Genomic DNA, 138,865 nt, shown 5'->3' on the forward strand with positions numbered 1-138,865 from the left:
GACTCTGTGCCCAGCCTGTGTGGTCCACAGGGACTCAGCAGTGAATGACCCTGCAGGAGAGGATGACACAAGCAATAACAGCCCCACAGAATGGACCCAGCCACACTTTCCTCCCCAGCCAGTGCCATTCCCAAGTCCTCGGCTCATCCTGTGAGGTCAATCAAGATTCAGCATCACTTTGCAGATGGATAAACCAAGGCTTAGGGAGCATCTGTGCCCCATCGGTCACAAAGGAAGTTCAATGCATCCTTACACAAGATCTGATGCTCTGGGCTTCCAAGTGGATTTTTTCTTCCCATACCCGCTTCCTGCTCCCTCTACTCAATGGAGCCGAGTTTGTGCCAGGGCGAGGCCCCAGGAAGAACTGCCACCCACCCCTGCCTTACCGGCAACCCCAGCCCTCCATGCACGTGTCTGCATACTGCCACAGCGCAACTGTCTTCTGCTCCTTGACGTAGAGGAAGCTGACAGCATTGAACTTGCTGGAGACACAGGAGGGGCTGGAGATGTAGGGGTTCCCCTTATAGTGGGAGGGGAAGGACATGAAGGAGGTGTGATGAGAATCATTGATCCTGTGGCCCAGTGGACAGACACTTGGAGTCTTGTAGGGTTGGCCTGGTAGCTGGGGGCAGGAGGACCCAGCCCCTACTCGCTGATATCCTGGAAGTCCACAGGGAGGAGGTGCTTCTGGCAGGCCACAGGCCCCTTTGAGCTGCCTCTCACAGTCCACAGCCACCGGGGCAGCCGCTGGTGACACGAGGAGGTGGCTCCCGCTGGGCAGCTGCAGAGCAGTGGAGGCGTGCGCACCCAGCGGTGGCCAGAGCCTCACCTCCCTGCGCCCGCCCCTCAGCCTCCCCCTCTGTTCTCCAGGGCATGGTACATACAGGTAAGGCTTTACCTGTGACCAAGCACTCTTACTGCCTCCCAGGTGCTGGCCCACGTCTTGCCTGCTGGGCAGTTGTGAGCAACGGTCAAGTGTCAAACGTGATCCCTGGGTTTTACCCACATGCTGGGGTCCAGATGGGTAGGAGTTAAATAGGATCTTCCTACAGCCACACCTCCTGGGTTCAAACTCTGGCTCTGGCTCTTGCTAGCTGAGTGGTGTTTTGTGCCTCAGTTTCCCCCACTATACAATCGCAATAATAATAGCATAGACCTCATAGTCCTGCTGGGAACATTAAACTCATTTGACTTGGTATGGGTGGGCTTAATTAAATAACTCATTCAACCCTACAAGACTCCAACCTGACCCCAGTTTATGCAAAAGGAAATGAAGTTTAGAGCGGGTGAGTGGATGAACCACGTCATCAGGAGGTAAATGGCAGAGTTAGAATCTGAACCCAGGGGGTGAAACTTCAGAGCCCACGTTCTTAACTGCTGCATCCTACAAATGGCTGCCTGGTGCCTCTGTTTCAGAGTGTAGAATGCACACAGCACCACCTCTTGGCAGAGTTTTCATGCCAGCGTGACCCAAGAGGGGATCTTGAAGGGCCTTGTTAATGCACGGTGCCGTCCACAGAGTGCGGCCGGACAGCATGGCGGGGCCCCCTGCCGCTGATGCCAGGCCTCCTTCCTGGCCCCCCAAGGCCCCTTCCTGTCTGATGCCCCGCTGCCTGTCAGAGGGGCCCCGGGACGCCCAGGATACTGACAACAGAGCTCTCGCTTACCCAGGCTGAGCGTGGGTCGTCCTCCCCAGCTGGCAGGGGCAGGGGCAGGCAGTCTCCCCCAAGGAGCTTCTTGCTTCTCCTGTTGGTGTAGACAACCTGCAGAAAGTCCCCATTCCCTTTCCTGTCCCTCCTGGTCAATCTTGCCGTTGTTGCCCCCACGACTCGCCCACATTCTTTGTGGCCGGGACCAGAGAGCTCCTGGCCTAGGCTTTCCTCTGGATCCGGCCGGTCACCAGGGGACAACGTCCAGGCGCCAGGGGCCAAACAGGTAGGGAGAGGTTAAACAGGCTGGTCCTTCCGCCACACCGCCGGGGTCCAAACTCTGACTCTGGCCCTTATTAGCAGAATGATTTTTTTTTTTTTAATGATTAACATTTACTGGGAACTTACTACGTGCCAGACACTTGATATTTTATGTGCATTATCTGAAACCAATCTTCCCAATAGCCTCAGAAGTAAGAACTATATTTATCCCCATTTTATATATAAAGAATCTGAGACTTACAAGGTATGTAGAGACAAGTAAAAAGTCCATAATATGTACCAATTCCCCTTAAGGCAAACCGAGAGGGCAAGTCATGGTTTTCTGCTTAAACAGACCCAAGCGAGGGTGTGTTTTTAATGGAAAGACAACCCCAATAAACATTTTATCTTTGAATATGAGCAATGGAAGAGACCTTAAATTTCATGCAGTGCCACATCCAACATCCCAAATTAGGAAAGCAGAGATCAGCATCCCTGGTCACCATTATAGACTTGAATTACTACAGCACCAAGGAGACCTGCCTCACTCAGTAGCCTTTTGTGCCTCAGTTTCTCCCTCTGTACAATAGTAAGCGTTAAAGCTCATGAGATACTGAGAGCATTAACTCATATGACTTGGTATAAATGAGCTGCTTTTCTTAGCCTAACCCAACTTTCCCACGAGCAGGGCATTCTCAATATTCAGTGTTTTGGGGGTTATACTTTAAAGTGCCCCTTGGTGTTCAAAACCAAGTCCATGACTATATGGTCTGGGGCTTTCCTAACTTCACTGACTCATATCCCACCTGTACAAGGTGGTACAACAAATCCAGGGCTTACTATCAACTTCTTTTTTTTTTTTTTGTCTATAAATTGCTTTATATTGGTAACCCCAAATTTATTTTAAATGAACAATTTAAAACACTGTCGTAAACCCATTATCTTTCTGTTCATGAGGACAGAATAAAAACAATACTCCAATAGCAATGAGCACAGATAGTACTTGGTTTCTAAATAACATTCCCAACTAAAACAGGAGCCAGATTGCAAACGCCTATGTAAGTTTGAAGTTATTTCGGAATAAAAAGTAAAAAATAAAAGAGAGAAAGAGAGAAAGAGAGGGGCACCTGAGTGGTTCAGTCAATTAAGCATCTGACTCTTGATTTCAGCTCAGGTCATGATCTCAGTGTCATGAGATCGAACCTCGCATCAGCCCTGCTCATGCTCATGCGCGCGCGAGAGAGAGAGAGAGAGAAAGAGAGAGAGAGAGAGGAGCAGAACTCCTCAGAGAAATGGTTGATTCCAGCTCAGGCAGGGAAAGTACACTATGAGCCTGAACCATCTCACTATGGCAGGAGGTAAGGAATTGACCAAAAATGATGGGAACATGTCAAAAGGCCACAGGAGCTCACTTAAAGGAGATCCTGGCCAAGACTGGGAATATCTGAGCATCAAACTAAATGAGGATACTAATGGATTACAATCTACTGAACAAAATAAAATTCTAGGAGTCCGTTCTGCTGAAAATAAATACCTAAGCAGTGACAGCTCTTCGTTCCAGTAAATGCCAATAATAAATGTAGAGGGAAGGGCAGAGTTAGAACATCTTCTGGCAAGCATCAGAGTAATCACAGACTCAAGCAAACACATCAATGAAGGTTAAAAATATGGGGCAAAAGTTTGATGACAAACAGCTGCATAATATCAAAGAATTTCCTCACAAATTACTTAGCCTAAAGGGGGAAAGAAAGAGTAATGCAGAGTGGAGGAGCCCACCATCCCACGGCAGTCAAGGTCAGCACAACCACACGGGGCCAGAGGCTCCTTGTGCCCCTAACCGTGAGCAAACACCCCACAGGCTCCAACGGAGAGAAGCCCTCCAGAGTTTGGGCTGGGGAGATCATGACGGCAGAGGGAAAACGGGACTTCCCAGTTGAAGGGAATTAAAAGGCCGGTGGACCCAAGGCAGTGCGGGGTCCTGAACAGGTGGGCAGGGGGAGCTGCAGGGGACAGTGTGGGGCAGCTGATGAGATTTGAAGATGGACTTTCTATCAGGTGACAGTAGTATATCAATGGGAAATTTCTTGACCTTGACAAGTATACTTCAGATAACTGAGAGATTTTCCTTTTTCTTGGGAAGAACACACGGACATATTTAGGGGCAAAGTGGCATGAGTCTGCAACTTACTCTCAAATGTTCAGGAGCAAAAGTGTGTGTGTGTGTGTGTGTGTGTGTGTGTGTGTGTGTGCATGCGCGCGCACACGCATAAGCAAATGGGACAAAAATATAAACAGTTGGTGAATCTGGGTCAAAGGCACATGGGAGTTTTCTGCCATTCTCATAACTTTTCAGTTAGTTGGAAATCATTTCAAAATAGAAGTATTTTTAAATTAAGGGTATTTGTGTACTGACCCAGATTCTCTGCTTTGGGCATCCTTGAAAGAGTGAAAAGAGGCTGCACATCACGAGGTCCCCGGTTCAGATCCAGGTCCCCCCTCCAAAAAAAAAAAAAGTGAAGGAGGGAGTGGCCGACAGGCACCCTGTGGCCCAGCACCCGCATTCGGCGTCCAGGGACCCCCAAGCCTGACCGCACCACCTGGGCGCTGGAGCCAGAGAAGCTGGGCTTCAGGGTGGAGAGGGCTGGGGGAGGCGCATCTGAGATGATGCGTACAGAAGAGTGGGAGTGTAGCGCTCAACAGTGCTGCCTCCTTTGCCCCCAAACCCCTCCAGCCCAGAGAGTGGAGGCCCTGTCCCCTTCCTGTCCAGGGGACATCAAGCACCAGTCGAGGTCAGAGGCAAGTCCCAGGCTGAAAGGAGGCTCCCTCGCTCCCACTCTGGGATGGATCTCAGGCCCTCGTGGTCTTACACGTGAGAACATGACATCCCGCTGTGAGCAGTGCTCACATTCCTAAAAGAGAAGGAGGAAAGCTGCCCTGGGCACCATTAAGAAATAAGACCCAGATGCCAAGAAACGCCACAGCACTGACCACCAGGAAACTGGCTGCCTCCTTTCTGGGGAAGTTGAAGGGCCACTGACCTGGGAATCCTTCCAAGAAACTAATCCAGAACGAGAGGGGAGAAAAAAACCTTTGTGCCTGGAAATGTCCATCAGTATTATTTGTAACAGGAGAAAATGGGGAAGTAATGTTAATTATGACTCATCTGCATGATACAACATTATGTGACCAAGAGAATTCTTAACATGGGAAAATAATTTAGTGAAGACATCAAATGAAAAATATATTTATAACATAACAATAAAAAAATTAAAAATATATATATATTTATAAAATATAATCTATCATCAAAGAAAAGTCACGAGAGAAAAAGACTGGATGTGAATACATCTAGAAATTAGTGATAGCTGCCCATGAGAAGTATGATTATGGATACTGTTACTAGTTCTTCTTTACACATCACATAACTTCCAAAGTTCTTCCAGGGAGCAAATGTCTTCTTGTTACCTATGGAATAAAGTCCAGTCCGTTCTTCTCATTCCAGGCCTTCTACGATTACTCACGTTTCCACAAACTCAAGTTTCCTTCCCTGCCCCCCTTCTATAATACCTTCCCTTTTCTGGCTAGCAGCACCTATGCATTTCTCAGAGCCCAGACAGCAGGAACCTCCGCAGGGACGCTGTCTGAGAGAAGGCTGGAGACTGCATGAGTACAGCGCCAGCTTCGACACCAGCTCCCTTGGCATCCCTGCTGCAATCCATCCACCTGTTGCTTGAGACTCTTACCAGGGCGTTGCTTTGTCCAGCCTCTTGATAGTTCACCGAGAGCCCGTCTCCCCTAGGAGTAGGGTCTCTGAGAACGGTCTTTACCCTTAGAGAATGGATTAATGGTACATACGGTTGACACCCAATAAACATGACCAAATGAGAGGAAGGAAGAGAGAGGGGGGTATAAGGAAGGAAATGAAAGGTGCATTTAGGGGTTTGCTAAATTCACATTAGAAACACAGAGTGTCCACCCTGTGCCACCTCGATTCCTGCTGCTGAGGATGTCCACCCTGTCTCCTTCAGGAGACCCTCCATGGCTTCTTTCACTCCAAAATCTCCCCAGAGGCCTCCCAGTCAACCTGAGAGTGAAGGCATTCCCTAAGATGGGCTTGGGACCAGAAACCTCAGTCCCAACCTGCCTCTGGGCCCACCGGCTGTGGGCAATCTGAGAGCTCGGGGAAATGTATTCGGACAGGCCAAGGCTGGTCATCCCCTTCCCAGGCATGCTCTCTCAGGCTCAACTGGGACCAGTGCAGAGAAGGAAGCAGTCTCCCAGCCTTTCACTGGTAGGTATCTCCCCCAAAGACCCTGCTCACCCTGTGATAATTGCTCTACTCAGCTTGCTCCTCTCATGGCTGTTCCCAGAGCACACTCTTTTATAAGGAAACCCTCACAGATCCCCTCACCCAGCCTTAATGTGCCACACAAGGGGGACCCTTGAAGTCAGCCTGGGCCCCTTCCTCTCCATCCTATCCCTCACCCAACTATCTCACCACAAGCTCCAGAGGAAGGGAAACACACTCAGCCTCTCAGCTCTTCCCAAGAGCCCAGCGCAGGCCCTACTCACTGCAGGTGGAAAGGGCCTATTGATGAGAAAACCAAGCAACCATTGGAGTACCTTAAATTCTGTCTTCTGGGGCTTCCCTTGGCTTCTCCATGCACCGTCAGCCCTCATTTGGGAATATAACCAAACCCGCAAGGCCTGGGCCCTGGGTTTCCCTTACAACCCTCACCACTAGCCCAGCCAAAGTCATGAGACCCAGCCCGGGTGCCACAGGAAGTGGGACTGCAGACACCCCATCCTTTCTCCATCCTCCTAGCATACTCAGCTCACTTTGAGCTCACATCCGAGGACATGTGACTTGGATCTGAAGCTGTGTTGGGGCCACTCACTCGAGGGAGTCCATGTGTATATTGGAGGAGATGAAAGCTCCTCAGAGCAATGGGGCTCTTTTGTCTTCCTTTTATTTTTTTAACAAAGCAATATATGCATATGTTTTAAAAGTCGAATGCTATTCTAAAGCTGGTCATTAACCAAATGTACCTTATGCCTTGATTGGGGTGGAACTACACAAGTATACACATTGTCCTCAAATGTTGGCTCCCTCCCTGCTGTTCTTATTGCATGAAGAGGCATCAAAAGTGAAAGCTCCATGTGCAAGAACAGAGCTGGCTGCTTGATGACCTTCCTGGGGGGCCCCCACTGTTTGGAGTCCCCTCCATCCTGAAGGACCTGAAGAGTGAAGCCTTTTCTCTTGGTCATTCAGTTTTTCCAGAAGAATCTGCAAATTTCTTACCTAGGGGATGAAGTCTGGGCACTAGGATTCAAGGCCCAGGATGGAGAGAGTGGCTTGGCTCTCACCATCTCTGCAGACGTCCACTTGATTTCTACCTTGCTGACATCTCTGTACCCCTACTCTCTGCTGTGCCTGGTGCCCAAAGCCCACAGCTCCCCTAATTCATTTCTGCAGAGGGTCCACATTCCTGCACTGTCTGGGTAGCAGAAGGGATCTGGCATTTCCAGACTTGGAGGAGATTCTGCTGCATTCAGCCTCCAGCGGGCCCTTGGGCTTCTAATTCTGAGGCTTTCTGGCCTTCCTCAGCATATTGTCTTCCTCCCCCTTCAGCTTTATTCTGCTAGATTACTTACCCTCCTTCATCTGCACTGTCTTTTGAAAATATTTTTGGTATTCTCATCCACTCTTTCCTCTTCTGTTCTCATGCCCTTGTGGGTCTACACCATGGTTCAGGAAGGAAGGGAGGGAGATTAGCTGTGATCTCAGCCACACTTTTTAACTAGAGGTCTCTGGTCCATTTTCTAAGTTGTTATATTGCTTTGAAGAATGTTTCTTAACTTCTCTGGACATGAGAAGTGGGCATAACCACCTTTGAAAGCCAAGAATGACGACTTTCAAGCATCTTTAAGATCTCAAATTGCTTGATGACCCAAGTTCCTGGGTGTGTGGTATAGGCAGGATTCAGCTCTGTCTTTGGAACAGCAACTGCTTACTCGTCGTAGAAGAAGGTACAGGAAATGACAGCATGGTGTGAAGTTGCTGCACTAATGTTTGATGCTGCTGCTGAAAGGAGGCTCTAAAAAGAGGGAAAGAAAGCCTGCCCACTCTGCCCCAACACCAGGCGAGTCGCTTACCTCCTGTAGCCTCAGCTGCTTCATCCTTCTGTTAAGAAGTAAACCTACATGCAGGCCGTAAAGACCAAGAGAGTGAAGGGACATCAGTGATGAATGGAGAATGGTGAGTGGAGGTGGATGACAGATGGTGAATGGAAGGGAATGAAGGTAAATGGAGGTAGATGGTGTGGATGGGAAATTGAGGTAAGTAAAAGTGAGTGGAGGTGGATGGTGGTGGATGGTAAGTGGAGGTGAATGGTGGATGGTGAATGGAAGTGGATTGTGGATGCTGAATGGAGGTAAATGGTGGGTGGTGAATGGAGGTGGGTGGTGGTAGATGGCGAATGGAGGTGAATAAAAGTGAGTGGAGGTGGATGATGAATGGAGAAGAGAGGTGAGTGGTAGATGATGAATGGAGTCTGGGAAGTTCTTTCCCATCTCTGAGCAAAGGAAAGACTTTTCACATTCTTGTAATTTTCATATCCACCTTTGAAGGATTTTTGCTCCAATCCATTTGAAAGAGTAGGGATTTGGGAATGGTTCTCAGAGGGCCTGGTATGAAGGAGCAGAAAGAAGACAATATCCCACTCCTGGAAGATAAGTTCCAAAATAACAAATCCCCAGAACTTTGCTCTGACTCCTAATTTAGGTCCTAAGGACATATCTGGTTGTTATCCTACAGAATATATAGAGAGTAGGTGGCTCCCAAAGTGAGGTCCTCAGAAGCCTCAGCATCACCCACAATTTTGTTAGAGAAGCTATTCTAGACCCCACCCTAAATCTACTGACTCTGGAACTCTGGGGGTAGGGCCCAGCACTCTTGATTTAAGGAACCCTCCAGGACACAGTGATGCCCACCCAAGGTTCAGAACCACTGATCTCAAACATGCACATGAATCATAGAGATCTTGTCAAAATGCATGTTCTGAGGCCTGAGGTCCTACACTTTTCACACTCTCGCAGGTGATGCCCATGCTGCTGGCCTAAGGACTTCATTCTGACTGAGTGTACATTTCACATCACCATTGATTTAATATTTAAAACGATTCATACCTGTATTTGGAATATTTCTATTGCTGGCTAGAGACAATTACCCCTATGCTTTAACCTCCCAAAAAGAGACAGGAGAAAACTCATTGTGCCCACTCAAGCCCAAGCGCCGGAACTGAGACCATGGCACAGAGCTAGGATTTGCAGCAGTGTGGGGGCTACCATGAAAGGGGAACAAGGAAAATTCTGCCCAGCAGCGAAAATGAGGTCAGAGTAGCTGGTATGTGCACAGGGCTCTGAAGGGCGGAGCAGGCCGGGGAAGAGGGAGGATTGTCCCAAGGGAAAGTGAAAACCTAAGCTTACATCACACATAGGCTTGCAGTCCCCATGTACACAATCAGGGAAACATGGAAATCCCTAAACTGCAAAAAATAATATGAGAATTGGTTATGATTGGGTGAGACCTCAGGCATCCTAGAGGAAACAAAAGCAAAACCAATCCTTAGGAATAATTTCCTAGCCCAAAGATTCCCACATTCAAAACAAACAAATGAAACCCCTGCTATGCAGAAGGTCCCAATTTAAAAATTCCAAACTATACAGGAAATAAGACAAGATGAGTAAAAATTAGCAGGAATGTGAAACAAGAGGATTGGCTTCTCCTACCCCCACCAAACTTGAGTGAGCAAAACATGAAAAAGTTTATAAGGAAAAAAAAGTTTATAAGGTAAGACTATTTTAAATAATTAAAGAGATTAGAAATCCTGTAAAAGGGGCGCCTGGGTGGCTCAGTCAGTTAAGCGTCTGCCTTCAGCTCAGGTCATGGGTCCTGGGAACAAGCCCCACAGGGGGAGCCTGCTTCTCTCTCCTCCCTTCTTGTGCTCTCTGTCTCTCTCTGTCTCTCTCTCTCTCTCTCTCAAATAAATAAATAAAAACCCTTAAAAAGGAAATCCTGTAAGAACAAGGAACTGTGAAAAGATTAGCTAAGAAAAACAAAACAAAACATTTAAAGATGTAAGTCACTGAAATTAAAAACCCAATAGGTTAAAGAGTAAGTTAAATGCCTCTGAGGGGAGAATGAGTGAGGGGGTGGGGGAGGGTCTGAGGAAATCACCCAGCATGCATCACAGTGAAAGAAACAGAAGGAACTCTCTGAGGAGTTCAAGAACTACAGACTAGGATGGGATGCGCCGACACACCCGGTAGGCATTCTGGAAGAAAGAGGGAGGGGAGGCCATTTTTGAGAGGTTCATCATTTTTAAGAAATTATAAAAAATATGAATCCTCAGATTGAGGAAGAAGTAGTCCCGAGCAGGAAAAATAAAAAATGAACCCATGGCTATACCTCACTAAAAATCATTAGAAAAGCAAAGACAAAAAGCAAATCTAGAGAGCAACAAGAGAGAAGAGATCAATAACCTTATAAGGCAATGACCATCTGACTGATGGCAGGTGTCTAAAGAGCAATAGAAGAAGCCAAAAGACAAGAGAAGGACATCTTCAATACATTGAAAACGCATACCTGATAAACGAGCATTCCATACCCTCCTGAAGAATCATCCCAGAGGTGAGATGGAGTAATGTTCATTCAAGTAGAGGGTGCCATTTACACTCATTCGCTCGCTCACCCACTGAGAGGACTATTTAGGAATGTACTTCCAAAGCAAAGAAACTGCACCTAGAAGTAAGGAGAGAGATGTTCCCAGCAATAACGAACAAAGAAATGAGGGAACTCTAGGCACATCTAAGGGAGCACAAACTGTACAGAACAACACTATATCAATAGATATCACTGGAAGCAAGACAGACCTAAAAGCAAGACAACATGCATGCAGGTTGGTGGAAACAATACAATAACAGTGCAAGGGTCCTGGGGTGCCTGGGTGGCTCAGTCGTTAAGCATCTGCCTTTGACTCAGGTCATGATCCCAGGGTCCTGGGATCGAGCCCCGCATTGGGCTCCCTGCTCAGCGGGAAGCCTGCTTCTCCCTCTCCCGCTCCCCCGGCTTGTGTTCCCTCTCTTGCTGTGTCTCTCTTTGTCAAATAAATAAAAATAAAAACTTTAAAAAAAAACAGTGCAAGGGTCCTGTGGTTCTTTCATTTTTCAGAAAAAGGATAAAAATGTTGATTTTTAAAAATGCATATTCAACTTTTTAACAACAACAAAAAAAAGTTAAAGGGAAAAAAACAATTCACAGAAGATGGGACAAAAATGAAGTTGAGGATTGAAATTAAGCATGATAAAAAATACCCAAAAAAGATAGAAGTAAATACAGATTTATTAGTAATCTCATTTATAAACTGACTATATTTTCCCATTGAAATACAACAATCTCAGATGGGATTTTTTTAATCCAGCCATATGCTATTTTATGAGATGCAGTAAACACTATGACAGACACAAAAACAGATGAATGTAAAAAGATGAGAAGGCAAATATTAATCAAAAGAGCAATTGAAGCTCTACTTACATTGGACAAAATAGACATTATGACAAAAAGCATTATTAGAGTCAATAAGATCATACATGAAAGATAATGGAAACAATTCACCATAAAGATATAAAAAATCCAAATTTGTATGTTTTAACAACACAGTCAGAAAACAGATAAAGCAAAAATCAATAGACATAAAAAGAAAATTTAAAAATCCACATCATAATAGAAAATTTTATAAAACCTTACAAAGTAATTGATAAAGTAGAGAAAGAATAGGTTAGTAAGGACACAGAACATTTAAACAACACAGTTTACAGGTTTGGCCCAACAAACATTTACAGTACACCTAATAATCAGCATCATCTGGCCAGTTTCTGGACAACAAAACTGGCTTCAACAAATATAAAAAAACAATACCCCATGGACCATTTTCTCCGACCATAGTAAAATAACATTAGAAATCAATAAAAGAAAGAGAGTCAACCTTGCAAATGTATTTGAAAATTCAACACTTGATTGGGGCGCCTGGGTGGCTCAGTCGGTTAAGCATCTGCCTTCAGCTCAGGTCGTGCTCCCGGGGTCCTGGGATCGAGTCCCGCATCGGGCTCTCTGCTCAGCGGGGAGCCTGCTTCTCCCTCTCCCTCTGCTCCTCCCCCTCCCTCTCCTGCTCATGTTCTGTCTCTCTCTCAAATAAATAAATGAAATCTTAAAAAGAAAGAAAGAAAGTTCAACACTAGAAACCGTTTATGAGGTGAAGAAGAAATCGTATTGGAAATTAGAAATTATAACCAAATAATGATGACTACATAAGCTTAGAAACTATAGGATGCACCGAAGAAGCATTTAAAGGGAAATTTATAGCTTTAAATGCCTGTATTAAAATACAAGGAAGAGGGACACCTCGGTGGCTCAGTCGTTAAGTATCTGCCTTCTGCTCAGGTCATGGTCTCAGGATCCTGGGATCGAGCCCCACGTCGGGCTCCTTGCTTGGCGGGGAAGCTACTTCTCCCTCTCCCTGTGCCTGCCACTCCTCCCTGCTTGTGATCTCTCTCTCTCTCTCTCATTCTCTGACAAATAAATAAAATCTTTAAAAAAATAAAATAAAATAAAATAAAATATAAGGAAGATGGAAGAATCATGAAACAAGAGCCCAGTTCAAGACATTATTAAAAGTATAATAGGCTACAACTCCAATACCATAGAGGGAAAAAAATGATTTTTAAAAAAAATGTTCATTTGGGGAAATAAATGAAATTGAACCTCTACCTCACACTGTGCATAAAAATGAATTCCAGGTGGATTAAGGTCTTAAATGGTGAAGTGAAATTTTTAGTAGAAAATAGAAGTAAACATCTTTCTGAATTTCTGAAAAGATTTTTTAAACAGGAGACAGCAAACACTGGCATTAAAATTTTGATAAATTTGACTGTATCAAACTAAGAATTTGTGTTTAATAAACACCTTAAAGAAAGAGCGAAGACAAGTTATAGACTGGGACAGCATATTTGCAACATGTATAACCTACACCAGGTGAGAATCACGGATATGAAGAACCCCTACAAATCAATGATAAGGACAAACAACCCAACAAAAATGAACAGGAGAAAGAAATGAAGAAGAAAACACATATTAGGAAATGTTCAATATCATTTGTGAATCAATGAGCAAGGGAAAATCAAATTAAGATTAGGAGGAGAATGGTGCCTGGCTGGCTCAGTCCGAAGAGCATATGACTCTTGATCTCAGGGTTGTGAGTTGGAGCCCCACATGGGGTGTTGAGATTATTTAATAAAACTTAAACAAAAAGGTTAGGGGGAGATTTTATATTCATTTGATCCACAAAAGCTATAGGTCAATAGCATCAGCTGTTGAAAAGGATATGAATCAACAGGATTTCTTATACTTGGCTTGAAAGGGTGATTTTTGGAACAACTGGTATAATTGCATTCCTGGTTATGTGCAGTAAAATATGTCCCAGAGATGGTCTTACTCATGGAATACCAGGGACCATGTATCAGAATGTTGACAGCCACTGTATTTATAATACAAAAACATGGAAATAACCAAATGCCTTTCAATAAGTGAATAGATAACTTACAGAATCTTCACCAAATGGCATACCACACAATGGTGAAAACTGAAGTACAGCTTACATGCACCAACGTGGATGAGACACAGCAGCACAATAGTGACTTTAAAAAACAAGTCCCAGGGATGTCTGGGTGGCTCAGTCAGTCAGGCATCCGACTCTTGATTTTGGATCAGGTCATGATCTCAGGGTCATGAGATTGAGCCCTGTGTTGGACTCCGCGCTGAGCATGCAACCTACTCAAGATTCTCTCTCTCTTCCTCTCCCTCTCCCCCTTCCCCTGACCCCCACCACTTGCCCACATACTCTCTCAAAAAAAAATAAAATTCCCGAATATCATGTACTACAAAATGCCCTTTTTATTACATTAAGAGTACCTAAAATTAAACAATTACTTTCGGAAATACACACAAATACACAAAGCAAGAAAATGAAAAGCACAAGATCGAGAATCATGATAGTCAGTTGGAGGAGAAAGCTGAGGGAGGGGGAGGAATAAATGGTAAGTGTGAACTGTTGGAGTTGTCCTTTCGCTCATAGTGAGCAGTGGGCTCCCACACGCTTATTATTACATACATAAACCAATGAAACAGACCATGACAGCATAATGATGAGCATCCTGAGCCAAGAATTCTCACTTATCCAATTCTGAGCACCTGAGGTCCATTAGAAAGTTAATAACATAGTAATCAAAGAAATAATAGAATGACAAAACCTAAAAGCTGGTTCTTGGAAGAGATTCATAAAAGAGACAAACCTCGGGGCGCCTGAGTGGCTCAGTCGTTAAAGCGTCTGCCTTTGGCTCAGGTCATGATCCCAGGGTCCTGGGATCGAGCCCCACATTGGGCTCCCTGCTCAGCGGGAGGCCTGCTTCTCCCTCTCCCACTCCCCCTGCTTGTGTTCCCTCTCTCGCTGTGTCCTCTCTGTCAAGTAAATAAATAAAATCTTTAAAAAAAGAGAGAGAGAGACAAACCTCCAGCATGATAGTGAGATAAAAGGAAAAAACACAAAAACAATCTTAAAAATATAAAGGAACAAAATTATACAATCAAAATTGAAAACCATTTGAAAATAAGATGAGTAAGTTTATGCCAATAAATTAGAAAACCTGGGGTGCCTGGGTGGCTCAGTTGGTTAAGCAACTGCCTTCAGCTCAGGTCATGATCCTGAAGTCCTGGGATCGAGTCCCACATCAGGCTCCCTGCTCAGCGGGGAGTCTGCTTCTCCCTCTGACCCTCCGCCATCTCATGCCCTCTTTCTCTCTCTCTCTCTCGTTCTCTCTCTCAAATAAATAAAGTCTTTAAAAAAAAACCTGGATAAAATGAAACATTTTCTACAGAAATATAACAACAAAAGTAACACAAAAGGAATGAAAATGCAGAATAGACTCATATCTTTTTTTTTTTAAAGATTTTATTTATTCATTTGAGACACAGAGATACAGAGAGAGAAAGCATGAGCAGGGAGAGAGGCAGAGGGAGAAGCAGGCTCCTCACTAAGCCAGGAGCCCAATGTAGGGCTCGATCCCATGACCCTGGGATCATGACCCGAGCCGAAGGCAGACGCTTAACCATCTGAGCCACCCAGGTGCCCCTCATATCTATTTCTTTAAGAAGAATCAATCGTTAAAACTCCTCCACAAATACAGACATACACAGGAAAACAGGTGGGTTCTTTCAAAATTTCTAGGAAGAGACAACCTTATGCAAATTTCTCCAAAGACTTGGAAGAGCAGGAAAACTCTCCTAATTCAACATATGTTCTAAACAAGAATAATACACCAAAGGGGCGCCTGGGTGGCTCAGTCAGTTAAGTGTCTGCCTTCGGCTCAGGTCATGATCCCGGGGTCCTGGGATCCAGCCCCGCATTAGGCTCCCTGCTTAGCGGGGAGCCTGCTTCTCCCTCTCCCTCTGCCTGCCGCTCCCCCTGCTTGTGCTCGCTCTGTCAAATAAATAAGTAAAATCTTAAAAAAAAAAAAAGAGGAGTACACAAAAAGAAAGTCATACTCCAGATTCATTTATGAACACAGATGCAACTACCTTTCATAAAACAGTGGCAAATGGAATCTAACAGTATATTCAAAAATAGTAGCAAAGTATGGGGCGCCTGGGTGGCTCAGTCATTAAGTGTCTACCTTCGGCTCGGGTCATGATCCCAGGGTCCTGGAATCGAGCCCCGCATCAGGCTCCCTGCTCCGTGGGAAGCCTACTTCTCCCTCTCCCACTCCCCCTCCTTGTGTTCCCTCTCTCGCTGTCTCTCTGTCAAACAAATAAATAAAATCTTTTAAAAAAATAAAAATAAAAAAGATAGCAATGTAGGATTTATCACAGGAACACAATGACAATAGAGCAGTGGGCCTCATCACATGAAAAGATCAAAGGAAGAAATAAAATCATAATCACCTCAACAGATGTAGAAAGAGCATTTGATAACATTTAACACCCATTTGTGATTATGATTATTAGTAAAATCAGCGAGGGAAATTTCCTTACTCTGATAATGGCCAGCTATCAGAACCTAATGCATATACCATACATAATAGTGAAACTTTTAAATTATTACCTTTCAAACAAGGAATAAGAATTTTCTGCTAAGGAAAAAGCAAGAGAACTTGCAGATAAAACTAAAAGATCTAATCAGAGGATCCAATCACTTGATAATGAGAAAATGTAAATTTTTAAAAGGTATTAATTCCAATAGCAACAGAATCTATAGGTATCTTTGACTAAATCTAACAAAAGATATATATGAACTTTTATTGTAAAAGTATAAAACTTCAGGGATGGTGGGGTGGCTCAGTCAGTTAAACTTCTGCCTTTAGCTCAGGTCATGATCCCAGCGTCCTGGGATCAAGTCCTGCATTGGGCTCCCCGCTCTGTGGGGAGTCTGCTCCTCCCTCTGCCTCTGCCTCTCTTTCATGAATAAATAATAAAATCTTAAGAAAAAAGTATAAAACTTCATGTAGGATATAAAAGACCAACAGAAATGGAGAGTATAGGGGACGGAGCAAGATGGTGGAGGAGTAGGAGACCTGGATTTCGTCTGGTCTCAGGGATTCAGCTGAATAGGGATCAAACCATTCTGAACACCTACAAACTCAACAGGAGACCGAAGAAGAGAGTAGCAACAACTCTCTGAACAGAGAAGCGACCACTTACTGGAAGGTAGGACGTGCGGAGAAGTGAATCCGAGGCGATATTCGGGAGGATAGACGGCGGGGGAGGGGGCCTCCGTCGGCCGCTTCTGGCAAGTGAAAGAGCCGCGGAGCACAAAATTGGAACTTTTAGAAGTCGGCTCCGCTGAGGGACGTCGCTGCAGTGGCTAAGCGGGGGGTGGAACCCTCACGGGACAGTGGGGTCTCAGGACCCTTGGGGTCACAGAAAGACCAGGGGTGCCTGCGTGTGGCAGAGCTCCCAGGTATCAGAGCGGGGAAGCCGACTGCAGAGACGGAGCCGAGGCGCGGGCTCTCAGCTCGGGGTTGCCATAAACTGTGATCCGCGGCCCAGTCGGGCCACTGCTCCTCCAGCAGGGACCCAACAAGCGGCAGAGCCGGGGAGACTCCCCTCCCTCCCCGGGGAGGAGCAGCGCGGGAGCACACCGCAGGGATCTGCTGGGTTTGGAGACTCCACACCGAGTTGGGCGCCAGAGATAGAAACGCTCAGTCACAGGCTGGGTGATCACGGAGTGCGGCCGGAGACCGGGGAGACGGGAGTGACTGCTTTTCTCTGGGGGTGCACTGAGGAGAGGGGCCCCGAGTTCTTGCCTCCTCTGGGGCGGAGATTGGGAGGTCGCCATTTTCACTCTCGTCCTCCAAAGTTGTACCGAGAGCTTGCAGGGAGCAAAAGCTCCTGAGAGCAAACCCGAGCAGCTTGCTCAGCCCGAACCGACAAGGGCGGGGCAATTCCGCCTCCGGCAAAGATATCTGGGGACCACGGCAACAGGCCCCTCCCCCAGAAGATCAGCACAAACAGCCAGCAAGCCAAGACCAACTTTACCGATCAAGGAGAACAGGAGAACTCCAGCGCTACGGGAATACTGCACATAGAATTCATGGCTTTTTTTTACCATGATTCATTAGTTTTTCAAAGTTAATTTTTTTAACTGTTTTTTTAATTTCTCTTTTTCCCTTTTTCAACCAACATCTTATCAATCCCTTTTTTTAAAAAAACATTTTTTATTTTTCATTTTTAGAGTCATATTTTCTCCCTTCATAGTAGTTACCCTTATTTTTGACATATATATATATAAGTTGTTCTCTCTTTAAGATTTTGAGATACGGTTTCTTCTAACAGATCAAAATATACCCTAAATCACTAGTGTATGGCTTTGTTCTAGTCTCCTGCCTGATCACATTCTCTCCATTTTTTTTTTAAATCTTCTTTCTTTTTTCACACAACTTCTTATCATATCAATTCCTTTTACAAAATCTTTTATACTTTTCATCTTTACAGTCATCTTCCAACCCTTCATTGTATCAACCCTTATTTTGTACATATATAAGTCTTTCTTCCTTTAAAATTTTAGGAGGCACTTTTATCGAACAGACCAAAATACGACCAAAATCTAGTGTGTGGCACTGATCTATGCACTAGCCTGATCATATTAGATCATATTAGGTTTTTTTTTCTATTGTTCTGTTTTTGTTTTTAATCTTTTTCTTTTTTCTTTTTTCTTTCTTTCTTTTCTCTTTCTTTTTTCTTTCTTTCCCTTTCTTTTCCCCTGGTTTCAGGTCTTTTCTGATTTGTATAGAGTATATTTGCTGGGGACGTTGTTAACCTGTTAGCATTTTGTTCTCTCATTCATCTATTCTCCTCTGGACAAAATGACAAGACGAAAAAAATCACCTCAGCAAAAAGAACAAGGGGTAGTACCGTCAGCCAGGGACCTACTCAATATGGACATTAGTACGATGTCGGACCTAGAGTTCAGAATCATGACTTTAAAGATACTAGCTGGGCTTGAAAAAAGCGTGGAAGTTATTAGAGAAACGCTTTCTGGAGAAATAAAAGAACTAAAATCTAACCAAGTCGAAATCAAAAAGGCTATTGATGAGGTGCAATCAAAAATGGGGGCACTAACTGCTAGGATAAATGAGGCAGAAGACAGAATCAGTGATATAGAAGACCAAATGATGGAAAATAAAGAGGCTGAGAAAAAGAGAGAAACAACTACAGGATCACGAGGGCAGAATTCGAGAGATAAGTGATACGATAAGATGAAACAACATTAGAATAATTGGGATCCCAGAAGAAGAAGAAAGAGAGAGAGGGGCAGAAGGTATATTGGAGCAAATAATAGCAGAGAACTTCCCTAATGTGAGGAAGGAAACAGGCATCAAAATCCAGGAGGTACAGAGAACCCCTCTCAAAATCAATAAAAATAGGTCAACAACCCGACATCTAATAGTAAAACTTACGAGTCTCAGAGACAAAGAGAAAATCCTGAAAGCAGCTCAAGAGAAGAGATATGTAACCTACAATGGTAGAAATATTAGATTGGCAACAGACCTATCCACAGAGACATGGCAGGCCAGAAAGGACGGGCATGAGATCTTCAGAGCACTAAACGAGAAAAATATGCAGCCAAGAATACTATATCCAGCTAGGCTGTCATTGAAAATAGAAGGAGAGATAAAAAGCTTCCAGGACAAACAAAAACTAAAGGAATTTGCAAACACGAAACCAGCCCTCCAAGAAATATTGAAAGGGGTCCTCTAAGCAAAGAGAGAGACAAAAAGCAGCACAGATCAGAAAGGAACAGAGACAATATACAGTAACAGTCACCTTACAGGCAATACAATGGCACTAAATTCCTACCTTTCAATAGTTAGTTACCCTGATGTAAATGGGCTAAATGCCCCAGTCAAAAGACACAGGCTATCAGATTGGATTAAAAAACAAGACCCATCAATATGCTGTCTGCAAGAGACTCATTTTAGACCCAAAGACACCCCCAGATTGAAAGTGAGGGGGTGGAAAACCATTTACCATGCTCATGGACACCAAAAGAAAGCTGGGGTGGCAATCCTTCTATTAGACAAATTAGATTTTAAAACAAAGACTGTAATAAGAGATGAGGAAGGACACTATACCCTACCTAAAGGGTCTATCCAACAAGAAGATCTAACAATTGTAAATATCTATGCCCCGAACATGGGAGCAGCCAATTATATAAGGCAATTAATAACAAAAGCGAAGAAACACATTGACAAAAATACAATAATAGTGGGGGACTTTAACATCCCCCTGACTGAAATGGACAGATCATCTAAGCAAAAGATCAACAAGGAAATAAAGACTTTAAATGACACACTGGACCAAATGGACTTCACAGACATATTCAAAACATTCCATCCCAAAGCAATGGAATACACATCCTTCTCTTGTGCCCATGGAACATTCTCCAGAATTGATCACATCCTAGGTCACAAATCAGGTCTCAACCAGTTGCAAAAGATTGGGATCATTCCCTGCATATTTTCAGACCACAATGCTTTGAAACTAGAACTCAATCGCAAGAGGAAAGTTGGAAAGAACTCAAATACATGGAGGCTAAAGAGCATCCTACTAAGGAATGAATGGGTCAACCAGGAAATTAAAGAAGAATTCAAAAATTCATGGAAACCAATGAAAATGAAAACACAACTGTTCAAAATCTTTCGGATACAGCAAAGGCAGTCCTGAGAGGAAAGTATATAGCAATACAAGCCTTTCTCAAGAAACAAGAAAGGTCTCAAATACACAACCTAACCCTACACCTAAAGGAGCTAGAGAAAGAACAGCAAATAAAGCCTAAACCCAGCAGAAGAAGAGAAATAATAAACATCAGAACAGAAATCAATGAACTAGAAACCAAAAGAACAGTGGAACAGATCAACAAAACTAGGAGATGGTTCTTTGAAAGAATTAACAAGATTGATAAAACCCTGGCCAGACTTATCCAAAAGAAAAGAGAAATGACCCAAATCAACAAAATCACGAATGAAAGAGGAGAGATCACCACGAACACCAAAGAAATACAAACAATTATAAGAACATATTATGAGCAACTCTATGCCAGCAAATTAGATAACCTGGAAGAAATGGGTGCATGCCTAGAGATGTATCAACTACCAAAATTGAACCAGGAAGAAATAGAAAACCTGAACAGACCTATAACCAATAAGGAAATTGAAGCAGTCATCAAAAATCTCCCAACAAACAAAAGCCCAGGGCCAGATGGCTTCCCAGGGGAATTCTATCAGACATTTAAAGAAGAACTAATACCTATTCTCCTGAAACTGTTCCAAAAAATAGAAATGGAAGGAAAACTTCCAAACTCGTTTTATGAGGCCAGCATTACCTTGATCCCAAAACCAGACAAAGATCCCATCAAAAAGGAGAATTACAGACCAATATTCTTGATGAACATGGATGCAAAAATTCTCACCAAAATACTAGCCAATAGGATCCAACAGTACATTAAAAGGATTATTCACCACGACCAAGTGGGATTTATCCCTGGGCTGCAAGGCTGGTTCAACATCCGCAAATCAATCAACGTGATACAATACATTAACAAAAGAAAGAACAAGAATCCTATGATCCTCTCGATAGATGCAGAAAAAGCATTTGACAAAGTACAGCATCCTTTCTTGATCAAAACTCTTCAGAGTATAGGGATAGAGGGTACATACCTCAATATCATAAAAGCCATCTATGCAAAAACCTACAGCGAATATCATTCTCAATGGGGAAAAGCTGAGAGCTTTTCCCCTAAGGTCAGGAACACGGCACGGATGTCCACTCTCACCACTGCTATTCAACATAGTATTAGAAGTCCTAGCCACAGCAATCAGACAACAAAAAGAAATCAAAGGCATCCAAATCGGCAAAGAGGAAGTCAAACTCTCACTCTTTGCAGATGATATGATACTGTAAGTGGAAAACCCAAAAGACTCCACCCCAAAACTGCCAGAACTCATACGGGAATTCAGTCAAGTAGCAGGCTATAAAATCAATGCACAGAAATCAGTGGCATTCCTATACACCAACAACAAGACAGAAGAGAAATCAAGGAGTCGATCCCATTTACAATTGCACCCAAAACTATAAGATACCTAGGAATAAATTTAACCAAAGAGGCAAAGGATCCGTACTCAGAAAACTATAAAATACTCATGAAAGAAATTGAAGAAAACACAAAGAAATGGAAAAACATTCCATGCTCATGGATTGGAAGAACAAACATTGTGAAGATGTCAATGCTACCTAGAGCAGTCTACACATTCAATGCAATCCCCATCTAAATACCATCCACTTTTTTCAAAGAAATGGAACAAATAATCCTAAAATTTGTATGGAACCAGAAGAGACCTCGAATAGCCAGAGGAATCTTGGAAAAGAAAAGCAAAGCTGGCGGCATCACAATTCCAGACTTCCAGCTCTATTACAAAGCTGTCATCATCAAGACAGTATGGTACTGGCACAAAAACAGACCCATAGATCAATGGAACAGAATCGAGAGCCCAGAAATGGACCCTCAACTCTATGGTCAACTCATCTTTGACAAAGCAGGAAAGAATGTCCAATGGCAAAAAGACAGTCTCTTCAACAAATGGTGTTGGGAAAATTGGACAGCCACATGCAGAAGAATGAAACTGGACCATTTCCTTACACCACACACAAAAATAGACTCCAAATGGTTGAAAGACCTAAACGTGTGACAGGAGTCCATCAAAATCCTAAAGGAGAACACAGGTAGCAACCTCTTCGACCTCAGCCGCAGCAACTTCTTCCTAGAAACATCGCCAAAGGCACGGGAAGCCAGGGCAAAAATGAACTATTGGGATTTCATCAAGATAAAAAGCTTTTGCACAGCAAAAGAAACAGTCCACAAAACCAAAAGACAACCGACAGAATGGGAGAAAATATTTGCAAATGACATAGCAGATAAAGGGCTAGTATCCAAAATCTATAAAGAACTTATCAAACTCAACACCCAAAGAACAAATAATCCAATCAAGAAATGGGCAGAAGACATGAACAGACATTTTTCCAGAGAAGACATCCAAATGGCCAACAGGCACATGAAAAAGTGCTCAACATCACTCGGCATCAGGGAAATCCAAATCAAAACCTCAATGAGATACCACCTCACACCCGTCAGAATGGCTAAAATTAACAAGTCAGGGAACGACAGATGTTGGCGGGGATGTGGAGAAAGGGGAACCCTCCTACACTGTTGGTGGGAAGGCAAGCTGGTGCAACCCCTCTGGAAAACAGTATGGAGGTTCCTCAAACAGTTGAAAATAGAGCTACCATACGATCCCGCAATTGGACTACTGGGTATTTACCACAAAGATACAAATGTAGGGATCCGAAGGGGTACGTGCACCCCAATGTTTATAGCAGCAATGTCCACAATAGCCAAACTGTGGAAAGAGCCAAGATGTCCACTGACAGATGAATGGATAAAGAAGAAGTGGTATATATACACAATGGAATATTATGCAGCCATCAAAAGGAATGAGATCTTGCCATTTGCAACGACATGGATGGAACTGGAGGGTGTTATGCTGAGTGAAATAAGTCAATCAGAGAAAGACATGTATCATATGACCTCACTGATATGAGGAATTCTTAATCTCAGGAAACAAACTGAGTGTTGCTGAGTGGTGGGGGGTGGGAGGGATGGGGTGGCTGGGTGATAGACATTGGGTAGGGTATGTGCTATGGTGAGCGCTGTGAATTGTGCAAGACTGTTGAACCACAGATCTGTACTTCTGAAACAAATAATGCAACATATGTTAAGAAAAAAGAATAAGAGGAAGATAGCAGGAGGGGAAGAATGAAGGGGAGTAAGTTGGAGGGGAGAGGAACCATGAGAGACGATGGACGCTGAAAAACAAACTGAGGGTTCTAGAGGGGAGGGGGGTGGGGGGATGGGTTAGCCTGGTGATGGGTATTAAGGAGGGCACATTCTGCATGGAGCACTGGGTGTTATGCACAAACAATGAATCATGGAACACTACATCAAAAACTAATGATGTAATGTATGGTGATTAACATAACAAAAAAAATATAAAAAAAAAATAAATGGAGAGTATACCATGTTTGAATAGTCTATTCAAACCATAAATAGAGTAGTTCTCACTAAAATAATCTATAACTTCCATGCAATTCTAATTTAAACCTAAACAAGATTTTTCATAGAACCTGAAGAGTTGATCTTAAAATTCCAATGGAAAAGATAAAAGCTAAGCCTTTTCTAAAGACTGAGATGATAGACTTTCTACTTCACATATCAAATATTACCATAATGTTACAGAAATTGGAACAATATGATAAATATATATGTCATATATATATAAAATCATATACACATACATTGTGTGTGTGTGTATGTATGTATATGTACAAAACCTGTCTTCTGACAGAGGTAAAATTATAAGTCAGAGGCGAAATAAATAAATAGTGCTGGGTCAATCAGCTATCTATATGGAAAAGATAAAATTAGATATCTAACTCACATCATCCACAAAAACAAATTACACACAGATTGAAGACATGAATATGAAAAATAAAACTTTAAAATACAGATGATCTTTATGACATTGGGGAGAGGGAATGATTTCATGAACGTAGCACAGTATGTTCAAATCATAAATAAAGAGACTGACGGCTGAAAACTTCTCTGATAAGAGACAGGTTAATACAAAGTAAAAACACAAGCCACTCAGAGGCAACTTTTGCAACGTACAGATAAAAGATTGGTATCTAGACTACGTAAGTCCTAAAATCAGTGAAAAAAAAAGGGGGGGAGGGTAATGGATATAAGTAAATGATATAAACAGTCAATTCACAGAAAAGGAACATGATGAACAGTCTCTTTTTATTTTATTTTTTATTGTTATGTTAATCACCATACATTACATCATTAGTTTTTGATGTAGTGTACCATGATTCATTGTTTGCGTATAACACCCAGTGCTCCACGCAGAACGTGCCCTCTTTAATACCCATCACCAGGCTAACCCATCCCCCCACCCCCCTCCCCTCTAGAACCCTCAGTTTGTTTTTCAGAGTCCATCATCTCTCATGGTTCGTCTCCCCCTCTGACTTACTCCCCTTCATTCTTCCCCTCCTGCTATCTTCCTCTTATTCTTTTTTCTTAACATATGTTGCATTATTTGTTTCAGAAGTACAGATCTGTGGTTCAACAGTCTTGCACAATGCACAGCGCTCACCATAGCACATACCCTCCCCAATGTCTATCACCCAGCCGCCCCATCCCTCCCACCCCCACCACTCCAGCAACCCTCAGTTTGTTTCCTGAGATTAAGAATTCCTCATATGGGTGAGGTCATATGATACATGTCTTTCTCTGATTGACTTATTTCACTCAGCGTAACACCCGCCAGTTCCATCCACGTCGTTGCAAATGGCAAGATCTCATTCCTTTTGATGGCTGCATAATATTCCATTGTGTATATATACCACATCTTCTTTATTCATTATGATGAACAGTCTCGAGCAAATAAAAAGATGTTCAACTTTTCTAGTAATTGGAGAAATGAAAATAAAACAATGAGATACAATTTCACTCTCTATCCACTTAAAATACACTTAAATATGTACTGCCACTTAACAAGATGAAGTCAATGAACATGGTAAACGTCCACAAACATAAGGCACAACCCTCCAACAAAATGACTCACAGTAATTCAACTGTCTTTGCATTTGGCAGTAATGTCATACAAGTGAATTTGCTGATGACTAGCAAAAATGACCTCAAGACCACGTAATCAAGAGTCTCACAACGACGAAGAAACCCTGAGTATACAGGTCAAGGCCAGAGGTTGCAGCTGGCCAGATATGATATTACTTGCCTAATTTTCATTTAGGCATTTGCTATAACAAATAAAATAGTATCTCCTTTGAGTGAGAAGAGAAGAGAGAGGACAGATATTACTTAGCACCATTCTGTAACCATGAAATGAAGATATTTCCTGACTGTATTATTTAAAGAAAAAATGTCTTTAAAAAGAATATTCATCATTTCTATGTGTTCATCATAAAGCTCTATTTCCGAATTTAAAACATTATTTGGGGGCTGCCTGGGTGGTTCACTTGCTTAAGTGTCTGCCTTCAGCTCAGGTCATGATCCCAAGGTCCCAGAATCCAGCCCCACAACAATCTCCCTGCTTAGTGGGGAGCCTGCTTCTCCCTTTCCCTCTGCTCCTCTTCACCCCCCACTTATGCTCTATCTCTCTCAAATAAATAAATAAATGAAATCTTTGAAAAAAAAACCACTACTTGGTATTTGCTTAAGAATCACATTGAGACAATATGGCTTTTGACATATTGAAGTTCTAAGGGAAAAACTAAGACATATTTTAATGTTTTAATATCAAAGTAAAAACAAATAAAAGAAATACTTTAAAAAAAAGAAATATTTTTTTTTGAATGTAGAAAGGTTCTCAAAATCTAATATTGGCAAGGGTGTAGCTCTCATAACTGTTGGCAGGAAAGTAAATCAGTATGATTGTAGAGAGCAATTTGTTAGTTCCTAAGAAGCTGAAAATGCAACTCCACAACTAGACGTCTGTCATAGAGAAGCCCTTGCACTTGTGCACAAAGAATGTGGAACGGAGCTGTTCATACCATTATTCCTAATGATAGCAAAAATGTCTATCAGTAAGGAATTAGATCCCAATGGAATATTATACAGCAGTTAAAATGAACAACCAAGAGTAATGCATTACCAACACAGAACTAATCTCAAAATCATATGGTATGTGAAAAAGTGACTTGCACAGAATGACACTATCCTGTTTAATTTTTTTTTTCTAAAAAATACTCTATTTAGTGTATGACTAGGTATATAGTCAATGAATAAAAATATGCCTAGAATAACATATGTCAACTTTAAAAGATTAACGTATGTCAACATTAGGTATCTGGTTACTTCAGGGAGGGGAAGTGAAAAGGAATTGAGACGGTTGGTTCATTTTGTCACATTTATTTCTTTAAGAAAAAAGAATCTAAAACAAATTTTGCATAATCTTCATATTTGCAAAAGCTGGGCAAAATATTTAATTCTGCCTTCATGAAAGAGCATAACTTAAAAGGTACTTCATTGAAAACTAGTAACTTAGAAATAGGGGAAATGCAGCAGAGAAAAGCACCATACAAATGAAGATTTATCCTCAGGAATGAGAAGCTTGAGGGTCAGGGGCTGTCATATCTGAAGAAACAGGTGAGCAGGGAGGGGGGAGCAGCAGAAAACCTATTAAAATATTACTTTCCCACCTTGACATCTCTGAGTGTTCGAGGTTCCAAACTATGGTTATTAAATGGAGGAGGGCACCTCTTTTTTTTTTTAATTTTTATTGTTATGTTAATCACCATATATTACATTATTTGTTTTGGTGTACTGTTCCATGATTCATTGTTTGTTCATAACACCCAGTGCTCCACGCAGAATGTGCCCTCTTTAATACCCATCACCAGGCTAACCCATCCCCCTACCCTCCTCCCCTCTAGAACCCTCAGTTTGTTTTTCAGAGTCCATCATCTCTCATGGTTCGTCTCCCCCTCTGACTTACTCCCCTTCATTCTTCCTCTCCTGCTATCTTCTTCTTTTTCTTTTTTCTTAAAATATGTTGCGTTATTTGTTTCAGAAGTACAGAACTGTGATTCAACAGTCTTGCACAATTCACAGCGTTCACCGTAGCACATACCCTCCCCAATGTCTATCACCCAGCCACCCCATCCCTCCCACCCCAACCACTCCAGTAACACTCAGTTTCTTTCCTGAGATTAAGAATTCCTCATATCAGTGAGGTCATGTGATACATGTCTTTCTCTGATTGACTTATTTCACTCAGCATAACACCCTCCAGTTCCATCCACGTTGTTGCAAATGGCAAGATCTCATTCCTTTTGATGGCTGCATAATATTCCATTGTGTATATATACCACTTCTTCTTTATCCATTCATCTGTCGATGGACATCTTGGCTCTTTCCACAGTTTGGCTATTGTGGACATTGCTGCTATAAACATTGGGGTGCACGTACCCCTTCGGGTCCCTACATTTGTATCTTTGGGGTAAATACCCAGTAGTGCAATTGCTGGATCGAATGGTAACTCTAATTTCAACTGTTTGAGGAAACTCCATACTCTTTGCCAGAGTTGCTGCACCAGCTTGCATTCCCACCAACAGTGTAGGAGGGTTCCCCTTTCTCCACATCCCCGCCAACATCTGTCGTTCCCTGACTTGTTAATTTTAGCCATTCTGACGGGTGTGAGGTGGTATCTCATTGAGGTTTTGATTTGGATTTCCCTGATGCCGAGCGATGTTGAGCACTTTTTCAGGTGCCTGTTGGCCATTTGGATGTCTTCTCTGGAAAAATGTCTGTTCATGTCTTCTGCCCATTTCTTGATTGGATTATTTGTTCTTTGGGTGTTGAGTTTGATAAGTTCTTTATAGATTTTGGATACTAGCCCTTTATCTGCTATGTCATTTGCAAATATTTTCTCCCATTCTGTCGGTTGTCTTTTGGTTTTGTGGACTGTTTCTTTTGCTTTGCAAAAGCTTTTTGTCTTGATGAAATCCCAATAGTTCATTTTTGCCCTGGCTTCCCGTGCCTTTGGCGATGTTTCTAGGAAGAAGTTGCTGCGGCTGAGGTCGAAGAGGTTGCTACCTGTGTTCTCCTTTAGGATTTTGATGGACTCCTGTCACACGTTTAGGTCTTTCAACCATTTGGAGTCTATTTTTGTGTGTGGTGTAAGGAAATGGTCCAGTTTCATTCTTCTGCATGTGGCTGTCCAATTTTCCCAACACCATTTGTTGAAGAGACTGTCTTTTTGCCATTGGACATTCTTTCCTGCTTTGTCAAAGATGAGTTGACCATAGAGTTGAGGGTCCATTTCTGGGCTCTCGATTCTGTTCCATTGATCTATGGGTCTGTTTTTGTGCCAGTACCATACTGTCTTGATGATGACAGCTTTGTAATAGAGCTGGAAGTCTGGAATTGTGATGCCGCCAGCTTTGCTTTTCTTTTCCAAGATTCCTCTGGCTATTCGAGGTCTCTTCTGGTTCCATACAAATTTTAGGATTATTTGTTCCATTTCTTTGAAAAAAGTGGATGGTATTTAGATGGGGATTGCATTGAATGTGTAGACTGCTCTAGGTAGCATTGACATCTTCACAATGTTTGTTCTTCCAATCCATGAGCATAGAATGTTTTTCCATTTCTTTGTGTTTTCTTCAATTTCTTTCATGAGTATTTTATAGTTTTCTGAGTACGGATCCTTTGCCTCTTTGGTTAAATTTATTCCTAGGTATCTTATAGTTTTGGGTGCAATTGTAAATGGGATCGACTCCTTGATTTCTCTTCTGTCTTGTTGTTGGTGTATAGGAATGCCACTGATTTCTGTGCATTGATTTTATAGCCTGCTACTTGACTGAATTCCCGTATGAGTTCTAGCAGTTTTGGGGTGGAGTCTTTTGGGTTTTCCACATACAGTATCATATCATCTGCAAAAGGTGAGAGTTTGACTTCCTCTTTGCCGATTTGGATGCCTTTGATTTCTTTTTGTTGTCTGATTCCTGTGGCTAGGACTTCTAATACTACTTTGAATAGCAGTGGTGAGAGTGGACATCCGTGCCGTGTTCCTGACCTTAGGGGAAAAGCTCTCAGCTTTTCCCCATTGAGAATGATATTCGCTGTAGGTTTTTGCATAGATGGCTTTTATGATATTGAGGTATGTACCCTCTATCCCTATACTCTGAAGAGTTTTGATCAAGAAAGGATGCTGTACTTTGTCAAATGCTTTTTCTGCATCTATCGAGAGGATCATAGGATTCTTGTTCTTTCTTTTGTTAATGTATTGTATCACGTTGATTGATTTGCGGATGTTGAACCAGCCTTGCAGCCCAGGGATAAATCCCACTTGGTCGTGGTGAATAATCCTTTTAATGTACTGTTGGATCCTATTGGCTAGTATTTTGGTGAGAATTTTTGCATCCATGTTCATCAAGGATATTGGTCTGTAGTTCTCCTTTTTGATGGGGTCTTTGTCTGGTTTTGGGATCAAGGTAATGGTGGCCTCATAAAATGAATTTGGAAGTTTTCCTTCCATTTCTATTTTTTGGAACAGTTTCAGGAGAATAGGTATTAGTTCTTCTTTAAATGTCTGATAGAATTCCCCTGGGAAGCCATCTGGCCCTGGGCTTTTGTTTGTTGGGAGATTTTTGATGACTGCTTCAATTTCCTTAGTGGTTATAGGTCTGTTCAGGTTTTCTATTTCTTCCTGGTTCAGTTTTGGTAGTTGATACATCTCTAGGCATGCACCCATTTCTTCCAGGTTATCTAATTTGCTGGCATAGAGTTGCTCATAATATGTTCTTATAATTGTTTGTATTTCTTTGGTGTTGGTTGTGATCTCTCCTCTTTCATTCATGATTTTGTTGATTTGGGTCATTTCTCTTTTCTTTTTGATCAGTCTGGCCAGGGGTTTATCAATCTTGTTAATTCTTTCAAAGAACCAGCTCCTAGTTTCGTTGATCTGTTCTGCTGTTCTTTTGGTTTCTAGTTCATTGATTTCTGCTCTGATGTTTATTATTTCTCTTCTCCTGCTGGGTTTAGGCTTTGTTTGCTGTTCTTTCTCTAGCTCCTTTAGGTGTAGGGTTAGGTTGTGTATTTGAGACCTTTCTTGTTTCTTGAGAAAGGCTTGTATTGCTATATACGTTCCTCTCAGGACTGCCTTTGCTGTATCCCAAAGATTTTGAACAGTTGTGTTTTCATTTTCATTGGTTTACATGAATTTTTTTTAATTCTTCTTTAATTTCCTGGTTGACCCATTCATTCTTTAGTAGGATGCTCTTTAGCCTCCATGTATTTGAGTTCTTTCCGACTTTCCTCTTGTGATTGAGTTCTAGTTTCAAAGCATTGTGGTCTGAAAATATGCAGGGAATGATCCCAATCTTTTGGTACCGGTTGAGACCAGATTTGTGACCTAGGATGTGATCAATTCTGGAGAATGTTCCATGGGCACTAGAGAAGAATGTGTATTCCGTTGCTTTGGGATGGAATGTTTTGAATATGTCTGTGAAGTCCATTTGGTCCAGTGTGTCATTTAAAGTCTTTATTTCCTTGTTGATCTTTTGCTTAGATGATCTGTCCATTTCAGTCAGGGGGGTGTTAAAGTCCCCCACTATTATTGTATTGTTGTCAATGTGTTTCTTTGCTTTTGTTATTAATTGCCTTATATAATTGGCTGCTCCCATGTTCGGGGCATAGATATTTACAATTGTTAGATCTTCTTGTTGGATAGACCCTTGAAGTAGTATATAGTGTCCTTCCTCATCTTTTATTACAGTCTTTGTTTTAAAATCTAGTTTGTCTGATATAAGGATTGCCACCCCAGCTTTCTTTGGTGTCCATTAGCATGGTAAATGGTTTTCCACCCCCTCACTTTCAATCTGGGCATGTCTTTGGGTCTAAAATGAGTCTCTTGCAGACAGCATATTGATGGGTCTTGTTTTTTAATCCAATCTGATAGCCTGTGTCTTTTGATTGGGGCATTTAGCCCATTTACATTCAGGGTAACTAACTATTGAAAGGTAGGAATTTAGTGCCATTGTATTGCCTGTAAGGTGACTGTTACTGTACGTTGTCTGTGTTCCTTTCTGATCTATGCTGCTTTTAGGCTCTCTCTTTGCTTAGAGGACCCGTTTCAATATTTCTTGGAGGGCTGGTTTCGTGTTTGCAAATTCCTTTAGTTTTTGTTTGTTCTGGAAGCTTTTTATCTCTCCTTCTATTTTCAATGACAGCCTAGCTGGATATAGTATTCTTGGCTGCATATTTTTCTCGTTTAGTGCTCTGAAGATATCTTGCCAGTCCTTTCTGGCCTGCCAGGTCTCTGTGGATAGGTCTCTTGCCAATCTAATATTTTTACCATTGTAGGTTACATATCTCTTCTCCCGAGCTGCTTTCAGGATTTTCTCTTTGTCCCTGAGACTCGTAAGTTTTACTATTAGATGTCGGGTTGTTGACCTATTATTGATTTTGAGAGGGATTCTCTGTGCCTCCTGGATTTTGATGCCTGTTTCCTTCCTCACATTAGGGAAGTTCTCTGCTATTATTTGCTCCAATATACCTTCTGCCCCCCTCTCTCTTTCTTCTTCTTCTGGGATCCCAATTATTCTAATGTTGTTTCGTCTTATTGTATCGCTTATCTCTCGAATTCTGCCCTTGTGATCCTGTAGTTGTTTATCTCTCTTTTTCTCAGCCTCTTTATTTTCCATCATTTGGTCTTCTATATCACTGAGTCTGTCTTCTGCCTCATTTATCCTAGCAGTTAGTGCCCCCATTTTTGATTGCACCTCATCAATAGCCTTTTTGATTTCGACTTGGTTAGATTTTAGTTCTTTTATTTCTCCAGAAAGCGTTTCTCTAATAACTTCCACGCTTTTTTCAAGCCCAGCTAGTATCTTTAAAGTCATGATTCTGAACTCTAGGTCCGACATCATACTAATGTCCGTATTGAGTAGGTCCCTGGCTGATGGTACTACCCCTTGTTCTTTTTGCTGAGGTGATTTTTTTCGTCTTGTCATTTTGTCCAGAGGAGAATAGATGAATGAGAGAACAAAATGCTAACAGGTTAACAACGTCCCCAGCAAATATACTGTATACAAATCAGAAAAGACCTGAAACCAGGGGAAAAGAAAGGGAAAGAAAGAAAAAAGAAAGAGGAAAAAAAAAAGAATAAAAGATAAAAAGAAAAACAGAACAATACAAAAAAAGCAGAATGTGATCAAATATGATCAGGCTAGTGCATAGATCAGTGCCACACACTAGATTTTGGGTGTATTTTGGTCTGTTAGAAAAAAGTGCCTCCTAAAATTTTAAAGGAAGAAAGACATATATGTACAAAATAAGGGTTGATACAATGAAGGGATGGAAGATGACTGTAAAGATGAAAATTATAAAAGATTTTATAAAAGGACTTGATAAGATAAGAAATTGTTTGAAAAAAGAAAGAAGATTTAAAAAAAAAAGAAAAAAGGGAGAGAATGTGATCAGGCAGGAGACTAGAACAGAGCCATACACTAGTGATTTAGGGTATATTTTGATCTGTTAGAAGAAATTGTATCTCAAAATTTTAAAGAGAGAACAACTTATATATATATGCCAAAATAAGCATAACTACTATGAAGGGATAAAATATGACTCTAAAAATGAAAAATAAAAAAAATTTTTTTTTTAAAAAGAGATTGAAAGATGTTGGTTGAAAAAGGGAAAAAGAGAAATTAAAAAAACAGTTAACAAAAATTAACTTTGATGAACTAATGAATCATGGTAAAAAAAAAAAGGCCATTAATTCTATGTGCAGTATTCCCCTAGCGCTGGAGTTCTCCCATTCTCCTTGATCGGTAAACTTGGTCTTGGCTTGCTGGCTGTTCGGGCTGATCTTCTGGGGGAGGGGCCTGTTGCTGTCGTTTCCAAAAGTCTTTGCCGGAGGCTGAATTGCCCTGCCCTTGTCGGTCCGGGCTAAGCAAGCTGCTCGGGTTTGATCTCAGAAGTTGTTCCCTGCAATCTCTCGGTACAGCTTTGGAGGACCAGGGCAAAAATGGTGGCCTCCCAATCTCCACCCGGAGGAGCTGAGAACTCGGGGCCCCGCTCCTCAGTGCGCCCCCAGAGAAAAGCAGTCACTCCCTTGTCCCGGTGTCCGGCCGCACTCTGTGCTCACCCGGCCTGTGACTGAGCGTTTCTATCTCTGGCTCCCGACCCCGTGTGGAGTCACCAAACCCAGCAGATCTCTGCGGTGCGCTCCTGCGCCACTCCTCCCCGGGAAGGAAGGGGAGTCTCCCCGGCTCTGCCGCCTTTTGGGTCCCTGCTGGAGGAGCAGTGGCCCGACTGGGCCGCGGATCACAGTTTATGGCCACCCCGAGCTGAGAGCCCGCGCCTCGGCCACGTCTCTGCAGCCGGCTTTCCCGCTCCGATACCTGGGAGCTCTGGCGCACTCAGGCTCCCCCCGGTCTTTCTGTGACCCCAAGGGTCCTGAGACCACACTGTCCCGGGAGGATTCCACCCCCTGCTTAGCCACTGCAGCGACGTCCCTCAGTGGAGCCGACTTCTAACAGTCCCGGTTTTGTGCTCCGCGGCTCTAGCACTTGCCAGAAGCGGCCGGCGGAGGCCCCTCCCCCGCTGTCTATCCTCCCGAATATCGCCTCGGATTCACTTCTCCGCACGTCCTACCTTCTAGTAAGTGGTCGCTTCTCTGTTCAGAGAGTTGTTGCTACTCTCCTCTTTGATCTCCTGTTGAGTTCGTAGGTGTTCAGAATGGTTTGATCCCTATTCAGCTGAATTCCTGAGACCAGACGAAATCTAGGTCTCCTACTCCGCCATCTTGCTCCGCCCCCGAGGGCACCTCTTTTTTAATGCAAATTAAAATTATTCTAAAATGTGACTATTATAAAAGTACTACTAATGAAAAAGAATTTTAAACCCATTTTGTCCTCTTAAAGTCAGAACAGCTATTTACATCTTTCCCTGTTCCTTTGCCTCTTTACCATGATACAAACTCATTATACACAGTGTACAATTTTCCATCCTGATTTCTTAACAGTAAAATATGTTGTCCCACATGGTGGGGGGGAGGGATGTTCTGTGCACTGCCAGTGTCACCTGGGCATGGATTTTCCACCCCTGGGTGCCCCAGGGCTAAGTTCCGCCCACAGCACCAGCTGCCTGTCCAACTCTGGCTCACCTTTACAAAGCTGTTTTCCCGATTTTGTGTGTTTAAAAACGGAGCTTTGGTTACTTTGATTACTGGTTATGAGCTGCTAAAAACCAAAAGGGGTTGAGGTGGGAATGTGAGAGAATGAGGAAAGAACAGGTGAAGAGAGGGAGAGCTGGTGCTCCAAATTTAAAGTAAAACTTCATCTTGTGAGATAAGTCCAGAAAGTCTCCTGGGAGCAAGGAGACTGAACCGTAGTACTGGAAAGTAGAATAGCATGAAAAACTTAATTTTGTGGACATTACCTTTTTTTGTAATCAGCTACTGTATGTTTTATTTGAAATCTTTTGTTTTGGGTGGGTTTTCTGCTCTGGAGGTATATGCACTAACAAAACATTTTCCTCCTTTCATATACGCATGTTAATTAGCAATGTGAGCAATATTCCCTACCATACTTCACTCCCAATATTTTTTGAGATGCTTGTATAAAATGGAATTTAAAGTTCACTTATGATTGTATATGAACCACAGAGGAGCACATTTATTAATAAAAAACTTTTTTAATAGTTAAATGTAGAGGGGAAAAAATAAAAAAAAATTGGGAAACATTGTGAAAAAAAAAAAAAGGCACCTCAGTCCCCTTCAGGAAGATCTTCTCCCACTCCAGGGTGTTTGTATCCAAACAGGACCCCTGCCCTGGAGGTATCCACCTCTGAGGGAAAACTAAAGTGAATAGCCACAGTTGCTAATGTCCAACTTTCTCCTGCCAATCCCCCAGGCAGAAGAGTTAAACGCCTAGTTTTCCTAGTTTGCAACTCTGTGGTCAAGGGTACCAGATGTGGACCACGCCCCTCTCCAGGCCTCCTTCCTCCGCCTGCCCAGTGGGAGTCCTCCTGGTCTACCCTGATTGCTGTGAAAAAACAAAAAGCAAGCATGTCTGTAGACTTCCATGTGTAATGCTTACAAAGTTGAGGGCACCAAATTCACTGTGCAAAAGAAAACGATAAATGGTGGTGGCCAATATTCAAATACAGTTTCTCAAACCAACGTACAAGGGTTATCCAAAGCAATAATCTAAATTGAAGCTGGGTTCCAGCCTTTTTTTCAAATCTGAAATCCACAATATAGGTAAAGGAAATAGGCGGGAACAAAGGTTTTCAAATCTGAAATCTACAATACACAAAAGAGGAAATGTGCAAACCATAAGGTTTGGGGCAGAGGGTTTCCAGCACTCTTGCTGGGTTGGTCTTGCTAGGGGACAGGTGGTCATAGAACTATGAAGAGCTTCTTCTGTTAAGATGGACTGAGATTACAGTCCTGTTAGATTCTTCACCTCCAAAATTTCATTTCTATATTTAGTGAAAAATATTTTCCATTTACTCTCAGGCTACTTGCTCAGCAAAATGAAATTTTTACTCTCCAGAAAAAAAAGTTTCAAAATTATACTCCAACCATGAATTTGAGGATGAAAACATATTCAATAGACTAAAAATGTTAGTGACATTCTTTGCCTGTGCATAGTTACTTCGTTTGCATTCACTTCAGACACTTGTGCCAGTGGAGGTATAAAATGTCCCCTTGGTGTGACTCGATCATCAGGAGGTTACCTTCCCTCCCCTCTCTGCATAAATGAAGTTCCCAGAGATTTAACAGTGGAGGACACTGAATGGGAAAGTGAAATTCAACTTCGAAAGAACCTTTCCCACTTGGGCAGTAAATTAAGATTCAGATAAATAATATGTTCTAAAATTACTCTCATGAATTAAGTGTTAATACACTTAGGTTAAAGAAGTTAAATCAGAGTCATTATATGAAGACTGAATCAAATGGTAGACTGAGCATAAATGCTTGACACCCCTTCCAGACAAAATATATATACACATATAAAAATAGTCATATATAGTTGTATGAGATATAGATAGGTAGATAGATAGACAGATATCAATGAGTGTTGGAAGATGAGTAAAGGAGGGCCACTGTGAATCAGAAATTATGAAGCATCCCTGAAGGGCAGACACAATGGGATGAGAAGGCAACCTCCCATGGAGCAGGTGGTGGCTGCCAAGGTGGGAGTGGCTGGATGTTGAGCCCATAGGCAGCAGGAAGTCATCGTCTTAGGATCAGCCAGAGGTTGGGCCCACCCTCCCCCACCTTTGTGCACCCTCAGTTCTGCCATGAGGGCAAGCACTTGGACAGAGGAATTTACCATGCCCTCTGCTGGAAGCAGTGGGAGAGAAATGGGGTGCCCATATGCACCTGAGACTTGCTTTGGAACTTCCTCCCCAGCAGCAGAGTCCAGTTCCCTCCTTCTCAAGGCAGGTTAGGATAAACAAGAGCATCTCTAAGCAGAACAATGGAGGAGCTCACACATATCCATACAAACATAACGAAGAATCAATCATCAAAGAGGAAAACCAACACCACAAAAAGGAAGTACCAAAACACCAAACTGCAGCATGGGAGTTCAGGGAAATGAACTGACTAGAGGAAATGTAAGGAGATATTAAAGATAATTAACACTCTTGAGGGATAAAAGAGCCTAATGCATCCATGACAAAGGAATAGACTATTAAGAAAGAAGGACCAATGACAAATCTTAAGAGACAAACAATATACTGTGAAATTAAAAGAAACACAGCAAGGCATAGACAGATTAACAGAATTGACACTGTTAAAAATCAATTTACTGAGCCTAAGGATCAAGCTGAAACATTCACCCAAAGGTACCAAACCCAAAGTGTTTTACAAGCATTCTATCAAATGTTCATATAATCCCCATGTGGTATGAACTCTTCTTAGAACAAGATGAGGAGTGTCCCAATTCATTTTCCAAGAGTAGAATAACCTACACACACACACAAACACAAAGTATACACACAAAGAGAGCACATCAAAAAATGAGAGAAAAAATCTATAGCACAAATTCCTTTATGAACCAAAGGGTTAAAATCAAAGTAGTAGCCAGCTGAAACCAGCAGTATATTAAACACAAAATACATCACAACCCAATAGGGATCTCCCACCTCCAACCTAGTATTGAGAACATCCCAGGAATGACTGAATGAGTTGACTCAACAAAAACTAGATCTACTATACTAATCCAATTCAGAATGCTAGCAGATTAAAGAAAGTATTATCATCTCAGTAAATGCAGAAAATGCAACTGAAAAATTAAACATTCATTCTTAATAAAAATAATTTGCAAGCTAGGAATAGGAATAAAAGTTCTTAACTCATTAAAAAGTATCAACCAGGGGCGCCTGGGTGGCTCAGATGGTTAAGCATCTGCCTTCGGCTCAGGTCATGATCCCAGGGTCCTGGGATAGAGCCCCGCATCAGGCTCCCTGCTTGGCGGGGAGCCTGCTTCTCCCTCACCCTCTGCTGTTCCCCCAGCTTGTGCTCTCTTGCTCTGTCAAATAAATAAATAAAATCTTTTTTTTTTCCCCCTAGGCAAAGAACTTTATTAACCTTGTTTCAAACTTTATTCCCAGGCTTCTTCAGCTTAAATAGCTGCAAAGAATGAATTGTGTATAAGCAAAAACTGAAAAGAGCTGCAGTGTCCAAGGGGCTTGGGCTTAAAAATATTAGAGATCTAGATTTTATCAGATCCATGAACAAAATTTTAAAAAGCAGTCATAATATAAAATAGCAGCTCCCAGTAACTTCTTCAAGTTTTATGTTCTTCAGAAGTTGACTCAATTCAGTTTGCTTCATTCTTGGAAGCTTCATCAAAATTCTCCACAAGATCCAGAACTTCATCATCCTCCTCCTCTCCGGTAGCAAGTGGTGCTTTTCCATCCACAGATTGTTTGGGCAGAGCTTCAGCCAGTCTTCTTAAACTAGTCAGACTGTCTGCACCAAGTTGGTTTAAGATACTGGGTAGCATTTCTGTCAGCTGCTTTGTCTCAGCATGGCCTGTAATGGTGAAAGTGTTCGCTGCCAGTGATGCCTGAACTTTGGGGTTGTTAAAATGGATCACTGTTCCTTGGTTTGTGAACATATTCACTTCTTCAATACCAGAGATATTGTTTACCCCTAACTTCTTTAAGGAGAACTGAAGTTTTTTATCATCTGCTGTAGCCGTTCTATGAACCATCTTCTTCTTTCGGCGAGCAGTTCCTTTCCCACCAATGCGCACTTGTGCTTGCAGCTTGGCGAGTTTCTCCTGGTTCATGATAGTTTCTTTCATCTTGTTGGAGCGGAAATGGGACCGCGCGGGGGAATAGGGTTGGCGCTCAGGGGGTCTCGGGCGGACCAGCTGAGATTAGGTGCACACACGCGGGGACGCAAGATGGCAGCTAATAAATAAAATCTTAAAAAAAAAAAAAAGTGTCAACCGGAGTGCCTGGGTGGCTCAGTCGGTTAAGCCTCTGCCTCCAGCTCAGGTCATGATCCCAGAGTCTTGGGATGGAGCCCTGCACTGGGCTCTCTGCTTGGCAGGGAGCCTGCTTCTCCCTCTCCCCTGTTTGGGCTTTCTCTCAAATAAATAAAATCTTAATAAAATAAAAGTTATCAACCAGAAACAGCACAAATATGCTTGACATATGGGAAGTATTCTTCATTCGAGTAGGAACAAGACACAGTTGGCCACACTATTCACCATTCCTGGCTAACATTGGGCTAGAGGAACTACGTTAAGTAAGAAAAAAATAAGAGGTCATAGTACTGAAAAGCAAGAGACAATCCTGACAATATTTGTAGATGATATTTAGAATACCTAGAATATATAAGAGAATCAACTGCAGTAAAATAGTTTAGCAAGACTGCTAGATAACACATCAATATGTAAAATCAACAGTATTCTTATGAACTAGAAAATGTCTTTTTAATGTCCTTTACTATAGCAACCAAAACCGTAGGATAATTAAACATAAATATAAGATGTGCATGACCTTATTATAAGTGAAAGATATAGTGGAAATATGTCTTCATAATAAATATGTACTAAAAATGGAGTAATATGTCTCATTCATAGATGAGAAACTCAAGATCATAAGCAATCCTCCCCAAATAATCTGTATAAATCATCACAATTTTGAAAGTAAAAATCTAAATGTGACAACCTGATCCCCAAATTTACATGGAACCAGGAACTAAGGCACTTTTAGAAGATGAGGGGAATCATTCTACCATATGAGAAACAATTATAAAGCTACAATGAATAAAACAATGAGTTATTGCCAAAGTTAGCTAAGTGGACCAATTTAACAATACAGAGCCCAGAAATATTCCCATAATTATATGAAAGTTTGATATAATCATAGATATAGCTTCACAAATCAGAGGGAAAGGATGGGCTATTTTTTTTAGAGGTGTTAGGAAAAATAACTATCCATATGGAATTTACAAGAAAATTTATGAGAATGTAATCATGACCTCAGATTAGGAAAGGGACTCTTAAATAAGGAAACAAAACATGGAAAAGACTGAATTTGACTATACTTAAATTTAAAACTTCTCTATGTTAAATGACATCATATGCAAAGTAGGTACATGGATATTCTAATTCTCCACATTTTTATGTAAGAAAGAACCCCAACCAAAACTAAAGAACTATAAAATACCTAGGAATAAGCCTAGTATGAAATGTGGCAAGACCTTTATGAAGAACATTATTAAAATTTTATCCAAGAATATAAAATACTTTAAAATGAGACCTATCATGATCCTAATGGGAAAAATTGTATTAATTTGAAAAAGTCTATTATCCTCAAATCAATGAATAAACAAATGCAATCCCAATCAAAAGAACAACACAATCTTAGTAACATAATAAACTGCTTCTAAGATTTACCCAGAACAGGAAATACACAAGACAATGGGGGCAGAGGCCGGAAGGACTAGGAACTTGCCTGTAGATAGCGAAACATAGCTCAAAGTCAACAGTGAAGAGTGTGGTTGGTAGAATAGATATCTGGATCCACTGTCCAGGAGGAGACAACTTAGCATATGATAACCTTGGCATTTCAGATGGGTAGAGAGAAGAATGAACAGAGAAAAGAATGAAGAAGGAAAAGCTTCAGTAATAATTGGGGGTAATCGCCTTTTCATTTTTGTTTGCGGGGAGAGACCCTAAAAGATTTATAACCCAATTTTAAAACTAGACAAATGTGATGTGAGCAGGCAACACTCAAGAAGATCTACAAATAGCCAAAAACATGAAGGTGTTTGGTTGTGTAAGTAATCAGGGTAACTGACGTTCAAACAAGGTCTTTTCAACCATAAGATTGGTTAAAAACAAAACAAAAAAAACCTCCCGAGACTGATTGCTGGTAAGGTTGTGGAGAATGGGTCCTCTTACGGAGTGTAAATGGAAGGAAGCAGTTTCACTACATCCATTAAAATTAAAAATCTGTCATTTTTTTCAATTATGTAGAATTTAAGAAAACAGATGAACATAGGGAAGGGAAGGAAAAAGACGAAAACAGAGAGGTAGGCAAATCATAAAAGACTCTTAACTCTAGGGAACAAACTGAGGGTTGCTGGAGTGGAGGGGCATGGGGGGATGAGGTAACTGGGTGATGGGCATTAAGGAGGGCACTTGAAGTAATGGGCAAAGCTGGGCATTGTATGCAACTGATGAATCACTGAATTCTACCTCTGAAACTAATAATACAGTGTACGCTAATTAAATTGAATTTAAATTAAAAAATTTCTAAAAATTTTAAAAATCTATGTCATTTTTAATCCAGCAGTTCCATGAAGGTAGAGCTATAATTTCAGGGATGAAAAGATGTCTTGCATATAACATTAAATGAAAAGCTAGCTGCAAAACAGTAAGGAATATATAATCCCGTCCACGGGATTTATATATTAAATCACACCTATAAAACAAAGCTACTTCTGTGATAAAGAGACTCCAAAAGACAGTGGTTTTAAGCAAGTCAGGAATTTATTTTGCTCTTAAGTAACAGGTAGAAGGAAAGCAGTTCAAGGCTGCAGGCCAGCTTCTCCAGCCTCAACACACAACCTCTGTAGCTCCCGTATCACTGCTTAAGGTCCCCCCAGAATCTCAGCCAGCAAGAGGAGTATACACCCAATCCCTTATTTAAGGGCCCAATCTGGAAGTTCCACTCATATCCCACTGCCCAGTCACAGGGCCACAATTAACTATCAGGGAGGCAGGGAAGCTGAGTCTTCACCTGCCAGGCGTCCAGGTAAAACTCCAGAAAATCATCAGTAAAGGAAGAAGGGGGAAATGCTATAACAGCAGCAATCTCTGCCACCATGTATTTGCAAATGCATGGAAAAACAGCTGGGAAGAATAAATACACACTAACTATAGTCCTTATCGCTGGAATAGGAACAACAGTGAGGAGACAATAATTGCCTGAAATTTTTTAAACGGTGATAGTATATTCACGTATGAACTAGGAAGTTTTAAAATTTCACAAAATTTTAAAATCCTTTATTGTAGCTTGATACCAATATAACACGTTAAATACATTAAATCTGTCTACATTGTACAAAGTTTTTAAAGTTCCAAAAAGTAGATTCTATCTAAACGAATAAGTTACTCTCTATTGTTAAAAATATTACACTTAGAGTATCTTCCTCGAAACCTCTCTACCTGGGAGGTATGACAACGCTTACAGATGCCCACACTGAGAAACAGGCAGGACAGCGACCTGCCCAAGGTCCTAGCATGCCAGTGGCAGAGCTGAGACAAGAACGAGAGTGAGGACCACCCTGCTTGTACTGCATAACTTTTGATGGCATTTTCTATTTGATGAGAAGGCTACAACTTCTCTCACTCTTGAGGCGCCTGGGTGGCTCAGTCAGTTAAGTCTGCCTTCGGCTCAGGTCATGATCTCTGGATCCTGGGATCGAGCCCCTCATGGGGCTCCCTGCTCAGTGGGGAGTCTGCCTCTTCCTCCCCCCTGCTCGTGCTCTCACTCTCTCTCTCAAATAAATAAATAAAATCTTTAAAAAAAAAAAAACTTCTCTCAGTAGAGTTCAGATTTCAGAAAGATAATGAACTGCATTCAATCTGAGAATAAGAGGGAAGCAATTTTCTTACAGGCTAATGATTACAAAAATAAAAATAAAAAAAGAACTTCCCAGAAACAAAACTGTCATGAGTTTTGACTCCCTTCTGAGCCAAATTCTCAAGTTTAGGATTTATTGAGCTGTTTAAAAATCCCTTCTATGACTTCTAGATAATGATAGCAGACTGAAGAAAATAATAGAATCTTTTTCCTCTAATACATAAATCACTCTAAAAACAGAATAAAATGAGTAAGCCAGAATTCAAAAAAAAAAAAAGGCAGCAGAAAATCCTGGTGGGAATCATGACTCTATGACATCTCCTGCCTAGGGGGAGGGATTCTTTGGCCCGAGCTATTTAACAAAATCTCCGAACAGAGGGGTAAAATGCAAATCCTCCAACCAGAGCTGCATGGTGCCCAGCAGAGGCTCTTCCCAACCCCCAAACCCAAATCCCTTCTCTCTGGGTCACAGGGAAGAGCATACAGATATGGACAGAGCTGCTCACTTGCAACATAAGCAAGATGTAAAGAAATGGCATGGGAGGAAGGCAAGCATGATACAGAAAAAGCAGAGAGGAAAAACATGCCACAGAGAACAAACCCAAGAAACAAACTGCATTGTGACAGCTCTAGAAGAAATTTAAGCAGTGTAATGAATTTAAGAAAACCAGACTTCAGTGCTGAGATGATAAAACAACAAAGAGAAGGAAACAAGAATATCAAAGCTAGGAAAACAAACTGAGGATCAAAACGACACCATCACAGAACTATAAACACATAAGCAACAGCCAGAAAACAGCTGAAAACCAAATGTCTAGTACAGGAGAGTCACGGAATGCAAAGGACAAAGAGAGGTGAAAACAACTGGAAAGAAGATGATACATAAGGAGAACAATGGTGCCCAATACAAAGTAATCAGCATCCTTAGAAAAGCAAACAATAAATGAAATTAAAAATGCTCCAAGTCACCTCCCAGCGCACAAGCAGAGAAAGTGGGCCACGGTGGTGGTCACTACATGGCAATCATGGCATATCAGCTGTGGTCTGGAGTGATGTTTCTGTGCATGTGTGTGTTCTATTTGTACCCACTTTTGGTTCTGCTTAAGATTTGTGTTAAGATAATATATTTTATTTTCCTAAAACCAAGAGTCCCCATAGGGGGTAAAAAGATGCCCTTTGCTTAAAGGTAAGCCAATATAAGCTGAGTACACTACAACCTTCCGCAAGTACAGGTCTCATCATTTATTACCAAGCTATTTCATGCTTTACTAATGAAAAATACCTGCCAATTTACAGTACCTTAAAAGGAAGACTATTTAAAGGCAATTAATATATTCAAAAGACAGTAAGTCTCATTTTTTATGGGTGGCAAATAAATTTAAACGTTTAAAAGCTACGCACCAAAAATAAGTATCTGTTATCAAATACTGGTGAACTAATTTATTGAACAGGTCTGACTGAATATAAGACATGTTTTTAGCACCAGTAAAAATAATTCTTGAGATTTCTGGTCTACAAACATCTAAATGAGCAGTAATGTGCTCCCTGACGGCATCTTCTGGGTAAAGGAACAAATGTGATCCAAGGATTAACTGTTAGGTCCCTGATTTTGCAACATTAATTCATAGTGTCAGAATAAAATAATCAACCCACATATTTTTAAAACTTTTAAGTTTTAGAGATGAATTTCTTCTTCCTTAAAGTTTTAAATTATGAGGTAGATATCATTCAAAGTAAACATCAAATGCAGCAAACTTCTGTTGACGAACATGATTATTAATCCCATAATCAATAGACATTTCCATTAGGAAACTGAAAGTTTAAAAAGTAATGTTGATCAGCAGTATTCTGGCTTAAGCTTCCATATTCCTTCACCACTAGAAGTTCTATGAAAAGTGCAAAGATTTCGCAACAGTTCTCGAAAGACACAAGACTGTGAGGCTGATAACTTGGATTCGAACGCCTGCAGTATCTCGCGAGTGCTGGCCTGGCCATCAACACGGGCCTGAAAAGCAATGAAGTTTCTCATTTCCACCAGTAGGTCATCATGTTCAGTGGTGGAGGATGGTGGAACAGATGCCTCTTGGTGCGCATTTTCACTTTCCAGCCGCTCTGGCAGAATCAGGTGGTTCCTAGCTCTCATTTTAGCCAACAGTAAAGACGAAGAGAGGGACCCGGGTGAAGACTCTGCATCTTCCACTTTTCCACTGAAGTGCTCAGAAGCATTATCCTTTCCATCCTTTCTTGTGACACCATCCTGGAGAAAGAAGACCACTGCAGTGACACGTCAGCTTCTAGTTCATGCTGCCATTACTTCCCCCAAAGCCCTGAGGAGCCATAAACGAACACTTGAGCCTAAGGCAGTGAGGCTGACAGGAAAGAATGAGATCGCCGAAGAAAAAGGGAGGGGGCAAGTCAAGCACTGAAATCCACCCACCATTAAAGAACATTTCTGAAAACACCCAAATCCCCCAAACTGCACTCTTCACTTCATCACCATTCTATGTGTGTATGGGGGGGGGGGGGGCGGGCAACAAGCCTCCCTTTGGTGGGAGAGCGGGTTCCAGGAGGTGCGGATTCCGCAGGCTTCTCCCGTTCTTCCTCCCAAATCCACCCCGATCTAGGCACTGCGGGACAAGGAACAACTGCAGAACTGTGCTTCCTTCTCTTCACTTTTAAATCTTTTGACTCTTCCCACTTTACGCCTCATGTGAGTTGCCCTAGAACAACGACACAAATCTAACTTTTTTTCAACATTTCTACTGCTAAAAGAACATAACATGGGAAGTCAAAAAAGGTTATTAAAAAATAGGAATCTGAACTTGGGAGTCTTCAACTTTTATCAGCAACATAACCCTTGACCAGAAAAGACCCAAGAGAGAGCACTGCATAACAGAGTTTGGTCTGATCTTTTACTCAGTGAAGCACTCAAGGCGCCCAGGGGGTCACAGGACAGGGAGAGACGGGCACAAGGCTCCAGCAGCTAGTAAATTACACACAACATTTGAGGGGGTTTTCTCAACCTTCATTTTAGAGGGTAGTGCTCTCTGAAGCTGGTACTTCACCTCCGGATGGAGCAGGCTGCATGGGCAGCAACTCACATCACCTATCCCCCGTGTTCATTTTCTTGGGGCAAAACAGAGATTCTGCTACAGATTTGAGTTTAAGACTCTGTCTTTTACAAAGTTGGCTGGTCCTTTTAGCTTCAAATGAAAATGCTTCATTAATCAGAGCCTACAAAACAAATACCAGGTGTCATTATGCCAGTGTTTTTCCTCCCATCTGAATCAGGTTAAATTTTCATGGCAATTCAATCACGCAAGTCTCAGACATGAAAAGCAGCTAGGCTATCATATTACCTGGCATTTCTCCGTTGAAGATGTTGAAGAAGGATGCTGCACAGAGAAGCTGGAATTCCTTTTCTGACCAAATCTACTCCTAAGTAAGGAAAAGAATCACAGTAGATAGAATGTTTGCTTTTGTGACTTAAGAGATGAAAATGCCCTTTCAACAACTTAATCTTTTCCTGGAAAAGTTTTCTTCTGCAAGGTTATTCTTTGATAGCCATGACGCTCATCCCCTTCAATTTTTCTACTTTACTCTCCTAGGAAGTAACTGATGCATCTCAAGTAAGAACCACTCAGTATCTTGTTCAACATATGATGGAAACTATCCTCAAATTCCAGGTAGGAAGATTATTCTAAATCAGTATACCAAATAGCACAGTCATTACTGATTGCGGAACACCAGCTAATCATCTCATTAAAGTGTAATCACTATCCTGTGTCTCTTATTTTTAACATCAACTCTTAAACAAAACAGATCACGTCTCCTTCCCCTGAAAACTCAGCTTCGGAAAGCAGGGGACAATGTAAAGGAAGGAGGTCAGATTCTATGTCTTTCCCCAAGTCCTGCAAATCTGGCCGACCCAATCCCTCCCTGAGAGATTTTCTACCACACCTGCCCTGGCTCTATTCCTAGCCTAGACGGTATGGCCTCCTCCCATGCAGGGCAAAGCAGTATAATCTCTTACTTTGTTCCCGCTGGTGTGCCAGAAACCCCCCGGTGGCCCGTCCAGGTGGGAACACCAGACGCCGCTCCCAGACACTGCTGGCGGGAGAGCCTCAGCGCTTTCAGGGCATCCTGGGCCACCCGGTTGGCCTCTGCCTCCACCAGCACATAATCCGGATTGGCTCCATCCATGATGGCATCGTGTTTCATGACACTGTGCACACCGACTAGCAAGAACAAAAGAAACCATGACATATTGTTTCAGTTTGTACACAATCACATTTTTCTTCTGTATAGTCTAGTATGTTGTGGGTAGAGAAAAAATAATGAACACTTTCAGCTATTTACCAAGGTGACTATCATGACCCAGGAACTTTACAAATGCCGTTGCCACTCACCTTCATCATTACCCTACAAGGTAGGAACTATTCACTACCTGTTTTATAATAATTGAAGCATAATGCCTTTGTCACCACAACTTCAACATCCCTGCTATCCAGAAAATTTTAAAACCTCTTATTAATCAATTCTTTATTGAAGGGAAAAATATAAAAATATAAACCAGAATTATAGAATTTTTAAAAAGTAATGATCATGAAAATGAATTTAATGCAGGTATGAGTGGAAAATTCACAGCCTTAAATATTTATATATCCATAGAAATGAAAGAATAAAAACAAATGAATTAAACTTCCAAGTCAAAGAGTCTTATAAAAATTAAGCCAAAAAAACTCACTGAAACACAACAAAAGCACAAAGAAGAAAGTAATAAAGATAAAAGCAAAAACTAATGAGGTAGAGAACAACCATAGATCTAATTAATAAATTAAAATGCTGGTTTATGTTTTTAAGAAAAATCACAAAATAAACCACTAGCTTAACCTGACCAAAAAAGGGGTGGAGGAAATACACAAAATTAGAAATGACCAGAGAGAAATTATCTTGAAACAGAAACAAATTCTTAAAAAACTGTTACAAGAAGATTTTCAATGCCTCTGTGCAAATAAAACTTGAAAACTAGACAAAAGAGATCATTTCCTAGGAAAAGACCAGGAACTATAGAAAAAAGAGTTACCAATAAACTACCTTACAAAAAAGTATCAGGCCCAGATGGTCTCTTTCTGAAATGCTGTACAGAAACCTGGCCTTCCCACACCGAGAACCACGAACAGTGATGTCTGGTAACTCGGGGCCATCACACTGTGAACCCAGTGAGTGCCAAGGCCTGAACAAGACAACACCCCCAAGGATGACAAAGCTATGCAGGACTGCCTGTCCTCCCCGGTTCTGAGCAACTGTTGAGTCTGCTTTCCTGAGTCTTCTCCCTTGATGTGAGCGAGCTAGCTTTCCTACTTCCAGAGTGTCTGCCCTGGCCTGCCCCTGCCTCTCCCCCATGGCTGTTACTTTAATCTCCTGTGGTTGGAAAATCAGGTAAATACACCACGTACAAAAACTTCCTATCACCCGTTCAGTAGTACAAACCTACTTAAAGCATTACACCCCTCCTGTGTGTGGTTGTAAGTCAAGGACTGTTGTTCTCCAGAGTTTCAAATTCCTCTAGGTCTTCAGAAAAGAGAGGTGAATACGATTTTCAAAATGTCGATACATTTCAAATCTGAATTTTAGAGAAGAAAAGATACTTCCAGTTGAGAGCCCACTCTGCCCTGTGAGTCAAGGCTGCCACTGCTAGAAACAGCCTATTCCACTTGTTCCTAGCACACCTGCAGCAAATTTAGCAAAAAGATTACCTGACTTTTTGAAAAGCTTTTCCAAGACATAATCATCATGGCTCTGTTCACTGGTCTCACTCTCGTTTTCACTGTCCTGCTTCTGGTACCGCCTTTTCTTCACGAGGTGTGGAATTCGAGTTCCTTCAAACTTGGCATCTCTGCGATGCTTAGGGCTCTTCAGCTTCTGTGTTGGTGTCCGATGCTGCTCCAGGGGCTCTTCTTCCAGTGCACTATGTTTCGTTTTTGACTTGTGCTTAGAAAAATTACTTTCCGATGGCTTATTCTCCCAAAGAGGCTCTGTCTGAGCCTGGCAGCTTTCTCTTCTGTTGGAAAGACCCTGCTTTTCATTGATGTTTTCCTCACTAGACAGCCCGTCCATTTTGCTGATTCTCAGAGAATCTGAACAATCCCCATGTCCACTAATCACGGATGATTCCTCTAGCCTAGACACTGTGTTCATGTCTTCTCTAGGCCCATCACTGCCAGGTGGAGTTCTAGGGGTTTGGGGGGCATCTTTCAAAGGATTGCATGGATCAGAAGTTACTGCATTCACTTCAGCTCCTATAGCTGTAGATTTCTCTTTAGATGATGTGGCCTCGTTTGTGGATACATTAGAATCAGGAAACTTTTTGCATATTGGAACATTACGGTCTGCTCCAAAGGCCGGCGGAAGTTTTCTTTTTAAATGGAGCTTGGGAGCCTGAACTTCTGAGCCAGTTCCTGCAAAGGGGAAAAACACGCTCAAGTTACATGACATAATTCTTCTGTACTTTATTATTTTAAGTGAACATATTTTATGTAATACCTGCAAAAATAGCACTTGTTTCAGTACTCTGGGATGCGTCAGGACTCGTCAGAGTGAACAGCTCATAAAGATCATTGGACTTGAAAAATCGCCTTTGCTTCGGATCTTTCAGCACTCTGTTTGTCAGAAACTGTTTGAAAATTTGTCTAAAAAGATAAAAGTTGAACTGGTATAAAACAATGTTTAGCTGCACCTCAAAATCCTAGTTATAAAACAATATGAGAGATACGATAACTATAGCTGAACAAATGTCTAAATCATCCCCAAGCTTTTCTCCTTGGAAAATTACAATTCAGAAAGTACATAAAAGGGCGCCTGGGTGGCTCAGTTGGTTAAGTGACTGCCTTCGGCTCAGGTCATGATCCTGGAGTCCCAGGATCGAGTCCCGCATCGGGCTCTCTGCTCAGTGGGTAGTCTGCTTCTCCCTCTGACTCTCCCCGCTCTCATGTGCTCTCTCTCTCAAATAAATAAAATCTTTAAAAAAAAAAAAAAAAAGTACGTAAAATATCGGGTGGTCTCCCATGCTTGACAGAATTTAAATCACAAAGAGCATCTTATTTATACCCAGTGAGCTTTTTCAATCTCCAAGATCCATCACATGTCAGGGATCACCTTTCTGCATACAATCATGTGACTCACAGCCTCTCTGAGCTGGAAAGAGCTGGATTCCGGGACTCCTGGACCAAGGGTCCCCTGCCCGGCCCTCCTCAGAACCCTTCTGTGATGGGTTTCTGGAAACGCTCTTACCTGGCCTTTGCAAAGCTTTCCTTTGGAGCCATCTCACCCACCTTCTGCTGATTCACACTCTAGCTGAAGCTCCACACCATCATCACTCCTGCCCACACGCCGCCACAAAGCAGGCCTGCTCCCCCCTCCCCCCACACCTCCCCACCCCAAGGCTGTAACATGTCTAAGAGGAAGCTCTCCCTCACAGGACACAGCTTGTCTCTTGCCCTCTCAGAATAAGGCCTTGAAGAACACACACCTATCAGGGAGTGCCCCAGTGCGTGGTGGAAAGCAGGGAGCCTCCCTTTAAGAGAGGGGGTGCAGTTCAAGAATAAAGTCTCGGCAGAGGAGGGGGAGAAGGTGGCCGTATCTCCACCCCACTGTTAAAGGAACCCTTGTCTATACCCCTACTCGTTGTACAGAGAGATGGAAAAAGAAACAGGTGTCCTAGTCAACCTCTCCCTCAGGGGCATTTGAGTCAAAGACCACCAGGCTACCCACGCAGATCACAGCTGCATGGTGTGTGAAAATTCCCGTATCTCAACTCTGTCACTTCTTAAAAAAAGACGGTACACTATAGAAGGTATATACATTTCTCTTAAATAAAAATTAAGATGAAGTTTACACATAAGCAGTCCTTGATGTTTAGTAAGGTAGAAAAATGATCAGGTTCAAAGACATTTTTTAAAAACTCACAATAAGTCATCTAAGCTTACTTTAATGAGAAAGAAAAAATACAAAAAGGAAAAATAAAACCCCCTCACATATCCTTTAAGTTACAGTAACTATTGCTCTAAGATAAAAACACTTTTTCAAAGCAATACATTTAAAACCTTCCCAGCTCAGCCCGGGCGGCATACTTCTATAGCTACATGGCGCGCGGGCGGCAGCCAGCAGAGCAGTCTCCGGTCACGGAGCGGGCCACCATCTGCACTAACCGGTGGTAAATCTTTTCTTCAATGGTGCCCGCAGTCAGCAGCCTGTACACCGTCACTTGCTTCTTCTGGCCTATCCTCCATGCGCGCTCCCGGGCCTATGGCAGAGAGATGCATTTCAACGAGCGCCCTTCCTGATGACAAGCGCTTACTAAAAGAAACAGAGACAGCCAGCTGCTTCCTCCCCCTGCCAGAGCCAAAATTCTGCCTAATGACACTAAATACACCTCAGGCCCATTAAGGAAGATAAAAAGGCAAATCTCAAAGATAGATTGAGCCACCTCTACCTGAAAAACAATGTGTGTTTGTAACCTTGCACTCTCTCTTTGTACCCTAGATGTAGCGATGCATGCTACAGATAAAACTGCTGAAGATTCTTCCTGTCTGTGAGGCTAGACGGTGTCTTCCTCCATGCTGAGGACTAGGCAACAACCAAGATGGGAGCTCCATGTGGAAGCTGACAGGGGCACCAAAGGCCCCTAAGGGCTGGCCACTCAACTGTTTGCCACTTGCACACTTCTTTACCTGTGTGTCTGTGCTTGGGTTCCAGTCAGGATCATAGATGATGACTCTGTTTGCCCCCGTCAGGTTGACTCCTATGCCACCCACCCGAGTGGTCAGAAGAAACACAAATATGGATGTATCCTAGAGTAAGACGCACAACATTCATTATGCACATTTAAGACTAGTTACAGCTCTTCCCCTCTGTCTTTACATATTCTACACAGGGAAACCTCTTCCAATACAAAGGATGGGTTATGTCCTAGAGACCGCTGGTCAAGATGCCATCTCACGGCTCGTTTTTAATACCAATTATATTGGCAATATCTCAGAGTTGGCTTTTCAAGAAGGAATATATACTCTTTGTTTACACACCCACACACACACACACACCATCCAGGAATGCACTGAGTTAAAAGCAGAAAGTCTCCCTCTACCCGCTGCCCATCCCCAATGGAGCAGGGCTCAGGTGGGTGAGGCAGTTCTTCCTTCCACTGCACAGAGAGGCACTACTTGGCTTTACTGTTAAATTCACTTGTTACCTCATTATATCTTGTAATCAGTGGTTGTCTTGAAGCTATTGCAGTGGTACCATCCATCTTGAGGTAAGAATACTTTTGAGCTCTAAGGAATACTTCAAGTATATCCAACATCTGTTTGGGAGAGGGGGAAGGGGATAAGAGTTTTAAAAATCAAATACACACCTCCAGTGAGGTCCACGTTTGTCTAAACAGTCACACCTTCCCCAACAGGCTTAAATTAAAAGGGGCTTCTTGCTTTGAGGCAGATAAATATAACTTCTACGAGAGTATTTTTGGTATTTCCCTATTGCTAATTCTTACAGGGCATCTATCTAAGTTCAGACCCAAACCTGCTCACACCCTAGAATCACATGATAAACTTTTTAAAAAAGCCAACTTCTAGGCACCAACTCTAGAGAGAGATCCAAGCTCCCAAAGAGATTTGTAGGCTGCCACCTCAGTATCAGCAGGTGAATTTGCTTTTAGAATCATTATTTTAGATTATATCTCATTTTCTTAATAACTGGTTATAAGTCTTAAAGAACCAAATTGTTTCTTGTATGAGGTCTGTATACTCACTTGTCTTGACTGAGAAAACAGCAATACTCGTTGACCCTGCCTGTGCCATATTTTCAACAAGGACTCAACTACTATCATTTTCCCAGAGCGTTTCCAGTATCCAAACTGATCTTCTTCTAGTTCATCATCTGGAATACCTTTAGGATTCTTTGGGCCTCCAGAAAAGAGATCAGGGTGGTTGCAGATTTTTCTTAGGGCTACAAGTCCAGAGAAAATCTATGGTATAAAAGAATTACGTGCATTTGGATTATGCCATGTAAAATAACATTCACTTGGGAAGGAAGGGAAGAATGCCATTCAATATGTAACACAGATTAAAAAGTAATTAAAAAGTGCCTGGATGGCTCAAGTCAGTTGAGCATCCACTCCTGATTTAGGCTCAGGTCATGATCTCGGGGTCGTGGGAACAAGCCCCGCAACGGGCTCTGCACTCAGCACGGAGTCTGCTTGTCCCTCTCCCTCTGCTCCTCTCCCTGCCCATTCCCTCTCTCTCTCTCAAATAAATATTTTTAAAAATCTTAAAAACAAAAAAAAAAGTAATTCTTCACCAGCTTCTTAGCTTCCTCCCTATTCTCAGCATATTAGGAGCTAGAAGAAATCAACCTTCATTCATCTTTTCTTGATAAGGTAAGTTCTCTAGAAACAAAAACATATCTGCATGGGAAATACACAAATGGGAAAGATACGGGGGTGGTTCACGGGGGTGGTTCACGCAGCAGAAGGGCACAGGAAATTGGGAGTGCCTGCCCTCCAGGCCCCAGCAGGAGGGCATCCTTCACAGCTTTCCAAGTGTGACTCAAATCAAGCTCATGAGTACAAACGCTCAAGGAGAAAAGATAAACCGTAAGTTAAGCCAATAATCAGAAAGTATGGTAGTTCTACTAACAAACAAGTTAAATAATAAAAAATGTGAACAAATCAGGAATATTTCAGAACTCCCCCAGAGTCATCTGTAACTCCTCTGTCTGCCTCTAGATCTGTGCTTCCAATACAGTGGCCACAAGCCACAGGAGGCTAGTCTAAACTGAAATGTGCTGCAAATGTAAAATATCCAATTCTGGAGACACAGTTTAAAAAAAAAGGTAAAATATGTCATGAATAATTTAAAATTTTTGATTATGTATTAAAATGACATTTTAGATAGATCAGGTTAAATAGAATTACCAAAATTCTCTTTACCTTTTTTAATATGACTATTAGGACAATTTAAAATCACACATGCAGCTTGCATTCTATATCTACAGGCCAGTGCTAATCTAGACCACCTAACGCTTCACAACTTGGAGGCACGTGAAGATAAGGGCAGATTTAGGAGAGATGAATAAATGTGAATGATTTAAGAACCTCTCATTGAGGCCAGTGATTGATGAAGTAAAAGAAATAGTGAGCCATGGCTAAAAGAACTGAAATGACTTCCTCTGGAAGAAAAAGCATGCAGACATGATGGGACACAGGCAGCCATGCCACCCGCACTCATCTCTTTATCGACCTCTGTTTATAAGAAGGGAAGTGTGTTTCAGAGAGTAAGATGCTTGCTACTCAGCTGTACCTCCCATGAGGACAGACCCAAGACTAAGGAAGTTTTATGTGTCTAATAAATAGAACACAATTTACACTTTAAGACCCTGAAGCACAAAGAAACTGAATAGTTCATATGGAGCTTCAAAGTATATGCTGATAGAAACTTACTACATATGCTTATTGAACAGACCTTTACCAACATCTTTTGCTGAGTATTACCAATAATGCTGTTATTATTATTGTTAATAATAAAATGTTATTTTATGTTATTACTTACACAAACATTTATAATAACAATTCTTCCTTCATGCCTCTGCTAACCCCAGCAGTTGGGGACACTTCCCTGCATCCTGCATAGGACCAGACATCCCTGCAGGACTCACCACTACAGATCCTGTGTCTAGCACTACTCTTCTGCTAGACCACGTGATGTGGGGTTCAAGTATAACCATGCTGCAATGCAGACAAAAGGAAGTGTGCTCAAATGTAACTGCACATTCTCTTACTTCTGGAAGGGCTTTGAATTAAGAGATGGTTCACAGCCAAGTGTTTCCAAGAGGTAACTGTGAAACATGACTAGTACTAGCTTCCTTTCCTCCCCCACTTCCCTGCTCTACAATTCATTTCTGACCTGCATATCTCCATTGAGAATTCTGTAAACTTCTTTGGAATCGATAAAATTTTGGTAGACTTTATGTTGTTCCTCTGTAAGACGGCAAAATAAGACCTATGGGGATAGAAAAAAAAAACCCAGAGAATTAATAAAATAATTAAAACATCAACAAAGTTTCTAATCAAAAAAGTACAATGTGTACAATTTTAACCATGTAACTCTTATTTTAAAAAGCCAAATCTCAGAGCTAAACAAAGACACAGCTACCCCTTCTCATCAGCCCCTCCACTTCTGCCATCCATCCACCTCCTGGTCCCCACCTACTAACCCAACACTCCCCCAATACCAGCTTCCTTCCCACAACAAAGTTCAGCACCAGATGCACAAGCCCTCCTCCACCCTAGCCTCCAAGTGCTCAGACTGTCTCACTGCCCCTGCCCTTCGCCCATGCTTCACTTCAGCACACCTGACCAGAGACCCTATCCTGGAGGCCAAAGCACAGGTCCACGAGTTTACCAGACCTGTCCATCCTCCCAGCCCAGTTATGCCTGTTACTCCATGCCAGAATGTTCCTTGACTTTCTGCCTCTCAATCCTTTCTTCATGTCCACTCTATTCCTTGGCTAGTCATAAACCCAAGACATTTTCCTTCAGCTACCCCTTTGCCACCCACTACATTTGCCTTGTAAACTTCCAAATGAAGACTGACTCAAACACCTGCCTTTTCTACTCCTTTTATGCTAAGTGCTGAGCACTGCTGGAGAACCTCACCCATCTGGGCAGTGTCTTGCTCCTGATCTCCGGGAGAATTCTCCAGGCACTCCCTGCTCAGCCCCTTCTGTAAACCCATAATGGCTGTGACAACACTCCTCATTCTCCCCAAGCCACCTACTGACCTACCCACCTTTGATTCAATCTCTACTTTAAAAAAATCAAATGGGACGCCTTAAATGTCTGCCTTCAGCTCAGGTCATAATCCCACGGTCCTGGAATTGAGCCCCTCATCAGGCTCCCTGCTCCCTCCCCATGAGGAGTCTGCTTCTCCCTCTCCCTCTGCCCCTACCCCCCTGCTCCTGCACACTCTGTCTCAAATAAATAAAAATCTTAAAAAAAAAAAAAAACAACAAACAAAAAAAACATCAAAAACAGAAACCAAAGCTATCAGTCATGATTCCTATTTCACCCCCTAAAATTGATCTACTTTATCAACCTCACTTTTTTTCCTTTATTTTCAGGGGAACAGCCAGCTCCCTGTTTGGGAAGAGGGTAACCCTCTGACCTTCATACCAGATCTAAAAACCCTCTCCTCTTCCTCTGGACAGTGCTCTGCCACCTTAGACTCTCCAAAAAGTAATGGAGAAAATTCCCTAAAAGGATTTATGTATAATCACCATCCCCACATCTTCACCTTCCAGCCTCTTCTGGTCTCAGCACAAGCCTGGAGGGCATGTCCACTGAGAAAGTGCTGTGGACAAGCTCACTAATGACTTCCTAGCAGCCAGCCACACCGAGCCCCTAAGCCTCAGGTTTCCAGTTCCCCTAACCTACCTACTGCCTTTCTGCCTAGTCCTCCGGTCCTCCCAGCTAGCCCCTCCTGATACTGTCTCCACAGTGCTGCAGCTTCTCTCTTCTCGTTCCATGTATGAGCCTCGGGCAACCTCATCCCTGCTCATAACTTTCACACCTTCCCTGCTCAGAGGTCATAACTACATCCCTGCCTAGAACTCTCTCCTCAGAACCTGAGGCCCACTTATAACTGCCTTTGGGGCAGGCAGATGTACCGTGAGCACTTCGAACGACCCAAATCAACTCACAAATACCTCTTCCACACTCTGTCCTTTTGAAGTGTCTGGCAGGAGATCTGTCCCAGCATCTCAACAGGAAACCTGGGAAGCACCTGCCAGCCCTCTGTGGACTCTGGAAGGACCACCTAACTCATCCCTTTGCCTCCATTTTCCTTCTCTTCCAATGCTTTCATATGCTGCCTGAGTGATCTTTTGAAAATATGAACCTGAGTATTTCTAATTCCTGATTTCATAAATTTGTATTTCAGTCTTTTAAATACAATGGCAACAGAGAAAAGCCCTTCCTCTGTTAACCACAAGGTTAACTGAACTCATTATTCACCAGATGCTTAGTTTCTGCAAATCAGTTTTAGGTGTTACATGGCACTTTAAGGTGAGTAGTAAGACAAAGTCCTGAGCTCAAGGAGTTCTAGTCAAGAGCCTAGTGGAATCTTACAACTTCTGTTGTGGGAAAGCTGTGGGGGTATGATGGGTGGGTACCGTGGAGGGGGAAAACCACCAGGGAGAGGGAACATCACATGCAAATGGAAAGACAAGTGGCACATGTCTGGAAAACAGGAACTGTCTCCAAGCCATGGGCCTTGGCTGCTACACGGATTACAAAGAAGAGACATTCTGGGACTCCATAGTGAAAATAAATTGGCGCAAATAAGCTAAATCAGGATTCTTGATGTTCGGAAGAGGGACATGAAGGTACGTCAGCAGGAAGACAAGCCGTGGAAAAACTAAGCCAGTGACGCTGTGAGATACTGAGTGGAGTGGAGAGTGCCAATGGCTGGGAGAGCAGTCAGATACTGGCTGCCCTAATTTAAGAGGATGTGGAGCAAAGAAGCGAGAGCATGAAAAAGAACCAATAAAACAGCACAGCAACTGATGGATTTGGAATTAGACATAGCAGAGAGCACTGTGGCCTGAGACACTGGCAGGAAAGGGAGACCTGTAGAGAGAATGCTAAGATCAAGGGTTGACTTTGGAAATGAGTTTGTGGGGAGGGAAGAGGCAGGGATGAAAGCAGTCTTGGTGACAGATCTCCAAAATCCTTTATAGTTTCGACACTTGGCAGGCCAGAAAGGACTGGCAAGATATCTTCAGAGCACTAAACGAGAAAAATATGCAGCCAAGAATACTATATCCAGCTAGGCTGTCACTGAAAATAGAAGGAGAGATAAAAAGCTTCCAGAACAAACAAAAACTAAAGGAATTTGCAAACATGAAACCAGCCCTCCAAGAAATATTGAAAGGGGTACTCTAAGCAAAGAGAGAGCCTAAAAGCAGCATAGATCAGAAAGGAACACAGACAACATACAGTAACAGTCACCTTACAGGCAATACAATGGCACTAAATTCATACCTTTCAATAGTTACCCTGAATGTAAATGGGCTAAATGCCCCAATCAAAAGACACAGGCTATCAGATTGGATTAAAAAACAAGACCCATCCATATGCTGTCTGCAAGAGACTCATTTTAGACCCAAAGACACGCCCAGATTGAAAGTGAGGGGGTGGAAAACCATTTACCATGCTCATGGACACCAAAAGAAAGCTGGGGTGGCAATCCTTATATCAGACAAACTAGATTTTAAAACAAAGACTGTAATAAGAGATGAGGAAGGAGGCTATATCCTACTTAAAGGGTCTATCCAACAAGAAGATCTAACAATTGTAAATATCTATGCCCCGAACATGGGAACAGCCAATTATATAAGGCAATTAATAACAAAAGCAAAGAAACACATTGACAACAATACAATAATAGTGGGGGACTTTAATATCCCCCTGACTGAAATGGACAGATCATCTAAGCAAAAGATCACAAAGGAAATAAAGATATTAAATGACACACTGGACCAAATGGACTTCACAGACATATTCAGAACATTCCATCCCAAAGCAACGGAATACACATTCTTCTCTAGTGCCCATGGAACATTCTCCAGAATTGATCACATCCTAGGTCACAAATCAGGTCTCAACCGGTACCAAAAGATTGGGATCATTCCCTGCGTATTTTCAGATGACAAAGCTTTGAAACTAGAACTCAATCACAAGAGGAAAATCGGAAAGAACTCAAATACACGGAGGCTAAAGAGCATCCTACTAAAGAATGAATGGGTCAACCAGGAAATTAAAGAAGAACTAAAAAAATTCATGGAAACCAATGAAAATGAAAACACAACTGTCCAAAATCTTTGGGATACAGCAAAGGCAGTCCCGAGAGGAAAGTATATAGCAATACAAGCCTTTCTCAAGAAATAAGAAAGGTCTCAAATACACAACCTAACCCTACACCTAAAGGAGCTGGAGAAAGAACAGCAAATAAAGCCTAAACCCAGCAGGAGAAGAGAAATAATAAAGATCAGAGCAGAAATCAATTAGAAACCAAAAAGAACAGTAGAACAGATCAATGAAACTAGGAGCTGGTTCTTTGAAAGAATTAACAAGATTGATAAACCCCTGGCCAGACTGATCAAAAAGAAAAGAGAAATGACCCAAATCAACAAAATCATGAATGAAAGAGGAGAGATCACCACCAACGCCAAAGAAATACAAACAATTATAAGAACATACTATGAGCAACTCTATGCCAGCAAATTAGATAACCTGGAAGAAATGGGTGCATTACTAGAGATGTATCAACTACCAAAATTGAACCAGGAAGAAATAGAAAATCTGAACAGACCTATAACCACTAAGGAAATTGAAGCAGTCATCAAAAATCTCCCAAGAAACAAAAGCCCAGGGCCAGATAGCTTCCCAGGGGAATTCTATCAGACATTTAAAGAAGAATTAATACCTATTCTCCTGAAACTGTTCCAAAAAATAGAAATGGAAGGAAAACTTCCAAATTCATTTTATGTGGCCACCATTACCTTGATCCCAAAACCAGACAAAGACCCCATCAAAAAGGAGAACTACAGACCAATATCCTTGATGAACATGGATGCAAACATTCTCACCAAAATACTAGCCAATAGGATCCAACAGTACATTAAAAGGATTATTCACCACGACCAAGTGGGATTTATCCCTGGGCTGCAAGGCTGGTTCAACATCCGCAAATCAATCAACGTGATACAATACATTAACAAAAGAAAGAACAAGAATCCTATGATCCTCTCAATAGATGCAGAAAAAGCATTTGACAAAGTACAGCATCCTTTCTTGATCAAAACTCTTCAGAGTATAGGGATAGAGGGTACATACCTCAATATCATAAAAGCCATCTACGAAAAACCTACAGCGAATATCATTCTCAATAGGGAAAAGCCGAGAGCTTTTCCTCTAAGGTCAGGAACGCGGCAGAGATGCCCACTCTCACCACTGCTATTCAACATAGTATTAGAAGTTCTAGCCACAGCAATCAGACAACAAAAAGAAATCAAAGGCATCCAAATCAGAAAAGAGGAAGTCAAACTCTCACTCTTTGCAGATGATATGATACTGTATGTGGAAAACCCAAAAGACTCCACCCCAAAACTGCTAGAACTCATACGGGAATTCAGTCAAGTAGCAGGCTATAAAATCAATGCACAGAAATCAGTGGCATTCCTATACACCAACAACAAGACAGAAGAGAGACAAATCAAGGAGTCGATCCCATTCACAATTGCACCCAAAACCATAAGATACCTAGGAATAAATTTAACCAAAGAGGCAAAGGATCTGTACTCAGAAAACTATAAAATACTCAGGAAAGAAATTGAAGAAGACACAAAGAAATGGAAAAATGTTCCATGCTCATGGATTGGGAGAACCAACATTGTGAAGATGTCAATGCTACCTAGAGCAATCTCCACATTCAATGCAATCCCCATCTAAATACCATCCACTTTTTTCAAAGAAATGGAACAAATAATCCTAAAATTTGTATGGAACCAGAAGAGACCCTGAATAGCCAGAGGAATCTTGAAAAAGAAAAGCAAAGCTGGCGGCATCACAATTCCGGACTTCCAGCTCTATTACAAAGCTGTCATCATCAAGACAGTATGGGACTGGCACAAAAACAGACACATAGATCAATGGAACAGAATCGAGAGCCCAGAAATGGACCCTCAACTCTATGGTCAACTTATCTTTGACAAAGCAGGAAAGAATGTCCAATGGCAAAAAGACAGTCTCTTCAACAAATGGTGTTGGGAAAATTGGACAGCCACATGCAGAAGAATGAAACTGGACCATTTCCTTACACCACACACAAAAATAGACTCCAAATGGTTGAAAGACCTAAACGTGAGACAGGAGTCCATCCAAATCCTAAAGGAGAACACAGGTAGCAACCTCTTCGACCTCAGCCGCAGCAACTTCTTCCTAGAAACATCGTCAAAGGCACGGGAAGCCAGGGCAAAAATGAACTATTGGGATTTCATCAAGATAAAAAGCTTTGGCACAGCAAAAGAAACAGTCCACAAAACCAAAAGACAACCGACAGAATGGGAGAAAATATTTGCAAATGACATAGCAGATAAAGGGCTAGTATCCAAAATCTATAAAGAACTTATCAAACTCAACACCCAAAGAACAAATAATCCAATCAAGAAATGGGCAGAAGACATGAACAGACATTTTTCCAGAGAAGACATCCAAATGGCCAACAGGCACATGAAAAAGTGCTCAACATCGCTCGGCATCAGGGAAATCCAAATCAAAACCTCAATGAGATACCACCTCACACCCGTCAGAATGGCTAAAATTAACAAGTCGGGGAATGACAGATGTTGGCGGGGATGTGGAGAAAGGGGAACCCTCCTACACTGTTGGTGGGAATGCAAGCTGGTGCAGGCACTCTGGAAAACAGTATGGAGGTTCCTCAAACAGTTGAAATTAGAGCTAACATTCGATCCAGCAATTGCACTACTGGGTATTTACCCCAAAGATATAAATGTAGGGACCCGAAGGGGTACGTGCACCCCAATGTTTATAGCAGCAATGTCCACAATAGCCAAACTGTGGAAAGAGCCAAGATGTCCATCGACAGATGAATGGATAAAGAAGAAGTGGTATATATACACAATGGAATATTATGCAGCCATCAAAAGGAATGAGATCTTGCCATTTGCAACAACGTGGATGGAACTGGAGGGTGTTATGCTCATCGAAATAAGTTAATCAGAGAAAGACATGTATCATATGACCTCACTGATATGAGGAATTCTTAAATCTCAGGAACAAACTGAGTGTTACTGGAGTGGTCGGGGGTGGGAGGGATGGGGTGGCTGGGTGATAGACATTGGGGAGGGTATGTGCTACGGTGAGCGCTGTGAATTGTGCAAGACTGTTGAATCAAAGATCTGTACTTCTGAAACAAATAACGCAACATATTTTAAGAAAAAAGAAAAAGAAGAAGATAGCAGGAGAGGAAGAATGAAGGGGAGTAAGTCAGAGGGGGAGACGAACCATGAGAGATGATGGACTCTGAAAAACAAACTGAGGGTTCTAGAGGGGAAGAGGGTGGGGGATGGGTTAGCCTGGTGATGGGTATTAAAGAGGGCACATTCTGCATGGAGCACTGGGTGTTATGAACAAACAATGAATCATGGAACACTGCATCAAAAACAAATGATGTAATATATGGTGATTAACATAACAATAAAAAAATTGTAGTTTCGACACTGAGAATCTACAATGTATTTACTGTTAGATGTGGAAAAGAGGGTGCAGTTACCTGTTGATAACAGAACACCAGGATGGGCCTTAAAAGGATGCCCCTTTTACAACCTAAGTCAGATGACATCACTGCTTGGCTCAGTCTCTCCCTGTGAACTGCCTCCTCACTCACAGTAAAATCTGAAGTCTTCACCATGACCAGCAGGCCCTGGTGGTGACCTGGCCAGCTAAGTGACTTCTCCCTCCAAGTGCTCTCATCCTTCTTCCTGCCCTCCGGCCACACTGCCCTCCTTGCTGGTCCTTGGAGGTACCAACACCCTCCCATTTCCATTGACCTGGAACACTCTTCTTTCCAAAACCCCATGCTTCGCTTCCTTTACCTTCTTTAGGCCTCTGCTCAAATGTCTATCAAAAAGGAGACCTCTCACCATCCCTTGTAAGAAGCCCATTTCCCCAAATCCTTGCCCTACATGCCCCACCCCACTGACCCTGCTCAGGGTTTCCTCCACATGACTCCTGCCTGCTGGGTGACGTATGTGCCTATGACTATTCCCCTCCTCAAGAATGACGGTGAGCTCCAGGACAGCAAGGAGCTGCTTTGTTCACTGCTATCTCCCACGAACATGCCTGGCACCTCTGATTTGTGGCATGAATGAGTTGGGGGCTTGAGGAAAATGGACAAGTTCAGAAAGTGCAGTTGCAGGAATCTGTGTGTTAATACGAGAGAGATCAAAGCCTGTGGACTGAGGGCAGATGCCACAGCAGGCTCACCTGTCACATGCAGGTGTACACAGAGACCAGCGGCCCTGCAGCACCCGCAACCACACCTGTTAGCCTCACCAATTCTGCATACGAAAAGCAAAATAAATGGACAAGTATACCCACGCATTAGGAATGGGTTGGTAACTCCTGGATATACAGACCTGTTCATTTTTATCTGGCAAAGAAAGGCTCATTTTGACATCTGACTTCATTCTCCGCAGCAGGTATGGATTTATGGTATCTCGTAGGACACACGCACATTTATAGGCTGTTTTAACCTTTAGTAAGAGAAAAGGGCAAATAATTACTTATGTTTAGCAAATGCATTTGTCTTCTCAATTGATTCCAATGTTAAAAAAATTTTTCTAGGGTGCCTGGGTGGCTCAGTTGGTTAAGCGAATGCCTCCGGCTCAGGTCATGATCCTGGAGTCCCGGGATCGAGTCCCATGTCGGGCTCCCTGCTCAGCGGGGAGCCTGCTTCTCTCTCTGACCCTCTTCCCTCTCATGTTCTCTCTCATTCTCTCTCTCTCAAATAAATAAAATCTTTAAAAAAAATTTTTTTTTCTAATGACCTATGGTTATACAAAATTGGCGGGAAATGGTTGGAAAATGGTATGGAAAAATTAGGATATGTTCCATATACTCCAGAAGGTGGTACCTTTCAGAAGATATCATCAGTTAAAAAACTTATTAACCAAAGTGTACAACAAAAGAACTGGTCATTTTGTGCCCTATTCCTCCTCTATACTTTGCTTTAATTATTATTATATTGTTAAACCCTAAAGTAGAGATTTCTTCAGTCCTCGACTACCCTCTAGGGAAAAAACGGCTTTCAAATGAATCTCTGTTTATTATCTTGCATTCTCCAAAAGCTACAAAGGAACTGCTGCTCTGTGAGACTGAAGATCAAAAGCTAACTCTGGGGGAAAGCTGTAGCCATGGGAGCAACCAGATAATAAGCAGAGATTACTGCCCACTGGGGACTTAGGAGAGTAAGTTCAAGAAAAGCCCTATGATCCCAGAAATGAAAGGTCACTCTAGCCTGAGATGGAGCATATGGTTCTGTAATGGAGCAGAGCCACATGAGATGCGTATTAACTGTACGCAGGAAAAACAAAGACCCACAGCTCAGGAAAAACTCCCTTAAAGGCAAACAAAGAATTCAATAAATTATTGATACTTTAAAAAAAAAAATCTAAATAGGCTTAACAACCTAGTAAATTACTATTTAATGGAACAGGAAAAACTCCAACCAAAGTCTAAGTTTAACAAAATTAGCTGCAAAATGAATGACAATAAAAAAAGCATGATGATAACACATACAGAAAAATTCATGTTAAAAAATTAACATGGGGCACCTGGGTGGCTCACTCAGCTAAGCATCTGCCTTTGGCTCAGGTCATGATCCCAGGATCCTGGGATCGAGCCCCGCCCCACACTGGGTTCCCTGCTCAGCGGGGGGCCTGCTTCTCCCTCTCCCTCTGCCCCTCCCTGCCCGTTCATGCTCTTTCTCTCTCTCACTCAAATAAAATTTTTTTTTTTAAGATTTTATTTATTTGACAGAGAGAGAGACAGAAAGAAAGGGAACACAAGCAGGCGGAGTGGGAGATATCCAGTATTAGAGCTTGTGGGAGTCAAGAAAGGCTTCTTGGGGGAGAAATGAATGTGCTAGGCTGAGGAAGGTGAGGGGGAAGAACATTAACTACCAAGAATATGGTCTGCTTCCTGGCTTTGCATATTAAGCTTAGATTTCAGAACCGAAAAGAAAAAAATAAAGAACTGAAAGAACCTCCTTTCTTGCTCAAGGTTACTGAGACTCATTGGTTTGGTGACTGGCCTAAGGTCCCTCAGCTCTGGAATAGGCAGAACTGGGGAGTAATTGTCACTCTGCCTTGTCAGGAATAGGAAGGAAACATGGACGTGCTCAGTTGGTCTTCATTTTCCACGGCACTGGGAAGTTGGGAGTGATAATTAAGAGAAATACAGTTGGATTCCTACCATGTTGTGTACTCAGAGAGACAGGGAGGCAGATGGTAAGTAAATATAGAATTAGCTTTATTGCCTAAAGCACAGGATTGCCTAGGAAAGTTGGACTGAGAACGTGGCTGGACATCAAGGCTAAAACTGGCTTTCTGAGTCTTCCTTGCTCTCCCATTGCCACCACATTCCAGAGTTTTAGTTCTTCCTCTGAAGAGAGTTGGTTATGAAAAACAGGCCCATCCCTAGCCACTGTGAGTTTGACCCCTGTGAGTTCACCACAGTGGGCCAGGGACAGGGAGGGGTGGTGCAAGAAGAACTCTCCCGAGGGGGTGGACAGGCAGGAGAGAGAGCAGATGTGAGCTGCCAGGCCACTCACCAACCCAGCCCTGGTTTTCCAGCACTATCATCCCGCTCACTCGTGCTTCTGGAGGAGAAATATGTGAGTAGAGGGGGGGGGATGTGGAGATAGTTTCCTTAACATACTACATATATTTTTAGGAAGAATTTAAACAGTGTACTTGCTTCCTTGGTGGGGCTGTAAAGTCATGTTAAATTTTGGAAATTTATCACCTCTGTATTACAAATCATAGTACGTACCTGATCATCATCTCAAGGGTAATTTTTAATCAGTGTCTGAATGATACATTTACAAGGTTACCTGTAACTAAAAGCTGTTGATTAATTGAACTTGTTATCGTCTGCTATTCCAAGTAAATCCTGTTTTTTCTGTGTATGTACTCACATACACACAAGGTGAACACACATATGTGTATACATAGTTGAGTGAGGTATACTTAGGGTCTTTTAATATGATTTTCACTGTGTTTTTTTTAAAAAAAGATTTTATTTAGGGGCGCCTGGGTGGCTCAGTCATTAAGCGTCTGCCTTCAGCTCAGGTCATGATCTCAGGGTCCTGGGATCGAGCCCCACATCAAGCTCCCTGCTCAGTGGGACGTCTGCTTCTCCCTCTACCTCCTCCCCTTGGCTCATGCTCTGTCTCCCTCTCTCTCTCTCAAATAAACAAATAAAATCTTAAAACAACCCAACAGCTCTGCTCCCAAAGCCCTATACCTACAAAGGGAAAATAGGTAAGTACACAGACTTCTAACATAAGGATGAAAGAGACCATATTTACAGGGTCTCCAAGTCTCTCCCTACAAGTGATTTACCAATTCCAAAGGAAGTGGTTAATTTGAAGTTTAGAAATCTGGTAAATACCACCTTACCCCAGTAATCAGATACCACCAACTGTCACCACCCACGAAGGGTAAACCAACAGCACGTGCCTGCAGAGGTGGAGCACCGAGAAAGACAAGTCACAGAGAATGGAAGACAAACACAAAGTGAGGCTCATTCTACAAAACACAAGGCCCGTAGTAGTCTGGAAAGATATTGAAGTCACGAGAGGCAAAACAAAACTAGAGGAACTGTTGCAGATTAAAGGAGGATTAGAGAGACAGGGAAACTACTTGAACAACGGGCAAGATGTGAATGACTACAGACCTCAGAATTGTATCGGTGTTAAATTGCCTCCTGATGTGGATGTTTTTACTGTGGTTACGTAGGAGGATGTCCTTGTTCTTAAGAGATACACACTGAAGGACTTGGAGGAAAAGGACATAATGTCTACAACCTGCTCTCGGATGAGTCAGGAAAAACAAACAGTATAAATTTGTGTGCACATGTACACAGAAGTAGGAAAGGAGGAGGGAGGGAAGGAAGAAGATAAAGCAAATGTGGCAAAATGTTAGGAAATGCTGACAACTGGTGAATCTAGTGAAGACTTTTTTAATAATTCTTGCAACCTTCTGTTCAGTTTGAAATTATTTCAAAATAAAATTTCCAAAAGAATGGTATAAATGAAGGACAGCAGGGTTTCAAAATAAAATTTCCAAAAGAATGGTATAAATGAAGGACAGCAGGAGGAAGAGGGGCTCTTATAAAAGTTAGTTATAAGTCATTCCATCTCAAGTATTAAAATGATTTTTGACAATCCCCTAATTTTAAAGGTCCAAAATTCTTTCTCTAAGTATTTTTAAACACGTAAAGGCCTCTTTTGGTAGATGGCTTTATTTCCGGCTCAGTCATGACCTGGTGGGTGCAGGCCCCACCTTAGGGCTTGTGCCCTTCACCACGGCTGAGGTCTGCCTCCACATGCCACAGACCGCCCTGAGGTCAGCGTCCTGATGTTCCTGTCTGTGACAACCCCCTCCCCCAACTTCTGCCAGTCACCCAGGTCTAAAACCTCAGGGGTCAGCTGTAGCAAGCTCACCACTTCCACCCCATTTCCTTTATCTTAGCGGCCCCCACATCTTGTTTGTTCTACGGAAAAAGATGCCACTTGGAACTCTTGCTCTCCACCTTCTTTCTCAGAACCACCACCCAAGTCCAGGTCCAGGTCCTCATCACCCTCACCCCTAACAATTCCTGGGGGTCCCTCACCACTTGTGCAGCCTGAGGGACCCTCCAAGAGCAGCCCTCCTTCATCCTCCTGCTCAGACATCTTCGGTGGCTCTTCGCTGGCTAAGAGCCTCTGCCTCCCTTTTCAAGGCCCCCATATCTGGCATCCACACCTTCCCTGCTACCCCACAAGCATCTCCAGTACAATCAGGCATGTCTCTTCTGGCCAGTGGCCACACAACACAGCTGTGTTCACACCACTGCCCTAATCTAGAATGCCCCGACTCTTCTTGGCCTATTTTCCCAGAATTGGGTTCTCTCTGAACAACTCAATCCTCCCTGGCTTCCCCTTTTCTAAGCTTTGACACTATCTTATAAGATGAACTAAATTATATAGTGTCTAGAACTAATTCATTCTTGTTTCATAATTTCTGACTGGTTTTGAATACATTACATGATTTTTTAAAACTCATCTGGAAAAATATGAGGTGTCAAGCAAAAATAATTTTGTGATTTTTGGCAGATACCAGTTTATAAGCTTGGCCATTTCCCTTATATTATGAATGACTTGGCTACAAAGTACAGTATTAAGTAGAACAGTTTAAATATTAAAACACCTAGAAGTGTCACCTGCCTAATACGTTACCTGCACCAGGGAGGCATTTGAATATCCCCCCATGGTGATGGGGACCGAGAACTGCTCCATGAACACGGGCAATGTGCCTAACTTTCCTGGGAAGATGAAGTCAAAGAGCGACCACAGCTCCCGGAGGTTATTTTGCATTGGTGAGCCAGACAAGATGATGCGATGAGGGGTGCGGAACTAATTGGGGAAAGAAAACACTTTTTTATTAAATTCACTTTTCAAGAGATGATCACCATCCCCACCCCAAAATATTCCCATACAGTCCTGGTTATTTAACACTTTTACATATCATTTTAATCATCTCCAAAATGTATACATTTTATGCAATATAGAAAAATAAATAGGGAAGAATTTTTCTTATTGTTCAAGCTGAATACTAGGGATGAGAGTTGGATTTGGTTACATTCTAACAACTGACCCCAATGAGAGACAGTCAGTAATGTGAACAATGAGAATTTTTACCATGATTATGGGCAAGAATAAAGAATTTTCTGCATTAAGGTAAACGTGTATTTCAAATTCCTTATGCAAAGGCACAAGAGTCAGTAAGTGTGTTACTAAAAGCAGAGTTTATTCTCAATTAAATACTATTTTCCACCTGGAAATCTCCCTTGCTATAAAAAAGGTCATACCTGTTTGCAAGCAAGAGTGACAGCAGCATTTGGATTTCGAATTTTGTGCCCCTCGTCCAAGATCACATAGTGCCAGTCATGTCTGCTAATGTCATCTTGCATTAGCCGAATGTAGGAGTAAGAAGTGATCAAAATGCCATGACAATGAGCAATATCTCGAATTAGTTTCTCCTAAAATGATAAAACGGTAAAGCCAGTTTTAAATAAGCTCATTTAAATAAACTAAATGAGCATGATTCTTTAAATGGCAACCTTTCAATGATATAATCTAATGCACTTTTAAAATATGTACACAATCATAATACATACGATTACAATTATGCATTATCAGCACTCGAAGTTTATGTTTTATTAATCTGTAACTGGTAAACACTGACTACTAGATCTACTATTAAGGAGGAGGGCCCTCTCGGCATCAGGGAAATCCAAATCAAAACCTCAATGAGATACCACCTCATACCAGTCAGAATGGCTAAAATTAACAAGTCAGGAAACGACAGATGTTGGCGGGGATGCGGAGAAAGGGGAACCCTCCTACACTGTTGGTGGGAATGCAAGCTGGTGCAGCCACTCTGGAAAACAGTGTGGAGGTTCCTCAAAAAGTTGAAAACAGAGCTACCATACGACCCAGCAATTGCACTACTGGGTATTTACCCCAAAGATACAAATGTAGGGATCTGAAGGGGTACGTGCACCCCGATGTTTATAGCAGCAATGTCCACAACAGCCAAACTGTGGAAAGAGCCAAGATGTCCATCGACAGATGAATGCATAAAGAAGATGTGGTATATATATACAATGGAATATTATGCAGCCATCAAAAGGAATGAAGTCTTGCCATTTGTAACAACGTGGATAGAACTGGAGGTTATTTTGCTGAGCGAAATAAGTCAATCAGAGAAAGATCTGTATCATATGACATCACTGATATGAGGAATTCTTAATCTCAGGAAACAAACCGAGGGTTGCTGGAGTGGTGGGGGGTGGGAAGGATGGGGTGGCTGGGTGATAGACATTGGGGAAGGTATGTGCTATGGTGAGCGCTGTGAATTGTGTAAGACTGCTGAATCACAGAAGGGGAAATCAGAGGGGGAGATGAACCATGAGAGACTATGGACTCTGAAAAACAAACTGAGGGTTCTAGAGGGGAGGGGGGTGGGGGGATGGGTTAGCCTGGTGATGGGTATTAGAGAGGGCACGTACTGCATGGAGCACTGGGTGTTATACGCAAACAATGAATCATGGAACACTACATCAAAAACTAATGATGTAATGTATGGTGATTAACATAATTTTAGGAAAAAAAAGGAGGAGGGCCCTCAAAAGAAGACTAGAAAAAGTTATCATATGTAAACACTTACCCAACATTTATTTTTCTAAAATACTCTTTGTGTCAATTCTTGTTAAACTTAAAACAAGATAGATGGGAAGTGATTTTTTTATTTTAAAGCCAGAAAAAGAAAATGAGAGAAAAGCCAGGGAGACAAGAAGACAAATCCAGGCGCTCTACTGATACAGAACATGAATTCCAGGAGGAGAGAATACAAAAGGATATAAAAAAACAATGATTTTTTTTTAAAAGATAGAAAAAAATTCTAAAGAGAAACAGGAGTGTATAGAGCAAAACGTAATGGAGTGTCAGGCAGAAACAATGAAAAGAGACCTATACCTAGGCATATACCTACTAGGATTCCAAAAGTACAGAGAAAATGCTGTAGCTTCTAGTCAGAACAAAACGGAAGAAAAGATTCCCTTCAGAGGAAAAAGACTCCACCTGAGTTGGATATCTCTTCTGTTTCTCTGAATTGTCAGAAAGCAAAGAGACGATCTTTCCATAATTCTAGGGAAAACACTCTGACCCTGGAATTCTGCACTGATCCAAACTGGCAGTCATGCTTGACGGAAAAAATAAATTCCACCTCCAGATAGGCAAAAACAGAAAATAAGCCAGCCAGAGAGAGGCTGGGTACAGTACACTATACATCCAGCCAGGGCAGAGGTATGGTCACTAAAAGAACATGGTCCCTCTCCTAGGGCAGAAGAAAGTGTGCCTGGAACGCATAGCGCCTGCAGAACAGCAGACGGCGGAGCTCCCTGACCCAGAATGCTCATCACAGACAGAGCACTCTCAGCAAGCCCCTGAAAAAGGACAGAGGTCCTATTATGAACCCCTGGTTTACAGGGGAGGAAACTGTAATAATATACCAGGTCACACAGCTGGGAAGTGGTGGAGTCATGATTTGAACGTAGAAAGGGAGCCAACTCCAAAGCCATCATTAACTCAATCTTAGGCAACGCTGCCTCATACTTAACTGTGAAAGGAAAAAAAGATTTAAGGGGAAATTACATGTAATACATACACCAGTTCTTTAAAAAAATTACACGTATTCTCTGCTTTTCCAAAGTTCAGTTAGCTTCTTCACTTTTACAAAAGACCTATCAAATTAGTATCTGTTTTTGCCGACCAAAAGAAAGCCAAAAAGGATTTTCGCTTTTATGAAAAAAGGTGTTTTTGTCTTTGTTTCGCAGTGAGCCATTATAGAGGCAGCGCACACCCCGAGCACAAGTGGCGCCACCAAGCTCCTTCCCCGGGAACTACACCCAGCATCTGGGCAGCAAGCGCCGTAGCTTTGAACTGCATCTATGAACACCTATGCATTATCTCGATTTATTTTGTGCATGTTAGCAAGATGTGTCCTAAGGTATCAGAAAAGCCTAAGAGAGGTTATTGTTTGGGTCTAGGAAAGCTCAAGAACTTTTCAATATAAATTAATGGTAAGAGCTTCTTCACTTTAAGCCATTTTGGGTTTTACAGGAATGCTCTACTTTTGGACAGCAGGGAAACCTGTATTAAAACAGTAAGTAAATATTAAAACATTGTTTTAAATATTAATGAAACCGTTAAGATTAAATCTAAAATATAAAAAGGGATATATTTTTAAGTGTCACTATAATTCTTATTTAACAAAACCTAGAGTAAGAACAGGAGAAAATAAAAGTATACTAAAAATTCTGCCCCAAGGGTAGAAAGGAGCACAGGTGACAGACAATGTCTGCTTTTTTTTTTTAATTAACGTATAATGTATTATTTGTTTCAGGGGTACAGGTCTGTGATTCATCAGTCTTACACAATTCACAGCACTCACCATAGCACATACCCTCCCCAATGTCCATCACCCAGCCACCCCAACCCTCCCACCCCCACCACTCCAGCAACCCTCAATTTGTTTCCTGAGATTAAGAGTCTCTTCTGGTTTGTCTCCCTCCCTTCCCCTATGACACTATCTGCTTTTTAGCTATGAAAGAAAAACAGGTTGGATTACACTTGTAAAAAAAAAAAAAAAAAGCTCATCTACTGATCCATAGCTGCTACTTCCACATAAATACAAGAATTAGACTGCAGAATTATCAAACCACTCTAGGGGAAAAAAGTAATAGAAAATAGAAAAAAATCAGGAAAACAGAAAATATAATAAACAGAAAATACAATCGCTGGTTTCAGACTAAATATACCAGGAGACTCCACAATGACAGTGGGTTTATTAGCAGTGAGACTTTCCAGGGGGTACATACAGCCAAACCCTTAGACCAAAACGAGCCTGGCACCAAAAGCTGAAAATATGGGAATTACCCAAGAACTGCAAAGAGAAACAGGGTAGGACTAGAAATACAAATACCAGACAAAATGAACTGAACAGGAACAGAGAGGGATATTTTATATTTTAAAGGCGACAGTACATGCCGGAGGAGGAGCCACGCACCTTCACCTACCAACAACCAACAAGCCCTGCAGCAAACAAGGGGTGCAAAGTCCTCAGAGCTGTGCTGACAAAGCAGGACATCCACAGCCTGCAGGGGACCAGGCGCAGCCTCCCAGAGTTTGACAGACCAGAAGAGAGAAAGTAAGATTAAAGAAAACAAGAGGTAAAAAATTAAGATACAAATGATCTGAGCACCACCATCTGTGAGCTCCTTTTTAAGAGCTATCAGCAGAGTTTCTGACCACATAAGGAATACTCGTATTCCTCACATGCCACTGAGGCTTAAAAGCAAGCTGAGCAGTCAGTCAATGCAATCTGCTAAAAAAGGAAAATGAGAGAATAAGATAAAAACAAAACAGTGGACCATAAAAAAACAAAACTGGTAGAACTGCAAAAGCATAAAACGAAATAGCTCACTGAAAAAAACAAAACAAAGCTCTGTCAAGTCAGCCCAAAGAACAGACCAGCTGCACAGCGTGAGAATGTCAAAAGAGCACAACCCAGATGTAGATACCACACAAATGTGTCTTCTCACCACTGCCCCTAGTGAGCTAATGCCAAAACCCTGAACACTTTGACAGAGGACAACTGTTAAAAAAAAAAAAAAAAAAAAGTACCAAAATGGACCCAAGAAAAATGAGACAAACCGATGAGACCAATTACTGATGAACTTGAAAAAGATGGTATGCTCTTCTCACCAAAAGTCAACCAGACCCAAAGGGTTTCACGAGCAACATAGGAATCCATCCTGTTGTTTAAACTATTCCAAAATGCAGGAAAAGACAGGACGCATTTCAATTCATTACTATAAGGCTAGCAAAACCCTGTTTTCAAAACTAACAGACACACCACACTTACACATGTACTCCCTACTAGAGATCCATTACTTACAAATAAAATCTAGCCGTATATTAACCTAATAAGGCTCATCACAGGAATATAAGAAGAGCGAAGTATCAGGAAACCTAATGCAATCATTCATGTAATCACAATTATGCAAATTTTATAAAATTCAACATCTTCAAAAATGATTTTAATATTATGTTAATAAACTAGGATTGGAAAATTTTTTAAGTCAACAGAGTATAAAATGGTGTAATAAGAGCCAAAAACATTTTGAAAGAGAAAAACAAAGAGGGAGAAATGACTTTCTCATGTCATAATACCCACTCAAAACTTCCGAGTTTATAAAACTGCTTTAGAGAACAACTATGGTACCCGGTACGTATTAAAAGTTCAACGGGGAGAGCTATATTATTACTATGACCACTCCTTTGCAGTCTTCCTGTTCATGGTTTTCATGAACCGTTTTGGTTTTCAATGCCTGCACAGTCCTACATTGAAGACCACAGCTGATTAACCATTTCCCAACTCTGTACCTTACGGTGAATGCACAGTAAAAACCTCAGGGCTCACAGCTTTCCAAACACACAGCCAGGTTTCTCCTGGACTCGCCTCCCTCCCCTATGCCCTGACTACACTGCTAATCCACCACCACGGGCCCCGCTGCAGCTCGTAGTGCCCACGAAGAAAGGCGGGCCGTGCAAAGATGCACTGCTCCTCCTCGCACGCCTCATCCCGCCAGTCCCGGGACTTTCAGAAGCCAGAGCTGATGCTAAGAGCTCCTCTGCCCCTAAATTTTTCATGGACACTGTGGACAGGCAGCTGCCACAACTCTACCCCTGTCTTCCCCGCCAGGAGAGCAGTGGCTGCTAGAAGTCATAAAGCAGCTAGGACCCAAGAAGGCAGCGGACCGAAACTGAGAATGTCTGTGCCCAACTCTCCTCTAGGCCTGGAGCTCTGTGCACACACAGAGACAAGGGGGGATGAAAACAACTACCAATGTTCGGGGCTTCAAAACCAACAGAGGACAAATTACCACCCACGTTTATGAAATGTCCACTGGGTCGTAGCCAGTCCCTGCAAATGTGCGTCCACTTGCTTGGGACCCTGGAACTCCTGCAACTGCTGGATGCAAAGACTCACCACGGCCATTCCCTTAACGCCCCCACCCACCAAGAAATGCCACCCTGAACTGGATTCTGGACACCACTTCACCACAGCTGAGCAAATGAGATGCCAAGCCTCTCAAATACACACCACTGGCACCATGGTCAGCTTCTTTTGCATGTTTAATAAAGACTGAAGTTGATCTGGAAAATTCTGTAACGTTAAGCCATAGAAATACACAATTTCTACCATATTCAGAAAGATGTATGATGAGTAATAATCAAAAAGACACTTTCATAAGAAGCATAAGAATTTTTTTTTTTAATGTCCCTATTGACAATGTAACTTCCACTTAACGGCCACTGGGTAAAAACATCATCTAAGACTATTTGTTTTCACCTGATTCAATCTCAGAATTCTATAACGGCCTAGACTGGAGTTTCAATAATGGCGAATTGTTGAATATTACGGACGTCTCTATCCAAACACTTAAGACAAATCATCTCGGGCGGTTTCAAATTAAAAGCTTGTAAAATATGTAACCTCTCCTAGTTTTTGCAATTAATAGGGTACATCTGCAATTAGCCTGACTTACTGAATGCAGTGCGGTTGTCATTAAAAGACGTCTGTGAAAGCGCTGCTGTTATTATGGAGGCTCAGGAGACCGATCCCTCCTAGAGGGCAAACAGCGGACCGGTAGAAAACAAGAGCCATAAATCACACTGTCAGGCAGCGGGGCGAGCGGGCTGCAGCACAGGCACAGGAAGGCCATTCACGGGAAACACAGCACGGCTTCCCGGGCAGGATTTACGGCACCTGTAATTAATTAAAATTTCCTTCAAGCTAAATCTTTAATAAACAAGGATTTGTGCTGACAATGAAGAAAAAAGGGTCTCCAGCAACATAATTCTACAATCTACCTCACAGAACAAGCATATAGCATCTATCATTTCATGTATCAGGTGTATACACCGTCTCTCAAGTTAATAGGAATTACATCACTTTGTGTTATAATTTGTGTACTTGGAATTGGCCTGAAATATTTAGGATGCTTGAGGGACCGTGTGGCCCTTTTCTACTTTTATTTGCTATGTTTTTGCCTGACTCCCTTCCAGCTCTTTAAAAAGCCAAGTCCTCTGACTAGTGTTCAGAAAACGGGCCTTTTTAAAGAACACGTGATGGCAGTTTCATCAAACAGCCATGTTTTCCTGTGGTTTGTTCTTTAGTCACACCTTGTGTTTCGCAAAAAGAACTTTAGCATGCTATTTCACCGTATCCACTCGGGGCCAGATGCATCTGGATGTGAGGAAAAAAAGGTCTAGACGTGAATGCCCACGAACACGTTTGATAAAGCAAGTGTGAACCTTCAAGCTAGCAAGTATTTATATTGAATCAGTCAGAAACAACAGAGCATCTTTTCTTTTGACTACCGGGAAGAATGGGTCTATGACATTCTTTGTTTCTAACCGTCCAAAATTACCTGAATAAATGTTACCTGCCAAGGACGACACTAAGCTTTTCATGCATACCTATTACCTCAACAACTCTTCACAAAATTACCAAAAAAAATACTCATTTTTTGGAGATCAAACTAGGCTCAGAGAAGCTAAGTGATTTGTTCAAGGTCACAAAGCTATAAAATGGCAAATCCAAGATTCAAACCCTGATCTGGTAATGATAAAAGCTACATTTTGGAACCTTTGTGCTCTTGTTGCATTTCCCACTCTTATGCCCCTAAATGCCACAAGTTTGTCAAAATGCGATAAAACCCTTTGAATTATCAAAAATACTCCACAGAATTACCGTACCTGTAGGATATAACAGGAAAAGGTGGGAGAGACAAAGTGACTACTGGTTCAGAATACAAGCAAGAAATTTCTCATTAAACATCTTCCAACAAATTGATAAAAAGGGTCCTTAATAATAAAATAAACTTCGTAACACAGTGCTAAAGATACCACCACCCACTGTGAGTTACGGATAAGTACAAAACTGCCTTCTTTTATTATCTTTTCAGATATTTTCTCTCCCCAAGAAAATGGCTAGCTTTTCAAGGTCAGTTAAAAACATCATATCCATATTTTGGAGCCCTGACAGCCTCAAATACCTGCAATGTCATGTTTATAGTTACTCAAGAAATGTATTTTAATCAACTCATGTATCAAGTTTCTCTGTTAGAAAAGAGGGATCATAAAACATGAGAAAAGGAAAATCTTAGATTCCTATGAAATGAGATTTCAATTGACCATTAAAAGAAGATCCAGAAGACTGAAAACGTCTTTATCTGATTTGATTGTTTGGTTGAAAATACTAGCCACGTATTTTTCTGCATGGTTGCTGGGTTTGCATTTGATAATTCTAAATTATGCTGTCAATCAAACAGAGTATTAACAAAGATAATAGAGGGTCACATGGTGAGAGAAGTAGGAAGCTAAAAGGCAATGTAAGAAAGAAGAATGACGGATGCGTTCCATTCAGAAAGTGATCATCTGATGCCTGTGCTCTAAATGAAAATTTTTTTAATTTTCAAAATTTCATGTCCTATCAGCTACAACAAATCATTAGGAAAATAAAGGCAATCTACTTGAATGATAAGCAGAACAATTACTGAATTAGTACTTTTAAGTTTTCTAAAGAGAAATTCTCTTCTCTTCCATATTTTCTCCAGCACTGAATGTCCCTATGTCAGAGTGCCATCATCTGGACAGGCCCGTGGGCACAGAAAGCTCCCCCATGGAGAAAAAGAATCTCAGCTGATAAGGACAGAAAGGAAGTCAAGCATTAGATGCTGGGTTAGAGGTCAGACAGAATATTTGAAACATGATTAAAAAACATATTTAACTGTAATCTAACACATTATCTGCAAGCCAACAGGTATGCATGGGGTGGTGACAAAGATCTTCGTGAACAAATATTAAAAGGAAGGAGCAAAGGTATCAAATGTCACTTTGGTGTTTGAATCTAGCAGCCGGAGTTCTGATCTTGGAAGTGTTACTAACAAGGTCTGTGCAAAGGACTTAATGTATTTTTAATGTGTACTCATCACAAATAAACTGATATTAACAATGATAAACAATAAACTGTGTTTCTAAGTCGAGAGTATGGTTTGTAAGATGCAAACGAACACCTTTTTGGTCTTTTGCATGCCAACTTACATCTTTAGAGATCGGGGATACTTTATAATGGAAAAGAAACAGAGTTAATTAAGGGTCAGAGGAAACACACGTCTACTGCTTTTCCTCAAAAGTTAAATAAGAAACTTCAAGTTAAGGTCCTTAGCAAACTGTAAAGTACAAAAAAAATTATGAACAATCACATATATGCATGTGTTTGTGTGTGCAAAACAACCTCAGAAGATGGAATCACAGCAAACAAAAGTGAAATGTCTATTCTCTAAAGCTCTGCCCTCCAAACAAGGAAGCAGGGCACCAACAGAGACATTTCATTTACATGAAAATAGTTCTTCAGGTTATAATAAAAGAGGAAATGCAGGTAAGCTATGATAAAGGTGAAAGTGAACATATGCCCTTCAGTAGCCAGAAAGAGATAAAGAGGAACATAAGGAAAATGTACCTTTTAAAGAGAAACATCAAGTAACGAATCCTGCTGGGTTTTGCAATACAAAACATTAAGAAATGTCAACAGACGATGGAAATGAAAAAAGGCATCAAAAATGTTTTACGAGGGTGACAAAAAGATATTTACAACAATTTGGTTTGACTAGAAAAACAACCTAAATGGTTATTTTTATGCTGTTAAAAATCACTGTTTTGTTTTGTTTCATTTCGTTTTGTCCACAGCATTAACCCTACTTCATTAATTATTTTAACTCAGTTTGTTTTCCATTTACCATTTAAAATTCAGGGCAAAGTCAGTTGGTGTAACAGCAGCTAGGATAAGCAAGATCCCATCTCACCAGACTTGAGCTACCAAATTACAGATAGTCCTGATTCACTTTGATCAAAAGTTGCACTTACTCATGATCGTGAACAAAACAGGAGTTTGGAGGAAAGGGGTACGGGGCGAAACTGCAGAAACAATGGAGTTCAGGAGCCCACGTGTCTAACTCAGTGAGACAAACATTCAGCAGCTCTTTCAGGTATGCTGCTCTCGTGTGAGTCCACGAGAGCTCACTCAAGAGCTCCAAAGACTTGGGAAAGAAAGAATTCACAGCAAACTGCCACTTCGTGTCAATAAAATAACCTGCAAACCCATGGTGAAGAAGGGCAATTATTAGCTCTTCAGCAAATGCTTATGGGCACTTTACACAGCTCACAGTCTGGATGGTCAGAGCTGAGGATTAAAAAAGCATAATACAACCTCTCTGTGCTACCCATGTGAGCACAAATAACCTCCTTTTTAATCATGTGACTAAAATTACACATTAGTGAAGAAATTCAAAATACAGTGCTTGTGCTTACATGATGACCAAAGATTCAGAGAACACAATTTAACAAAAAAGCAATAGGAAAAGCAACAAATTAGGAAATTCTCAAAATGGCAGGTTGTTCTTTTGTTCATTAAAAATATGTTGAAAAGCATGTTAAATGCATTTACCAATGAGGAGTTATTACATTACACTTTCCTGAAACTGTGGAAAGCCACTAATGGACCGAATCCGACTAGTTAACTGCTCTCTAAGCCCCCACTGTATGGTCCCACTCACACTAGCAGGCTTGTGGTGCACTGTCCGTGCCCAGTTGGTGTTTTGCTGGACAACAAACACGTCTCAAGGCCACTATGAACCGTTAGAATGATAAAGCCTACATTCATAATTGTTTTGAAAATACAGAGCTCTAAATTACATCAGTAACAGTAATGCATAAAAGAAACACAGGAACATATATCTGAGAAATACAGGGATCAAAGGAAAAACAAATATGTAAAATGGAGACGTTTAAAACCAAGCAAACCAACAGGTACTGAAGTATTGTAGTGTTACCTTTTTTTGAGTATAGGAGCCGGTTTCATGTAGAATTGCCACTCTGAACGGAGGCCACCATGTATGAAATTCCTTCACCCACTGATGCATCACTGTCGTTGGACAGACAATTATAGTCGGACCCAACCCCTTGAACCTGCACCCAAAACGTCCAAGAAAACACAACCATGAATGACAATATATGGATGATTAACCACCAAAAAACAAGAAAAATAAACAAACAGGAAGGTAATCATTTAAAAAAGAAAAGCCTAGCTTTGGAAATTTATCGATATTTTCTTTAAAGAAAAAGCTGTTGAGGTTAACACCCAGTAAGTGAAATCTAGAGTAAAGTAAAAGAAAATGAAACAAAAATTACTAACAAAAATACTTTCCTTTCCTCTTCTATTGCAGGTGAGGGAAGCCGTTATGTATCTCTTCAAACCTAAGAGAATCTTAGCAGTTTTCACCCACACGATTTCAGTCAACCTCCCAGCCATGGGAAGTAAGCAGGACAGAAATGCTGCCGTGCTCGGGGGCTCTGAAGGTTGGCATGCCCAAGGCATCGTGGTTACCAGCAGACGCAGCAATGCCTACAGTCAATCTCCTGACCGCCGCGGCCTGCTCGCTTCTGCATGGGGGGGTGAGGGGTGGGGGGGCATCACACTGACCACTTCCTGTGGAAAGCCCATAGCAAGAGTGCAGCTGTGCTGTCTTGTGGGAAGCAGCAGAGCACGACACAGCGAGAGGCTTAATAGCAGTCACCCACTGACCCAGCAGTCCCAAACAAACACTGACGTATGGGGATATCCACTGGAGCATTATCTACACTGTGGAAAAAGTGGGCACCGCCTAAATGTCCATAAAGACAAGGGATGAACAAACCATTCCATTTCTTTAATTCAGCACAAGCTAGTCGTTAGGAGCGCTGCCTGGGTCTGAACCCCCCAGCTCTGCACACATTAACTGTGTGCATGATCTTGGGCACATTACTTAACCTCTCTGAACTTCAGTTTCACATCTTAAAACGGGAGTAATAATAGTACTGATCACATAGGGTGAAATGAAGATTTAATTCAATTAATACCTGTAAAGTGTTCAGAACAGTGCCATATAGCAAATATTATAAGGGCTTATTAAATAAGATGGAATATCAGAGAACCATTAAAATCTCTTTTGAAGAATATTTAAAAACCTGGGAAAATGCTCATAGGAAGTCTTTTAAAAAACAAAACTATCTATGGAATCACTCCAACTCACTTTCACACAGAGCGCCAGTAGATTGGTGGTGGTGGCCACTATCTCAACATCTCTCTCTCCCGCTCTCCTTCCTAATGGAACCATGACTCTGTGCGAGTGTCCCCTCTTCCTTCCCACACTCGTACTTGATGGGGTTCTGACCACTGCCTGGCTTGGCAGAAAGATGGGAGAAGCAGGAACCCAGGTTCATCCACAGCTGTCAGCACGCAGTAGCCCCCCCGCCCCCCGACACACACACCCCCGGCACTGTTCACTCTCCCACTCGGGGCCTCGCTCAGGGTGAGGAAGGAAGGACTTCCATTCCAGGCTGGGGGAGAGTTTTCTCTCTGGTCTCTCCTACTGCATGTGAACAAGGAAGCGTAGCCCAGTGACTGCCGGGCAGTTGGGCTACAGTGCACGGAGATCTGATGGCTACCACGATAACTGACGTTCCGAGAAAACTGAAGTCCCCGGGTCCCCGTGATGCCCTTGCTAGGCTGCGGATCATGCTGTGTCTACTCCCCGCCTCCTCTGTAGGTTCCTAGGTGTATCACATATATTGTGAACGTCTGACTCAACGTAACGTTTTGCCTACTTGCAGCCACAATACCCTAATACGCTGCCACCGCAGGTAGCTGAACGCGCACCACCCTGCCCTCCTTCCCCGGTTACAGTGGAACCGGCGTCCGTCCTCTTGTGTGACCAATCCCTCTGCCTGCGCTCGGGGCCCATGCCCCGCTATGTCACGGCTCCCATTACTGTGCCCACTTCTTCCTCAGTCCTGCTGGGAGCTGGGCACCAGTTGGTACACGAGATGAAAATTAAGCAAAAGTCAGACTGACTACAGCAATTCAGCACTAGGCTCACGCTCAGCTTGTGCTACAGGAGGCAACTGGGAGCCAAGACTGACTGAGGACGCTAAGGCCACAGGGCCTACCTTTCACTCACTCCGGGGCAGAATCACTGCCACTCTCCCCCTGCCCCACCTTTCTCTAAAAGCCCAACAAGGATGTTGAATACCTGAAGCTAGGTGCACACTGCACATACTCTCCCCAGGTTACTTCATCAATTCCCACAGCTGCAATTACTCCCTCTACACAGATGACACCAAATCTAGGTCCCCAGCCCAGACCTCTTTCCTGAACTCCAAAGTACCATACACTTGGATGTCCAACCACTGGCTCTCCACTTACATGTCCCCATGACATCACACATCATCCTCCCCCACCTCGCCCTCTTCCCATGTTTCCAAACCCAATGGAAAGAACGGTCACCCACTATCGAGGTGCCCAAATTCAAAGTCCATGCTTCATCACTGATCTGTCCCTCTTGTTCTCTACCTACTCAACCTACACTGAGTTATGTCACGTCTACCTCCAAGAAAGGCACCCTGGCTCTCCATCGATGCTGTTGATACTCCAGGTCTGGCCACTATCACCTCTTACCTAGGTTACTGCACTTTTTAGCACAGACATTTCTAAAAAGCAAAATCTGAGTGTCTCATCCCTTCGCTTGAAAGGCTTTAATGTTTGCCCACTGCTCTTGAATAATCTACCCACCTTAAGCTGGTCTATGAGACCACAAGGACTGACCTCTGCTCACCCCTTCAGCCTCACCTCTCTCACTGCCCCCACCCCAACATCTGCCTCTGTGGTTCAGCACTCCTACTGCCAGCACTGTCCTCAGCTCCTACGAAGTACAGATTCCTCTGATCTCTTGAAATTCCCCGTGTCCTTCGGAGCCCTCACCCTAGCCGCCCTCTACTTGTGCCTTAGCCCCGATGTTCTTTTACAGTCTTCCTTTTTCTCTCTGGATGAGTTAAGCATCCTTCCTTGGTATATCCACACTAGTTAGGACCCCATACTAACCCTACCATAACATGCATCACTCGTATTGTAACTGTGCATTAGAGCCTTCCTAAGTCCCTTGAGGATAGAAATGGCCTCTTCTTCAAATGCTGAGACCACAGGACGTAATTAATGAATATTGGTTTTATTAAATGAAAACATTTTCTTAAAGGTTGTTAGAAAATATACTGAAATGTTAAAAGAGATTATTTGTGAGTTAGGGAATCATGGGTAATTTTTATTTTTTTTGCCACAGCTCAGTAAATAATTTCTGAGCTTAAAAAAATTTTTTGTAAGTCACTCAGAGTAAATCACACAGTGCTTGAAATATTAAAAATAATCTTCCACACAACTCAAAAATACCTGTAGTTCTAATACAGAAACAAGCCATAACTGAAATGAGGCTCACCCTTACATTCCAATGTGACAAAATGCCTCCATCCACTTCTAAATCCTCTCACCCCTCAGCTACAGCCGCTGCCCCTGCCCCTCTGCTCCATATTAAGGGCTCAAGAAGTAGAGGCTACCACAGACTTTCCATCTCCCAAAGAATTCCCAAGCCAGGCTCTGCTCCTCACTAAGGGCAGGTCCCCTGCAGGCGTCCCCTCAAGCTCCCTGGGGATGGCATGACTCTGCTCTGGCCCCTCCCATGACAATATTTCTTTCTAAAAGGATTAAATGCACCAGCTTCTTTATATCCTCCATAGGGAACAAGAGTTATTATCAATATGCACTTTGCAGGGATTAGGAAACAACCAATCAAAACCTGTTTAAAATATTTACAAACAAAGTCACTTTCAAATAAGCATAAATATATACACATGCTTTATTCAGCTATATAGCATTTTTTCTTTTTATCACACACTTAATGCGAACAGCTACACTGATGACTCACGCTGTGTCATTTAGGGCCAATACTTTATTCTAGTTGAACACATATCTGGCATTATGATGCCCTTTCATTTCTGCCATTCTCCCGCTATTAGAAGACTATGGAGGTTTTCACGCTGAGTGGAAATCTAGGAGCAGACCTAGATTGTTCCTGAACCACAGGAGGGGCAATCAAATCCATTAACAGTCACATCAACTGAACCACCCTTTTCCAACCCTCAAAACCAGTGAGATGAGCATAAGAAACGGCTAAATGTACTAGAGTGATTAGCCTCAATTACCAAACTGGCTAAAATTCCTTTCATCTTTGATTAGCATTGATTATCTAATGAGTTTAGGACAAGCCAATAGCTCCAATGGTCAAATACTTCAACCTACAAGACAGAAATCCAGCTATCCACAGGCTAGTAGAACTTATTACGAGGAATTACAAAGTAAAATATTTACCTCTGAAAGTTCATTAACTTGTTCAGGCCATGTTGTTTGTAACCAGGAATTAGTAAATGATATCAAAGGCTTTAAAGTGTTAACTGAAGTTTGAAAGGTAAACAGTTTATTTCCTCATCATGAAATTCAGGGGACCGACTGCAGTACGAGCGGCAGAGAAGGGGAGCAGAAGGGAGGAGAAGGCAGTATACACATGATGAGCTGGGAGCACAAAACCAGTACAGACTTTTATAACCGCGGGCAATAAGCTTCTCCCCATTTTAAAAACAAACACACATGCAAAACACATTAAAAAACAAAACCAAAAAAACTCCTTTACCATGAAGTTTCTTCTTGGTATCCCAGAGATTTACACTGTTTCAATAATCATAGACCATGAAATTGTAACATGGAGACCATCTCAAGTCTGGGCCCCCAAAGCTACAGCTCACAGGGGTTCCAAGAACATGTAAATAGCCAAAATGAGCCACGTCAGCTCACTGAGACCTTCATATGACCATTCGTCTATTTTTCTTTAGGACATAAACGCAGAGAAGAAGTCCAAGTTCATCTAGTTGCAAGAGGTGGACAGGTTATAAAATTGTGAGAAAAATATACAATTTGCTCTGGCACATGGAAGTGGAGGGGACCAAGCTCCCCAGCACACCTCTATTCATAAAGAGCCTGGTTGGCTGATAACATAACTGCATTCTGGGAAGCCACTTCTACCAATACTATTTTAATAAAGACAATCTGGGCTATCGTCCAACATGCCACACTATTTCATTATGGAAAAGAGGATATGAGCATTGATAGTTAATTGATTACAGCTGCTGCTCATTATTAGCCCTGCCTTCACTCCTAGTAGGATTGCCACCACTCTGGAGAGCATGTTTTAATTTTTAGATCAAAACTACACTGCAGGGATGACTTGAGTTTTCGTAGGCCCAGAGTGTTAGACTCCACACAAGTTTCATGATAATAGGAAGGGAAGGAAAGATAAGAGATGGGAAATAAGAAAATCCCAGAAATCATTTAAGGAAAGAAAGACAGTCCTAGAAACAATCTGGGGCAGCCTGGGGCATTCCAGTTATCCAAAAAGAAACAAACAAACAAACAAAACCACCCAGGTAGAGATGCAGAGCCAAGTCAATCAAAGAGCTTATTTAAAACAGAGAAAGCACTTTTTCAAATGCTAAACTAATGACACTCATAGATAGGAAAACACTAAATGCTCATTTTCAACTCTTTTTCCCTTGGGCTGGAATGTCTTCACGGTTCCAAATAAAATATGCAATAGAATTCTAGTATTTGAAGGAAAACCTCTGCTTCAATACAACTTCCATGTAATAACAACAAAACATTTAGTATTTTAAAATCTCTAAATGTTTTTTCCCTTTCCTACATCATATAAAATATTCCTAAAATATTCTAGAACTTCAAATACTCCTCATGAAAAGTATGATCTGTTAAATTAATGGAAAAGGAATAAAAACAAAGCACTATTTTTAAGATTAAAAAAAAAGTTTACTCAATAGTTTATGGTTTGCATTTGGCTCCATACTAAACGTTTCTCTGGGACTAAACCCGAGTGCAGGACAGTCACTTTCTGCAGTTGTTAGCTTCAGGCACATTGGCACTATGTTAAAGGTGTCTCCAAACCATATTCAGTGAGTGTCTGAGGTTGCCACAACATAACCATCTGGTAAATATCTTGCTGTTACTCATTAGATAAACCTACTTGAATCCAAGGAGCTCTCAGATTTTCTGGGTTCAAGATTAAATATCCTACATAATTCACCTCGTATTATTTTTACCAACACTGATTCACATAAAGCCAATTTACAGCTTCAATATGTAAATAAATGCTCACTGTATTTCAAGATAAAATATTTCAGTCCCAACATACTGAACTAACACAGTTTAAATGTTGATTCTTTCCAAATACCACAGTTTTAATAGTTCATTTAAATTCCTAAAGAGAATAAAGACCACAATCTGAACATAATTTTCCATCATTTTAGGCAATCATTTAGGCTTTGGCTTTAGAGTTGATATAAAATTCTTGAAGACTGGGAGAGGGAGAAGAAAGCATAGTGAGCAGACAGTGTCATGTAAAAAAAAAAAACCAAACAAACAAAAACACTACCACTATCCGTAAATGCTATCACACATACTGATTATAAAAGAAATTCGGGAGAATGGCTTCTCCAAAGCTCCAACTTTCCCCATGAACAGACTTTGTACTTACTGTAATGCTCACCTGGTCTCCTGCCAGAACAAAGATTTTAATGTAAAATTTAATAAATGGAACTAAAGGTATTATGCCCAATTTAAAATTCCATATTGTGTAAACTATCGATATTAACATAATTGAGTTTGTAAACAATCCATTTGTAGAAGCTAACCTTAGACACTGTATTGACCCAAAATATCTAGTGGGGCTCATCTGCAAAATGAAGCATCAATGCCTGGAATTCATTAAAAGCGTTACATGTTTAATTTCTCCTGCCCTACAGCTCCATTGTCTCGTAAAAATTTTCCTTTGATGTCCCCCACTAAAAGAATTAAAGGAATATTGTAATTGAAATGTCATCAATAATTCACAAGACCCTCCTCCACAGCAATACAGCTGATGAAATATTAATTGAGCTCCACAGACTGACAGTCTGCAGAGGAGCACTTGCCTGTAATTTGAACCACGAGTCCTGATCTTGCTGTAGCTCAGACCTGCCAAGAAGGCAATTATCTGGATGGTCTTGCCCAATCCCATTTCATCTCCCAGAATTCCTCCTGCCTGCTGGCAGTGCAATTCCCACAGCCACCTAACACCTGTCTGCTGGTACCTACAACAACAAACACCAACAAGAAAGAGAAAATGGCAAATGGTGGATGATACAGATCATAACAGAAAGTATTCATGAATTAATCATTTGGCTAGGTTCTAGTACCAGTCAGAGAAACATGCCGGATGTGTGTTTTACATGAGTATTATATTTATAAGGTCATACATTTTTGATTACCTAGGCATAAAATCACAAATTTTTCTTTATAGAACATGTTAACACATTTCTAATTAAACTGATAGATGACCCGGGTAATCAGGGACTATTTCATTTCTTTTTCAACATTAGAAATAGCTTGGTAAACAAGCATAAATTTATTATATTTTATTCAATATCTTTCCCAAAAAAAACTCAAATACTTTGTTATATAAAGTTCCAACAATTTTTCTATGAAAAAAGAGGCATTAACATTTACTTTTTCTATCTCAACAGCATCAAAAAGCAAGAGACAGAACACCACAATTTACATCATACACTGTTGAAAAGTCACTTGACCAATTATATTATCTTTTATAGGAAAAGTTTAATTGAATTTTAAGGCCATAAACAAGTCTGAATAAAAGGGCTGCTCACAAAATTAGTACATGACAGATGATTCTCTCGTATTATTAGCAGATGCAAAAAAGAACAGTTTAAAGACACAACAGTACAAAAAATTTTTTTAATTTTTTAAAGCAGAACTTGATTCAGGGGCTTTATCATAAATATAGAGATCAGAGCTATTAAAATTTTAAATAAGGAGTACAAGACAAAGAAAAATAGTATGTTCCTCTCTAAAAACAAAGTTGGTATTTTCCTTTCTCCATCAATGGCATATTCAATCTATAATCTAAAAAAATGAAGCTAAAAAAAGGATTAATGCAAGAAGAATTTTTGAGATTTAAGGAAGAACAACATCATAGAATGGTATGAAAATTATATGCCAAGTTTAAAAACCAATCTAAGGCAAAAAGTTTTTAAAAGACCATGAAATCTAGGGGCACCTGGGTGGCTCAGTTGTTAAGCGTCTGCCTTCAGCTCAGGTCATGATCCCAGGGTCCTGGGATGGAGTCCCGCATCAGGCTCCCTGCTCAGCGGGAAGCCTGCTTCTCCCTCTCCCACTCCCCCCTGCTTGTGTTCCCTCTGTCTCTCTCTCTGTGTCAAATAAATAAAATCTTTAAAAAAAAAAAAAAAAAGACCATGAAATCTAAAGATTTTTTTTTTCCCCAAAGAAAATACCAAGGCTGATGAGCTTCCCATCTTAAACACAGGTGGTTTTGTTGTTGGTTTACTGGCCCAATATTTACTCCAGTATATGTGGTATGTCTACCTAAAATCTCACTGTGAACTCTAGTCCTTGTTGAACTAGTTTTATTTCATCTCTTAATCACTACTAGGGGAAGTAGCTTCCCCTAGAATCAATTCCAAAAATTTACCTCTAGCTATTGCTATTACTATCTATCATATAAGGAAAACTTTGAATGAGAATGTTGCTTATTAAGTTTGCTATTATACACACTAAATATGCACCCTGAAGAAGAGGATTAAAAATCAAAACACGGTGAAGTCTTATGTGGATAAAAGATCATTAAATTGAGGAAGAAGGACAAGTTCTATTAATACATGGTACATAATCAGAGAATAATGGCTAACCAACTCCTTAAGAAGCCAACTGCTGGGGAGGCAGAGGGCCACGTGGTTTGGATATAGCCTCACAACCACCCTACATAAAGATGAGCAACCCATTTTATATTAGGATATGAAAGCACATACAGGTTAAGTAACGTGCCAAAGGTCATACTGCTAGGAAAAAAATGAGCAAGACTGAACTGAAATCCAGAACCTCTCCTTCCAAAGTGACTCTACTTTAGAGATAATCTTGACCAGCAGTTCTTGATGGGGAGTTATTTTGCTCCCCAGGGGACACTGGGCTATCCCTGGAGTCATTTTTGGTCGTTCAAACTGGTAAAGTACAATTATTATCTAGTAGGTAGAGTCTAGAGATGCTGTTCAACATCCTACAATGCACAGAACAGTCCTTACAACAAAAGAATTATTCTGTCCAAAATGTCAGTTGTGCTGAGGATGAGAAACCCTGATCTAGACTAAAAGCTGACTGTGAACCATTACACTGGACCAATCTCAGCTGTGGATAAAGATGTGGCGCAAAAAACTGATGTATGATCAGAAGCACTAAATACTAGTTAATCAACCTCCTTTTACTGAGGTGGAGAACAAGTATGGGAGCAACTCCTCCAGGCAGAGTAAGGACCAAAATCTCCCAGTGATCATTCTAGTGTTCCACCACTACACCACAGCGCCTCCCCCTAACACAGGTCCAACACCTCTTTTTGTTTGGGGCCAATCAACTTAAGGCAGGGAAAATCCTTAGAGGAGACCTTGAGAAACCATGAAAGGAAAAGTGGCAACCTGCATGGTATCCCAAAGGGAGTTTAGGAGGGCATTAAGACGACTGCATCCTATGTGACCCAGGAGAGGCAATAATAGTGTGATGAGTGTCTCCTCATCAACAAATGTAATCTCCAAGAGCATATGATTGTGTGTTTATAAAATGATTAACACTAAAGAAATGGTTTAAGGAAAAATATCTACTAGGTGGCCCTATAAGTCACATCACTACATGTAAATCCCCAACAACTGGGACATCGTACAAAGATGGCAAAGAGTGGCTCTTTCTTTCTACAAACGCCCTCAGATTGCATCAGCACACTGGCTGGCGGGTGTGTGTGGCTGGATGAGGAGGAATTAGGGGACCTGGGTTCTGGTTTCAGCAGTGCCACTAACTAAGTTAGGTTTTGTTGCTTTGATATCCTAATAAACACTATAAACAATGACATACTTCAAATGAAAGCAGAATAGTTTTCAGAACCTTTGAAAAGCATATAAAAAACTATTCCTTGCAAAGATTTTTTACAAACTATTGTACAATAATAAAAAAATTGACCATACTCTGCTTCCCCCATGAGACTGAAGTATCACAAAATAACCACAAATAATTGGTATATCTTGGCATTGTCACACTAACCCAAGATTGCATTTGCTAGTGTGGCTAAAAGTAAGGTCAAAAGATTGAAGTTTGTCATTTGATTGCCAAATTATACAGATGAATGCATTTGCTGGGCAACCTTTCAAAATAGAATTTTAAAAGTTAAACATGATCTTGCAGAAAATAGCACTTAAATGGATAATTGTACCTCTGACTCCCTTGCGTACAACTATACCCTGTTAATTTAATTCCACAGAGTGCAGTAAATACAGCAAAAATATATCTATGGCTTAAAATTAAAATGGCCTGGCTAAAATTTAATCATAAAAGAAAAATGGAAACTTATCAATCCTATTAATTTTTTTCATACAGAAGAAAAGGAACAGAAGTTTAATAACACGAAATATTTAAAAACCTGTTTTTGAGAAATGAAACACAAGATACTTTCCAGAAACATGTAATTAAGACTAATTAAAACAAATATGACATGTATTTACATTAACTACTATAGGGTTAATAGTCAATACACTGAAGCCTATATACTCTTAGTAAGCAAAGTTTGGTTCTAGTAACTGAAATTTCTTTAGCAGAAAATTTCACACTTATATAACAATGCACATTCAACTCGACTCGAGGATATATACCAACTTACTACACATGCAGAAGTATCCTTCTTCATTAAATCAATTTAATTTATAATTTGGGTATTCCTTTTGCTAGTACAAACTGATACTATTTGGACTGTTCCTTAATATGCAATCACTTTAGAGAAGATAAAAAGAGTTGTCAATAAATGTTGTTTACATACCCTTCCATAGTTAATTTTCATTTAGGAGAAGCAATAAACAAAGTAGCCACCTCTCTGGGCTAAGAATGATTTGTCTGCAAAAATTACTAGAGCGATTCAGATTTGAATTTCTACATACGTTGGCTTCTGCCCAGTTATGGCAACCCAACCAAGATACTTCGCATTTTTAGGATTTCAGCTTTCCTATATATTTAGTGGTATAAAATAACTACTCCCAACTCCTTTTGCCCACCCTCCCCTCATTGAGGTAAAAATTAAAACTATAATATAAGCCCCTTGGGAGGAAATATAAAAAGCATGTTATTTTTAAACAGACATCCTGCACAAGTTTAAGGCATGGCAGACAACCGAATCTATGAAGGAGATTAAGCATAATCATCTCAAAGAAAGAAGTTTACATCCCACACCCAACTACCAAGTGATGCTACTAAACAGAAAGTAGCTATTTAATGGTTTAACTTCCTATATGCATCGAAGAAGCCTTCCTAAAGTATCTTGTTAAGTAAATCCCAGGAGTGATGAGATTGAAAATGTGCCTCAGTATTTACATTCATCTCGGGAGACTGGCCCAGGCCATGTAGGCTATAGGCATCTATCACACAGCTTCCGGTTATCTGGAACACTCAGCCACTTCACATATGAAACGTAGTCAGTTTCAAATAGCAACTTAATGCTGAAGGTGTTTGCCTAGATCTTCTCTTTTGACATTAGAACATCTACATAAAATATTTAGATGCACATTTGGTCAGCTCAAAAGTATTATACCCTTAGGTACAATATAAAACAAACTACTCACAGCAGTTTTTATTTCTACACAGAAGTAAAAAAAAAACAAAAACAAAAAACACCTCAATATTGATTTTAATACACAACTCTTCTCACTCAATTCATCTGACTTAAGAAATTAGAGGTTTGGTCCCTTAGAATTACTAAGAACAAAAAAATAATTCAACGTAGATGGCTTTTAAATGTGTTGCTTTCAGCCAGCTGAGACAGGTCCACATAGATTCACCAGCTTACAAACGTGCCCCATGAGCACTTTAGTCAATTTATTATCATCTACTTTTAATGAGCAGCACGTGGCTAAAATTTCATTTGACAGTATCTATATTTGCAATAAACTACTGCAAGTACCTTAAGGGCCCACAGGTAACTACTGAGTCATATCTAAAATATTAATTTGTACACAATGGATTGACGACAGATATAAAGAAAAGAACACATGGCACATACTTAAAAAGCTTTTTGAACAGAAAACCCGGCATTTTAAAATCATCGAACTCCGCATCGCTCTCCTCAGAATCGTCTTCGAGCTTCAGACACTTCTCTTTGTCCCGAAGCCTCAGCTTATTCCATCTCCTACCATGAAAAAAAAGTCATATTTCCATTATTTTGGTGACAAGACAGATTAAAATATAGTTCTACATAATGCACAGGAAAACGACGGAAATCAGAATGGTCTTTTAAGCTTTCTGCTACCGTCATTACCCAAAACTCTGATATTCAAAGAAAAAAAATTCTCTTTTCCTTCCTTTTCAATTCAATTCTTTTTTGAATTATTACAGCTGCTTTAGAAATATTTCTGTAAGGTCCCATTTCATTATCAAAACTACTTGTGCCTCTTCTGGCATACCCTAAGGGGAAATTTCTCTGCTACTTCCTAAGATATATGAACTTAATTTTAGAAAAGATTCAGTGAAAATTTCAATATAACTAAGTATCTCCAAAACGGCAATGTAACAAAAAATTGATTTTATTTATAATTACTATTTCTGTGCTGAAGATGTGATAGTCATAGCATACAACAGCATAGTATTTTGAACATAAAGCAAATTTTGGGTCAAAATTTATGCTATATATATATATGCTATATATCAGATTAACATATTGTTTACTTAATGGGGGCATCAACAATATCAAAGGACTGATAAGTAAACAACTTAGAAAAAATGTGTTCACTAAATAAAATCTAAGTTATAAATTTGGTAATATGATGCTTTTCAGATATAAACTGAGTGTTTATATCTCAGAGGAGTGATGCCATGTATGTATACCAGAAGAAATGTCTAAAAATCTGAAAGTCTTAATAACACACTAAGGTTGTTGGGAAGGTGTAGTATTTAACCAGACTAATTCTGCATCCAAATAACTCTATAATGGACACCGGTGTCATGAGTTAATACGTGTGTGTGTGTGTGTGTGTGTGTGTGTGTGTGTACACACACACATACAACTCAATAGCTTCACATTCTATTTACTTCCAAAATAAAAGGATGACCTTTCTCGGTATGCATATTCACAATGTGAATTTCACCAAATGGTGGGAATGGAATAAAGCAATACAGATAAATGCCTTCAAAGTCAAAAGCTCACAGGAAGCGAATGAGAACAGCAACATGTATAAGATGACATTTAACCGCCACTGATTACATAAGAATACTAAGAGAATGTGTGGGGGAAGGTAAATGAGAAAATGGAAGGATAGTATCATACACGCTGCCTGGTTAGACCAATGGTGTTTTCCAGTATCAATTACCACACCAGCACAGGAGGCCAAACACAAGAGCAACAGGCAACCTCACCAAGGCAGCTGCTGGAGGACCCTAAAGCACATCCTCTGATAAAGTCTTGCCTTGTTGAGAATGTCAACTCTTTGAAGTAATAAAAGGAAGGGATACCTGAGGTTTAACTGTGATCAGTAAGGAAGAAGTAGCTGGCGATATGAAGCTGCTTCTCAGGGTATAAAAGTACCTATAAATAAGCACTGTTGGTGATTTCCAGAGAACAGCAAATGTAAGAGGCAGTACATAGCCAAGCCTAAAAAAATAGCTGTCATAAAACCATGAGGTAGTCTTTTTATATAAAATGTTTAATGACCTTCTTGTGCTTAACTTCTAGAGGGAATCTCTTCCTCTTTTTTATTTTTCTTCCTTAAAAATTATCTCTGTGCAACTGATGAAATGAAGTACCTCTCGGTGGCTGTAATCGTCTTTGCTAGTCTTCTGAGTTTCATATTATCTACAAATTTGGTTCAGTGCAATGGTATACAGCAGTGGTTCTCAACCGGGGGCAATCTGGCCATCCTCCCCGCCCCCCAGGGTAATTTGACAATGTCTAGAGACATATTTGGTTGTTACAACCACTTTGGGGAGGGAGATACACTACTAGCACCTAGCAGGTGGAGGCCAGTGATGCTTCTAAACATCCTACAATGTACAAGCCAGTCCTCCACAACAAAATGTTATCTGGTCTTAAATGTCAACAGTGCCAAGGCTGAAAGACCCTGGTATATAGGTAGACCCACTACTGAAACTCAGAAACCAAAATGATGTACATACATTTTCCTGGTGTATATATCTGGATTCTTGCTACCTACTATCTGAAATTTAGTAAGCAAGCAATTTCGCATGAGATATTCCTTAGTATCCAAATTCCTTACTGTCAGAACTCAAAACCAAACATCTGCAAAACAAAAGATACTTGTATTTAGCAAATTTATGAATAATACAAAACTCAGAAGAATCACAAAAACTACCATATCCACTTAAAAATACTCCATTTTGCAATTACGCAAAAATAATTTTACAGGAAGAAAAAGAAAAACACCAGAAGATACTGGTTTTAGAAGTTTGGCATAAAGTCATTAAATATTTTACATAAAGAGCATCACATATTAAACTGCATTGATAGATGATAGCTATTTCCTCAGACTCGGCCAGTAAGTCTTTGTGGCTGTTCAATTTCCCACTGCATCACTCTGAGTCAACAGGGCTTCAGCTTCCTCTTTCTCCTCCCTCCTAAAATGTACAGGCATCATGTCACCACAGAACACAGCATCTAGGAAACCACATAAGCCACTGCAGAAATGATTGCATTCCAGTGCCTTCCGCTTCATCAAGATGAAAAGAGCCAAACGTTTATTCAGTTTGGCTAAAGGATGACTAAAGGTGGTAAGGGAAAAATCATTATTGCCTACAAGCGTTTGTATCACGTGAAGACAAATCGCCCCAGTAGAATCATATACACATATTAAAGACAGAAAATACCAGGGTTATAAAACCACATGCATATGCGGCTCAGGCTAAGACGTCCTTCTGTTATAGAAAGCAGTAATTCCTCAGGTGGCTTGTAACCAAAACAGACCTCTGACCAGCTACCCAATGCCCCCGAGGCAGTGCCACCCCAAGTCCTGACGGGTGAGAAGGACACCAGGGCAGACAAGGGAGGGGGAGGGGCGCCAGAGTCACCTGAACTGAGAGAAACAGATGCCTTTCCCATCCTAGAGGCCACCAAGGGTCTTGAAGTTGCTTTCTTTTGTGTGTTTGACCTGCTTGTCCTGCAGCCTGGCAGGCTGGGCAATCTGTCTGGCCAGGAGGTGTAAAGGGACCTCTGTACTATGAATAACCTGGGACTGACACATGGAATAAGCACAGGCCAAAACAGGAAAAGTCTGCACCCAGACGGTCTAGAATCAAATCCTGACTGCTTTTTATCGGTTCTTTAACCCTCAGCAAGTCACTTAGCTTCTGTGGCACCTACCTTTCCTCAAGTGTGAGGAGGGGAGAACAATGGCATGAACTTCCCTAGATGGAGGAAGGACTAAATGAGGTGTCACATGTAAAGCACTTTGCATGAGCCTAGAGCATGAGTACTCAACAAATAAATACACCGTTCTACATAATCATGTCTGCTTACTGAAATCCTCAAACTCAGACATGATCCTCAGACACTGGTACTGTCACTCTGTTCACGTACAGAGAAGTGGAGGCAACATATAGCACAATACAATCCGCCTGCAATAATGCAATGCACCACAATGGCTTAAGAGAACCACCTAAACACATACATTTGGACAAAAACCATCTTTGTGAATCAAATGGATGCTCAAAAAATTATTATGAATAATGTGACCACTGATCACCATGAGTAAACACACCTACCCATCAGAAGGTACCTGCTGGAATACCTCAATTTTAAAATTCTGTAACAGATGTGTAAACACGGAGCTGTTTGAAGTATGGCTGCTTTTTATGTGACAGTAACAAAAAAACAGATACAGAATGACTTAAAATTGGTTGGGGGTAGGTCAAGATTAAGATCTGGACCCCGGTGATTTAAAATTACAAAAATCAGACATGGTCCCAAAATGTCTGAACTCTGTTATTTCAATAAATAAGCTAGATAACGGATTTTAAAAGTTGAAGGGGGCGGTAAATAGTCCAATACTTACATTTTTGGAAAAGAAAGAACTTTTTCATATTTTCTATGCTCTCATTTAAAAACCTCCGCACAAGTCATAGTCACAGCTGCAGCCACATAAAAGCAAGTGGGCCCGGTGTTCCCTGGCAGTGTTTCTAGCTCCTCACACGCCTGCCACCGGCAGCCTGCTAGCGACTCCACCAGCAGCCACTTAGAAAAGAACCCAGCAATAAACATAAACTGACAATTCCAATCAGATGCAGGCAGAGAAACTGCTCCCTGGCTTTGCTACGTTCATGCAAGAACGAGAACCTGACCCAGGCTGTGGGGCCTGCGGCTGAGACTACAAGGGTCTGTCAGAAGCACTCGGACCCAGGGCTGGGCTGCTGGCAACAACGCGTGGCGTAACCAGTTGAACTATACCAGGAACAACACTTCCTCCAAGTGCTGGGGCACCTTGTCATTGGAACCCTAAGAATACACCTGAGAGCTAGCTGCCACCATTTAAACTTAATTCTTTTTCAAAGGAGAATTTCCAGAATGCCAAGGATGTTCAAAATATTTAAGTGGGAAAACACAGTTAGCTATCCTTATGCCACTACCTGGTGGTTTCCTCCTTCCTGTGCCATGTGCATTCCTGTACTGTCCCCAACCTCCCTCCCACAAACACACACATCCACACCCTCCATGGACTCTTCAGAGTCTGCTCAAGCAGTGGCCTCCAGAGAAGGCAGCCTTCTCTGACCAGCCAGAGTTAGGTGTCCTGTCCTCTAGGTATCTTCCCAAGCCCACAGCACTGTGGGCACACCTGGAGTTTCTACTAGAGCACTCACCAAGTGTTCAGCATCATTTGAAAACCACATCTATCTGCCCCATTGGACCAGAAGCCACCTGAGGCCAGCGACTGTTTTTAGTCATTTTCATACCTCTAGAGACCAGTACAATGGCCCACCTCAACAGAGATACTCAGTAAATGATGCATGAATGAATGAGGTTCAGAATTGGGCTAGGGATAAGGAAGACACCAGGGACAGAAGCGTGGCTTGAGAATGGTCAAAGTAGGTCATTTAAAAATGGGTTCAAGAATAGTCCTGTTCTAGCTCATTTACAGCCTACCTCCTGCTGCATTCCTCCTCTTTCCACATGTATGATGTTAAGGTACTACTCCAAGATTGATCCACTGGACAAACATGGTTAAGGTACACAACAAAGGATGAGGCATGGCAAGGACAAAATCAGAGAAATTCTTAATTTTATAAGAAGGGAAAAAAAAGACAGGAGAGGAAGCTCATTACATTGAGTAATAAAAATTTTGTAAGTTATTTTCAAGTCCTGAGTTCGGTTTTTTGGGTTTTCCAGCAGATTTACTTTGCAACAAAACTGGTTTCTGTATGCCAGTCCTCAGGAAGAATCAGAAGCCCTGGGTTTTGGTCCAAGCTTCCCTAGGACCAGGTGGAAAAGGGTGGGCAAAAGATTCAACCTTTTTTAATGAAAGAATTCATCTTCTGACAGAGGGGGAAAAAAGTTTAGCCCTAAACTACACTGACATCACTAGAAAGGAAATAACGTTTTTGATGGTCCCACCTTCGTCTTTTTCTTTAATCCACCCATGTAACAGTCACAGCTGCAACCAAATAAAATGAAGTACGTTAGTCACTTGGGGAGATTTTCTAACTCCAACAGTTCCTCAGACTTCAGTGGCAGCCACTAGAGGAAAATCCAGTAAAAACCAGATCTCAGATTCCCACTGAAAAGTGAAAACCAGATGTGGGCAGAGAGCTACATTTCAGGTCTATAACTGGCAAGGGGAGATCTGAACTTTAGAAATATCATTCAACATTACTGCATTTGTCTCCTCAGCCACTGAAGGAGCCAAATAAGAGGTTCTCACAGCACGACATGATAATATATGTACTACACCCTTTGGAAACTTTTTTTTTTTTTTACACTGTATACATGCCAGACGCTATCTCACAATTAATTATTGGCAGGAGATTATACAAAAAAGTAAAACTGAGACATTCTAGTTAATTGCAGGTTAAATATGAATAAAAAATAACAACTGTGAAAACACCTACTGCAATCTTGGGCAGGCAGGAGTTGGATGTAGCTCCCAAGTCTAGAAGGCCCTCATGCTAGTCCACCCATGCCATCAGCCAAGAGTAAGATTATCACAGTCCACTTGGGGAATGATGTCTTACACATCTAGGTCAGCAAGGAGTGTGGAAATCAAGCCTTACAAGACACAACAGAATGATCTGGAACACTGACCTAAGGACAGAAAACCATGAGGAACCAAAGTGTAATCCTGACCTACACACACTTAGAATCGACGAGCAGACTGTGAAGCTTGAAGATGCCCCCTGGGCAGAGGTCTAGTGCCCCCTAGTGCGTTCAAAGGAGAAATAATTTTTTATTTCTCCCCAAACAACTACTGATAATGTGCTCCTATTTGTACAGATATTTTATCACTAAGTGGACCTTATCGTATTAATAAAAAAAATGTGTTTTTAAGGTGAGAAAAGGCTGACATCAACAAAACTTAAGTATTATAATAGCTAATGATCTGGCTATGCATACTAATACCAACTGTAAAATGGCGAAGGAGGACACCTTTTCATATATATCAATATTTATAGGCTCTTCTTGATTCTCACAGACCCTCCTACTGGCTCGATGAAATCTCTGTAGTAAATGTTTTACCTAGTGGGCATTGCAAATAAGAATAGCTAATACTTACTGAGTACCTGACATATGCCTAATAGCTTAGATATATTATCTTTTATAATCCCCATACCATCCCTGAAGAAAGTATTGCTATGATCCCCATTTCACAGATGAAGAGATGTAGAAAATCTCACAGCTACTAGGTAAGACTCTGGCATTCGATTCCATGGTCTGTGATTTCTAACCCCTATGTTACATATCACCTCTTGAGTAACCTCTGCCAGCTCTGGACCAGCTGTGTTTTGAAATTACACATACAAACATCCACATTATATATATGGTTTTTTAATTTATAGTCAAAAAACAAATATTAATAATAACAAGAATAGTTACCGATGTTCACTGTGTGCTGTGCACTGTTTTAAGTAATTTACCTGTATTAATTCATTTACTCCTTACAAACCCTATAAGGCAGATACTATTTTTAATCTCTTTTTCACAGTTAAAGTAGGCAGGGAGAGGTGAAGTAGCCTGGCCAAGATCACCAACATGAAGATTCAAACCCAAATAATCGGCCCCCAGAATCCATACTCCTGTTACATAATCTCGCCTCTCAAAAATATTTTTCCCAAACTACCTAAAACCACCTCTTGTCTCATAGTGTAAGCCAAAGAGTCAATAATCACCTCTTTAAGCACTATACAATGAAAACAACTGTACAAGACAAACCAAATTCTAAAGCTTCAATTCAAATTTGTCTCAAAAGATGTCCTTCCCTACCTCAATACTGCACAGAGTGAGTCAAAACTCATTCTTCGGGACTCCTGGGTGGCTCAGTTGGTTAAGGTCTGCCTTTGGCTCAGGTCATGATCCCAGGGTCCTGGGATCAAGTCTCGCATTGGGCTCCTTGCTCAGTGGGGAGCCTGCTTCTCCCTCTGCCTGCTGCTCCCCCTGCTTGTGCTCTCTCTCTTTCTCTGACAAATAAATAAATGAAATCTTAAAAAAAAAACCTCATTCTTCACTGTACACCTGCCAACTTTTAACAGTAAAATCAGTTTAGCAATTCTTTTCACTACAAATAATCTGGGCTGAACAAACACATAGGATACATTTATTTAATAAACAAACAAACCAATGCCTACACCAACTCACAAAAAAGGCAAAAGATACCGATCAATAAGAATTGTCAATTATTAGTAGCTTCAGGTCATATAGTAATAAAATGAACATGCCCACTCCAAAACTCCAAGGAAGTCATATATATTGAGCTGCTTGAAATTCAAAAGTCACCTAACTTCTCTGCCTTCATTCTCACATTGCAAGGGCCACCAAGCCCAGAGTTTGGATCTGCACTATGAGGAAAAAGTCACACACCATATAGTTAAACCATTCTCAATACGGGGTGAAGTTTCAATCTCAGGCTCATTCTCCATTTATTGCAATATCCATGAAAGAAATTCTACAACAGAAGCACAATGAGTACAATTTGATTTTTAAAAATATATTCAAGGCACCAAGCTGGGTATTTAATATAGTTTGCATTTCTGTAGTGCGGTAGGTTTTCTATTTCAGACAGCTAAGAATCCCTTACAGATTAGTCTAATTTGCTAAATTGAGATACTCAGTGTTTTACTTTTCTTATCTGCCTTTTTATGGTCTATCTGGGTGGACTTAATTGGCACATCTGAGCAGATGAAATACCCTCAGTGAGGAGTCCAGATCTCACAGAGTAAATTAAGACTGATGCAGACAATTATGCACAAGAGCTGGGAATGAGAGGTGTGTGCAGAGCACGAAGCAGAATTAGTCTTCATTTGTGTCTTAGCTTCGTCATTTAAAAGAAGCCAAGATTCTCTCTAAGAAAACTCTTTAAGGGAATAACTTTTTCTTCTCTCTTTAAAATACAGACTCCTGGGGGGGGGGGGGGGCGCGGGGAGAACACAGATTTACTTCTTGAGAAATTAACTCCCAGAAACCGATGGTAAGAACAATCTTCAAATCATTAGGTTTCTTGATCAAATTAGGTTTAGGTTTCTTGATCAAATCTAGGTTAAACTTCTAACAAATTCAGATTTTAGAGATCAAGTGATTTTTTTAAAAAAGTTACAAGCTCTACAATGTAATTTGGCTTTTCCTATGTGCAACTTTCCCAAATGTGCTGAATCGTCATCCAGTGCAAACAAAGATCCAACTGAAGAATAAACAAGACAATCCCAGGGCAAAGGGAGCCAGCTCTGGGCAAAACAAGACAAAGAGGCTCTGTGAGGACAATAAGATGGAGACAGGCAGCTAGGAGAGTGGTTCTAGGAGGCATGGCCTTCCACAGCATTTCAGGCAAGGAATGGGACCCACAAAAAGTGTGGAGGTGGTCCCCATCAAGTGACAGCAGAAACCTCCTGCTGAAGCAATGCTCTTCTCAGTCCACTGCACTGACCAAGCTGATAGATCACTCCCGCCTACCCCAATCCACCTTCAGACCCCTTCCCCAGCCTCCTCCATTTATGCTATCTTGGGCAAATTATGTCAGCTTTCCGCTCTCAGTTCCTATTTCCTCAGGGGTTGTGGGGATTAAACCAATGAGACCACCTGACATGAAACACTGCCAAGTAGTATGCATTCAGTTCTCAGAGAACCTCCTTCCATCCCCCATATGCCACCCTTGCTCAGGCCATCAAAGCCTCCAAATTTTCAAAAACCAGAGACTTTTTTTCAACATTTATCCTACTTGGCTTGACCCCTCTAAGCATCTGAAAATGCTGACAGCCTTTCTCTTCTCAGTCTCTTTCTCTTTTTCTCTTCATGTACACAGCCAAACCCTCCAAACCAGGATCCAACTCGCCCCTGGCCATAGCAGCCCCAGTGCTCAAGGGGAAGGACAACGGAGATACTGTTTACTCAGATGATTAAGCCTTGCAGTGTGAAGACACTGTGTAAGATTTACATAATGAATGGAGTCATTCAAAGTTAGTTACGTAAAAGAAGAGGAGGGAGGCAGAAAAGAAAAATCTCTAAGGCTTAAAGGTATTTTATTAAATGGATTAGAAACCAGTTACACCAACAGGCATAACTACAGATGCAGGTTATACAAGACATGAGGCAAATTCTATCCCCATCCTGTCAAGTCTTCTAGACTCCCTACAATCTCCCCAAGTCCCCATCCAATTGGCTTAGGTTTTTGGTTTGGTTTCCATCGTAGGGAGGTGGAGGCAGGTATGTGCTGATTCTTGGGGCCACCTTGTGGTCACATCTAGATATTGCACATTCCACCCAATTCCACAAATGGAAGGAAAATGACATTTACACAACCCTGTCCTGGCTTCAAATCCCAGCTCCAGGGGAGCCTGGGTGGCTCAGTCAGTTAAGCGTCTGCCTTCAGCTCAGGTCATGATCCCAGGGTCCTGGAATCAAGCCCTGCATCGGGCTCCCTGCTCGGTGAGCCTGCTTCTCCCTCTCCCTCTGCTGCTCCCCCTGCTTGTGCTCTCTTTTTTCAAATAAATAAATATAATCTTAAATGTTTTTTTTATTTTTTATTTATTTATTCATGAGTGTCAGAGAGAGAGAGAGAGGCAGAGGGAGAAGCAGGCTACCCACCCAGCAGGGAGCCCGATGCAGAACTCGATCCCAGGACCCTGGGATCATGACCTGAGCCGAAGGCAGACGCTCAACCATCTGAGCCACCCAGGCGCCCTAAATAAATAAAATCTTAAAAAAAAAAAAAAAAATCCCACCTCTACCTATTAACAGTGAGATCACAGGCAAGTTGATTAACTTGAACAGGGCACGATCAAATGTTTGAACAGCTTACTATAACTATAATAACTGAAAGATATGTATGCATAGGATCAAAGCCTGGAATGAAATGTAGACAAATAAGGTGAAAAACAGAGATGTAGGCAGTTTTTTTTTATCTTAATGTTATCATAAATTCACCATTGAAAAAGAGAAAAACAAATCACCAAAAGTGCAAGGTGGGGAGTGTGGAAAGCCTTCAAACCATTGGCAGGCAGCAACTCAAATCGGTTTCAGGCTGTGATCTCAGCAGCTTGGCCCTTAGTACCTGATTATTTGAGGAGACTCAGGCACCACCTACTCAAGAGTCTGTTTCTGAATTCTACTGTGTTTCACTCACTGAGGTGGGAGTGGAATGCAGGAGGGAGTTTTTTGCAGCAGCAATACCAAGCTGACTCTGGGCTAGAGTAGAAAAAAAAAACATTTGATTTTCAAACCCCCATATCCTTACCCACAGTTCTTTCCAATCACCTCCAGGGTTTCCTAAGTGGGAACATAGTAAGGGCCTATAATAATGAGGGATGCCACCACCCTTGCCTCAGAATCAGCTGGAGCTCAGTCAAAGCACTCACGCAGTGCCCAGGTCCTCCCACCCCTGACCTGCTGCCTCAGACACTCCAGGCTGAGTCCTGAAGATGCTTTCCAGGTGATTCTGACACATATGCTCTGATAAGAAGCAGATGACCTATTATGTACAGCATGTAGCTGAATGACCTAACCTCAAAGTTCCTTTTCAAGCCCTCCCCTATATAAACACACTTGTGCAGGGTATATATAAGAGGATTTTAGAGAAACAAACACAAACTGAATCTGCCAAAAGCCATAAGCGCAAAAGGAAAAACAGTATATAAAATTTATTTATACACATCAAGTAGTTCCCAAACTTGACAGTGCATCAGAACCACCTAGAAAAGCTTTTAAAAATTACTGCTTGGTAGCCCCACGCTGGACTTCTTGAATCAGCACCTCCAACGGTAGGGCTTCCAGGTGATTCTGCAGAATCAGCCCATAGGCTGGGAACCTCTGCTTTAGTTTATGCTCACTGCCAAGGGAATACTGCCTGTCAGGTTAGCAACTAAAACAATAACGTCTGGCAAACAGAAATAGAAAGAAGAGCTTCAGGATGGGTTTAAGTCAAAGTCTTAACACTAGCCCTAGTTGTGCCAGGAGGAGACGACACTTACTTGGAAGTGCATCTTCTCACTCAGGACGTAAACTGACCTACAGCCCAAGCCTGGCCCAAGCAGCGCCGACTGCTGCCAGAGGAGGCCAGGGTTGGTGACATTTTTTGTTTGTGCTGTATCTCAAGACTGGCAAACACCTGGCATGAATGCTGCTGCTGCTTCCCCGAGGCCCCCGTGCCCATGGTAGACATCATTAACGGACTGCAGCACTCTTTCCCGGACAGTCCACACCGGGCCTCGGTCTCCTCCTGAACAGACGGCCACTGCCCAAGTGTTGTCCGGCAAGGCAAGGGCCTGTGCCCTGCCTATCCTACAGCGGATGGCTTAGAAACCAGGCATCTCTGCACGCCACAGCCACTACACCACTATCCAAGGCAATCCAAATGAGAAATGATGTGCCTCCAAAGCAAAGCAAGGATTTTCCTTCTCAATAACCTGCACCCTAAGGTCTATTTCAACATATCTGAACTACTCAACAGACAAGGCCCCATGCCCGGATGAATCTCCTCCACAAAGTCTCCCCCAAATATCTGTCTGAATTCATTACTCCCTTCACACTGGTTAGGGCCTACTGGTGCCCATGTCCCCTAAAAGACTGCAAATTCCTTGCCGGAAACCCTAGTCCTGGTCCTGGAGCACACACATGAATTCAAGCAGCGAGAGCAAGGACGTAGCAATGAGAGCTGCCTCCTACCTCATGTGGAAATCAATCAGAAACACTGAGGTAACAAGGACTGCTGATCTTTGATCACTTTGAGGAAAAAGGTGCACATATGAAATGTCTGGTCTTCTGGGCCACCCTGACCTGTCCTGGCTGTACATACTGGATGAGATAAGTGACACGCAAGTGTTCACCAGGGACACCTATCGCTCAAACACAGAACATGTGTCATTCCTAAGAAGTTTTTGACTCCTGGAGCTCCCAGACCCTAGCTTTCTAAAGCAGCAATGTATTTTAAGAAAAGCTGAACCTCACAACTAAAAGCAATACCCTAATAGAAACTCTGCTGCTACAAAATGAAAATTAAAAAATAAGGGATGTTTTCTAGGATCTGCATACTAAGGACATGAGTAAAAACCGACAGAATATGTATGTCTACGAACTGGCTCATCCATCCTGGTACATTATCAGAGGTATGAAAATCAAGGAACACCACTGAGGAGATAGCCTCCAAATGCAACTTAGTACAGAGACAGAAGCAGGATACAAATGTGGGAAAGGCAAAAAACATACGGGCACATTTAAAAACGGGTAACACTTCCAAGGCTGATCTGAGGTCTTGGGTTAAGTCGGAGAAAGTAGGATCCTAAATGCTATCATCCTGTTCCAGAAAAGGTTAAGCCATAGAAAAGGCTTGATAGGAAATTCCCACACTTGGCAACAGCTAAAAACAAAGATACATAGTTGGGACTAAGCTAGAGCTAAGGCAAGACCTCTGATGCTCCAGCTGAGAGAATAAAGAAGTTGAGATCTCTAGGAGTGACTCACTTTCACTTCTGAGTCTAAATGAGCCTTATAATTCACAGGGCTATAACCAATACAAGCTCAATAAAAGGCACCTGGCCTAGGTACATAATCCTAAGCTCTAACCATAAAGAAAAACTCATTTTCTATGTTGCAAACTATGGGGCTTTATTCTGATCATCAAACCACTGCTAAGATAAGGGAAACTAAAGTCTTTTTTTTGGTTCACTCAAGGGAATACCATCACAATTTCAATCTGTATTCAAAGATCAGCAACAAGAAGAAAATAAAAAAAAAGCAACTGGCAGTTCTAAAATGTTCTTAATAATGCTTCTCAGTCCTGAGCCTCTTCTTTTACCATCCCCCAATCCAAAGAGTACCAAAGGAGATGTAATACAAACATTTCAATGTGTTATCTGCTGTTTAACAGCCTTAATAACTGTGGCTATAAAATTTTAAGAGCTATAGTATTTTGGTGGCAATTAGAGTTATTGATATTTCTGAAATTCATTTGAGATTTTACTGTAACTTCAGCAAAAAACTGGCTTTGATACGGCTTTAGAAATAACTATTCTACAGTCTTGAGATTATTAAGAAAAAAGTGTTGCCATGAATTTAAATTAAACCCGTATTGGGCGCCTGGGTGGCTCAGTTGGTTAAGCGACTGCCTTCAGCTCAGGTCATGATCCTGGAGTCCCAGGATCGAGTCCCGCATCGGGCTCCCTGCTCAGCGGGGAGTCTGCTTCTCCCTCTGACCTTCTTCCCTCTCATGCTCTCTCTCTACCATTCTCTCTCTCTCTCAATAAATAAATAAAAATCTTTATAAAAAATAAAAATAAAAAAATAAATAAATAAATAAATAAATTAAACCCGTATTTAAAATTCAATCAAAATAAACTGCTTCTGATCAAGATACTAATACATTTAAAATAAATTTAATATTGAATGAGAAGAAAATATTGTTCCATTTACAATCAGTATGTTGAGATTAACACTTTTTTAATTCTCTACAGTTAGTTAAGAAAGAGACTGACACTGCTCAGGGTTCAAGAGTATCCTGCTGATATCCCTCAAACAGCTCTACTGATATTAATTGTGCAAAATAAAGTTAAAGTTGCAATGAGAAGTAACAAATGTAAGCCACTCCTCAACTATGCTACAAGAGGTCACCACCGCGTGGGTGTAACAGCTCTCAAGAACTGGGTTTAGGTCACAGGTCCTCAAGCTCTGTGTGAAAAGAACTATGCCACATCTGCTTTTAAAGGGTTAGGGAATTATGTGACAGTGTGAATGTGGGTCATCAGTTCTAAATAACAGAAGGAAAAAATATCAGGACAATCTGCATTCACGAAGGTCAGTGGAAAGCTACAAGAAACACAATAAATGAGGTCTCCCTACATAGAAAATAAGAAAAAACTATTAAGGACTGGGAAAAAGCCATCCCGGGAGCAAATACTTAAAAACTAATCTGTTAAACAGATTCCCTTTCCCTTGGACTTTCTTAGTGCTGCGTGAGCTCATGTGAGAGGCCAGAGATGCGGCAGGGTTGTGCTCAGTGGGCACACCGGGCACCTGCAGCATCCAGTTTTTCAGGGCTTACAAAAAATGTGGCAATCGACTTCCCGAAGGAACACGATCACCTTCCTTTTCATCTTATTTGCATCATCTACTGAGAGAGTCATGGCAAGAAAAGCCAAAGTCAGTGCCCGGCATCAAAACCTCAAAACCAAGAGAGAAAAGGAAGGGTTGGCGGTGCGTGTGAAACACCTTTCCCGCAGCAGGACAGGAGTTAGTAACTCCAGAGGGGCCGCCTTCTCAAGACAAGGCAGGCAGAATTTAGAAAACAAGCTTATTCTTTTATACACTAAAGCTTAAATTTCAGCTCCTTTTCGGAGGAACGTCCTGGATAATTACTTTCCTGCTTCAAAAGAAAAAACCAACCACGCAGCATACACCACACAGACTGGCCTGTGCCTTTTCCTGCCCCTGGCTACAGGTGGCCTGAGTGTAAAGGCATACGGCTCCGCCTTTGGTCCTCCACAAGCCTCTTGCCCCAGCCCTTCCCCTAAGCTTTTCTTCTGAGACTTGCCCCAAATCTGAATGAAGATACAGAAGTTAGAAGCACTGGGGATTAGTTCCACTGGGGCTCTGCTGGTTCAAGGAGGCTAAGGCTAAAGGAAGTCCAACCTTTGGATAAACGGGGGTCTAATACATTAAGCTGAATTTAGAACTCTTATTTAATAAACCTGTGGCCTAAGAGAAAGCAAGTGGCGCAATCTGTTTACAATCTGCAGACTGACCTTAACCGCTGCTTATAATAATCTTCATCTCCATCATCTCGGCATCTCACTACTTTCCGACCTCCTCCACCACAGGCGGCTTCTGCTTCCTCCCCAGAACTTGGAAAAAAGTCATCCTCGATCTCCTGTACCGTGACTTTTCTCTGCCGTTTCCGGGGCGTGAGCCCGGGCTTCAGGTCATAGTGTGTGCCCTCTCCCGGCAGCTCGGCACCCCCCGCCCCCTCCAGCTCCTCCTCCGTGGGTAAGTACTCGGACTCATCACCCTCAGAGTCACCCTCTGCCTTTGGCCTCATGTCAGACTCCAGAGGTTTCTTTCCTTTTGGCAAGCCCACTTTCCCCTGGAAATGAAGAGCCCTTTTCTGGAGCTTCTTGATGTGTTTTTTCAAGCGCTTATCTGTTTTTGAGAGAACTTTGCTTCGCTCATTTGGTTTGTTTTCTGGGAGTGTTGCGCTCAGTTCCGAAGTGACCGAGGCCACGGTTTTTCTAGCTGCTCTTTTATTACAAGCTTGCTTCTTCCTTTCAAAAGACAATTTCGCTTGATCTGCCAAATACTTTTCAAAGCCTGATGCTTCATTGAGCATTAGCTTTCTAGGCTTTTTCTCCTGTTTCTGAGGGATCTGGGTTCCAAAAGGTGTCATCTGGCCCGTGCGGATGAGCTCTTCCCAAGCCGTCTCCTGGACAGGCATGAGCATGCTGCCGAGACAGGACGGCCCCGGTTCTGAAAGAGGGATGACAATGCAGTGGGCACTAGTGTAAACCTTTCCAAGAGTACAACACAAACAGTCACTTCTTCAACGAACAGCACCTACGATTAACTCACATTTTAAAAACATACCATGGATGGGGGTGCCTGGGTGGCTCAGTCTCTTGGGTCTTCAACTCTTGATTTCGGCTCAGGTCATGATCTCAGGGTTGTGAGACTGAGCCCCATGGCGGGCCCCATGCTCAGTGCAGAGTCTGCTTAAGATTCTTTCCCCCTCCCTCTCCCTCCCCCTCTGCTCCGCCCCCCCACTTGCACGTGCTCTCTCTCTAAAAAAAATAAATTAAAATTTTTAAAAAATTAAAACATATCATGGATATACTAAAGCATATTGTATATAAAGAAAAGAATGAATTTATTATAGCATTCATCATGCCAAATTCAATATACTCCTATTCAAAAAGGTGAATTTTCAATAACTTTTTCTAAAATAATGCATTATAAATATACTCTCTGGGCAGCCAAAGACAGACCTACTCATATGTAACATACTGACAAATGTATCTGTTTCCTTATCAAAGAATAGCCCCCAAGGAAGCAAACTCCCAAGTTTCCATGTCACCTCGAATACCAGCAACCACACAGACTTAAAATTCAAGAGACAGTAAACCTGCAAATGTATAAAGAATCAACATGTACCTAAATAGGTAAAACTTAAATGTTTGCTCTGCACTGCCCAATATAATAGTCATCATGTGGCTATTCAAATTTAAGTTGAAAATTCAGTTCCTCAGATGCACTTGCCATATTTCAAGTGCTCAATGAGCCTTGTGGGGCTAAGAACAACCACAACAGACAACACAGACAGCACTTCCATCACGCAAACAGGTCTACTGGACAGCACTGTGTTAGATGTGCAAACTGACAGAACAGAGGACATAAACTGGAAGTTCAGTCATAATAATATAAAGTCACCCAGAAATCTATGAACTTAATCTCTGGCAACATTACACGAGGAATCCATATTCTAAAATCGACATTTCTTATAGTCCAGTAATGCCGCAGCCAGTTTTTCACTGAACTTGCAGTGAAGAAAAATACGCATCGGAAAGTGCACAAATACTAAGTGTACAGCTCACTGTATTTTCAGAAAAAAACATACCTGTACACCAACATCTAGACCAAGAAACTGAAATTACTAGCACTGCCAGATGCACCCTTCATGGCACCTTCCAGTCTACCCCACCCAAAAATAATGACTGACCACACTATTAACACTACAAACAAGCTGTCCCTGGCTTTGAGCTTTATGTAAATGGAAATGTTTGTACACTTGCGTCAGCTTATTTTGCTCAACATTATGCTTGAGATTCATCCTTATTGTTGAATATAGTTGCAGTTGTTAATTTTCCTTGCTGTTAGTATTCTATCATATAGCTACGCTATAATTTTTCCATTCCACTGTTAATGGACATTTGGGTAGTTTCCAGGTTTTAGCTACTATGAATTATGTTGCTATGAATATTCCAGTACACATCCTTCAGTAATACATTTATACATAATTCTTTGGGTATGTTAAGCTTTAGCAGACACTGCCAAACAGTTTTTCAAAATGGTCCTATTAATTTTAAGTTCTACCAACAGTGTTTGAGAGTTTCAACTGGTCTACGTTCTTGCCATTTTAGCTATTCTGGTACGTGTGTAATGGTACCACTTTGTGGTTGTAATTTGTATTTCCCTATAAACTAATGAACTAAGGCACCTCTTCATAGATTTATTGACCTTCTGAATAGCCTCTTTTGAAGAAAATGTTCAAGTCTTTAGCCCTTTCCAAAGAGTTCTTTAATACACTCTGGATTCCTGTCCTTCAATTAATACATGTGTTGCAAATATCTTCTCCCACTCTGCAGCTTGCCTTTTCGCTCTCTTAATGCTATCTTTTGAACAGAAGTTTAGTTGTGATATAGCTCACTTATCAAACCTTTTCCAAGTGAGCATTTTTGTGTCTCATTAAGTCTTTGCCCTAAGATCATGAAAATACTTTCCTATGCTATATTCTAAAAGCTTTGTTTTACCGCTCACATATGTATTTAAAATCTATTTGTCATTTATTTTTGTACATGGTGTAATGGGCCAAGATTCATTTTACCTTCGTGTGAATTAACCCAGCACCACTTACTGAAAAGATGATACTTCTTCACAGCGCTGCACTGCCCTATCTGTCACAAACCGAGTGACCACATATGGGTGGGTCTGTTCGCTGGACCCTATATTCTGTCCCACTGGTCTATTTGTTTTTCCTTGTGCCCATACCTCACCGTCTTAATTACTGTAGCTTAATAACACGTCTTGATATTTTGTTCTTCTTCAAGATTAACTTTTCTTGGCCCAATACATTTTTATATCAATTTTAGAATCAGCTTGTTAATGGCCCCACCCTCACCCTATACTTCCCACGCCAGACTTTCTCCTTCAAAAAAGAAAAACAAACAAACAAACAACCTACTGAAGCGGTCAGAGGGCCAAAAGGAAAACCAGGAGAGACTGGGATCCTGGACGGCACAGAAGTATCAGCTGCTACAGACAGGCCAAGTGGAGCAAGGACGAAAAAGGGGCTTCTGGAATTGGGGAAGTAACCATTAATCCTGGGCAAAGTTTTACCAACAAAGCAAGAGGAGGTAAAACGCAGTAGCAGGTTTCAGGCAGCCAGAGAGGAACGAGAAACACGGCACCTCAGCAGTGAAAGTCTTGGTCGCAGGCCAAACGAATTCTGAGAGACTGAAATTTAAAAGTCCAACTCTCTGATATTTTTTTTCTATTGCCTCAATTAATTCTTCATAGTAATTCTCCTGTATTACTGAATAAACTTCAGGAGCTAGTAGAAAATATTTGCTTGGAAAGCTTAAATGCTAAGAAGCCTTAGTCTATATTTCAAGTATTAAATGACTGAGCAGCTACCAACAATTTCTAAACACGCACCTACATATACACACACACAGACTACAAAGGTATTTCGTTTCAGAGCTTACTAGTTTTTTCAAAACATTTTCCAAAAGACACCCATCCTGGGCAGTAATAAAAACAAAATCAGAGCCATAATATAACCTGAATGAAGATAGCTTTTCTTAAACAAAAGAAGTGATGCTTGGAAAAACCTGCCAAATATATCCCAAAAACATATGTAAAAGCAATTCTATGAATGCTGACTGATGATGCTGGGCTTAAAAACATAATTTGATCAAGATGTTAGTTGTCTCTACAAAATTAACTACACAAGAATGTTAAGCTCCCTAATTTATTAAACATAATACCAAATGTGCACCAGCAGCCTCTAGTAGATGGAGTTAAGCGTTTACTTTCATTCTCCAAAAAACCCCCCATATAACTGAAAATGTTTGGTTCTGTAGGTGTAGAGAGTAAAATTTTCCTAAATCTGTTTTAACAGTAAGGCCAAAGAAAGGGATTTTTCTTAAAACCCAGGCCAGGACAGAGGAGATACTCTCCCCCACTACAGGCATCAGGCACCAATTCAAGAACAAAGAGACACTGCTCCCAGTATCCTCACCTACACCCTCCTCCTCCAGACTGGCATGATCTAGTTCAACTTGGACCTCCGCTCCTCCAAGGATGGCCTGGAGACGTTTTTGTTTTGCTGTGATCTTCTTTAGCTGTTGTTCCTTGAGTGGTAAATATTGAATACAGAAAACAACAATGAAGCGAGTGATTTATTGTTAAATACAAAAGATAAATTTAAAAACTTTAATCAAGAGCAAAATAAAACAGAAATTCCATATGTTACTATTATTATAGAGCACCTTATTTGAGCAACTGCCACTTTTCTAGCAGGATGTAGGCCTAAAAGCATTTCCATCAGGCAGGCATCGCTGTCCCCACCCACTCTCCTGGCTGGGCGGCCCAGCTTTCTATGTGCCTGAGCACTTAAGTTCACATGTACTGACTCTCCACGGAGGTGGTAGAACTGCTCTACTTGGTTTTCCCCACTGCACACTGGGTAAATTATTAAACTTTTGTTTCTGACCTTAGCAAACGACACGCTATGAGGTCAATAGGCTATAGGGATAAGAAACAAACACAAATGTTCAAACACTTGAAAAAGCCTCCTCTGATCATCTACCATATTTACAATTGTCCTTTATAGTCTTTTATAGTATTCTACCCAATTACTAGACTCTAAAAGGAATATACATTTGGATATACCCTTTTACCCTACCCACCTCAGACCCCTCTTTGTCTTGTCTCCCTCTACATCATGAGAGTTCAGCTATGCAGCCATTCCCAGGGCCTCTCCAATTAACTAGGCCTATGGTACCTGGTTCTTCTTCCCAAGGTCAAGAATGTTTAAACACCAAATATGAGAGTGGGATGAGAAGAAATGCTGAGTATAAATGCCATGTTATACTAAACTGCAATTCCTTTTTTTTTCCATTTTCCCTCATTTCATCTCATTTAAACAGCCCTTCTCTCTGAATACTCTATCTCCAACCATCAAAGGGCTGTTTTAGAAAGATAGGAATATACAACTGACTTAGACTAGTACGTAAAATGGCCCAAAGTCTGGTCCTCACTGCTGAAACCTCAGCCCACCAGAAGCCCAAGGTCAGAGGTCTCTGAACATTCATTCACATGCTCCCACAAGAGCCCAGATGTCCTCTCTCTGCTTTGGGGAGACCCCAGCTTCCTGAAGCCACTGCCAGCTCTAACCTCTGGGCTGCTATTCTGGAGGTAGGGGACAGAAGATGGGATGGTGAAGATAATGGACTGGTGTGTGGAAAGCAAAAGGAGGCACTGAGTCTATAAACATCATTAGTGAAGCTTAAATAAGAGATGCAAGGACTTTACTCACTGCAGTGGGTCAATTGCCAGCACAAGGATATCTGCTCGTCATTTTGGATGACAGAAATAAAATGATCAAAACTAGTCATTCCTGTCTACTCTGATATATTTTCATAAAGCACAAATTCTAAAAAATGTTACAAACCTCAAAAAAAAAGTGTCATAACTAACAGATATTCCCTACCCTGAAGTTGTACAACCCTAAGTGCAGACCCATCAATGTGTCCAGGTGACGACCAGAATACCTAAGAACAGTGAGCATGAGTGTGTGAGGGGTGATGGCTATAGCAACAGGAAACACAGTGTATATAATCAGGACAAGCAGGAGCCAAGCAAAAAAGAAAGTAAGTTCACACGACACACAGAGACTGAGGAGAGGCCGGCATGCCAAACAGGAGCCTAAGCTGGGTAAAAGAAAATGGCACAGCAAGGAAGACCATAATCGTAAACATCAATAAGGCGGCATGCAAAGCCAACAAGGGAACCTTTTCTCAAATGTGTGTGTATGTGTGTACTTTAAAAGATATTCTTTAACAGAAGATATTAAAGGGAAATAGCTGCAATACTAAACATAAAAAAAGGAACTCAAAATTTTCTATTATACCTATTTCCTTCACGTCTTAACTACTTTTCAGAATACTTCCCAAATATTAAATGAACAGAACTGATGACTTTTTCAAAAATGCAATACTTAGATGTGTTATTTGGAATCACCTTATTATACTTCTGTCGTTTTACAGAATCTAGTTTCCTGTTGATGTCTCTGTTGGTAGCAGCTTGAGGGCTAAGTTGTTCAATAATTTTATTGATTTGCTTTAGGGATGTTGTACATGACCTGAAAAATAAAATAAAATGTCTATTTTCCACTCTGGTAACATTTTGTTAATAGTGTAATGTGAAGACAGAAATGCTACAAAGATGTCCTTTTACCTCTTTCACTAAAAGATAAAAGACACTAAACCAGAATGCATATTCTTGTTGGCCACATCTACAACTTGAAGGGTTATCAAAAGTTCAAGATAACTGCTAGTGTTTTCTTTGATCTGGCTGATTGAAATCAGCACATTCCCATTTGTAAGCTGTTTCATTCATTCTACAAGCATTTTAAATGTGTACCAGATTCAAGAGACTGTGCTAAAACAATGTGCAATAAGTTGTCCTTTTAGATGAAAAAAATGCATATACATGGCTTGGTTGTTTTTTTTTTAAGATTTTATTTTTTTAGAGCAGTTTTAGGTTCACAGCAAAACTGAGAGGAAGGTACAGAGACTCCCACATACCCTTCCCCAAACACATACACCCTCCCCCATTATCAACAACCCATACATGGGTTTTTAAAGCTCATTTGGAAGTCACCCAAAGTTTGGAAAAGTACTAAAAATGCTGACACTTTTTTTTTTATATAAGTCAGATATCTGTGACAATATTTTTCTTTCACAATACTGGAAGACTTATTTGCTGTAGCATAATATTTTCTAGTTTGAAGGGGAAAAAAAAACAATCTCTAATATAATGCTCCTAAAACAGACACCACAGAATGGTAACTCCCAATTTTCAAAAGACAAATTCAATCTTGACACTTGTATAATCTGCTCTTTGTATCCTTTGTGGATTTCAGGACAAAAGATGTTATCAATGCAAGTTACTGGCAGTCTAACCATGTGTCACCATGGATCTAGTGTTCATCTCCGTGGTAATCCTGCAGCACTCCAATGTCACCTATGCAAGCAGTAGGCACATTTCCAAGGTCAAATGTAAAAGTGTGTTCCTTATCAGGAGTCAAGCTCCTCACACCTGGAATACTACAAGTATTCCAGAATACCTGCTACTCAAGCAGCCAAAAGAACACACCAGGAAGCTGCTGGCAGAAAACATGTCCTTTAAGTTCCAACAGCCATCTGTACCACAGTCTCCTTGGCTGAGGGTAGCCAATAGCTCCTCATTCTTCCCTCCTCCCCTCCCCCAGCCATCCCCATCTGAGACTGCACCATTCCTCCACTCATTACTCTCCTCTTTTGTGCTTGCCTGACACAGCCTGGAACACTGGCCAAGACAGGGCAGACTGGCAATAGGGAAGGAGTTCAATCTTCACCTGCCCCAGCCTTCTAGCCCAGGTCCAGAGCCTGCTTCTCCTCTAACACACAAATGAAGTTTCCATGGGACTTCATCTTTCCTGTAGAGTCACAAGTAGGACAGAAGGAAGAAAAAGCAAGGAGTTGCTTCACATTATTTCCAGAAATGCAAATCGAAAAATTACCAAAACACTGACACTTGGTTTAGACACAGGAAACTGGAAAGAAACTGCAGGACAAGAGAAAACTGTGAGGGGAGGGAGGGTGATGTGTTCCTGGTATCTCAAGTAGCACACGTCACACCTTTAGGTTCACTTCTCCTCCAAACCATTTTGGGCACATGCTTGTGAGTTCTAGGGTACTCAGAATAGTATTTCTATCTAGGTTGTTGTGAGCTGGCCTGAGACCCTGACTACGACGTTCAGTGCTGCTCCTGAGGGAAAGGGCTGGGGTTCACACACAGGGTCAAGGACTGCCCTAATTGACTCCATCCTCCAAATAAGAGGTTCTATAAATCGCCTCAATTTCTGGAATACCACAGCTATTATCTGAATTTCTCCATTACATGTAAACACAAACTCTGCAATCAGAGAAGATGGTCCACACTCACGTGAGGTCATCCAGGACTGATCGATACTCCTTCTCCGCATCTGCAAGCTGGGCCGCACGGCTGGCCTCATGAATGGCACTGTCCACTTGCCGAAGCACACCCTGTTCCAGCACGTCCTGGTCGTACACATCCACACCCAACCCCTGCAGTTCAAGGGCCTGCGCACTCGGCTCCACCGTCTGTATCTGATGTCTGTCGATGTGCAGCAGAGCCGGCCCTCTCCTCGGAACTTCCGATGAACACCCCTCAGCAGAAGTGGATGGTCCATTAGCAGAGGAACAAGAGGGGAGGCTTTCCTCCACCTCTGCATTGTCATCATTCTCTTGCTTGATTGTCATTTCTTGTCTATCACTGACATACTGACTTTGCAAACAGTCTTGTTCCTGAGTTTGACTTGAGTGGGGGATTCTCGCATTTTGCATCCTCTACAGACTATCTAAAAGGGAAAAAAAATGTAATAAGCCTTTGATATTTATATAGTTCCTTAAAATTATTATAACTAAAGAAGACTGATTTCTCGAAAGATCAAGTAATAATCCTCCAATTAGGTAAGTTCGATGTTTCAAGTGTTACTTTTCTTAAAAGGGCACAAGCTATACATCTTCTTGAGTTCTGATAATAAATAAAAAAAATTAACCAAAAAAAAACAAAAACAAAAGACAAACAAGAAAAAAACACAGTATCAACAACAAAGGACATATGGAGAGCCAGCTAAGAAAACTGGCAACCAAAATCTTGACTGACACCCTAAGAGTCTTCTCCAAATCAACTGAAGTCATTTGACTACTTTCCAAGTTAACATCTTCACTGCATTATGGCACAAAAGATTCACAACACAGTGTGGCATGATGAACTGTGATATACAAATTTAGTGAAGTAAGGAACAAGCTTCTCTACAAATCTGACCAGTAGAAACTTAGGTTGAACATTTACTCTAATAAACAAACTCTGAACGAGACACAGTATCACCACTAAAATCTGAATCTGAGAAAGATTAAGTACTCTCAAAAATAACCCCATTTCAATGTGCAATACAATTTCTTGCCAATCAGGCTGGCAAAAACAGGTTGGGCCTGATGATACCCAGTACAGACAAGAAAGATCCACCCTCACACAATACTGTTGGCAATATAAATTACTAAAACTTTTTTGGAAGGCAATTTAACAATATCTATAAAGATTTAAAATGCATGTGACCAAATATTTATTCCAGAGAAATACTCACGTACATACAGGATGTTCACTGTAGCATGCCAATAGTTTAGTATAGGGATTAAGTATTTTCAGTGACACTGATATAAAAGTCTTGTAAACTGAAAAAATATCGCAGAGTATGAACACATTTATCTTGGATAAAAAAATATATATCTGCATCTGTGTGTCTGGAATGCATTCAAAGTGATCTGGAGATACACACTAAACCTGCAACCACTGGGGAGGAGGAAGCAGAAGGAATGGGGGGAATAATGAAAATACTAATGAAAATAGTGAATATGTATTCACTATATTGCCTGTGTAACTCCAATAAATACATTAAAAAGCAATGCAATAACCAAGAGACAGCCTTGCTTTTTATTTAACTGAGTAAGGTTTCTTTCACCACCGCAACTTTATTTATATAAAAATACCAGAAGTTCTCCCAATAAGCCCCACTGATTTCTCATTAAATAAAACCTTGGTCCTGGCGACTAAGCACTAGGATACAAAGACTCCAGGAACTTAGCACTATCCATTCCAGAGCAGCTCATTCTCTAGGGGAGGAGAGACATGTCAATAACAACACAGCAGGGCAGGTCTGTAGAAGAGGCACCAACAAGAGGCCACCTGGAAACAGAGGAATGGACAATGCTTTGGGTCTGGAGCTAAAGAAACATATACAAGCTAAGATCTGAACCCCTGGCCCAGGATCTGATACATAAAAGATACTCCATATATGCTGAAGGGAAGTAAGGTTCACAGAGTCTAAAATAACAGATCTGATGTGGACAACTGAGTCACTGGTGAATTCAGTCATAAAAATGAGAATCTCAGAAAGGAAGCAGATGGGAAGCAGAAGGAGGGGCTGGAGAAGAATAAGAATCTGGAATCTGGAATAAATGATGGGGAACAAACACTGGTGACAGGTGTGGAGGGCCCCCCAAAACCACGGATTGCCAACAATCCCCAAGGCTGGACAATTTCCTCCTTTGGTAATTAACAGCCCCAGGGGAAATGTCACTGTTGGGAGTTTTCAGGCAGAAGTAGCAGAAGGACAAAAGGGCATGGATACAAATGCTGAGAAGAGTAGTTCAAGTAACTGAACTTTGGGTCCAAGCTGGATAGATTTAAAAAAAAAAAAAAAAGCCAGAAGGGACTGGGATAGGAAGGGAGGGAAGGAGAGAGGGAGACATCAAAAAGCCACTTGGAGCATGACCATGGACCAAAGGGCAAGTCTCCTGGGAATGAGAGCAGAAAAGCAGGAGGTTCTCATCAGAAGCTAAACAGTTTCAGAAGTGAAATAAATCATCCATTCAACAAATACTTGATAGTCAATTATGCCAGACAGTGTACTAGGTTAACTAGTTTCTGTCACCATAGAGCTTAGAGTCTCTTGGGGAAGACATACATTTTAAGAATTATATCCATATATATTTACACATTTAAATATGTATATTCATGTATAAGTTATACCCACAAATGTAATTATGGTAACTGCTATAAAAATACAGGATTCTTTAGGACAAAATAACAGAGGAACCTAACTGACAGTGCAGAGGTAGGTATGAGAAGGGAGATCTCTCTGATAAAGTGATACTTGAACCAGTATCTGAAGGATGAAAAGGATTAATCAGGCCAAAACTGGAATGAACATTTTGCAAAGAAACGTGTAATTTCTAAGGCTGGTAAGAGCTGGTGTACTTGGGAAAATGAAAGAAGGATGGAACGCAGTGAGAATTTTTTACTTTATCCTAGACAAATAACTGAGTTAAAGTTGCTGATAAAGACTCCATTCATTGTATAAATCTTACAGAATACCTTCTAACACTCTGCAAGGCGTAATCATCTGGAAAAACAGTATCTTCACTGTCCTCCCCTTTGAGCACTGGGGCTTCTGTGGGAGGAGCTGGATTCTGGTTTGCAGATTTGGCTGTAAACATGCCTAGCTGGGGAGGGAGTGCGGCATAAGTGAAGATGGAGGGGTAGTCAAGATCACAAAGGACCTAGGAAAACATGAACTTGGATTTTATTCCAATTACAATGGAATGATTTTTAAGAGTTTTAAACTGGGTGATGGTGGCATGACCTATTTCAAGTTCCTAAGAGACCACCTGGGCTACTGTATGGATAACGGATTGGAGGAAACAGTACAACAAGGAAATGATGGAAGACACACGAGTGAAAAATGATTGCAGCTTGGAACAGAGTGAAGATGGATGCTACGTAGGAAATCAATGTTACAGCATTCGTATACGGACTGCTCAATCCTCCTTTACACACTCCCACTTGACAATAACAATGCCCAAAGCACCTGACTTGTATTTACCCCGATTCTCTCTTCCAAGTAACAAACAACTCCAGCTTTTTAATCGAAATCAAACAGGGCCGCGCTGATTCTGCGCTCCGAGGCCGACACAAAGCCCAGAAGTTGAAGTTCCGTGGCGGGCACATCAGCGTGCCGCCAGCCGGAGGCTGGGGACCCACCGCCGCCCCAGGTGAGAGCGCGCTGCTTCGTCACTTCCGGCCGCAGGTGCGCAGGCACGGAAGGCGCGCTCCCGATTCGAGGGCCAGCTCCCGGCCCCGCGGATGGGCTTCCTCAAGGTGGCCAGATGCCCGAGGCGAGGCCATGGGCGCCCGGGAGTCCGAGCGGGGCCCACACATCCCCTGCTTGACGTTCAGCCCGGCAGCCCAAACACTCACCCCAGGGCCGCGCGGCCACCCGTACCGAAACGTAAACGCCACCGCCGCCAGCAGCCGTGGAAGCAGAACAGGGGTCGGGAGCGGCGCATGCGTCTTTTGTCCGCCGTAAGCACCGCCCCCAAGGGTGACCCGACCACAGCGCATGCGCCAGGCTGCCCTGGCACAGTGTGCGCGGCCACGTGATTGGCGGGATGCGTGTAGCCCCGCCTTTCTCTCTGCGATTTGTGTGAGTGTTGTAAGGGCTGGTGACCAGCTGTGGGGCTTGGGGCAGCGATTCAGTCCTGGTCAAAAAAACCTCTTTAGTAAAGCGATCATAAGAATTAAAAGACGTGTTTCCAGAAAGAAAGAGAGAGAGGGGGAGAGAAGTACATGTGTTCCGTGAACCCCAAAGAAATAAGCTTGGGGAGGGAGCCGGCTTGAATGTCACATTTCAATAGCCACGTGCGGTAGACGTTGTTGCTCCCTCTTGGTCCTCTGGTACGGCTGTTGGCACGCAAAGAATAGGGAGAGGCCTTATTTATCTCTATTGCCCCTCCACCTCCTACACACATATCTGGGTGGAGATGGTGTGTGTGTGTGTGTGTAGTGGGCCTACATGAATGTGTTGATTGCATTAGTGAGTCATTTACTATCTGTCTTCATATCAAAAAGGTAAGAAGGATTTTGAGCCAAATGAGAATTTTTGCTTGGAGCTTTTGAAGAAACCAAATATCCACACCTAGGTTCGGAATGAAGGGAGGAAACTGAGGTTTACCTGAGGAAGGATTAGCCCATGATGGGTGTCAGCCTTACCAAACAAGGTAGCTTCCCAGCCCAGGGATTCCAGCCCTGTAAGAGGGTGGATTTTACAGGGCCAGCGGCAGATAGTCCTCCTCCCAGAGGAGTAGCAGTGACCTCAGTGACTAAGGGAAGGATCTTTGTGGGATTTGTGGGAGGGGGGGTTGTTTGGTTTTTGTTTTTGTTTTTGTTTTTGTTTTTTAGGAAAGGATCTTTGGTCCTGGGTAGGGAAGTGCCTTCCTCATTTTGAAGCCTGAAGTTGGACAATAGGAAAAGGGGGCTGGGAAGCTACTTGGTAATAGTCAGTAATACTACCATTCTCTCTTGTCAGCAGCACCAATCTACCTTTGCCTCAAGTCATCCCACATAAAAATGTAGCTTTTTTTTTAAAAAGGAATAAAGAATTCTAGTGATCTCCTGAATACAATAATTGAGAATAGAAAGGCATTGGTAAGGTATTAGTTTTAATGCTTGAATATGAAAGCTGTTTCTCCCCAAAATAGAGTGGTTCCCAACCATTTTGAGAATGAGGTCCCTCTTTTAATGTGCACTATTATGGTAAGCCCCCATGTATCAATCAGAATTTGGACAGGAAGCAGATGGTACACTCAAACTAGGTAGTTGAGAATTAATAACTTTTACAAAGGTGTGGACAGGATTAGGAAAACAAGTCAGATGGCACAGTACCCCTGGGAAGGCAAAACGTTAGGAGCTATTCCCATATATTATGAGCTGGATTGCATCCCTCCAAATTCAATTGAAATCCTAACCCCCAGTACCTCAAATGTGACTGTATTTGGAGATGGGATCTCTAAAGACCCTAAGAACATTTTATTAAGTTAAAATGAGGTTATTGGGGCAGGCTCTAACCCAATATAACTGGTGTCCTTATAAGAAGAGGAGATTAGGGCATGGACATGCACAAAGGAAAGACCATGTGAAGACACAGGGACACAACAGCCATCTACAATTCAAGAAGAAAGGCCTCAGAAGAGACCAGCCCTGCCAAACCTTGATCTCAGACTTACAGCCTCCAGACTATGAGAAAACAAATTTCTCTTTTTTAAGCCACCCAGTCTGTAGTACTATGTTATGGCAGCAGTAACAAATGAATACACCATCCCTGGGCATGAAAGGGTAATGGGAAGACAAAGGTTCAGAAGAGAATAGTTGAATGAAAAAGACCAATTGAAATGTACTAACCCACGGTCACTCAGTGGGAGGGAACTGAGAAAATAAATACCCTAAACTAACTGCCCTTTCATTATTTCATCTGCTGCTGCCTCCCATTGGTCAAAACGTACTGACTGCCAGAGGACAACGGAGGCTGTTCATTCCATTCTGTATAGATCAGCCTCCTTGGGCACAGGGCAGAGTTGAGAGAGATGGAGAGTAGGTTTGGAGCTTCAGACTGGAAAGATGCATCATTACCCCCACACAATTGTAATTATCTTTTTAGTATCCTTTTAATTTAGAAAAGGCATAATGAAACAGTCACTATTAATTCAGTAAAGCTTTTTAGATGAATTTGTATTTAGCTAATTAAAGGATCTATGTACTTTCTCTAAGCCAAGTTTCTCCTGACCTCTGTTGGCTGAGAATGGTAATAAGGTCACATTAGCAGCAACAATTCAGATTTCGATGATTTCTGTGCCCACCTGAATACTCAGGATCCTTCTTTTCACTCATGCCCTTATGAATGGAATTTAGTGCCCTCATAAAAGAGGGCCCAGAGAGATCCTTCGCCCCTTCTGCTATGTGAGGACACAGCAAAAAGATGGCAGGAAATGAGCTCTCACCAGACACCGAATCTGTTGACATCTTGATCTCAGATTTCCCAGCCTCCAGAACTATGAGAAATAAATTTCTGTTATTTTTAAGCTGCCAGTTCTGTGGTAGTCTGTTAGCAGCCTGAATGGGTTAAGATAGAATATAAGAAGTGGTGGGGGTTTTAGTAACTTACTTATAATATTCATTTACAAACTTAGGTGTCTGAATGTCAGCCAAAACCTCTCTCCTTTCCCCCTACATCCATTCAGTCCCCAAGTTCCCCTGGTTCTGCCTCCCCCATAGCTTACACATCTATCCCATCTTCTCCATCCCCTCTGTTCAATTTTCTTGACCGTTGCAACCAGACTCCTAACCCAGTCTTGCTCCCTACCAATAAACTTGGGTGGGGATTTCAGAGCCTTCTGATCATGTGTCTCCTCTGCCTGAGACCCACCCCTGCAAGATAAAATCCAAGCTATTTAACATGTTATCCAAGCCATTTTATTATCCTGCCCAATCTGATTTTTCTGCACTCTCTGGATGACTGCGCTCAAGATTTAAGGAACTATTTACTATTCTATTTGTACTGTGCTGCAGTCAGCTTGGACTGGCTAGCAAGTCCATTGTGTGCACCTCTTTCCAACTATTCTTAGTTTGCTCAGGCTGCCATAACAAAATACCATGCACTTGGTGGCTTAAACAACAGATATTCATTTTCTCACTGTTCTAGAGGCTGGGAAGTCCAATTCAATTCTGGTGAGGACTCTCTTATGGGCTTGCAGACAGCTACCTTCTCACTGTCTTCACATGGTGAAGAGAGAGTTCTGACGTCTCTTCCTTTCCCTCCCCCCCCACTTTTTTTTTTAAGATTTATTTATTTATTTATTTATTTATTTGAGAGAGAGAGCACGAGGGGAGTTGAGGGGAAGGACAGAGGAAGAGGGGCAAGCAGACTCCCCACTGAGCAGGGAGCCCAGTGTGGGGCTCGATCCCAGAACCTCAAGATCATGACCTGCACCAAAGGCAAACGATTAACTGACTGGGCCACCCAGGCGCTCCCGTCTCTTCCTTTTCTTATAAGGGCACCCGCCCCATCAGATTAGGACCCACCCCACTCTTAAGACCTTATTTACCTTAAGTAGCTCCTAAAGGCTCTGTCTCTAAATACAGTCACATTAGGGGTTAGGGCTTCAACATATGAATCAGTGGCCTCACACTGGGAACTTAAAATTGGCCATGTGGGAGTATTTACACTACAGAAATAGACAAAATCTACGAACCAGGGTTTTTGGTAGGAGGGGGACCGTTTTATTTTTTCCCAGCATATCCCTAATTGTTATTGTCAGGCCTATGTGATTTTGCACATGGGTCTCTCTGCCTGGAATTCTCTCACCCATTCCAAAGTTTCTTTTTCTGACGGTTTCCCTGACCCTCTAAACAGAGTTAGGCCTTCACAGTTCCTCTGCACCCTAAACCAATATTTTCAGTAGAGACACTGAAAATATCTCTACTATGGCACTTACTACTTCGGATTTTAATGCATTTTACGTAACAAGCAGTTTTATAGCCCTGACTGTGGGCCAGGTTTTGTCCTGAGTGCTTTACAAATATTAACTCATTTAAATATGACCAGAATTGTCACTGTGCCTTTAATTTCTGTTTAGTGTTCAGTGTAAGAAACTCTCTCCCTACCCCTACAAAACAGAACAACTAAGTTGACTCTCATTTTTCAAAACTTCAGGGTAGCAGCAATGCCCCAATTTGGCTCCCCACTCCCCATAAACATGGAAAAACTAATTAAAAAAAAGAAATATACTAGAAGTGGATTGAACACTGAGAAAACTGATAAAGCTAAAAATAGAGGTAAATGCATATTTAGAATTATGTTAACAACCACTACAAAAAGTAATGTTAAAAATGTATTGAATAAATAAATAATTTTAAAAGCAATGAATATATAACAATGGTTATATGATTCCATTGAAATATATATTATATATGTGTGTTTATGTGCATGTGTGTATACAGTAGGGGAGTGTGATGTGGAGATGAGTGAGATACAGTCTTCCTACTTTTTGATCACATCTCCACCATGGCCCTCTGCGCCTTTCTCTCTCTTAGTCTCACTCTTTCATATATTCTGTCCAACTTTGTCTTTACCCTGACTTTTTCTCAAATCCTTCCAGGATTAATTTTGGGCACTGCCTTTTTTCCCTAATCTTTTAGGGTCATTTCAGTAATCTTCAACCAACACCTTGCTCTCCAGAGCTGATATATAAAAGAAAAGAACAAGAAATCTTGTCATTTGGGACAATATGGATGGACCTGGAGGGTGTTTTGCTAAGTGAAATAAGACAGAGAAAAGCAAATACCATATGATTTCACTTATAAAATAAAATACCTAAAAAACAAAACAAAGAACAAGCAAAACAAACAAACAAAACAGAGACAGACTCATAAATACAGAGAACAAACTGGTGGTTTCTAGAAGGGAGGGGAGCGTGGGGATGGATCAAATAGGTGAAGAGATTAAGAAGTACAAACTTCCAGTAATAAAATAAGTCAAAAGGATGCAAAGTACAGCACAGAATATGGTCAACAATACTGTAATAACTTTGCATCGTGGCGGACAGATGGTAACTACACTTAAAGCAGTGAGCATTTTGTAACATACAGAATTGTCAAATCACTATGTGGTACAGCTGAAACTAATATTATACATCAACAATACTTCAATTAAAAAGTTTTAAAAAATAAATGAATGAATAAATAAATAGGAAAGAAGAAGAAAACAGATATGTATGAGCAAAGCTCTGCTCAAACTTCAGAAAAAAGTACAGGTTAATCTCAGTGCACCCTGATTTTAGCAGACTCCACTATCTCAGTGTAATTTTATTAGAAGTAACCAGCATGGTAACTGACATCTGCACTTGTACATTAAGGAGATTTTGAAGGGAACACAGGAGAAGAAAAGTTATTACTCACCTAGTCTTCATATGAGTGGAAACTGATTGAGAGCATGAACATAAAGAAGAATTTAGCAAGAGTAAGAATAACCTGAGGACGTGGACATGTTTACAGGGTATCTAATTCCAGATAAAATCTGTAGAAAGAAAGTGGAATCATATGATCTTGAATGCTGTACACAGTGGAGCAATTCCACTTGTTCATTATCCGTGAAGCTCCCTTTGAGCAGCCGCCTTGCAGAGAAGGCTACTCAACAGATGGCCACTAGAGAAAGCAGAGCACCAACTCATGGGTTTGGTAATTTCATTTTAGCAGATGCATTTTATCCAGTGGCTACTATGAGCCAGGTGTTCTGATGGATGTGGGGGACACAGAGGTGAACAAGGCAGACAAGGTACATGCGCTCATGAGACTTACATTCTAGCAGAGAAAAAAAAAACAATAAATGTATTAAGCAAATAAAAAGATAAAATAATAAATGCCATTCAGGAAAATAAAATAGGATTACATGCTAGAGAGTGACTGCAGTGCCTCTTTAGTGGGTATAAAGTAGCATCTGAATAGGGGGCATTTTGACTGCAATCTGAATAACAAAAGAAGATCACTATGAGGCTTTTCGACAGCAAGTGGTAGTGCAAAGAGAGTAAGGCAGGCACAAACTTGGTTAAAGACTAGAAATTGGGCCACTGTGACCAAAGCCAAGGTAGGCAGGGGCCAGATACCTAGAGTTCTGCAAACTAGGCATGGAATTTAAATTTTATTCCAAGTACAAATCAAATCCATTGGAGGATTTTCAGTAAGGAAGTGATAAATAAATAAATTCATATTTTAAAATATTATTTTGGCATAAGAACAGTCATATAGATCAATGAAATAGAATCAAGAGTCCAGAAATAAACCCATATATCTATAGTCAATTGATTTTCAACACACGTGCCAAGACTATTCAATAGGGAAAGAATAGTCCCTTCAACAAATGGTGATGGGAAACTAGATATTCACATGTAAAAGAATGACATTGGAATCTACCTCACATCATATACAAAGATTAACTCAAAGGGAGCAAGACCTAAAGGTAAGAGCTAAAACTGTAAAACTGTTAGAGGAAAACTTAGGAGTAAATCTTCATGACCTTGGATTTGACAATGGATTCTTAGATATGACAGCAAAAACATGGCAACAATAGAAAAATAGATCAATTGCTCTTCATCAAAATTTGAAACTTTTGTGCATCAAAGGACACTCTAGAATGTGAAAAGACAACCCACGGAATGGAAGAAAGTATTCGCAAATCATTTCTGATGAAGGACTAGAATCCAGAATATATAAAGAACTCTTCCAAGTCAACAACAAAAAGAACGCTCAATTAAAAATGGACAAAGCGCCTGGTGATGGGTATTGAGGAGGGCACATTCTGCATGGAGCACTGGGTGTTATGAACAAACAATGAATCATGGAACACTGCACCAAAAACTAATGATGTAATATATGGTGATTAACATAACAATAAAAAAAAAGCTTTAGAAAAATGGACAAAGCATCTGAATAAATATTTCTCAAAAAAATATATATGTATAAATGGCCAACAAACATGTGAAAAGATGCTCAGCATCATTAGTCCTTTCAGAAATGCAAATTAAAACCACTTTAATTAGTAGTTGCCAAGGTCTGTGGGAAAGGGGAGTTGGAGAGTGATTGCTAGAGTATGGGGTTTTTTGGGGGGTGATGAAAATGTTCTGGAATTAGTGGTAATGGTTGCACAATTTTGCGACTATCCTAAAAAACACTGGATTTTACACTTTAAAAGTTAATTTTATGGGGCGCCTGGGTGGCCCAGTCGTTGAGCGTCTGCCTTCGGCTCAGGTCACGATCCCGGGGATCCTGGGATCGAGCCCCACATCGGGCTCCCTGCTCGGCGGGAAGCCCGCTTCTCCCTCTGCCGCTCCCCCTGCTTGTGTCCCCTCTCTCGCTGCGTCTCTCTCTGTCAAATAAATAAATAAAATCTTAGAAAATAAAATAAAAGTGAATTTTATGGTGTGTGATGATATCTCAATAAAACAATTTTTAAATAAGCTCTAGTACCTTAGGGCTTGAATTCTTATTTTGGAAATCTTGTGACAGCTGCCATTTAAATGAGCCAAAGGGACATTAGATTAACTTGAGATGCATAAGTGAGGTCATCCTAGCTTATCCAGTCCCACCTGAGTCCCGGGCCTTTAGCTGACCTCAGGGGTCAGCAGAGCTGACCCAGACCGGAGACGTTCCCCCCTGACCCATAGAATTGTGAGAGCCAGTAAATATTGACTGTGTTAAACACTGTGTTTTGAAGTCCTTTGTTATGTAGCAAAAGCTAACTGATCTGGAAGGTGACCCCAGAGGCTGTCACAATGCTCAGGGCCAGAGACTCGGAAGACAATAAGGGGGCTCCCTTCTTAGGAGTCCCCGGACCAAAGAGGACCTGCCAGGTCACAGATCACTTCACTGTCACCTATAGAGCAAGCACATCCACAGGCCCTCCAAAGGGTGCACGGATGGCTGACATTTGAAGGAGATGCAGGAATGAGCAAGCAAAAAGAGAGCCACTCCTCGCCCACCGAGAGCAGGCAGTCCTTCAGTGGGACCCTCTGGGCACTGCCCGATGAGCACAGACACCTGGGACTCGGGTGGGGGGAGGTTGGGAGGGAGGGAGACCACATGCTTTCCTCTGCCAGCAGCCCCCTGCTTCTGAAGACCTGGGCAGAGAATCTCAAAAAACCTGAATATTTACCTGAAAGGACACAAAGGTTTTAACCCCACATGAAAATACTGGCCAGGTGTGACCTGGGTGATCTTGTCTGGCAAGAGACCAACTTTTCTTTCTCCCCACTTTCAGGAAGGGAAAAAGAACCTAAGAAGGCAAAGCTGATAGTAATGGTTATCAGAGGGGGGCAAAAATCACATTTGTACATTGCCAGGTTCAAACTGCACAATTCAGCCTGTTACATTTTTTCACTCATTTTTCTCCCCCTGATATTTGGTTCGAGCCATGTGCCTGGTCCTTGGGAAGCAGAGGGATAAACCTCTGAGTCTTTACTTATGTCCTTCTCCTGTGGGGTGAGTCCTCCATGATTTAGCTCAATTCAGGCCTTTCGTAAAGCTTTCCTGACCACTGCCTTTGGTCTGCAGGAAATCGTCCTTGCTCTTCATCCTCAATTCCAGCACAGCACTCTCCAGACAGCTTTGTAATTGGCTGGGTCAATGTCCATTTCCCAAGGCCTCAGTGGCCCCTACAACCTTGACCCTTCCCCTCCGGGGACACAGGATGCCACTCCCAGCCTTGTCCTCTCTCCCAGAGCCACAAGGACTGTCAGGTGCTGAAGATAGAGACACGGCCGCTCGCTCGCAGGGCATCAGCCCCTTGGGGACCGCGGATCTCAGAGCCAACAGCTGTTTTCAGGTTGTGAGAAGTGGCGAAGTTTCCAAAATGTGCCTCCTCCAGCCTGGCAGAGCCCCTACCCACAACCCACCTCATTTCTGTGAGGTCTGTGTTTAGAGACCCGCAGATTCCTCAAGATGCTTTTTAAGACTTCCTGCTCTTTGCTGGCAAATTGTTAATCAGTTTGTGGCAGCATAAATAAAATTAGAGGGTTTAATTAAAACTAATGAATAAGTGAGTGGAGACCAGCCTGGCCGCTTTGCCCTCTGAGCCTCGGAGCAGTAAATAATGAAAGTGTCACACCACGAGTGATAGGTTTTAGCAGAAGTGTAGGGCCAGCAGAAATGAGGCCACAGAGAGCTCCTCCCCCCAGGTGCAATTTGCAAGTTGGTGGTATCCCCATTTTAGTGTGTCTTATTAACTAATTCTGCAGAAACTGCTCTAGTTTTCTGGCCTTTCAAAAAAAAAAAAAAAAAAAAGGAAGACCAGAGTAGCACTCAGGATGCCCATTCTCTACATATCCTTGGCATGCTTGCGCAGGGCACTCCTTAAAGTCCTGGTCCTCGTGGAGGGGAACAGGGGGCACAATGATGAGCAGGGGGCACTACAGGCATTTCTTGGGCAGAGATCTGGAATTCTGACATTGTCAATGGGTAGGGCATAAAAGGGAGAATTATCCTACACCCCACTTGACTTTCAAATTTTCCCAGAGATGGGTGTAGGTTTAAAAACAAAGACAAAAACAAACAAAAAAACACCTGTTTATAATTATTTGGGCTTATACCTGAACTCCATGTAAACATAAAAACCCTTTTGCACAATTTTACTAAGGACATGCAACTACCATGTGGGCAAGGTAAGCTGGGACTTTGCTTGGCAGCATTTTAAAAGTCACATCCCCAGTGGCAACAACCCTCTTAGTATCCACATCTCAAGTATAATACGTGCATCCATTCTCACTGTCGCTTGTCACTTTTAAGGTGATTCTACATACAGATACAAGCATGTGACTATTCGTTTGCATCCGCGTGTGGGTCTGCCCAGGTATTTACATGTTGAAATGAATATGATTTTATTATGAATTACTTCCCTTTTATTTTACTCACCTAGGGCATTATACCAATTTTTAAAAAACTGTGTGTAGGGGGTGTGAAGAAATATTTGTTATAGAAATGGGTGGGTTTGGGTTTGAAATGGGTTTGAAAACCGCCACTAATACAAATGTGTGAAAATGAAGATTGTCGAGAGGATTTTGGAGAATGAACTCTCCCACTGCTCCCTCTGTTCCCTGTGCCCACCACCTCGTCAGCTCTGACTCAAGTTTGAGGGGACTTTCAGAAGCCATTTCCAAGCCCCTGGAGCAGCTCGTCAGCCTGGACAAGGTGTGCCAGATCTCAAAGCTCCATCCGGCTGGCTGCCATGCTCAGTCCTGTCCCCAGCTCTCTCCCCACACACCCTACACTCACTCTAGCTCCTGGGACTCTTGAAGAAGGCCAGGAGTGTTCCTTACTTGGTTTTCCTTATTTTTCCACTCACTATTATGGCCAGAGGTTTGTGCTATGAAGGGAGGGATCCCAGACCTGGGCTGGACACTAGGACAGTGTGATAGGCAGGATTCCGAGATGACCCCCATGATTTCCCCCATACACTGCCGGACACACCCTGCACAGTCCCCAGGGCTGTGAGTATGCCAAAGTCTCCAGACCACATTCCTATCTGCCACTGACGCTTCAGTTACTTTAAAGACTGGATTTTAAGAAACAGAGTAGATAAGCATGACACTTTTGTTTTGTTTTGTTTTGTTTCATTTGATTAATAGCTTCTCCCATGCTCAATAAATAATACTTTAAAAATACAGCGTGATGCTTTATCAATGTAAGCATGGATCACACTGTGTTATAAGGCCCTGAAGGCAGGGATAGAAAGAACCCATTGTACCTCCATGTCCTCCCTGCCTAACAAAATGGCCTCAGACATGATTCTGTTTGGTGTTTAGGAGATGGATGGCTGGGAGGCTGGCACGTGGGATCCTGAAGGGGTCTGCCAGGGTTTCCTTCTACCTCCTGGCTCTAGTACGCTCTTCTTAGATTGGAGCCGTGGTTCTCAAAGTGTGGCATGAGGCTGCATCAGCCTCATGGATGTGGTCATTAAAGGCAGATTCCCAGGCTCCCTTCAGACCACCGGAACTGGGATCCCCAAGGGTGGACTGGGAACAGGCCTGTCTCCCTGCCTTGGCACCTGCCGCATACTGAGTGGTAGCCTCCAGAGCTCCAGACCAGAGGAGGCATTTCTGACTCCGCCACATCCGGGGAAGCGCCTCTCTTCCTTCATTCTCATCCTCACTGTGACCCTCCCACGTCTGGCTGTTTCTTTTCCTTACTTTCCCCTCCACCTCCTGGTTATCTCCCTCCTATCACACCAGAATAACTACCATGAAGTCCAGTGGTAATATTTTTCATAAAGTTATACCGTCTCACATTTCCCACTCAAGAAATGTGGTATTTCGTTTGTAGCTGGCTGTTCTAGCTGGAGTCCGTACAGAACCGATACAGGTTAAGGATCAGGGAACAAAGGTACAGAAATCGGGAAGATAAATCCCAACTTAACAAAACAATATTCAAGGAAAGAACACAAAATCCTCTCAGACAATTAATGCCTTGGGATCACAGCTTTAATTTAACATTTTTAGATCCTTATTGGGGATGGGAGTTGGGAATCACAGCCAGCGTGGTGTGTGTTGTTTTCTGACTGATAGAGGCATTGAGGCCTTTGGTCCAGAGGAGAAAAATGCCAGGCTCAGCAAGATTCCAAAGTGGAAGCAATTTGGAAATGGTTTGGAGATCAATTCCCTGCCCAAATGGTCTAAACAAACCCAAACCAGAGCGTTTTACACAAATGATTAGAAATGAAAGCAAAAATTTCGTCAAAGCAAAGGTGTGTGTGCAACATATTGGCCCCTTGGTGTCATTTGAAGGAAATTAATGTGGAGGGCCAAAGAGATGGAGTCTGCAATATGCAAAGCTCCAGAGACCTTCCTGTGATTTTGTTCCTAGTGTAGCAGAAATGAATGCTCCCAGCAAACCTTCAGGGAGAAATAAGACATGTGCATAAGTAAGATTAATCAGTAAAGCTAGCGTCGACCTAATGAGTCATCTTTGACATCATAAAACTTGAAAAATACAAGGTTGTAGCTTATCAGATCTGTGCATGCTCAGAAGAAGCAAAATGGGGGCTGCCCAAGGGCACAGCTGTGGGGGCTGCTCTTGAGCACATTAGGTCTTGCAGAGCAGAAGAAATTGAAACATGGCTGCATTGGGGGTTTATTGAGCTACTCTAGGTCTGTTTTTGTGGAGACTTGAGGTGGGGTGCTGGGGTGGAGAAAATCGAAGGTGTGGGGGCTCATTCACCTTCTACACTCAGGAACTCCTTTTCTGCTATTCAAATGGAGATCCCACGGACACTGTTTCCATCCAAACACACTACCCACCAGGATTTCTTGGGATGCAGCAGCCCCTCCTGGGAAATTGGGGCAAGGAGGGTCACAGAGCACAGCCAGGACAGGACCTCCATGGGGCAGGACCTTCAGAAGTTTCCAGGCCCCACAGAAAAGCGTTTGGCGTGGCCTTATGCCTACCAAGCTGCCGATTCTCCACTCCCATTTGTCATCCGATCCTGCCGGCGGCCCCCACCAGAATTAGCCCTTCCTCTCTGCTATGCACCCACACCCGCTCACACGCAGCCTTGACTTCCCTGGGGCCTGAAAATCTCTTCATGTCTCTCCCTTTGCAGCTCTGATTATCCCCAGACGCAACCAGGGAGAAACTGAGGGCCAGTGTGCTGTCCTTACAGATCGCAGACCCTTTTGGAAGGTAGTCTGTGCCCCAGGTATCCCACCCCTACCACTCTTAATCGTCAAAATACCAAACCTCCTCTTCAGGGAATCACGGATGCAGGGCAAGCCAGACCATGGCCTCTTGACCACATACCCCCCCAGGCATGTCCCGGGTTTGAAAACTTCCTTTAAACACACAAATAGCTGAAATCCTCCCTCTGTCTGTTGACCGATTCCATGTCGATGGTGGACAACACATCCCCATCAGTCCTAGAGGGTCCCTCGAGGTTAGAGCTCCCTGAAAGAGCAACAAGGTCCCAGGACGCCTGGGTGGCTCAGTAGGTTAAGCGGCTGCCTTCGGCTCAGGTCATGATCAAGGGTCCTGGGATCGAGCCCCGCATCAGGATCCCTGCTCAGCGGGGAGTCTGCTTCTCCCTCTGCCTGCCTCCCCTCCTGCTTGCGCGTGCTCTCTCTCTCTCTCTCTCAAACAAATAAATAAAATCTTAAAAAATCTTAAAAAAAAAAAAAGAGCCAGGGTCCTCCACTGCCGCTGCGCACAGCCAGGTTCTATAGGAGTGGTGTCCTCCCTGCAGAGATCACACCACCTCATGCCAGCACTGGAATCTGACCAACATCTAGGCCTCTCCAGTCCTCTGCATACACTGCCAGTCCTGCACTGTGCGGCTAGATGCCTGGTTTATTCCACAAGACTCAGCTACAGTACTCAGTGTTCCGGGCACACAGCACCACTACCCTCACCTTGAGTGGCTGATCCCAGAAGTCCTCGGCAAGGGCATCAGCTCTGGCCCACTTTCCCTGTTCATGCATGCACCTAGAGGAGAGGTTTCTGGGACCCTTCCTCAAGACAGCCATTGAATATATGAAAAGGCACAGACTTTGAGGCCATGTGACAACAGGCTTGGCCTGGCATCCTGGCTTAGCCACTGATATGAGTCCTGGGAAGTGCGTTAATATCTCAGAGCCTTGGTTTCCTCACCTTATATTCATTCGATGACTATTGACTGTTCCCGCTGTGCACCTGCTCTGTTCTAGGCACTGAGGACACAGCAGCAAGTAACAAAGATACAATCTCTGCTCCCCTGGAACAGAGGAGAGAGGTCTGAAGTAGAAGCATAAGTTTGGAAGTCTTCAGGATGCAGATGGAATGTGAAGCCATGAAATCAGACAAGAACACCTGGAGGCAATGTATAATTGGAAAGATGGATCAAGTTCTAGAGCCTCTAACATTTACAGGTCAAGCATGAGAAACCAGAGAAGAAGACAGAAACTGGAGTAGGAGGAAAAATGGGAAGGAGAGAATGTCACAAAAACCAGGAAAAAGAGTATCTCAAGAATCAGGGAACGGTCCTTTGTGTTTATAGCACCCACTTCATAGGACCAAAGGTATAGTATATGCAAAAGCCCCTATGCACCATGCCTTGAATGTCCACCTTTTACTATTAAAAGGCCTATTGTGGTCTACCTCCTGGGCCTACTGCTCTCATGAGGCTCTTGTGGGCCACTGTGTCCCAAATTGCCAGTGATTTTATAAAATGAAGAGCAATAACAGCACTGTTTCCCACAGGAAGTCCACTAGAAATTGTAGTGATCATTGGGTAACAAGAAACTTTCAAAGGAATGGACCCAGAAGGATTAAATGAGAGACGAGAATGGAAAGAGGAATAAAGAGTTTATAAACATCGCCAAAGTTGCAGAAAAACAAGTTTTGCCAAAGAAAGAGTAAAGGATTATTCTAAACCTCATTAAGACACTGAGACCAAACATTTAGTCCTGATTGCATATTGGTTGATAAAACAGGTTATCTATAAAGTAGTTGGATTGACAAGAGATGTAACTTTTGACCTTTTGTAACAGAGCATGCAATCTGAAACTATTATTTCAAAAGGTAAAATAGCCCAGTCATTTCCGAACATCTCTATTGTTTCTCCATGTCTTGAACAAACCACAAGAAAAGGTTCACAACAACAACCATGAGCTTTAAGTGCTTGACTCGTGTGTGTATGGGGGGGGGAATGCACAAAAGAGAGTCAAATTAGGGAGTAAATTAATCTTTTTTTTAAAAGATTATTTATTTATTTGAGAGAGAGAGCAGAGCGTGTGAGAACATGAGTCAGGGAGGCAGAGGGAGAGGGAGAAGCAGGCTTCCCGCTGAGCGGGGAGCCTGACATGCGGCTTAATCCTAGGACCCTGGGATCATGACCTGAGCCGAAGGCAGATGCTTAACTGACTGAGCCACCCAGGTGCCCCTAAATTAGCCTTTTGAAAATCATATTTCTATGTGAAATACTGTGTAAGATGTTTCTCTTTAAATCTTTCTCCTCTCTTTCACCATCTCTCTCTCCCTCTCTCTCCTGCTCCTTCTCTCTCTTTCTCAAAGTACTATTGGCTTTTAAAATTTGACATTATAGATACAACTCTGTCTAGCTAAATAAGGTCCTACATTGTATTCCCTGTACTAAGTAAAAAGAAAACACAAATACATTGTGCAGATTATTTTGGATTCTCATAGACCCCCAGATGGCCCCAGTATCTGATCTATTTAAAAGAGCCAAGGCCAGGGATGCCTGGCTGGCTCAGTCAGACAAGCATATGACTCTTGATCTCAGGGTGATGAGTTTGAGCTCCATATTGGTTGCAGAGATTACTAAAAAAAATAAACAAAACTTAAAAAAATAAAATAAATAAAAGAGCCAAGGCCAAAGATGAGAATTCATAGCTGGTTTCTGCCTCTTGCTGATGCTAACTTAACTACCATCCTGGGAGGAAGGACAGAGGTGCCTGTAGAGCAGTCCTACCACGTCAGAACTTCACACAGACCTTACACTCTCAGGGCTTTGCTCCTTTGCCTTGCTTCTTTGTTAAATACCACAGAGCTGCCAACTCTCTGACTGGGTCTGGGTTGGCTTTTTCTCTGCCATTACACCAGACTCTAGTGACTATCCAGTGTCCTCTGGCCTCTCCCCAGTCTTCGATTCTCAGCTTTGTCACCCTGTGCTGGTCTAACACAGTTAGACCATGTTCTGCTTTTAGTCAACCAATTACTCACTAACCTATACACAACACTGCATCCTTCCACCCCCCTGACCATCCGGTGAGCATTTATTGATCACCTTCTCTGTTTCAGATCCTATACTTGATGCTGAGAGGTCAGATATAATGAAAAAATAATAATAAAACAAAACTAGATTTTGAGAGGGAGTAATAAGGACCGTATTTATGCCTCCACATGGAACAACCAAAAATCCAGTCAAAATACATGAAACAATGGATTTCAACACATTGGACACCAGGCAATGAAATACAGTGATGGCAAAAAATCAAGACGAGCCCTAAAATTGCCTCAGCTTTCCACCTTGAGAACAATTCCAGGCTGCAATACAAACAGGAGGAACTGAAACAGGGCCAGAAAACTCTCTGATTTGAGAACATGGAGCTGGGAGTCTAGGACAATTAATGTAGCTAAAGTTTAGAGGGCAGAATACCAGGAAGGAGTGAGGACTACAGAGACTTACAGACTCACAGAGAGTCTCCCTTGAGTATTTAGCAGAGTATTTAACAGCATGTTTATGTAAGGAAATTGCCCAGGTCGGGGGAAAAGAGCTGTCTAAAAAGATTAGAGGTAACAATGCCTATGCTCACACAGTGACTGGAATATGCCTATTCCTATGCCAGACAGACTGGAAAACCTCATAATTCACAATAGAAGTACTCAGGAAAGTCTTGTCTTATAATGCCAAATAATTAACCTGAAACTGGGTACTGCTTCAGACCCACCAAACAAATTATAAATCAAACTTAAAGAATCAAACTGTCTCCAAGTAAATTATACTGCAATCCAGGACAAAGCTCAGGAAGATTTATAATAATAAAACACATTCAGCAACCAGAAAGGCAAACTCATAACATCTGACATTCAAAGATTGCCAGGCATTCAAAGAAGCAGGAAAATATGATCCATAATGAGGATAAGGAACTTATAAAAAAAAAAAAACCCAAGTTAAATTCCTGAGATGAAAACTGCAATGTAAAAAATGAAAAATACAATGGATAAGATTAATGGCAGAATATAAATTGCAAGAAAAAAGATTAGTGAACTTGTAAACGAAAGCTATCCAAAATGAAATAGAGAAAAATGAATTTTAAAAATGAACAGAGCATCAGTGAGTTATAGGCCAACTTTAAGCAAACTAATCTGTGTGTGACTGGAGTCCCTGAAAGAGGGAGGGAACAGAAAACATTTGAAAAATAATGGCTGAAAAGTTTCCAAACTTGATGAAAACAATGAACCCACAGATCCACAAAGCTTCCCAAACCCCAAGCATAAGAAATATGAAGAAAACTACACCAAGGTATATCATAATCAAATTGCTCAAAACCAGTGTGAAAGAGATAATCTTAAAAGTGTTCAAAGGGAAAAAACATGTTATGTACAGAGGAACAAAGATAAAGATGACTGAAAATTTCTCTTTGGAAACAATGCAGACAGGAGCACAGTAGAACAACATCTTTAAAGTACTGATAGGAACAAACATCAATCTAGATTTTTATACCCAACACAAACATCTTTTAAAGACAAAGGTGAAATAAAGACTTTGTCTGACATAGGGAAGCTTAAAGGATATATCATGAGTAGACCTGCAATATAAGAAATGTTAAAGGAAATCCTTCAGACAGAAATAAAATAATACCAGATAGAAATCTGAATCTTTCCAGGCACCTGGGGGGGCTCAGTCTGCTAAGCAGCTGACTCTGGATTTTGGCTCATGTCATGATCTCAGAGTCATGAAATCAAGCCCTAACTTGGGGGCTCTGCACCGGGCATAAGCCTGCTTGGGATTCTCTCTCCCTCTGCTTATGCCCCTCCCCCTCCCCCCCATGCTCTCACTCTCTCTTTAAGATAAATAAGTAAATAAATAAATAAATAAATTTTTAAAATTTTAAATTTTTAGAAAAGAAGTCTGGATCTATACAAAGAAACAATGTCATAAAAGGTAACTATATGGGTAAGTATGTAAGACTTTTTTATTATTTAAGTTGATTTAAAAGATAACACAGTTTAAACAAAAATGATGATAATGTATTATAGTAATTATATGTAAAATAAAGTATATGACAATAGCACAAAGGCTAGGAGAGAGAGTAAGTACACTGTTTTAAGGTTCTTTACCCTATATGTCAGGGCTTCTCAATCACTCCAATAATGACATTTTGGACGAGGTAATTTTTCACTGTGAGGTACTGTCCTGTACACTGAAGGATTTTTAGCAGCATCCCTGTCTTCTACCCACTAAAGGCCCCTAGTGTCTAGACATTGCAAACTGTCCTCTCAAGCACAGAATTGCCCCTAGTTTAAAACCCATGTTCTATCTGTAATGCTTTAATGTCACTTGAAGGTAGACCATGATGATTTAAAGATATATACTCTAAACCCTAGAGCAATGGCTAAAATCACAAAACAAAGAGTTAGTAGGCCAACAGAGAATATAAAATTGAATATTAGAAAACATGAAAAGAGTTAAAATGGAACAAAGATAGGATACACAGAAAACAAATCATAAGATGACAGACTTGAACTTAATCATATAAAAGAATCACATAAAATGTACATGGTTTAAACATCCAATTAGAAAACAGAAATTAGGGGGCGGAGCAAGAAGGCGGAGGAGTAGGAGACCTAGATTTCGTCTGGTCTCAGGAATTCAGCTGAATAGGGATCAAACCGTTCTGAACACCTACGAACTCAACAGGAGATGGAAGAGGAGAGTAGCAACAACTCTCTGAACAGAGAAGCGACCACCTACTGGAAGGTAGGACGTGCGGAGAAGTGAATTCGAGTCGATATTCGGGAGGATAGACGGCGGGGGAGGGGGCCTCCGTCGGCCGCTTCGCGGAGCACAAAATCGGACCTTTGAGAAGCTGGCTCCACTGAGGGACGTCGCTGCAGTGGCTAAGCAGGGGGTGGAATCCTCCCGGGACAGTGTGGTCTCAGGACCCTCGGGGTCACAGAAAGACCCGGGGGCCTGAGTGCGGCAGAGCTCCCAGGTATTGGAGCAGAGAAGCCGGCGGCAGAGACAGAGCCGAGGCGTAGGCTCTCAGCTCGGGGTTGCCATAAACTGTGATCCGCGGTCAGGCCACTGCTCCTCCAGCAGGGACCCAAAAAGCGGCAGAGCCGGGGAGACTCCCCTTTCTCCCCCGGGAGGAGCGGCGCGGGAACGCACCGCAGGGATCTGCTGGGTTTGGAGACTCCACACGGGGTCGGGTGCCAGAGATAGAAACGCTCGATCACAGCCCGGGTGAGCACGGAGTGCGGCCGGAGACTGGGGAGACGGGAGTGACTGCTTTTCTCTGGGGGCACATTGAGGAGAGGGGCCCTGAGTTCTCAGCTCCTCGGGGTGGAGATTGGGAGGCCACCATTTTCGCTCTGGTCCTCCAAATCTGTACCGAGAGCTTGCAGGGAACAAAAGCTCCTGAGAGCAAACCCGACCAACTTGCTTAGCCCAGACCGACAAGGGCGGGGCAATTCAGCCTCCGGCAAAGACATTTGGAAACCACAGCAACAGGCCCCTCCCCCAGAAGATCAGCACAAACAGCCAGCAAGCCAAGACCAAGTTTACTGATCGAGGAGAATGGAAGAACTCCAGCACTAGGGGAATACTGCACATAGAATTCATGGCTTTTTTTTTTTTACCATGATTCATTAGTTCATCAAAGTTAATTTTTTTAACTGTTTTTTTTAATTTTTCTTTTTCCCTTTTTCAACCAACATCTTATCAATCCCTTTTTCAAAAAAAACATTTTTTATTTTTCATTTTTAGAGTCATATTTTTTTTTAAAGATTTATTTATTTATTTATTTGAGAGAGTGAGAATGAGAGAGAGAGAGAGCACATGAGAGGGGGCAGGGTTGGGGGAGAAGCAGGCTCCCCGCCGAGCAGGGAGCCCGATGTGGGACTCGATCCCGGGACTCCAGGATCATGACCCAAGCCGAAGGCAGCCGCCCAACCAACTGAGCCACCCAGGCACCCCTTTAGAGTCATATTTTATCCCTTCATAGTAGTTACCCTTATTTTTGGCATATATATATAAGTTGTTCTCTCTTTAAAATTTTGAGATACAGTTTCTTCTAACAGATCAAAATATACCCTAAATCATCAGTGTATGGCTTCGTTCTAGTCTCCTGCCTGATCACATTCTCTCCCTTTTTTCCTTTTTTTTTAAATCTTCTTCTTTCCTTTTTCAAACAACTTATCTTATCAATTCCTTTTATAAAATCTTTCATAATTTTCATCTTTACAGTCATCTTCCATCCCTTCATTGTATCAATCCTTATTTTGTACATATATGTCTTTCATCCTTTAAAATTTTAGGAGGCACTTTTTTCTAACAGACCAAAATATGCCCAAAATCTAGTGTGTGGCACTGATCTATGCACTAGCCTGATCATATTTGATCATATTCTGCTTTTTTTGTATTGTTCTGTTTGTGTTTTTATCTTTTTTTTCTCTTTCTTTTTTCTTTCTTTCCCTTTCTTTTCCCCTGGTTTCAGGTCTTTTCTGATTTGTATACAGTATATTTGCTGGGGACGTTGTTAACCTGTTAGCATTTTGTTCTCTCATTCATC

General features: G+C 41.8%; 2 protein-coding genes across 7 annotated transcripts; both read right to left on the reverse strand.

Moving 5' to 3' along the window:
- Window positions 1-37,935: 37,935 nt before the first annotated feature.
- LOC118356337 (transcription factor BTF3-like) lies at window positions 37,936-38,540 on the reverse strand. Its single transcript, XM_035724311.1, has one exon. It carries the CDS (start codon window positions 38,479-38,481, stop codon window positions 37,993-37,995), a length of 489 nt encoding a protein of 162 aa, XP_035580204.1. The 5' UTR covers window positions 38,482-38,540; the 3' UTR covers window positions 37,936-37,992.
- A 2,547-nt stretch (window positions 38,541-41,087) lies between these two features.
- On the reverse strand, window positions 41,088-118,568 carry ERCC6 (ERCC excision repair 6, chromatin remodeling factor). 6 transcript variants are annotated; one of them, XM_027595928.1, is made up of 21 exons: window positions 118,464-118,568; window positions 114,567-115,002; window positions 112,599-112,719; window positions 110,596-110,707; window positions 106,331-107,048; window positions 90,960-91,085; window positions 85,774-85,932; window positions 78,705-78,840; window positions 68,052-68,222; window positions 67,420-67,596; window positions 62,555-62,671; window positions 54,241-54,336; window positions 52,089-52,304; window positions 51,531-51,641; window positions 51,013-51,132; window positions 50,491-50,585; window positions 48,827-48,972; window positions 48,040-48,741; window positions 46,314-46,518; window positions 45,640-45,718; window positions 41,088-44,537 (listed from the first exon to the last, which is right to left on the reverse strand). In XM_027595928.1, exons 2-21 carry the CDS (start codon window positions 114,986-114,988, stop codon window positions 44,118-44,120), a joined length of 4,449 nt encoding a protein of 1,482 aa, XP_027451729.1. In that variant the 5' UTR covers window positions 114,989-115,002; window positions 118,464-118,568; the 3' UTR covers window positions 41,088-44,117. The 6 variants fall into 6 exon arrangements, with proteins under 6 accessions (XP_027451729.1, XP_027451731.1, XP_027451733.1 ...); XM_027595930.1 differs by having other exon boundaries at window positions 114,567-114,998; window positions 118,464-118,566; XM_027595932.1 differs by having other exon boundaries at window positions 118,489-118,505.
- Between the last annotated feature and the right edge of the window lie 20,297 nt (window positions 118,569-138,865).

The sequence above is a fragment of the Zalophus californianus genome, chromosome 15 (assembly GCF_009762305.2).
Source record: "Zalophus californianus isolate mZalCal1 chromosome 15, mZalCal1.pri.v2, whole genome shotgun sequence".
NCBI lineage: Eukaryota > Metazoa > Chordata > Mammalia > Carnivora > Otariidae > Zalophus > Zalophus californianus.

What these genes read in the sequence shown, in the direction of transcription:
- LOC118356337 (XM_035724311.1), bottom strand. Translation starts at nt 38,481, where the DNA reads ATGAAAGAAACTATCATGAACCAGGAGAAACTCGCCAAGCTGCAAGCA.
- ERCC6 (XM_027595928.1), bottom strand. Translation starts at nt 114,988, where the DNA reads ATGCAAAATGCGAGAATCCCCCACTCAAGTCAAACTCAGGAACAAGAC. An exon ending in TATTATAAGCAGCGGTTAAG is followed by an intron (nt 91,086 to 106,330) that starts GTCAGTCTGCAG and finishes TTTTCATGGTAG; the next exon opens with GAGATGGAATAAGCTGAGGC. An exon ending in TGTTTTCTCAGTCAAGACAA is followed by an intron (nt 51,642 to 52,088) that starts GTGAGTATACAG and finishes TCTCCCAAACAG; the next exon opens with ATGTTGGATATACTTGAAGT.